General features: G+C 38.8%; 2 protein-coding genes across 5 annotated transcripts in view; one reads left to right on the top strand and one right to left on the bottom strand.

Moving 5' to 3' along the window:
• si:ch211-127i16.2 (probable flavin-containing monoamine oxidase A) overlaps nucleotides 1-33,033 on the top strand; it is an 87,407-nt gene extending 54,374 nt beyond the window's left edge. Inside the window, exons 10-13 of one of the 2 annotated variants that reach the window (XM_053475972.1) lie at nucleotides 3,512-3,598; nucleotides 22,751-22,851; nucleotides 24,112-24,204; nucleotides 30,563-30,620. In XM_053475972.1, the coding sequence (XP_053331947.1) occupies nucleotides 3,512-3,598; nucleotides 22,751-22,851; nucleotides 24,112-24,187 (264 nt within the window). In that variant the 3' untranslated portion in view covers nucleotides 24,188-24,204; nucleotides 30,563-30,620. Of the gene's footprint in view, nucleotides 1-3,511; nucleotides 3,599-22,750; nucleotides 22,852-24,111; nucleotides 24,205-30,562 lie in introns of both variants that reach the window. The other variant, XM_053475971.1, reaches the window with a different exon arrangement.
• Nucleotides 33,034-58,490: 25,457 nt separating this feature from the next.
• Nucleotides 58,491-124,695, bottom strand: lrrtm4l1 (leucine rich repeat transmembrane neuronal 4 like 1). 3 transcript variants are annotated; one of them, XM_053475746.1, is made up of 3 exons: nucleotides 124,461-124,695; nucleotides 92,197-93,830; nucleotides 58,491-59,702 (listed from the first exon to the last, which is right to left on the bottom strand). In XM_053475746.1, exons 1-3 carry the CDS (start codon nucleotides 124,462-124,464, stop codon nucleotides 59,637-59,639), a joined length of 1,704 nt encoding a protein of 567 aa, XP_053331721.1. In that variant the 5' UTR covers nucleotides 124,465-124,695; the 3' UTR covers nucleotides 58,491-59,636. The 3 variants fall into 3 exon arrangements, 1 of the variants encoding a protein (XP_053331721.1); XR_008355581.1 differs by having other exon boundaries at nucleotides 59,622-59,702; nucleotides 92,126-93,830; XR_008355582.1 differs by having other exon boundaries at nucleotides 59,638-59,702; nucleotides 92,109-93,830.
• Between the last annotated feature and the right edge of the window lie 19,484 nt (nucleotides 124,696-144,179).

Raw genomic sequence — 144,179 nt, 5'->3', positions numbered from 1 at the left:
ATTATTTCCCTCCATGATTTGCGAATAAATTCTTTAAAAATCCTACAATGTGATTTTCTGAATTTTTGAAGTAATTAAGGTTTACCCATGATGAAAATTACAGGCCTCTCTCAGCTTTTAAGTTGTATTTTCGTTGTCAGTCAAATACACTCCCTGTTCGGTAATCAGAGAGTGGATCACAGATTCAGTGGAAATTGAAATGGAAAAAGTAAATCGAATAAAGTTTTTTCTTAAAATGACTCCAGCGTGGTAAAATTCACTTATACCACTTCAGCGCTGTTATTTTAGCCAAAGTGAAAATATCAACTAATCCTAGTAAAAATATTTAGTTAAGCTTTTTTAATTAATATCTATTGGTGCAGGTGTTTGTTTACATTGAGAAATTGCTTATTAGTAGATTATTTTAAAGTAGATTATTAAATCCAACACATAAATGTTCATAACATCGCTTTTACTCAACATTTAGATTTGACTTATGGTGCTGGTTAAACTTCAAACAGAGATCAAAGTACTGCAAAAGTAAATTATGTTCAACGATTGATTTAAGATGCGCCCACAGTTTGCTACATGCGCAGTCTGCTGTCAAAACGTGTGGCTTATAATAACCTCCCTTATACTCAACATTTTTATTTGGTTCGGTTTTCGCAAGGTTCAGTTTTCATAGTGTATGATGAGTCATGTTGTTGTGTCTGTGGATTGTGCCAGCTTGTAGATTTCTTACTGTGGTTGCTGTGTATACACAAGAAAACTATTATTTTGATTGGCTCTGTATATGGCCAGGCCCACCTCAAAGGAAAAACGCTGAATAAGTAAAAAACAAACAAACAAACAAACTGTATTGTATATATTACAAATTCTGAAGATGTTGAGGTTCTCTTTAGGAGTGACAAGAATGGATAAGATCAAGAATGAGTTTATCAGAGGGACAACCCACGTTAGATGTTTTGAAGATAAAGTCAGAAAGGCCAGATTGAGGTGGTTTGGACATGTTCAGAGGAGAGATGGTGAATATATCGGTAGAAGGATGCTGAGGTTGGAACTGCCAGGCAGGAGGTCTAGAGGAAGACCAAAGAGGAGATTTATGGATGCAGTGAGAGAGGACATGAAGTTAGTTGGTGTGAGAGAAGAGGATGCAGAGGATAGGGTTAGATGGAGGCAGATGATTCGCTGTGGCGACCCCTGAAAGGGAACAGCCCAAAGACAAAGAGGCCTGGAATATGTCCATTCTATCAGGTAAGAAAACTCCATAGATGTGATAACCTGGTGATTCAGTATATCAGCTGACTTAATTTTATTGCCCCATAACGTTGCTGAGTCTAGACCTGAGTAACTGATCAACCCCAGAACATAACACTGTCTCCAGAGGCTCGTACAGTGGACACTATGCATGATGGGTGCATCACTTCATGCGCTTTCCTTCTTACCCTGACTTACCCTTACCCATCACTCTGGGATAGGGTCAGTCTGGACTCATCAGATGAGCCACATGACCTTGTTCCATCGCTCCGATGTCCAATCTTTCTGCTCCCTAGCAAACAGAAGCCTTTTTTCCAATGAGTCTCACTAACAAGTTGTTTTCTTATGGACACACAGCTGTTTAGTCCCAATCCTGTGAGTTTTTCCGTTTAAGTGATCATTATACTGACCACATTTCTTTCTTTGCTCGATTCCGCCCAATAATTTGACTCGACTGAAATGGGGACTTTTTTATGGCCAGAAGAATAATTTTGAAAAATTTCCCACATGTCCATACATGACATTTCTGTACGGGTTCAGACACCAGGCACATCTCCCTTCATGAAAAACTTGAGTGGAACAAAAGTAGAGGAAAGTTCACTAAACTCTTCATCCTGTTAATTATCAGTGCGGGAAACTTCAGCGTGTGTTCTGACCGAGTGTGATATTGCTTCATCTGTTGCTCATTGCATTCACACACACACATGCAGAGTGCTACCATACTGCCCCCCAAATTCTGACAGCATCATAGCGCGATCTCCTCTAGAGCCTTCATTCATATTCAACAACATGCTCGTGTGTTTAAAGACGCACGCTTCGGTCCAAGCTCCTAAACCGTTTGGTCATCTTCCGTTATTATTTAGCACTGCTAGCACTGCAGCTAATTAGCATTCCGCTCACCGGTACACGCTGGCAGTGTTTACAGAGTGGACACGCAGAGTGATTTCTGCAGGTCCTTTTTTTTTTTTTTTTTTCATTTTTATGAAGGTTAAGCGCTCAGTTTGTTCACTTTTTAATCCTCACTGTCAGATCTCTCGTCTCTCAGTTTGTGTTTGCGTTTCAGATCTGTGATCATGTGAAGAGGTTAGGTAGAATCACTCCGGCGTGAGAAGACCTTACTCGCTTTGATTTTACACAGACGCTTCAGCGCTGCGGTCAAAATGAATGTCGTTTCTATTTTCATAACATTTACAGTGTAGGAGAAATTTAACATGGCTTTCTTAAACTTTCTAGACAAATAACTCTGTTATAGAAACGGGAGCCTGAATAATAATAATAAATAAAAAAAAAAACATAAAGAAATGAATGAAATGTGACTGTGTCCTGATGTTTTAGGAAAATAATTTTTACAAACAGTTAAAAGGTTAAAGATAAAAATAATCTGCTGATCTTTAATGTAATCAGTGATATTATTATTATTATTATTATTATTATTATTATTATTTGAGGTTGAAGCCCACGTCCATGTCTGTGTGTCTCTCTGTACAGCAGAACTCTCTGTCTAACTTATTAATACAAAGAAATCCCATTCTGTAAGGTTGAGTATCTTACGCCTTGTTTACACTAAGTTGTCCTTCTTTGGTGCTCAGACAAATACACTCCCTGTTCGGTAATCGGAGAGTGAATCACAGATGAGAAATGGAAAAAGTAGATCAAAGGATAAAGATAAAGTTTTGTCTTAAAACCACTCCAGCGTGTTAAAATTCACTTATACCACTTCAGCGCTGTTATTTCAGCCAAAGTGAAAATATGAACTAATCCCAGTAAAAATATTCACTTTATCTTTTCTAATTAATATCTATTGGTGCAGGTGTTTGTTTACATTGAGACAGTAGCGCATTAGTAGATTATTTTAAAGTAGATTATTAAATCCCACACATAACTGTTCATAACATCACTTTTACTCCACATTTAGATTCACTGATGGTGCAGATTAAACTTCAGGCAGAGATCTAAGGTCTGCAAATGTTTAATTTCATTGTGTTCAAAAGGTGCAGTTTATAATCTGGTGCATCACTGCTAGATTTTGGGTCCTCCGATGCATGAAACATAAAGATACAATTGAAAGGGCGAGTTCTGACCAACATACAGGCAAAAGGTTTTTTTTTATTTCTATATAAAAAAAAAATCCTTGTGACCAATCACAATCCAGAACCGAACACGTATTCAGCACCTCGTCTTTGCTCATTGCGGTGTCTCATATTTCCCGTTAGGGCTGCTGCTGTCATCGTCTTCATGACTAAAACAAAGCTGCTCTGTTCTTGCTTCCTTTTAGACGGAGGACAGACGCGATGCCGTCATTAGCAGCCTGGTGAAGTATCTGGGCCCTGAAGCGGCCTCCTACATTCACTACCAGGAGAAAGTAAGTGACACAAATTTCTGACTCACCACCTCATACGCTGACGATCGCCTCACGGCCAGATCTCATCCCCTGTTCATTAGTCTGTTTTATGCTAATTGATTTTGCTTGAAAACACTCAGCGATGCAGGGTTGCCACTGGGATGTCTGGCCTTAATGCAGGAGTTATATTTGGTGATTTCGGATGATGGAGGAGGAGGAGGAGGTGAAGGAGTGTGTTTGGTTGCTCAAGGCTCAGACCACATTTTTGACAGGGTGGTAAAAAAATGAGTCAGAGATCTACAGGTGAATATCTAAAAAAAACCCACAATGTTTTCTAGGATTGTTTCTTTCCTCGTGCTTCAGGCGATCATGCTGTCTGACGCATCATAGGAATATTTTTTAGATTTGCTGTCTGATGCAACAAATAAAAGAGACAAGACATCCCTGGATCCTTATATGTTCCCCCAGCCTGGCTGGATGCCAATATTTTAGTTTTATTAAAAGTAAAAATAAGACAGGCTTGGTGGTTTAATCTCCTTTTCAGCCAGGTCCATAAGTATTTGGACAGCGACGCAGTTTTCACTGATTTGTGCGTGACTGAAGTGGAGACTTACAGCTTCGATTTAAAGTCGGCATTAACAAAAATATCGCATTAACTCAAAAAGTAGCTCAGTTGGGTTTGAGCTCGGATGACCGACTCGGCTTTTTTATTAATATTCCAGCTCTTTGCCCTGGGTTGCTTTTGCAGTACGTCTTGGATCATTATCCATCTGTACATGAGAAGCTCTATCAGTTCTTCTGCACACACACACACACACACACACACACACACACACACACACTTATGCCATAATTCTGTGATGTGATGCGCTTTAAAACATGATTATATACCAATAATGTACCACATTGAAGATTTTTAACCACTTCCAAACTTTAATATACCTGTTTTTATGACCTACTGCACCTTTTACCCACTGCACTTGTACATTAATCTCTCTCACCCAGACTCTGACTTACAACATTGTCATTCACTGTAAATAGGCCACTTATGCACTTCTGGTTGGATGATACCTGCATTTTATCGGCTTTGTACACTACATGTATGACAATAAAGTTGAATCTAATCTAAAAACAAAAAAATCTAAACAAAAATCCATGACACTGATATCAGCCTTTTCTTCAGTTGCTAAACAATTAATGTGGGTTTTAAAAACTCTTAAATTAAGCTAAAAACTATTTCAAATCCTTCGTGTTGGTTTACACACTCTCTCATCGTCGCCTAGAACCGCTTTATCCGGGGTCACGGGGGGTCGGGAGCATATCTGAAGATACTTGGGGCACGAGGCGGGGTACACCTTGGACGATGTGCCAATCCATCGCAGGGCATATGCACACAAACACACACACACATACACACACATTCATTCACACACTCTGAGCAATTTGGGAATTAGCCTAATCTGCATGCCTTTGGATTGTGAGTCCCCGGAGAAAAACCACAAAGCACAGGGAAAACATGGAAACTTCATGCTCACAGACCCGCGGTGGGAACCAAACCCGGAAGAGATGAAATTGTTTTACTGTCCAAATACATATGAACCTGACTTTATGTTCAAGTGACTATTTATATTATTTAAAACAGAGATTAAAAAAAGAAAACTTTTAAGGCAAGTAAACACCTAAACCTTGTATTACTCGCTGATTAAATTTTTAAAAAGAATTTTTTTTTAAACAGACAATTTTAGGTCAAATTAATTCACCATATGCTGTTGGATTGCTCTTGAGGCTTTATCATATTATATAAACCTTTTGTAGTTTTTATGACTCATGTTTTTTACAATATAACGCCAAGAATTGAGTTTTAAAAAAATGTCAAAAAGTTCATTTTAAGCGCCCTGTATGAACGCACCCTGCGCTTCGAGATCGGCCCAGCGCTTTATAATATTGCATAAAACACTTTGTATTTCTCATGGATGAAGGTTTTACACAGAATTTATAAAAAAAAAAAAATCTAATTTGCAGACAACTCCAAGGCTAAATAATGGTCTACATGCTCTGAAAATGCTCCTGGTGTTATATAACATTATTTAAAGCACCTTGAATATCTTGTTGATGAAGGTTTTCCAGCATAAATCAGAGAATTAAGGGGCGCTCCTGCTGATGCGTACGGCCAAATGTCTGGTCCTGATTGTGGTCTGATGGTGAAGACGTCTAGGATTATTAGTTCAGCTCCATTTCTCTGCACGCCGTTGCTGAGGCTCGTTTCAGACACGTCACATTAAAGCATGTGAAATCACTCCCCGGTGCAAGCTTGACATCTCAGCGAGAAGTTCTAGAAGGAGCGCAGAAAGCCGTTAAGGACAAGCCGTATTCGTCACCCTGCTCCTGACGCCCTCTGAGCGTGAAACTCGACAGAACTCTCAAGATGACATGAAAGTCTTTTTTTCTCCCCCTTCCTCTCCATCTCTTTCTTTTCTGTCTCTCTTGTTAAAGTCTGGTTGATCAAGGCTTCCTTAGATTAAATTAAATTATATTAGATTGGATCTGAGTTAACATTATTGTCATTATGCAAAGAAAACATGTACAAGACTAATTAGATCTAGTTTGCATTTAACCAGAAGTGAATTAGTTGCATGTTTATAATTAATACATATATGCATGTTTATATGGGAACCAAATACCGTAGATATAGATGAAATGAACAGTGTTTCACATTATGAACAGTGCAGAGATGCATAATGGATAAAGCAGTGCAGTATAAGTGTAGAGACTGTGCAGTGTCTGTCTCTCAGTGTCCATGATCACCAATTCAGTGGAAGCAGCTACAGGAAAGAAGGTTTTTTTCAGTCGGTTTGTGCAGGGGTGGATGCACCTGCAGCACCTGCCTGATAGGAGGAGGACAAATAGTCCATGATTAGGTGAGAAGCATCTCTGAGAATGCATTCTGCCCTTTTGCAGGCAGTGGTTCTTAGAAATGTCCTCAGTGGTGGGCAGCTGAGTGCTGAATGCTAAGTGCTGAGCTCCCGCTGAAGAGCTTTGTGGTCCGATGCAGTGCAGTTACCCTACCACACTGAGATGCAGTTAGTGAATGGTACAGCTGTAAAACCATTACGGTATCCTAGGCGACAGGTGGGCTGTTTTAAAAGCTCCTCAGGAAATATGGATGTTGTTACTCCTTTTGAACTAGAATGGGGGAGTTCAGGGACATGTGAGTCCCGGAAAGTCTAAGCTGGGTACATGCTCAAGAGCATGATGTGAAAGGGAGCATTATCGTGATTTTCAGCTCAACCGAAATCCACAAAGACCTACTTTGATTTCTTGGTGTTGAGTTCCATCCAGGTTACTGTTCAGGTTCACACACTTCCACCAGGTGCAGGATAAGACCTCTCTGTAGGCCTGTCACCGTCGAGTCCGCTGCAAACTTGATTTTAGTATAACCATGAATCGATACACAGTCATGAATGAAGAGGGAGCATAGGAGTGAGCATCCTTAAAGAACTCAAGTGCTACAGTATGAGGTGGTGAGATTGATAAAAATGTCCATGTTCTAGTTACAGAGAAGGGCTTAGTAATGCCTAATTGACCTAAGGTGAACGAACAGCATCCTGGCATAAATACTTGTCCGGACAGGTCAGGACAAAATGGAGGACCATAGAGATAAGGTTCAGTTTCAGGCTTTATTCGTCATTTATACATTAAAGCGTAGTTAAATTCTTTATTCGTTGCAGATCCCAACTTTTTGTTAGTAGGTTGGGGTTGGGGTGCAGGGTCAGCTGTTATACGGCACCCCAGGAGCAGACAGGGTTGAGGGCCACGCTCAAGGGCCCAACAATGGCAACTCAGCGAAGTTGGGACTTAAACTGCCTACTTCATGAGTAACTCAGAGTCTTAACACACTGATCCATTACCACCCAAACCTCTGTTGATGGCATCCTCTGTTGGGATACTGAAGTGATTGAGGCAGAAAGGTAGGGATCCAGAGTGGGTTTAAGATGAGTCGGGACCAGCCTTTTGAAGCAGTGTGTGAGGGTAGGGGTGGCTGTGATGGGATAAAAGTACTCTGCCCCCTGGCATGGTGGTGGCTAACTTAAAGCAGGTGAGGACAGCTGCCTGAGGCAAGGACAGGATAAAGATGTTTAAAAAGACCTCAGCTGGTTGGCCCTAAAGGCATTAGGGCCAGCTGTGTTCAGTTCATTTAAGCTGTTTGGGGTATTGCACATCTCAGGAGTGTAGTGTCAGAGGGGACACGCCCAGCAGTGGCACCGCCTTAAGCATGAATTTCTTGTTTACAAAACAAGCACAGAAGTGGTTCATCACATTGGGGAGTGAGTCAGTGCTGGTTTTGGTGCCATGGTGGGAGGTTTAAAGTCCTTGCATCAGGGTCAGATCCTCAGTTTTTCAGACTGGCTCTGGCTATGCTGCAATCCTCCCGGTCACCAGGCCTAAATATTGCATGCATGCTTCAAGCAGAAGAGAGATTACCATCTGGAGATTCTGGTTGGAGAAGGTTTTAACTTTTTTCTGTCTGTTCACCCTGTCCACACACCTGATGATGTGCTCAGAGCCAGAGTGGTTGTACAGTAGATGTTAGTACTGGCGAATGAGTCTAAGGTGGCCTAATTTTACTCCTGAAGATAAATTTCTAAAATCCTGGGTGATGGTATTTCCAGAATGTTTTAATTTTTTTATTTAACCAGGAAAGACAGTTTAAGAACAGTTCTTATTAACAACTGTGGCCTGGCAAAGGCGGAGCCTTTTAGGGGAAATAGGGGGACTAATAAAAATAAGGCATTTTAAGAAAGATGGACATATACAGTATAAATGAAATTATGATAGAAAAATTAAATAAATGAAGAAAAGCAAAAAGAAAATACATTAGATACATATTACAAAAAAACCATAAAATGTTATTTAAACAATGTAAACAATGGAGCAGCAATAGATTAGAGCAGCTAGTCTAAATAACAGCAACACAGCAACACACGTCTTTATAGTAAGTTGAGACTGAAAAGTAGACTTAGGAATAAGATTATCCAATTTTAACGTTTTCTGCAGGTCATTCCAGTCTCTAGCAGCAGCGTTTTGAAAAGACGACAGGCCGAAGACAGAAGTAGCCTTAGGAACTGTCAGCGGAATCAGGTTAGCGGAACGAGTGTTATGCCCAGAAGGAGGAGAAGAGTGTAACAGTTCTTGTAAGTAAGGAGGGGACAAACCAAGGAGAGTTGACCAGAAGCCAATGAGGTTTATGGCAGGTGTGCAATGAAGACCAGTTGTGAGAAGAATACAGGGTACAGTGATGAGTTTTAAAAGGAGCATTTGTTAGAAAACCGAATGGCAAAGTGGTAGAAAACGTCCAGCTTTTAAAGCAGGCCTTTGGATGCTGATCTGTTAATAACGTCACCATAATCAAACATGGGGAGAATGGTCATTTGCACCAAAGTTTTCCTAGCAGATGATGTAATTCCAGAACGCATTCTATAAAGGAACACAAGTTTTAATTTGATCTTAGGGTAAAAATATTACCCACAACCCCGTATCTCTTATACCCAAAGTGCATTAAACTACAGTATACCATTTCGTCAGATTTGGTTGGGTTGCTTTCACACCAGGCGAACCATACCAAAGTAGAGCGGATAAAGCGGTCCGAGACCACCCCTTCAGGCAGGTCTCGGATCGATTGATTTGGTGCGCACCAAAGTACCGAGATTGCATTCACATTAACACAAACAAACCGAACCAAGGGACCAGACACGTTTGGTGCGCACCAAATGCTGAAGGTGTGAAAGCACCCTTAGTCTTCAAATTATCAATGTGTTATGAGAAAGACAGAGTGTTAGCCAGCCAAATTCTCAGATATTTATATTCAGTAATCTGATCCAATGAGCAGAAATGTGTGGGATAAATTAATAAATCTATAATTTCAAGAAATGTAACTAGCCACATTATAGCTACTTCAAAAAGCAGATGTATTTCCAAATTAGACCATTTGTTTTCCATTTGTTTTCCATCTTGCTCTCTGTCTCGTTCTCTATAGCGCTTATCCTGTACAGTGTGAAGTAACTTTCTACATAAAATGAAAATTGAATAAAATTAAAGCAAATTATTGGTGTTATTATTATTATTATTATTATTATTATTATTATAATTAGTAGTAGTAGTAGTATTATTGGTATTCCGATTCAGTTTTTAACTCATTAACAATTAATTTAGGTTTTAAAAGAATCAAAGTTCACACATCATGCAACTGCAAGTAAAAATAATAAAATATCACTGAATAAATCTTGGGTTCCATATAAATAATTTATGCATAACAGCTATAAACATTCATTCCATATCTGGTCTCGCTTCATTCTCTTAAGTTAATAAGACAAAAATGCTTGCTACAAACGTGCTTCATTTCATCAGTCCTGAAGATGACTGTTACAACATTTGAACCTGTGATTCACAGCTTTTGTCAGCACTCTGTGATAGAAAATTTCAACACCTTCTGACCAATCAGACTCGAGACTTCCGCAGCGCTGGATTTACTGCACATGGACTTATAACTTTGTGATTCCACTGTGTTCTTAATTAGTCAGATCGAAGCACATCAAGCTTTGGTCTGATTGATGTCGTGATGAACGGTGCGAGTGCACAGACTCACGCTGTGTTAAATATGCTCGTTAACAAGGTGTGGGTGTGAGGCTCCTGCGGCGATGATGAGATCGTGACACGTGCAAACAGTGTGGCGCGATCACCATTTACTTTGTGTGTTATCATGATAGCTTTACTTTAATGTTTTAATTTATTGAACTCACTGTAGTTGGACTTTCAAGGTTGTTTCAAAAACATGTCCATTGTTTGGTTTGTTTGTCTGCCACCAGCGTGTTTGGCTGTAGGCATGGTATTAATGAGGTGATGCGCAGTGCCTGGTTTCCTCTCCGCATGGTGTGGGGAATTGTGTCATCAGACCAGAGGATTTTGTTCTTCCGTGGTCCTTCAGGTCCTTTCTTGGCAAACTCCCAGCTGGCTGTCATGTGCCTTTAAGTGAGGAATGGCTTCTGTCTGGCAGCTTTATCACACAGGCCTGGTTGGAGGAGTGCTGCAGTGATGGCTGTCCTTCTGTGATGGCTGTCCCATCTCCACAACAGAACTCAGGATCTTTTTTATACTGACTCGTGGATTCTTCTTTACCTTTCTGACCAAATCCCTTCATCCCTAATTGGCTTGGCAGCTAGTTCTTGGAAGATTGTTGGTTGTTCCAAATCTCTTTTTGATGGAGGCTATTGTGATCTTGGGTGCATTCAATGCTGCCGGAAATTTTTTGTATTTTTCACCAGATCTGTGTCTTGGAGATAATTCTGCCAAGGTTATGAGTTTGTTTTTCACTCTGATACCGTGAGATCTTACACAAGAAGGTGTGTGCCTTTGCTAATGATGTTTGCTATTTTGGAACAACTAATTTTGTACTAAGTGCATTTAAGTTGTAACTAAATTATACAAAAGCACAATTTTAAGTGTATAAAGTGAACTTTTATGTGCTAAAGAAAAACAACTTTAGGTTAAGCCTTTATTTGTCTCATATACATTACATCCTTCTTCGCATATCCCAGTGTAACTGGCGACAGGGCGCAGAGTCAGCCATGATACAGCACGCCGGAGCAGTTAGGGTTAAGGGCCTTGCTCAAGGGCCCAACAGTGGCAACGTGGTGGAGCTGGGGATCGAACCGGCGATCTTCTGATCAGTAACCCAGTGCCTTAGCCATCTGCCCGCTACCACTGTATACTTAGTGCACTTAAAGTATATGGCTGTTTATGTACTAATTAATTACTGTACTGTAGATTAATTATCTACAGTACATACCTGACACAGTCATTAATAAAATTGAAGTACAGTGGAACCTCGAATTACGAGCATAATTCATTACGGAAGTGGGCTTGTATTCCCAAACACTCGTAAATCAAAGCACATTTTCACATAAGAAATAATGGAAATTAAAATTATTCGTTCCACAGCCCAAAAAATAAATACATAAAAATAATTAACACAAAATATATAGTAAAAATAAAACAAATTAACCTGCACGTTACCTAAAAAAAGTAAAAATAAATCCCGAAAGTGTTTCCATTTATTCGCACAGGCGCTGTGTGTGTGTGTTTTTCTCTCTCCTGTGCTGCTGAGTGTGTGTTATGTGTGTGCGCGAGCGTAATTTAACACTGTGCAGGTTGTGTGCGAGTAAAGCACCCCCTCTCTGTTTCACACACACACACACACACACACACACAAACACATTAAAGGCGAGAGAGAGCGAGAGAGAAAGAGAGAGAGTGAAATGACATGGTATCAAATCACGCGCGCGCACACATAACACACACACTTAAACACTGACACACACTAACGACGAGAGAGAGTGTGTGTGTGTGTGCAAACCAGAGCATTGTAAAATTACGCACGTGCACACACATAACACACACACTTTGCAGCACAAGAGAGAGAAAAAACATTGGCTCAGTTGTGATGACGCGACGCTCGGTGTCAAAACAAGAAGCGCATGCGTTCCACATAATACTCGATGCTCGTAAACCACGACAACGCTCGTTTTTTAAGTCAAAATTTATTAAAAATCTTTGCTCGTCTTCTGGAACACTCGTAAACCGCGTTACTCGTAATCCGAGGTTCCACTGTATATATTTAATATATTATAAGTACATTACAGCAATTTTTACGGTCTTACAAATACATGAGTAATATACTATAGATACATTCTAATTGTAGCAGGAGCATGCCTCTGGTCAAATCCAAAAAAGTACCCTTTGTGGTCAAGGCGTCACCACAGCAGACTACGCAATCCACACACAACTTCCTGACACAACCCCTTCAATTATTTTTTACCCAGGCTTGGGACAGGAAACACCAGGACTCAAACCCCGATTCTCAGATTCCCCCAAATCAACAATCCAGTGCCTTAGCTAACCGAACCACCTTTCTATTTTAGTTGCTGTTAATAACCAGCACATTAAAGAGTTGTAGGAACATTTACAAACGCTGAATGCATTTTCACTATTTTCATGCATTTTCTTCTAACATGTTTTTGAAACAAATTACATCAATAATTATGAGGCAGATTTTATTCATGAATTCAACAGATTTCATTTGTAAGGTTTTAGGAATAACACATTAAACAATACATTCTATAGTTTAAACTATGTACTTAATTACAAACTACCTAACAAAAAAACAAAAATTTTCCTTAAAAAAATGAATGCTAATGAAAATAAAATAATGATATGAACTAACACACGCAATGATGCAGCTTCCAGCCGTGAACTCAAACTTGAAGCGAAGAACTATGGAGCCAATCAGAGACATGTAGTCTGAAACATAAATCTGCCCGCCTCCAGTTTTTGATTGGCTGTGTTGCCCCTATTCTAGTCTCTGGTTGGCTGGAATAGTGGCAAAGTTTTAACGCTGTTGCAGTTCATGCAAGTTTAGCTTTATGATATTGAGCGCACAGAAGAGAAAAGCTTGCGCGCAAGAGAGAATAGTGCACCAAATATACGCATGATATAAGTACTAAATATAAGCCCAACTACATTCAAATTTACCAGAAAAAATAAAAATTTTAATACTGTGTATTAAAATTTGTATTCTAATGTATACGTCACAACATTGTTACAATGATTTTGAGCATATATATATATATATATATATATATATATATTTTTTTTTTAGTTTAAATAAGTGTGCTTTAAAAATTACACTGACCTTTTACTTAAAGTATATTTTTTATAATATATTTTTGGAAAGTGTACTTTAATACAATTATTTTGAAGTATGTTTAAAGTTTAACTCCAAAAATTGGTAAAAGCAATTTATTGTACTTTTTATATATTAACTAATGGTACAATTTGCTTTTGTATATTTGCTATAATGTACAATCGAAGATTTGAGCATATTTGTAATACACTAAAGTGTATTTCTTTTTATTTTCACTAGGGAAGAATAACTGATATGAATAGGGTACACCAGAACTAAAGTACAAGTGTCATAAGAAAAGGGTCTATATACGTATAGTGTAGTATATACTTAAGTGTTTTACAACTCATGAGATCCTTAAAAACAAACCGTACTGTAGCTTTTGCAGAAAATACCTTTGCATTAACAGCAAAGTATTTGCAAAATAATCCCAATTCATAAAATTAAAATTTTTTCTTTTCTTTTTTTTTTTCTTGGAGATTATGAAAGATTTAGTGGAAAGCTTTGACCTACTGGTCTGGAACAGAAAAACCGACAGGGAAAAAAAACGAGACATGGGCTTTGAGACCTGACGTATACTGTACAGTATTAACAAGCAACAGCACAAGTTACACGACATTTCAGTGTTTGTAAAATATTTAATTGGTTATACTCAATACTATAAAATCCTAGAGGTTATTAAACAATAAACATTAGTGCTATTGAACCAAATCAAATAGAAACTGTAATTAAATCATATCTGTAATTGATCGCTCTATTATTTAGGCATCTTTATTTATCGTCTTTTATCGACAATCGTCTTTTCAATGATTTATTAAAGTTGCCAGAGTTGATTTTTTCCCATTGACGTCTTAGAGACCAAAGAAAAATGAATAACATGTTTAGCCCCACCCCTTTACACATCCATTAATCCTTTTGATTTTTTTTTCTGTTTTGTTAAAGACACTGATTTGCCTTAACTTAAAAATGCATATAAAGTTTTAAACTGTAATTTATTTCTGAATTGATTCTTCACTGATTAATTTCCTGCAAAAGATAAGACACATTACAGCCTTTAAACAAGGACGATGAACACCAACATCTTTTTTACCCTAACTTATTCTTAGTTATTACTTGTTTCTTCAGTCAGTAGTATTTTTTTAAATCTGTTATGAATCAGAAGCAGGTGAAGATAAGCGAGACATTATTTATTAAAAACAAAATAGCAGACACAATCAAAAACAGGAGGTCAATCAACCAGGCAGCCGCTCCAAAGCAGCGCAATCGACCTCACAAAGCAAGAAATTTAAGGTGGGTACATCAAAACTGGAAATGCTGAACAGAGAGCGAACACTCAGGATTACACGAGAAATTGATCAATCTCACGATGATGGTACATTCAATGAGAAAGGGTGATTGAAACAGGAGACAGGTGCAGTTAGTAATCAGGATGATGTAACGGTTGGACTGCAATAAGAATCAGTCGTGGAGTTGTGGCGGCTCCTTTTTCAGAGCTTTGAAATGTGGCCTTATTCAGACTGGATTAGTTTAACACAGGATGGTAGAGTCATATGATTGTTGTCGGTTCATCTCTGGAATTTATAGTGCCTGCTCATGAATGGCAGCTTAACGACTCTATAAGAATATCTTGGACTGTTAAAAAAAAGGGTTTCTATTTGGAAGTCTTTTTGATAACAAAAGATATAGGTGTGGAGTTTGGGTTCGACATAGAACCAATAAGGGTTCCACCAAATGTAAAATCAAAGACCTATTCAGGGGTCTCTGCATTGAGAGCAATAATTTGGAGCTTGTTCCACACACTTACCCAGTTAATACAGACACTCTTTGAAAAAAAAGAAGCTTAATTGAATATTCTGTTAGGGTTCTACTAACCCAAAATACATTAATGCAATCTTTTGTTTAAAGAACCTTTAAGGATCCCAGCAAATGCCCAACCAAAGAGCATTAGGAATAATATAAAATTCTAAATATAAAAAAGTGTTGACTAATTAAGGGTTTGTACATAAAAAAAGGGTTTTAAATGCAATTTGTTTCCACCTTTAGGGCTTATTTACAAATGAACATTGCTTAATGGTTCTATGTATCGAAGATAAACATTTCTAGTGCACACATTTATACAGTCCATCCAGTTTTTGGAAAGAGGGTTCTTCAAGAGTTGTTTCTAATTTAAAGTATGTTATAGTGACTTTTACATTTAAGTAAACTATTCAAGTAAGCAAATATCGTTACAAAGACAATAATGATCAGTAACATGGAGGTTGTAGGATATTTCTTAGCTTAAACAGGAATCCTAATGTTGTCTGATTGCCGTAGGATTGTCGTATTAGGACAATGCAGGGAAACCTAGTTTTTTAAAGTAAAAATGACTTTAATAAAACGACATTGAGATGAATTGGAATGAACAACCCAAACACAACATTGCAAATACAACCTAAAAACAATGATATTGTAACCTTTTTCAGATCATTTACGCTGATTAACATCCATTTGAAAAATGTCAGACCAAGTCCATGGTTCCTTAAGTATCTAGCCGGGTTTAGAAGTGCGATCAGAGATTGAGACGGACCCAACAGCTTACCACACACAGTGCGTGCATCTCATGTTACACATCGCTTATTGTTGTGGTTTAAACTCCCTGTTTTATTTTTTTTTGAAATATTACCATAAACAGAACAGACCTATCATCTTAAATGATTTTAATTGATTTTCAGTTTAATATTTTACCAAATTACTGTTGCCTGGTAACGTTTGTGCTGCCCATTGTAATGTATGTGCGTTAACCAGCACCATCAGCAGCCCCCTAGTGGTCCAGTGGTAAACATGCACTGCTCTAATATCAGAGATCAGAGGTCGAGTCACACTCAGGACATTGATTTGGTATTAATGTTGCTTTAAAGGTTTTTTTTTTTTTTAGCTAAATTGTGTTAGAGGCAACAATTAATTCCACTACAATGCTTTGACAACTGAAGGTTCCTTCTGGATCTAATTCCACTCGCAATCCTTTTACAGTGTTCTACAAACAATCTTTAAAGATGCTTTTTTTTAATGGGATAATCAACTTGCCCCTAATTGTTCTTTGCTTTAAGAATAAATTAATCGGAAATGATTTTGTATATGTATTACACACTTACCCAGTTAACACCTACACTCTAATAAACACACCTCATAAGGGGTGCGCAGAGGAGGCATCGTGTTGATAATCATCACCTTGTTGACTTTCGCAGCGGCTAACCGGAGGCGAGGGACATTAATTAAGGCCTCCATGCTTTGTTTGTGAAACATTAACGAGAGTTAACCTTTAGCTGCGGATGGTGTGTTGACTCGTGTCGGTGAATCGTAAACCTTCATTTACACAGATGATAAAGTTATGAAAATATTTACGGCACATTTAATTGATATTTTAGAGCATGGGAGTACTGTAATGTGGCTTAGTGTAAAAATGTTTCAGACGGAGGTTCTTCAGCTCTTCTGCAGCTGTCCAAGTGATGTCCTCTGAGGATATGCTTGGCAGAAATTAAGACATTAAAAATGATTTATTTAGGGAACATACTTCAAATATGCCTCTGAGAATAGTTTTTTATTTGTTATCAGTACAGTTATCTAAACTGATTTTTCAACAGTTAAAAGCTCGATATATATAGTTTTTCAGTAGCTTATTGTAGATAATTATTGTAGATATGGTAATTATTAACGGTAGTGAGAAGTCTCCCGCTGAACACACTCTTCTGGTTGCAGAACGCTATGTGCAGTGGGTGGTCGGTGTTGGCCATGATGAACAGCATTTTGTTAAGCGTCCTCTTCCCTACCACTTCCTCGAGAGAGGAATATATACAGTACAGTACATACACACAGTAAGTTCCCTACATATGAACGGATTTTGTTCAGAGAGCTCGTTCATAAGTTCAATTTGTTCATAAGTCCAACAAACAGTGTCTAGGTACTAAGTTAATCATGCCCAGGGTTAAACGATTTATGTTAAAAGAACGAGCGATGTCTGCCATCTTTTAACCTCCCTCCATTCTCTAATTCATTTTCTCTTTAATTTCTATTGTTATTGCTCGGCACAGTACCAGCTTCATCGCTGCTGCTTTCACACTTGCTTCCGGACATCCTGGGCTCAAACGGCACTTGTGAAAGATGCACGTACGTGACAATGTACACCGGACATGTGACCCAACTTCTACGATCGAACATGCGCGAAGGCTTGTTTATATCTTTTAGTGTGAGAAAATATCTATAGATCATAATTATCAGAACGTCCATGACGAGCAAGCGGAAAGTGATGGTGACCAGGAATAACCCTTAGGAAGAAAGCTTACGCTTCAATAGGAATAAACCTTGAACGGAACCCGACTCCGCAGGGAACCCATCCTCATTTGTGTGATACCAGAGAGCAGGGATTGATCTGCACTCATACTGTGTGTTAGCAGGCTGGAAGTCCAGTACAACAGGAGATGTGTTTAAGTTCACTTTCGTACTGAGACAAACACACTTTCTGTCTGCTTTTTTTTTAGTCTAAGAAATATTTTGCCTGAATGGGAAACAAACCCTGAAAAGTCTCCAAGTTTTTCCATAGAACACTTTGCAGTTTTTTTTCCCAGCAGTAATAAACTGGTCATTCACAATGTGAAACAAAAACGTGTGAAAGCAAAACAACACGACGCAGTGAAGTGTTTCGATTTCTCTGCTTCACAAAAGTGTTAGATCTAAAAAAAATGAAAAGAAAAAAGAAACTAATTCAAATATAAACCTCAGCCTTGACAATGAAGCCTTGAAGATTCCTTTTTGATTTTTGTAATTAAAATCAAGCCTGAATTAAAAGAAACAGAAAGCAGAAAGGTCGTTAGAATTAAAAAGTCTCCGGCTGATTGAAATCGCAGCGAGGTGCGGACAGACCCACGGGGACGGCTCGTGCCGTTTTATAGGACAGGTTATCAAAAAGCTGGAGGAGTTTCACGGTCACCTCGGTGTTGTCTGCATTGATTTACAGGAAAATACAGGCATCTCGCCGCCGTCACATCCTGAGCGCTGGAAAATATAGCACATTGATTTTATTTGAGATAAATTGCATGTGAAATAATTAAGGACCGGGTTTCCAGGAGGAATTGGAAAGATATGTTTAGAAGAAAGTTTGTAGAAAGTTGAGAAAATGCTTGATTTTATACTGAGGATACGGGCAAAAATTTGTGGATTTGATAGTGAAGAGGAAAAAAAGAATAAATTTCATCCAATCACAAAACTAAAACTGCGATTAGTTTCGGAAGAGATATTTTTATCAAACTTGTTTATATATGAAGTGAATATTGAAATGTTTATATATGAGGACACGATCAGTGCGCGTAGTTTTTGTATAAGAGCTGATTATACTAGCTGATAGACTCATCATCAACATCAAATCACACCAAACACACATTATGTAAGTCATGATTTTAGCCTTATACATGATCAGCTGTAAGAATAAAACCATTAACAATATCACCACCTACAGTAAGCTTTGGGTCCCACCAGGTCGGCTCTGGCCCGTCGGGACATTGGACTTCCTTGGATTGGACTTCTCATGGGGCTCAATTGGATTGGGATCTCTTGAATTTGGAGGCCTTGGGTTGTTCGCCTGCTGGGTCCCGTATGAGACAGACTGTGAGGCACTGGGTGTGCTGGTGTCTTTCTTTTGTGGTGCATTGGTTTTTTGCTGGATTGTTTTTTTTTTTCAGGCAGCACGGTGGTGTAGTGGTTAGCACTGTTGCCTTGGACATCCAGGGTCCAGGTTGACATGAATATTGTTAAATTTTTAGTAAAAAAGTTAAACATATAAAAAAGAGAGCTGTGTGATTTTTAAAATCTTTTACACATGGAAAGGGTGGGCATTGTCCATCTACAGTAAAGTGGAGTAAACATGGTGAGTCTTTCTCCTGATGAAATCTATACACACACACACACACACACACAATGACAATACAGGCACACGCCAGATGCACCGCTTAGAAATTTAATTGTAACACTGCAACAGTATAAATATTTTTGTGTACTTTAATTCACTAATTATATATACAAATAAGATGCAAGTATTATATCAGTGAATATATGCATCACAGAGGTTCTCACCTGCATGGAGAGAAGAAGACCTCAGCATCTCCACCTCCTGCAGAGCTTCAAAAGAATCAACCGCTCCTTCTCAGGATCTCCTACAGAGGAACGATAGAGAGCCTCCTGATAAGTTGTCACACAGTTTGGTCTAGGAACTCCAATGGTAGGTTGTCAGGACAACCAAGATGATCAATGTGGTCTCTCTACCCGTAATTGACAGCTTTTGTCACTCCTGCTGTGTGCATAATAGCACCATCACTGTGGGTGACGAATCTTCACCTGGAATATGGAATGTGCTACCACCACCAGACTCCAGAACAGCTTCATCCCTGAGGTGATGGGAGTAATCACCACCCTGCTGCCTTCCTGCCCTCACCTGCACTGATCGACTATTCCCCAACAGAGATGTGCACTTCATTGTGCTCCTACTTTACACTTGGCGGTTGCACAATGGTATACGGTGAAGTCTGTGATTTCCACTGTGTCAAATCTGCAGGAGGTGGAGTTGTAGCGTTTTGCAAAATCACACAAGATTCACACTGATCAAACCGTTTTTAGAGAATCAGTTTCTAATTCTCAGTCAAACTTTTCATAGGTCTCACATTTCATGGTACCTTCACACATACACTGATCAGCCACATCATTATTACCTTCCACCTGATATTGAGTAGGTCCCCCCAGCTTTGCCTCATCGAGGCCTGGACTTCACTAGAGCCGTGAAGGTGTGTTTGTGGTCTCTAGCACCAAGCCGTCATAAGCAGATCCTTTTAGTTCTGTAGGTTGTGAGGTGGGGTGTCCATGGGGGGGCCTCGATTTTCCAGCACATCCCACAGACGCTTGATCAGACTGAGATCTGGAGCTGAAGTCGCCACCTTGAACTGTCCTGTTCCTCAGACCGTTCCTGAACAATGTTTGCAATGTACCCGGGATCATTATACTACTGGAAGTGATATCAGGGAACACCATTTTCATGATACTTGGCCTGTAAAAGTGTTTAGGTAGATAAACCAGGAACCAAGGTTTCGCAGCAGAACATCGCCTAGCTCATCACCCTGCATCCACCGGCTCGCCTTCTTTCCATAGTGCATCCTTTTGCGGTTTCTTTCCCAGCTATGCGACACACACACACACACACACACACACTCCCAGCCATCCACATGATTTTAAAGAAAACGCAATTCATCAAATCAGGCCACCTTCTTCTGTTGCTTCATGGTCCCATTGCAGGAGCTTTTGTTGGTGTGAACAGGTCAGAATGGGCACTCTGCTCTGTCTGTGGCTACACAAACCCATATACAACAGACTAGTGCCTTCGCTTTTTCAATTTTCCTTTCTTGGGCCAATTTTGGTATGTCCTGATCACTTCAGACCTCCATATTTCATAACAGCTTCAGTTTTGGAGTTGCTCTGACCCAGTTTTCTTGACATCACAATTTGGCCCTTGTCAAAGTCCTTGTCTCAAATCCTTACACTTACACTCATACTCTCATACTTTCTGCTTCCAAGGCATTTACAGTACATCAGGAAGAAAAAAATTCCATAATATATCGCATCCACTTCTGAGTGTCTTTGTTAGAAAATAATAAATGCTATTTACTTTACTGGGGTACTATATTTTATTTTATTTTATTGTAACAAATTGGTATATATTGTTGATTTTTATATTTTACATTCTTTTCTATTGGCATTTTGCCTCTCTTATTTTCCATTCATTTATTTTTAGGTCACAAACAGTCGTGTAGGCATTTCACTGCATATCATACTGTGTTTGGTTGTGAATTGTGAATCCTGTCAGAGGCCGTGATGGTATGAGTGATCAGATATGTAATGTCATATCATGCCAGATGTTGGCTTCTACCCCGCTCCCCCATAATAGTCTTAACGGTCTGTTTAGTCTTTGACACAGAGACCTCGACATCCATTTTTCCTGAAAACAGGCTGAACCGTGGACTCGTCTGACCACAGAACTCATTCCCATTATCTTCTGGTGCATCTGAGATGAGCTCAGGGCCCGAGACCTCGGAATTGATGTTTCGGCCTGCAGACTTGATGTATGGCTTTCTCCTTGTGTAACGGTTACAGGTTGCATTTCTAGTGTTTAATGACAACAGTTTTCCAAATTCCTTCAGAGCCCTCGTGGCTGTATTCATCACGCTAGCGGGACTGTTTCTTATGCAGTGCCGTGTGAGGGTGCGAAATCACACACACACACACACACACACACACACACACACACACACACGCCTCAGCCTGAAATTTCTCCAGATTTTCATACTAATAAGTACTACAGTATAGATGGTGAAAGATGTAAAACCTTGTAATTTGAACTGATAATATATTTCATGAAGAGATAATTATCTTATTAATTTTCACACAATTTCCGCCGGCAAAGTCTAAAGCTTTGCTGCACGTTTCTTTTTATGCCCAATCCTGACCTCTCTCTCTTCTGGTACCAATTCACCTGCATATTGTGAAATGGTCCAAATCGGTGTAAAGTGAATCTGCTAGAGCAGTAACACACCAGTGACAGCTACAGAACCAACCAGTAATGGTGCCGACTGCATACTGTTAGCGGGTCTCGTAACATAAACAGAGGAAAGCGCACACGGGTGTCCTTGATTGGCGAGTGTCACTATGATTGATGTAGGAGTTTGAATATGCCACTCCTTCTCGCCCCGAGAGAGCTTGGAGAATCCGCTCCGTCTAGACTACTAGCTAGCCGTGGCTGTATCATCACCCAGGCATCAAACCAGACACTTATTTTTCCTCTGTCACAACTCATGTTGGTCACTCAAAATTATAAAAATCATGTGTTTGTATTTTTGTTTGTTAATGAGATTTTAGAGAACATTTAAAGACTTTTATTACATGAATGTTGCACTTTTATTTCCTGTCTAGTAGTAGTGTGTGTATATTAATTTTTTTTTGTTTTTGTACGTTAAAAGGCGCTTATTATGCAAAAAAAAAAAAAAAACTTTTTAGCCAATTAGATTTCCACCTAATCTGATCTCATCAGTAGTTCATTTTCATAGCAACTAAAACAGCATGTTTTTGGGAGACTGAATGAAACAATGGCAGATTAAAGGATAAAAAAAAAGCATCAAATAATAAAATACGGGATCTTTATGTAGCCCGGTGTACTGTGTGCTACTGGATCGTTATTGTGACTCACCGTCGTCCTGGAGAAACGAGATTTCATTCTAATGTATACAGGAAGAAGGACAGTGAAAGACTGTAACTCAATCCGGTTATATAGCGAGCTGTTACTATAGATACGCTACAGTAGGCGCATTAATACTTTTGGATCTATGGATAATTATTTAAATAATTAATGCATATTGTGTTTATTTTAGGACTGGGCTAAAGAGGAGTATAATGGAGGATGTCCCGTTAACGTCATGGTTCCTGGAATGCTCACGTTCTACCATCCCGGCCTCCGCAAACCATGTGGCAGGTACAGAGCTCCCCCACCCACCCACATCCACCCACACATAAACACACTGTGTGCACTGGGCAGCCTTTTAAATCTTTGCAGGTGGCATGGTGCTCTGAATACCGCGACCTTCACTGTGCCTCGACTCACTAATGTGCATTAGTGACTCTTGGACGGAGCAGAGGTTAGAGGATAGACATGTGTGTGTGTGTGTTTGTGTGTGTATCTGAGCAGAATATAGAGTTAGTCAAAAGAGGAAATCGAGGCATGTGTGTGTGTGTGTGTGTGTGTGTGTGTGTTACATGGAGCAAAAATTCATAATGCGACTCAAGCCAGTGGCCTGGAGGTCACAGTGACGGCTCCTTCAGGGAGTCCAGCAGCATAATCCATTTGTAATGGCTCCCGTTTGGCGTCAACCCTAACCGGACAAATCCACAGAGGATCCAAATGTGTGTGTGTGTGTGTGTGTGTGTGTGTGTGTCAGGGAAAAGAGTGATGTTGCAAGGTAATGCATTTCCATAATGGAATTAAATCCCCAAAGAGGAGAAAGATCTCATCAAAGTAAGAAGGATGGAGAAACTCCTCTGCTCTCTGCCATGTTCTGATCCCTAAACTGAAAGCACTCAGTAATCCGTCCTTGCCCTACATACACACCGAAGAGACAGGCGTACGTTCATACTGTACATAACTCGGTCACACAACATACAACATAGTGTTCGTTAGGTTGGTAAAAATCCCAATGCACTAGTTTTTTTTTTTAATAGGAGGAACACATTTAAAGAGAGAGAGAGAGAGAGAGAGAGAGAGAGAGAGAACACATTTAAAAATGTATGTATGTGTTTCATGTAAGGAGACAATTATTTACCATATATGGAAGGAGTCTTCAGTGTCACTTTGATCTTCAGATTACCACCAAAAAATGATAATAAGATTTCTAACCTTTGCATTTAAACATTTTTTTTTCAGTATTTTAAAAAACTATTACAGTAATTGTTAAATCAGGACTCAGGACATAAATAATTTAGGAAGATGTGCAAAACAGCATGCAGTCACAATTGATTTAACGAGTGAGAAAGTTGTGAGAGAGACTAAAGTTTTTAAAGGATTGAGGCGTGGCGTTCTCCAACAATGCAAAACATATTAAACAAAGGAATTAAACAAACACATTGTTTAAACATTTAAACAAAAATCCAAACACAAGGTTTAAATGAATTCGTATAATCTTATTTATACATTTATTTATTTTTTTATTAATGTTTTGATTCTATTTTATTTGTATAGCATTTCCAACACAAAGGGTCTTTACAGAATGTACAGTTCTGGTATGGAAGGAGTCTCCAGTGTCAGTGCTTTATAACTATCAAAGGAGCAGCTGTGAGTTTATACTTTGTGCTTTATGACACCTTTTATGTCTTATTAAAGACAAAGAGAAGCTATTAAAAGCTGATGATGATTTACAGAACTGTGCAAAAGTATTGATTTCCTCTGTTCATCATATTTTACCTTCAAAGCTCAAGACTTTTTTGTATTTTTAATGTAGTCTTGAGGAACTGTTCTCCTTCCTGTACCTGAGCAGTTTCAGAAGAATGTTTCTTGTTTGTTACGCCACACTAAAGATTTATAAAGTCAGTAAGAAGGATGCAAGCAAATTGAGGCATAAATAAAATGAGGATGCAGGACTTTAATAAAACAGAGCTAGAGGCAGGGCACATCACATGGGACATCACATGGTTTTTTTTTCCTGCTCGGTTTGAAGAGCCAGCACACACTTGGCCATCGTCCTCCTGCTTTGTCTGCTGTTTGCCCAACGGGAAGAGAACCTACCCAAACCTGCTCTAATATGCCAGGGATCCTCACGCAACCACATCCCAGGTGAAGGGCAGCGTGTGTAGAACTATGCCTTGAGCGTTTCACGAGTTTTCGAGTCCTGACATACAAACTTAAATCGCCTAAAGTATAAACAGTGAGCGCGGGGATGAACCAGACCGAAAAAAATAGAAACACAGGAAAAAGTCATGCAGAGTTTATTCCTGTTCCAGTAAAGCTAGTTACATCACATCATACCACATGACTCGAATTTGTAATTTGCATTAATGACATTAATGGTTCTTTTCCTTTAGAATGGTTGTGAAAATCCAAATTTATTTAATAATTAACAAAAAATTGTAATTACTAGGCAGATAACACCTGCTTTTAACACCTACTTTTACTTGCAAGCTCTGTCAAATGGCCTTCATTTGCATACTGAAACCTGATTGGCTCTCAAAAACTATTTCAAACCCTTAATATGACTAACCTGCATTTCAATAATTACAAATTAGAAGTTATTTTTTTTTATTTATATATTAAATACAATTTTTAAAAAGTGGAAAATGGAAAAGTAAAGAACTTAAAAAGCAGAATAAGCAAAAATTTGAGCAGAACAAAATTTAAAAGTTTAAATATTTGTTTTGAGACACCTAAATCATCCTTAAAAAAAAAAAGAAAAATTTAAAGTTAGGAAGAAATTTGAAGTATTTTAAAATGGGAAAGCATAAAAAAATGGGTGAATATTAGTTTGATTGATTGTTTCTTTGGTCTATTTAAGACATTAATAAAAAGGAGAACAAGGGAAAGAAAAGAAAGAGAAAAAATAAAAAGAACATTTTAATGGAAGTAATAAAAGCAGACGATGGGGGAATTTTTTCTATTAAAGTCATTACTTTGAGAAAAAAAAGGTAATGAAAACAAAATAAAAAAAAAACTGAATTTTTTTAGCACAACACATTTAAAAAAAGATGAAAAATATGGAAGAAAATAAAAAAAAGTGAAATAGAAAAACAGATTTCCCAGAAAAAAAGATTACCAGAACAAGTTTAAAAAGAGAGAGAGACAAAATGACAAAAAAGTGTTTGCTTGTTTATTTGTAAATAAAGAACAGGACAGAAAACAGAAAAAATGTCTGCATTTAAACCACACTCTCTCTCTTTCACTTCCTTCAGACCATAAATAGTCTCTTTTAGTGTTAATGCTTTTATTCAAAATCTTTCCAACACTGAATAATATTTCACAACTTTAAATCACGAACTACAAAACCTCTTAGACGCCTTTGCCCCTTTAAAACTCAAACTGTCTCCTTTTCTTAGTCTGCAACCTGCTGTCTGAAGGCCGCCGATTGAAATGCGCTAATAAAAGACCTGTACTTGTATGAGAAATGTATAGTGAGCATGTTTACTTTTATAAAGATACTGTTTTTTTTTTTTTTTTCAGTTAAAGCTGCTTAAATTTATTACAGTGTTGTGAAAAAATATTTTCCCCCTTTCTGATAATTTTTTCTTTTTGCAAATTACTGGCATCATCAAAACTTTATATTTATATTACAGTAAGATAATCCAAGTAAATACAAAATGCAGTTTTTAAAAAAGTTGTCCAAACCTACTTGGATAAAAAAAATCTAACTTATAGAACTTGTTTGACTAAGTAAAGCATGCTTAAAGATCTAAAAAGGCAACACATCATGCTGTGATCTAAAGAAATTCAAAAACAGATGGGACAAAAAAGTAATTGATGTATTAGTCTAATAAGGGTTACGAAGCCATTTCTAAGGCTTTGAGACTTTAAAAAAACACAATAAGAGCCACTGTCCACAAATGGAGAAAATTTGGAATAGTGGTGAACCTTCAAACGAGTGGCCAGCCGACCAAAATGACTCCAAAAGCACAACAATGTCTCATAAAACAACCCAGAACACCATCTAAAGAAACCCAGGCTTTACTCGCCTCAGTCAAGGTCAGTGTTCATGATTCAACAATAAGATGAATAACAATGCTTACCCTCAAGACTTTTGGGCAAATATTCTGTGAACATTTTGGTAAGTGTGTGTCCTGTTACATTTGGTGTTAAACTAACAAAGCATTTTATAAAAAGAACATTATATCAACAGTGAAACATGGTGGTGGTAGTGTGATGGTCTGGGGCTGTTTTGCAGCTTCAGGACCTGGATGACTTGCTATAATTGATGGAACCATGAATTCTGCACTTTACCAGAAAACGCTGAAGGAGGATGTTCGGCCATCAGTTTGTGAACCTTAAGCTCATGTGCATTTGGGTTATGGAACAGGACAATGATCCGAAAAACATACCAGCAAGAAATATACAAAATTAGGGTTTTAGAGTGGTCTAGCCAAAGTCTGACTTAAATTTTATTGAGATGCTGTGACATGACGTTAAACAGGTTATTCATATTTAAAAACACTCCAGGGCACTGATCGAAATAAAACAATTCTGCAAAGAAAAGTTGGTCAACGTTCCTCGACAGTGATGTAAAAGGCCATTGCCAGTTATCGCAAACGCTTGGCACAACCAGTTATTAGGTTTAGAGGCAATTACTTTTTCACACAGGGCCAGGCAGGTTTGGACAGCTTTTTTTTATATAAATAAAATCATCATTTAAAAACGATTGTATTTTGTATTTCTGATTGATTTATGAAATATACAATACCTTATCAATATCCGCCAAATATCCGCAATATCCACCAGCGGTTAGCCTCCTTGACAAATCCACCCTATACTTAAACTCCCCCACAGTGTTTCTGCTGATCCTCCTCTCACTCTTCTATCTTCTTTTAAACTTCCTACTGACGCCGACATTTTCATTCTTATTCTTAAATCTAAATCTTCCACATGTCAGCTCAATCCTCTACCAACTTAGCTGTTAAAATCTTCTTTGCCCTTGTTTGCCCTCTCTCCCTCTTATTACTCGCATTATTCACTCCTCTCTCATCTGTGGCTCTGTTTGGACATCCCTCAAACTTGCTGCAATACCTCCAGTTCGTAGGAAACCTTATACCAATCCTATTAATCTCAATAATTCCCTCTCTAATCTATCACCTCTAATCTATTTCCAATTTCTAATCTGTCTTTCCTTGCGAAAGGCTATACAGGTTCAAGCTCACCTTCACAACAGTAAACTGAGTTGTATCAGTCTGGATTACGTCCAAAACACACCAAGGCAACTGATCACCTGATGGCTGATGATGCAGGTCCACTTCTGTGCCTCATTTATCTTGTTGCACCTCGGTCGAATATTAGGTAATTTGGTTTTCTGTTTCAGTCCTGAATGAGTGTTACGCAGATGACACTCGGCTCTATCCGTCCTCAAGGCCTTACGCAGTCCTTCCACTTTCCTGTCTCACTACCAGTTTGAATGGAATAAAACCTTGTTTTTTTGTCAAACTTTCTCCCACTAAATAGCAGTTAGACAGAGGGTCTCCTCATAGGCTCAAAATCTACCCTTTTCCAAGTTTAACAATTTTTTTCTTTGTATTGAACTTTTCACAGTTTTTCTGTTCCACCTGGGTAAAAACTTAGGAGTCATTTTTGACTTGATTTAAATTCCATATGTCCACTATCTTTAGGTCACGCTTCTTCTATATCCTCAGCCTTCCACATCTGCGTCAATTCCTCACCCCGCAATCTGCTGGCATTCTTGGTCAAGCACTCATCATCTCCTGCATCGATTATTGCAATTCACTTTTATCTGGTCTTCCGCATAAGCTGCCCATAAACCTCAGCTAATCCAGCTCGCGTCATAACCCGGATCCCCTACACGCATCATATCACCCTTTCCCTTCGACAACTCCACTCGCTCCCTATTAAATATCTTATTGATTTTAAGATTCTCCTCCCCACTTTTAAATCTCTCCACAACCTTGCTCCTCCCTACCTCTCAGAACTTGTTCTGTTGTTCAACCCCCTCTCACATTCTTTGCTCTTAATCAGCTAGACTCCTCTGTACACTGCCAGCCCATTTGAACACCATGGGCTCTAGAGGCTTTAGTCACACCACCCCTCGTCTCTGCAGGATCGTTACAGAAGCACTTCTCCAAGATGATTTTAGGCTGCCTTAAATATAACTTTTTATACATAGTTATATTTGTCATGAATACTCATAATAACCGTTTAATCATCTAACTGTACAGTTGGTATTTATTCATTTATTTTGCTTATTATTATTCTTTTTTTTTTCTTTGTATGGTGAGCTTCAATGCTTGGGAGGCATCTAGAAAGAAAATTTATTATTATAATTTATTTTCTATAGTGCTTATCTGGTACAGGGTTGTTGGAAGCCAGGAGCCTATCCCAGGGCAATCAGGGCACTTGGTGGGGTACAACCTGGATGGGGTTCCAATCCATCACAGAGCACAAGCATGCTGGTGGTTTTTAAAAATGGCAGTTGACCTAATCTGCATGTCTTTAGACTGAGGGAGGAAACTGTAGTACCCGGAGGAAACCCTCTCAACCCTGGAGGTGCGAGGCCATGGTGCTAACCACTACGCCACCCATTTTAAGCATAATTTAAAAATTTCGCGAGTCCACCCCTAAACACACATTAACAAACACACAACTCTCAAATGCTGTCTTCTTCAACAACATGCAAAATTGTGATTTTTTTTTTCATCAAGTTTTACATAATTCAACAGAAGAACAAGAAGGGAGACAGATGGAGCTGGTGGTTCAGATGATTTGCATGTTAAACTCACTAACCAGAGACACATTAAACTGCATTTTATTCAACATCCAACATCCTACATGGCCTTGGGTGCATTTGCATTTTTATTTGCGCTCTGGATAGAATCCTGATCAACAGAGCACATGAAGTCCGGGCAACCAAACACCTGTTTAAATAAATGGAAATATAAAAAAATATAATAAATGAGATGCATTATTTAACTGTATATAATGAATGAATTTATCTCTGTGTGTTTATTCAAGTCACAGAGCTTTTTATTCCTGGCATTTCTTTCTTTATTTAGATGTTTTCCTCAGACTGACATGTTCCTGAGTCATTGAGGTTTGAAGTGAGTGAACTGATCAGCTAATAACTTTAACAACTCGATTGTGAGATTACACACCTTGTTTAACAACCAGGTGTGAATAAAGCTTAAGTGATATTGAACTTTAACAAAACATCCTTTAGCAGGATTTGTGGATTCGGATGGAATTGCCTGTTAGGGAGGAATCTGGGCTCTTCAGATAATCTCCTACTTTACACAGAAAAAGGTTTCAGACAAACTGAGATGCTTAAGCTGCTCTTTACTCTAAAGCAAGTGTGAAATATGATCAATTTAAATTGTTTAGATACCATGTACTAAATATAACTCTATGTGTCATGCTTCTGTAGAAAAATAATCAACCACAGAATAGTGTTTAAAGTTTTTTTTTTGATTAAAGCAAGCTAAGGTGGCACAGTGGCTTAGTTGTTAGCGCTGTCGTCTTCCACCACCAAGGTCCAGGTTCGATTCCACCCTCTGTGTACATGGAGTTTGCACGTTCTCCCAGTGCTTGGAGGGGGTTCCTCAAGGTTCTCCAGTTTCCTTCACAGTCCAAAGACCTGCAGATTAGGTTAACTGGCGTTGCCTGTAGTGTATATGTGTGTGCAGCCTTCGACTTCAGGCCCTCCGCGACCCTGTATACAGGATAAAGTCATATAGATGATGAGTGAGTTAACCAGGCCACACTATATATATATATTTTTCTTTTATAGTTAAAGTTAATGCCGTGAATTGTGTCTCAGCCTATGTTATCATAAAAGCTATAAAAGTCCTTCCGTCAACACCTTAAAATAAAATGCAGCTTGTCATGTTTCAGAAAAAACACAAAGAGAGGTTACCATGGAAATGACAATCTTTAAAAATAACAATCAACATCCTGACCGATCAGAATGCCTAACTAATTTCCTCTGTGTTTTCAGGATCCACTGGGGGGGAACAGAGACAGCTACGCGATGGTGCGGTTATCTCAGTGGTGCGGTTCAGTCCGGTCAGCGGGCAGCTCTTGAGGTCCTAGCAGATGTTTCTCCAGCTGTTCTGTCTCAGCAGGAACTTCAGGAAGTGAGAGGCAACCTTACAACGGCACCGTCTGACTTATCGAAGGTTTGGGAGAAGACCGCCGGCTCCTGCTCATCATCCAGCCTCCTTGTTGGTCTGACCATCATGGCTTTTACTGTGGGCGGAGCTATGCTCTTGATCAAGCCGGGATTGGGCAAACATTTACTTGGTCGGGTTTGGCCTGTAATTCAGAAATGATTAAGATTTGGGGTTTGGCATCAGGAATCCTTTTATCATAAAGTGCACAACATATTTTAAATCTTAGGAAAATATACTTATGGACAAAAGAAGAATTACACACACACACACATATATATATTACTTAATATAAATAAACAAAAAAGCTGATTTTATACTAAAGTCTGTATTCATCAGCACCAGAAATTCCAAATTCAGATGATGCTGACAACGATGTGTGACACAGTGCCACAGTTGTTAGCACTGTCGCCTTGCACCTTCAGGGTCTGGGGTCCTGGAGTTTACATGTTCTCCCCGTGCTTGGTGGGTTTCCTCCGGGTCTTTGGTTTTCTCCCACAGTCCAAAGACATGCAGGTTAGGTTAATTGTGCATGTAAATGTTGTAAAAATAGAAATGAATAAAATGGTCATCATCAGTGTTGGGTCTATTACAAAGTAACCCGTTAAAGTACTTGGATTACTTTTTTTGATGTAACGAGTAATCTAACGCGTTAGGTCCGCCATTTAAGTACTCAGTTATTTAGTTACTTTTTCAAAAATGTAATCCGTCATTCAGACAATTCATGCAATCCATGAGCCAGACAGCAGTCATTCCCAATCCGTTATTGTGTGTGTGTGTTAAAGTCGACCTATAAGCCCTGCCCCTGTAAACCCGCCCCCCTCTGTTATTCCTGCTGTAATACCCCTATCTCACCTATGTGGTTTGACTATGCGAGAACCGACGTGCTGAAAGATAGAAACCTAATCACAGCGCCTAAACTCGCTGTGAATGATAATGAATCGTACTTACGGCCACCGCGCAAAACCATGTAGGTGAGATAGGGGTATTAGTAGATAACAGATTATGGGCCAAACTTCACTGAGTGATGATGGTAGAATAATTATAAATGTCTTCACTAAAACAACATGCATGAGGAGTCACAAAGGAGTTTTCATTTTCTGCAACGGAAAAGTACTCAAGTTAGTTACTTTTATCAGAAAGTACCGCTGTAATGTAACTGATTACATTTTAAAGACAGTAATTTTGTAATGTAATTAGTTACTTTAAAAAGTAACGTCCCCAACACTGCTCATCATTGGCCTGCATGGTCCCTATTTGGACTACAAAGGTTCCTAGATAAATGGATGATGATAAAGTTAACATCACCCTATGGTATCATCTGCCTCTTTACATGTCCAGCTGCAGATGACTTATTGTGTGTAACACTGTTGATGTCACTATTGAATAAGTCTGTCTTGTCTTGGTGTTACTGTATGACTCTTGGCCTTCCAGACAGACGGCGATCGCGAGTAACCAGTTGCCCTAAAATGGTCTTTCTGGAAACTCCAAACCATCTGGTGAGGTCTGATTGATTTTTACTTAGTTCAATCTTTCTGATGGCCCTCTCTCAGCCAGCACTGCCTACACAGACCATGATAGTGTGAAAACTAAATGCACAACCAGAATGTTTTCCTTACTTTTCATACCAAGACATGTCCGCTGGACGTGATCAAAGCTTTGGACGTGATCAAATGGTAAATTTCATGCATGTGCACGGAAACATTAACCCATAAGAGCCCAGACCTATTTCTCTTTTAAGGGAAATTATGAAGGATATAACAAAGTCCAAACTGACCACATAGAACACATTTTGAAAGACGTCACATGACATTGTCAAATTCTCTATTACAATTTTAGGGTTAAACGCCCCTATGTGACATTTTCTTAATTTGTTTTATACTCAATTTGTTCAAGAAATGCAATGAGATCAGACGTTATTACATCATTATATTAGTTAAACAGGATGAAACTTACTTTTAGTAACAAAAAAAATTGCTTTTTTTTATTTAAATTAGCCAGTTCTGTCGCACGTGCTACTCAGACACACCATCAGATTGTATTGTAAACAGTTTGCACTCTCTACATTTTCCTTTCCTGTGTTCTTAAGAGGGTAGACCAAATTAGGTCTTAGATTTCGGGGTTTCATAACAGTACAGATTTTTGTATAATTTTATTTTTACAATGCTGTGTCTTTTTTTTTTCTCTCTCCATGAGTATATATTGTAACACCTTTTATCAAAGTGCTGGATTTAAGGACAAACATTTCATCTGAAGAAATTCATCTTAAATGATTTACATGTACCTAAAGATCAATAAACCTGGCGTGGGATGTTTAATCATACATGTGCTCCGTCTGTGTGTGTTAAAGATGCAGTGAATAAACATGAATAAAAAAATCTTTATCGTGATAGACTTTAATATCTGATACTCATCAGTATCTCCATCCATGTTCTTCTACTAGATTCTCAAAAATGTATTAAATTTAACTTCTGTATTATAAATCTGGCATAAATACATCTTTTTGTGGCAGTAACGACTAAAAGGCTTTGGGAGAGGTTTCAAGAGCAGAGTGTATAATAGTGTAAACTAAAATACACTGAGCCATCGAAAAATCCCACACACTCATGTGTATACGGTCCAAGTACCTAAGAGATGATCCACTCAATCAATGTTAATGTCCCGTCCATTTAAATCACAAGCTCTTGATTGCATCATTAATGAAGAACATCTCCCACATCCAAGTATATCAAAGTCTCTCAGGGTGACCAGACGTGGACCAGACGTCTGTCTGTTACATGTCTGTTAGTAGAATTTTTTTTTATTTTTATTTTTTTAAATCTAGACTCCTGCTTTCTCCATGCTTGCTCTATGACCCCCTTCGGTGACGAGCAACTCAGCCGACTCTACACCTGTCACCTGTGGATAAAGAAAAAAATAAAGAGAAGCAAAAGTCGGTGCACTTCATGTACATTTGATAGATCGAGTACACATCTTGTTCTCTAACCACATGTCAGCAGGTGCCTGTTAGCCATCTGCCGTTGGCTTTTATAGTTATTTTACACACACACACACACACACACACACACACTTATAAACCTTCCAAGGTTTTTCTACAGGACAAGCCGCTGTGTCCTTGGGTACAAAAAACAAAACAAAAAAAAAAAACAAGAATGTACCAAAGAGAAAGTATTGTGTCAAAATCTTATTCAGTAAAAGAAAAGTAAAAGTTCAGCCAGTGGGAAGAAATAAAACCACCTGGAACTTGATTATTTTCCAATAATAGCGTGTTGCGACCAGGTGGCATGGTGGCGTAGTGGTTTGCTCTGTCGTCTTGCACGGGTACACCCTAGACGGGGTGCCAATCCATCGCAATACATACACAAAACAGGCAATTTGGGAACAGTAATTAATGTCATCTGCATATGTTTGTGCTGTGGGTGGAAACCCACCAAGAACAGGAAAAACACACAAACTCCCCACCCCTGACCCGATGTGGGAATCGAACCCTCGACCCTGAAGGCCACTGCACCACCCATGAAAAAGGTTAAGTGAGAAACCAAAAAAACAACTTGATGTATTGGGTGGCGCTGATTGGACCTTTTAAATACGATTCATAATTAAAGTTAAAATGTACAAAAATCAGACTGATTTATAATACATGCTTACTCTTAGATCTCAAATTTTTACTTTGATCATTTCTGAAATTCTTTCCACATCATGTCTCGTGTCAAGACGAGGTTTTTTCACACTTTGGCGTTTCACTGGACTCTGTTTCAGACCTCCTCGACTTCAGCTTTTTGCTGCTTCAGGTTTTAAAGCAGCCGTGTGACCACGTGACCCTGAGCCGATGGAGCCGGCTGAACTGGAGGGCTTCAGGGTTTTATTCGGTGGTTTCGTGTGTGACGCCACGCACTGGCCTGTGAGATTAAACGCTCTTGTGCTTACAGCAATACAGAATTACCAAATCTTTCAGAAGTACCAGGGAACGTTTTTAAACCCTCATGATTATGTGTAGCAGAAAACTGCTGATGTGTCGACTTCAACCAGAGCGTGTTAATCTGGAAACGCACGATGCGCTCGGCCGTCGGCTTTCTCACCCGCTACAGCGGTTTATTTTTCCCAAATGTGCACAAAATACCTTTATTATCCTTTTTTATCCCAGAGCAGACGTTTTTCAGGTGTGTCGCCTCTCCATGATAATGTGTGGATGTTAAATACAGCCTTTTCCACGTATTAATCAAATATGCTGAGCTTAATTAATATTTTAACGGCACATCTTATCAAACATTTGTTTTTTGTCATGGTGAGACATTAAGACAGGTCTCCTGTGTCTGTCTGTGTGTGTGCATCTACAAAAAAGTGTTAGACAAAAAAAAAAAAAAAAATCTATTTTTTAAAATTAACTGGGGTTAAAGCAAGCCAAAAAAAAAAAAAAGATTTTCCCCTATTGTGACCTCATATATGATACTTGTTGCTGGTACTTGTTGCTCAGCTCTGCTGTTCTCTGGAAGGGCGTGGCTTAGCAGTAGCTTATTTAAATAGACACTAAAACAGCGCATTTGAAGAAGGAGTGAAACAGAGGTTTTCTTTGGGGAGGTATAAAAATGCATTATCTGAGGGCAGTATTTCAGCTGGAGCATTAACCTATAAATAAGGGAGTTTGGGGCCTGTGTTATACTTTAAGAAAAAACTAAAATATGGGACCTTTAAGGGATTTTCTGCAAGTACTCTTAATATACTTGCAGCATTAAATCAATTTATATTGTATAGAAAAGTATATATTTTATATTTTCATGGTTAACATTTTTACTCCTTATTATTATGAAAGTTTTTTGGATTACTAAATCAATCAAATTATAAATTGATAAAACCAATTGTCTGTGAATTATAACACTTATTTTCATGTTGTTATTTTGCTGTTAGTTAAATCATCGTTTTATCCATTGATTATTACATTTCATAAAGTAGCGCATCACAAAACTAGCTCACTCACCCCGATCATCCAGAACGGCTCCGTCCCCTGACCCGTCCCCCCTCACCGTCTCCATGATACTCGGGTCTGTAACAGCGTTCAGGGAGGTGGGAGGTTTTAAAATGACATCCAGATGATTGACAGGACCCGAGGTTTCCCAGTAAAACATCGCCCAGAGCATGGCATTACCTCTGCCGGCTCACTTTCTTCACCTCGGGCAGCCTGGTGCCGTCTCTTCATAAGTCTTTAATCGTGTTTAGGTTCAGCCAGTGTTCATGCCTTCGTAAGAACTGTCATGAAAATAAAGTCAAATGTAAAAATTGTGAAAATAAATATTGCAGACTTTCCCACCTAGTCGACTTTAATACGACGTTTATAAATTCATAAAGCAAACTGTCTGAATAATTGAACACTTCCAAAGTGGTTATGCAACAGAAAACGTTTAAATCCCTGGCAGTTATGTGGAGAGATGAAACTGCTGATGTGTTGAGTTCACGCAGAGCATGCTAATCTGGAAATAGATGATGCGCTTGTTGGTTCTCTAACACACCACAACGTGCAGTAAAATACCTTTATTAGTTCCATAATGTGTAGCGAAGAGGAAACCCTTAAAATTTCGGGAACATTTCATCATGATGTGCTTTGCTCCATGCCGCTGTGTAACTCCGGCCAACATAATAACAGCAAAGAAACATCATTAACCACAAACCTGATACAAATCTGCAGATGGTAATGTAATAAATTGTGCAGTTATTACATTTTTGGGGGAAATATATTACGTTTGTGTGATTATTACATGAAAAGCTAAAGATTCTCTGATTGTGGCCTAAAATTGCAAGTTGTTTTACATGAATTTTATAGGTAGCCATTTATAAAATAAAACCTTCAATAGTCTAATATTAATATCTCATCTGTTTTCACAAGGTTTTATTGCTCTATTATACATATAGGTGTGTGTGTGTGTGTGTGTGTGTGTGTGTATACATTTTCTGCATCAAATTATCCAAGAACGTATAATATATAATAATGAGAAATCATTTGTTGACTATAAAATGACATCAAAAAATAAATAATTATAAATTATAATAATAAATTATGTGTAAAATTACATGAAAAGGGACGACTCATAATAAAAGTTAAATTAGAATAATGTAATGTGGAAATGATGTGAATGACTACAGTATTTATATACATAGAGAGAGAGAGTGAGTGAGTGAAAATGATTAAACCATGTAATAAAGCATCTTTAAACAATATCATGAACTTAATAAAATCACATGTAAAGTGTACAAATTATAAAAATAAATCCCAGAACATTTAATTAATCATACCTTTATAAAATCATGTCAAAATACACAAATCCTTAAAAAACATTAAAACAAATAAATTAGGTTTATAAATATGTGCAAAATAATGAGTAATATCTAACAAGTTTATGGGAAAAATTTATTAACCATAAGTAAGTTGTGTGTAAAACATTAGTGTGTGTGAATTAATCATGTACAATAACACATATGATAAATGTATTTGAAAAAATAAATACGATGTATTGAAAAAAAATAAAAATTTCTGTGTAAAATTAGATGAAAAGAAATTAATTGGTTAAAAAAATAGAAGACAATGAAATTTTTTTATAAAAAAAATTAATGAATTAATCATTTAAAATTATTTTTAGAAAAGCCTGCTTGGTAGGCATTTGTTACCTTGCTAGAGGACCTACACTTACCATCCACTTTATTAGGAACACCTTAAACACAATCATTTACTGTAGATAGATAGATAGATAGATAGATAGATAGATAGATAGATAGATAGAGTATGCAATAGCGGAGCCTGAGGTTAACAGATGAGAGCTATGTGTGTAATGCGTTTAGAGTGATGTACTGTAAATAGCAGACTATCCTAGCCTGGATCCCCCAGTCCACCGCTCTCATGTCCTTGTAGTGAGGTGTTGAATGGCTCTGGGTGACGAAGTCTGTTCGTTGTGCAGCTTGGTGTAGGGTTTCAACTCTGAATTAGATGTGAATCAAATCTTTAACAATTCGGGTTAATTTAAAAACTGAATAAAATTTTTAGTTATAAATTCATACACTTAATTTATTAAGTTTATTATGTTTTAGTATATTTTACCAATTCTGTTTATCCCATGGCCGATGATGATACAAAATCAGGTATTTACCAATTCATAAGCAAGATAACGTAAGATCTAGGCAAGTGTTTAAACTTTAAAATACATGACCAAGACAACAGTTCTTAAACACACACACACACAGGCACACACACACACAAACAGTTCAGAGGGTGAAAGTTAATGGAGTTTTTCTAGTAGCGTTTATTAGACCTGAGAACGTCACAATCGCAGAGCCTTGGGTTTAATCTGACTGTTTAGTTATGAATCGAGCACCAATTTTCAGCAAGGTATGAAGCTTTGTTTGTTTACTCCTGTCACGTTTCGTTCGTTGCAGGACTTTGGTACGGTGGCCCTGAAGTGCAAAACAAATTAACAAAACTGAAAACAAAATAACAAAACCCAAAACAAAACAACAAATTAAAAAACAAATAACAAAACCCAAAACTATTTTATTTTGGAGGGGGGAGTTTTGTTGTTTTGTTTTGTTTTGTGTTTCTGGCATACTTTAACTGATTAACATAGTACGTGTCCCTAAAGCATTGTATGTCCTCTGTTCCCTGGGGGGGGGGGCCCGGGGGGGGGACGTCAGCAACTGCAGGGGGTTTGTGAAACTTTCCTATTCAAGGGATTTCTGCTGATTTGCATGTTTTTGAGTGAAGATGTGACATGCTTCTCTCTTGTGCAAGCATGTTGCTTTGCAGATTTGCACCATCTGGGATGGAGACGTGTAACCGTTTCCTTTTCGTTTGTTGATGATGTCATGAACTGTCTCTTCCTCGTTCATTGGTTTTCCTTGAGGTGGTCTGCTAGTCCCTACATTTGCGACAGAAGTCTTTCGCTGAACACACTATTCTGGATGCAGAAAACTATGTGTAGTGTGTAGTTAGTATTCGCATTTTGTTAAGTGTCCTCTTCTCTATCACTTCCTCGAGAGAGTCCAGCTCCAGACCAAACTCCAAACCAGCTCTCATGACCACTTTGTCCAATCTCGTGCCATCCCTGTTTTTGAGACTACCCCCTGGAGACCACCGTGTAGAAAAAGCACACTTGTGATGACCAACTGATGAAACATCATCAGAACCTTTTTACAGATGTTGAAAGATCCTAGGCACCTGAGGAAGAACAGCCGGCTCTGACCTTTCTTATGCAGATAGTCAGCGTTCACTGACCAGTCCAGTTTGTCATCCAGCTGTAGCCCCAGGTATCTGTATGACCTGACGCTCTCAACGTCTACCCCCTTTGATGGAGACAGGTAGCAGGGGAGACCCGGACTGATGAATGTCAAAAACTATTCATGCAGTGATTATGATCCAATCACGTGGCTCAGCACAGTGCATACAACTATACAGATACAGGTCAAGAGTTTCACATCAGAGTGAAGAAAGGTCTGATCTCTGTAACTTTAACTGTGGTCAGGTTGCTGGAGCCAGATGGGACTTAAAGTTTACACAAGAAAGGTACTGAGCAGAATGCCACATCAGGTTCCTCTCCTGTAGGACAATAACAGGAATCTGACGCTATCCTGAGCACAGACTCATCCACACTGGACAGCTGAAGACTGGAAAGAGACCAGGTGATTTTTATTATTATTATTATTTTATCTTAGATACTTTTCTGAGTTACTGTAGGCATCCTGTCAGCTCAGACAGGTCTGGGAATCCTCCTTTGATCTCTTTCACCAACAAGATGTTTCATGCAGACTCTCTGCTCACTGGAGGCTTTTTTTTCCCTTCACTCAGTTTTGTGTAAATTCTATAATGTATTATGTTTGAAAATCCCAAGAGATCATCAGTTCCTGAAATACCTAAACCAGTCTATTCGGCACCCGCGAGATCAAACGTTTTTTCTTTATTCTTGACCTCTGATTAGAAAACTGCATGAATGTCTGGGCATGCAGGTGTTCCTAATAAAGTGGACGGTCTGCATATTCCAAGTTCTCGTTTCAAACAGGCGTATAAAGGTTCAGAAAGTGGTCATGGTTTTTCACAAGAACTGTCTTGTCCCATTGTGGTTTTTGTCTGTGTCCTGACTTTGATGGATGAATGCTCACAAGCAGATAGAAGAAGGATCTCTTCACTGATTTTAGTTTCCCCGTTTCCTCCTCTCTCACGCTCCAGTGCAGCAGATTTGCTGTAAAAGCCAGCATGGATTTGACACATCGCAGCTCCCACTGTGTGTGTGTGTGTGTGTTATGGATAGAGAAAATGACTGAATGAACTGAAGATGAACTGAGCAGATATGTATCACAGTCAGCAGGGATAAAACAAAGTCTGACGGTGAAGGTCGTATTTTATATTCGGATTTATATTCAAACCTGTCGCAGCAGTTTAAATGCACATTTGCAGATTTGCCTCTCAGCCATGACACGTCTCACGCTTTCTGCTTTACGTACGTAGGTCTTTTCATGTGCAGTATTTTGCTGCGCTTTAATTTCTTATGATTCAAAACATTTCCACTAGCACGTCGGACATGGAGCTCCTCAGGCAAAGTAGCACTCGAGGGACGCCTTCACCACTAACGTGTCCTTTTTGTTACTATTTGTCCATTTTAAAGGGAACCTGTTATGCAAAATTCTATTTTTTTGTCATTTTAGACAATTAAGACCTTTCTCTGATGTGTGTGTGTGTGTGTGTGTGTGTGTGTTCAAACGAAAAGCATGGAGAGAAAACAAGCCAATTAGATTTTCCCCTAATGTGACATCATCAGAGGGCTTGTTATAAAAATAACTTGTTAATAACAGTAAAATGCCAGGTCTTTAAATATGCTACATCTGGAAGGAAGCTATTAAGGTAGAATTCCATGCATTTGACCTTGCCGTGACCTAGACTCTCTCTTTGGATTCCAAAGACTAGCTAGCTTGCTTGGTGGATACAGTGGTAATTTATTATAAACCAAGCATTTCAGCAGTCGTTCTTGAGATATCGTGATGTAATGATATTACTTTCTCTCTTAGGATGTTTGATGTTGAGAGTGGGGATATAATATAATTGTTTGCTAGGTTAGACATGGTAAAGGTCATAAAAAGCTTATTTAACGCTTAATTTCCGAGCGGCATGGATCTGTGCCAGAATATTGGACAGTGATTGATTGAGCGAGGCTTCAGTTGTCAAACTGTGCATTTGGGTGTTAAGATATCTTTTTTCCTGCTACCAGAACATGGGAGTGACATCACAAAAAACTAAAACATCTTTACATTTACAAATTTTTTACAATCTTTACATTCCCTAGCAAACCAAAGTCTTTGTTGATTAGCCTTTCTGATAAGTGATTCTCTTAGGGCTACACCGCTGTTTAGTCCCAATCCCTTGAGTTATTCATTTAATCCCATCTCAATCCTAATAATTTGATACGTTTGAAACAAAGTAACACCTTTGCCACGCCCACAGGATATGCCTTCTGACGTGGTTGTGTAAGAGATAAGAAGCTCCTCACTGTACCAGTTAGGGTTAAATAACTTGTTGAAGCTGAAACATATTAACCACTACAGTAATTCTGCAGCAGTTTGTTCTGAAATTACAACAATTCAATTCAATTCAATTTTATTTATATAGCGCTTTTAGCAATGGTCATTGTCTCAAAGCAGCTTCACAAAAAATTAAAAAATTTATTTATTTTTTTTTTTTTTAGAAAAGAAAAGGAAAAAAAATATTTGGAAGTGTGTATATGTGAAAAAAATATGTCTAGATAATAATGAAATGAATGAATGATGAATGAAATGTCTCTGATGAGCAAGCCAAGGGTGACGGCGACGGTGGCAAGGAAAAACTCCCTGAGATGGCAATAGGAAGAAACCTTGAGAGGAACCAGACTCAACAGGGAACCCATCCTCATCTGGGTGATAACAGATAGAGATGATATAACATCATGTGTGTTATGCAGCTGAGAGTACAATATAAAAGAAATTGTGAAGATTAACATGAAGTCCAGTTCAGCATAGGGACGAGTCAGTAGATGTAGAGGGCAGATGGGGTCTGGATCACTGGGAGCACAGGAGCAGGATGTGTAGCTCCAGCCATCATAAAGCAGAATCCAGCTGGAGCTGGTCTTTCTCTGGATGCCTCAGGATCCTCTCAGGGTTGGCCTTTGTCTACTGAAGCTGGCACAATCTCCTGATGCCTCGGGATGGGTAGAAAAATACAGAACAGATGGAGAGAATTAGCATAGTTGCCATTCAGGATAGATGTACTGAAGTATGAGGTTATGTGATGAGTTACGTGTATTCCAGATTAAAGAGATGCGTCTTGAGTCTACTTTTCAATTGGGAAACTGTGTCTGAGCCCCGAACACTGTCTGGAAGGCTATTCCATAGTTTTGGAGCCAAATAGTAGATTGTAGATTCTTTTACCAGAATTACCAGAAGTCCGGAGTTTTGTGATCTTAAGGAACGTGATGGATTATAGCGTATCAGAAGACTGGTTAGGTATGTGGGAGCTAAACCATTTAAAGCCTTGTATGTAAGTAATACTATTTTGTAATTAATTCTAAACTGAATAGGTAGCCAGTGCAGGGATGATGATATTGGTGTTATATGATCATATTTTCTGGATCTAGTGAGAACCCTGGCGGCTGCATTTTGGACTAACTGTAGCTTGTTTATTGAGGACGCAGGACAACCACCTAGTAATGCATTACAATAGTCCAGTCTGGAGGTCATGAATGCATGAACTAGCTTTTCTGCATCAGATACGGATAGGATACTTCTAAGTTTGGCAATATTTCTAAGATGGAAAAAGGCTGTTTTTGTGATATTGGAAATATGAAATATGAAATATGAACAACAGACCAGCACGGGTATCTTAGCAACAAGTAAATCCGCTAAAGTTAGTAATAACTCTTATGTTGATAATTAGCTTTATAAAAGCTGCGATTAGCATAGTCAGTGTTGCAGTTTTAACTAAGAATTATGTTTGTATTAACTCATTTAAAGCTCTGTTCACAGTGTGAGCGGCCATGTTGGTTTGCCTCCACTCAGTAAACGAGGACAGAACTGCTAGTTAAAAAAAAGACTACACCAAAGTTGAAATTTCAAGTTGAGGAGGTTTTCTTGGGGAGTTTGTAGATGTACAGTAGATGTAGATGGGGAATTTCAACTTTGCCTCTGGCACAGCAGACGTTTGTTCACATTCTGTAAGTAATTAATGACTAATCCCCAAGAGGCACGTTTAAGACAGCAGTGAAACGGATATATGATATGGATGTGCAGAAGGAATATTTAAATATGTACATGCTCAACTGGTGCATAAAAATACACCAAAATGGTAAGATTTTTTACAGACTTGCAGCCCAAATATATGTACCATAATGGGTTCGACCCTATGTGCACGGGCGGCACCATGAAGCACGGACACGAGGCGAGGTCTTAAAGAGAAAAAGATCATTTTTATTTAGGATAAATTGGGAAAAGGGTTAAAGAAGGGAGGATGGAAAGTAAGGGAACGAAAGAATGTGCAAGAGTGCACGTGCAGGTCTAAGGCAGTGCCTAGCTGGCATGCGCAAAAGGTGGCAGTGGGCGGAGTGGCGAAAGGTGGCAGTGGGCGGAGAGCACATGGAGGCAGCGCTCCCTCAACGTTTTTTCTTCCGCTGTTGATGGTCAACCTGGCCCCTCCCAGCACTCTCTGGGTGTGGCCTTGGGTGGGAGTCCTAGTTGACTGCCGTCGGCTGGGTGGCTTTCCTGGTTGGAATCCGGGACGGGAGTGCAGGTGCCGCGGGAGCTCGCGCAGTTCTTTCACTCGATGTCCTCAGCGCGGAGATCTAAGAGCGGAATTCCAGTGTCCTTTTCTGGGGTGCGTTAAATACCCCACTTGCATGCCACTCTCTCATGTTCCACTGCATTACACACGCCGTGACAGTGCATAAAAAAAACCTGAGAATTTGATCTTTGAGTATTGTCTTTTTAATTTACTTACAGGAGGTGGAGGACAAAGTACACAGAAGAGTAGAGATACTCTAAATAAAAAAAGTGTCCTCCAATTTCCTCATCTTGAATTTTAAAGTATTCCAATCCTGGGGGGCTCAAGTGCTGAGAGAGGAGATATGTCTGCCCATGCCTGCCAGTTGAGAAATTGTAAATCCACTGACATGTAGATAGCCCCTGTTGAGTGTTTCGGACAGTATACAAACTGTGGTGGATCCAGCGTGTCTGCTAGTAAAGAGATGATTAAGGCTATGACAGGCGCTTTATCACTATGACAAGCACTTTATCACTACTGACGTGAAGGCTATAGGGCGGAAGTCTCTGAGGAAAACAGCATGGAGTTTCTTTGGCACAGGAACTGGGTTAATTGTTGGTAATAAACGCATTTCCTTTATTGGCATTCTTTTCCTGTCTGAAGCCTTTAGCATTAAATTTAACATTAGCATTAGCATTGTTAGCTGAAGCCTCAAAGCGAGCATAGAAGGTGTTCATCTCGTCTGCCAGAGACACGTCCACATTTGTCATACTAGAAGTTGGAGCTTTAGAGTCAGTCAATTGTCCTTAGTTCCTGCCACAGGCTCCTAGACTCACTCTGTTGAAGATGTAACTCTAGTTTCCTACCGTATTGCTGCTTCACCTCCTTTACTCCTTTTTGAACGTTGTATGTCTCGGCCTTGTACAAACCCATATCACCTGATGCAAGTCCCATGTTATATCTCAGAGCATCGTGGATTGTCTTATCCACCCACGGATGTCCCATTCTGATGTCAGAGTGCGTCCTATAGAGCGGCCACAGATTGTTTCGTCAAGCGTGTGACCTCCGTCTGAGTCGGAACTTTCTGCTTGAGCCTCTGTTAATATTTCGGCATGACGAAGATGGCAGCGTGGTCGGATGGTTTAGGGTCCTTTCTCCCCTAGTGGGGCAGGTATTGAGCTGATAAAAGTTTGGCCTGATGTTGTGTCTGGTACTGTGTAAGTTCCTCATGCAGCTTGCATAAGGCAGTGTCCGTGTCCACTTGTTGTGGACTATAAACAGCACTGATTATGACCAATTTAAACTACTGTTGAAGGTAAAAAAGACGACAATTGATCATCAATAGTTCCAGGTTGGATGTGCAGGAGCGTGTGAGAAGACCAAGACCTGTGCTGTTGCACCAGCTGCTGTTAATCATTAAACACACACCACCTCCCTTGGACTTCCCCGATTCAAAGTGTTCTGTTCATCCGGTGAGAAGAACTTAGCTTGCTGGATGGTGTGGTGCTGCACAGATGGGTTCGCTTTGTCTCAGTGAAGAAGAGGAGATTGCAATCCCGAATGTCTCTATGGAACTTCAGCCTGGCCCTGAGGTAGTCAAGCTTGTTTTCCAGCAACTGGATGTTGGCGAGCAGGATGCTAGGCAGAGGTGTGCGGTGTGCACGAGCTCTCAGCCTGTTACTTCTTCGAGTCGTGTTTTTTGTTCTCCCTCAGGATCTCACTCGGCCAGCTTGGATCTGGGAATAAAAACCTGTGAGTACATTGTAAACAAATAGAAATAAGAGTTTGACTTTCATGTCTGTGAACATTCCATTCCTGCTTCTGATTAAAACACCTACTTTTAAGGGAAAGAAGGCAAATCAATTTTCAAAGAAAAGTGCAGGTGGTGATATTCCCACTTCGATTACTACACCCTACTGTGGTTAAGTAACACGACGCCATGCAGAAATGTAGTGACGTAAAAAGTATAGACTTTGCTGTAGGATGTAGTGGAGTAAAAATAGAAAGTAGCCATTAATAAAACTTCTTAAGAAAAGTACAGATACATGAAATATGTACTTAACTAAAGCAGTAAACTTCCATTTCAGCTTATACGGGATACAATTTTAAAAAAGTCAGAACAAGCTTAAACAGGCCTTATGCATCGCTATTATCGGTCAAGATGAGTTGATGTCTGTTTCAGCCATGGCAAGAAATTCATACTTCTTATTTAGTACGTAATTTTAGATCATGTTTCTATAGTTACCAGCATATTTTTTTTTTATCGATCAGGACATCTTTATACGATCTACCTGTGTCGTGTTCTGCAGAGACGATCTGTTACCGTCACATAAACATGCAGATACAGTATGGAGGCTGAAACTGGAACAAACGTCATCACACGGTGTAAATAAATAAATAAATAAATGAATAAATGGAGGAGATTTGCTTTCAAGGTCATTCTTGTGTTTTCCACTCTAGGTTTCACTTGAAGCACCGCTTTGCATTAAGGCTAACACTTCCAGCTAACAAATGAGATGCATGAGATGTTTGTGAATCAGGGTCAGATATATTTCTCTGTCTTTAATGATGAAGGGCAAACAGTTCTGCTCATTCAGAGTGCACCAAAGCGGACATTCTTTAGCCTCCTTATAGTACATGGGTTCTTGAAAAAATTTTCCGCTTTCCCCCTAACATTTCATACAGCTTATGATAATTGTTAGAGCAGAATAAATTAAACGGTGCAGTAAGGGCGTCCGGTGCGAATAATTGCCTAGGCTTGAGGTCCGTTAAATAAATAAGTTTAGCAGCTTAGCAGTTTCCATGGAAATGCTTGAAGTACATGGAAAAATGCCTACGCACACACATACACACACACACACACACACACACAGACAGCAATTTTAGATGAATAAAAAAATGATTTCCTTGTATTTGGATTCTTAATAATTGTATTGTTCTGCTACAGGATTAATGTTAAAAAAATTTACTTAAAAATGGAAAGGGATAAATTAAAGCTGCTTAATTGAGGGACTTTTATTTTAACAGTAATTTTACTACACTACACAACACTACATTTCACTACACTACATTTCATTACACAACACTACACAACACTCAAAATACTGTAATTTACTGCACTTTACTACACAACACTACACTACAGCATGATCCTTGTCCTTAAGCTTGCTGGGTGATTTCGTTATACTGCAGTTACCTGAGGACTTCATGCACAGCTTGTGTGAAATGTAAACGCTTGTAACTTGTGCGCAGCGCTCCATAAACTAGCATGTGGGTGTTAGCTCTACACCTGAGTGTTTGATGTTGTTTCAGCAAAACCTCAATATGTGTGAGAAGCTCAGGGAAGAGGAACACGAGCGATAGGAATGCTCGCATGTTATTACAGATTGTTTAAGCTCATAAATAAACACGGCGCTGTAAAACGCCTCGGGTTCTTTAAGCTGAGAGAGAGTTGGCGGTTAAATGGGATGCCATTAAAATGCGCTTTAAACCCAAAATACCAACTTACCATGTGATCTAATCCTAATTAGTGCAGTTTAATAACCGCAGCAACGGAGAATCTACAATAAACACAGTTTGATATTAAATTTGATGCATACTTGCTATAAATATGGGGGAAAAATTATATTCATGCACATGTTCTAACACCTCATCATTTTTAAACAGCTCATTCACTGAGATTTGTACAGCGAAGGCTCAGAATTAAAAACATGATCATTGATATGGTGAAGATTTTTGTAAGGAGACAATTATGTAACATGCATGGAAGGAGTCTCCAATGTCAGGGTTGTGTAACAGTCAAAGGTAAAGCTTTACGGTTTACTAACATCTTTAAAATGTCTCTGCACACCAATCTTGAAGTTTGTCAACTGGAATGTGAGTAATCTGAACATAATTAATTGTTCCGTTCAAAAATGTATACTTTAGCTGAGACTCGTATGAAGATTCTGCAGTCCCACTGAGCTACAACGAGTTTGGATCTTTTCAAAGTCGCGCTGTATTTAGTCCAAATTTATCCCTTTGCTTTATTCAGAACTAGCTGTAAGGGAACTGGCTGAAATACACGGCAACGTTAGAAGATAACGACTCTGATTTAGCTCAGTGGGACTGCATTCCTTCGTATTAGAAAGTAAGAACAGGATCTATCTTGTTTCGCAGACGTTTCATTATGTTTCATTTAACCAACATAAAAAAGTACAAATTGCTGTGATGTAAGAGGAATAAAGCTTTTGGTGAAAGTTTGAAGTTAAAGGAAAATGGTCACATTCTAGACAACGTTTAATCACACTGTGCAGTTTGTTAATTATTTTCCTATTAAAGCATGACATGAAGGGTTCATTTCCCCCAAAGAACCATAAAGAAACTGAAACGTATTCAATTCTTTATAGTTATAATTAAGTAGCACAGACTAAATCTTTCACATATTAGCAACAGCTTCTGAATACAAATTAATTAAAAAAATTTTATAGACATTAGATATGTCATCCAAAGATTCAATAATTATTAACTACATGCCTATTAAATAAAAAATTCACTATATTATTTACGCAAACACTTAAATATTAATACATCATATAAAAATTTGATTCACTGAATGAACAAAAAGGAAAAATATTTTAAAATACAGCCTTAAATACCATAAAACAGCAAGGGTTTTTCTTCGTTGTTTTTTTTTTTTTTTTTTATGAGCAGCCTCAGAGGTGCATATTTTCAGTAAACTTCTGCTCACTCAGGTTTTGTCAGGATTGTGTCTAGGGGAATTAAAGTAAAATGCTACACTAAGCAAAAGATCTGATCTGAAATCACAGTGAGGAGGAGTGGGGAAATATAAGTGGAATTTTAATAATACACCAAAAGTGCTACGTATATTCGCATAGTTGCCTTTCAGTCATGGATGTGCTTAATCATTTCTAGATAATGAAACAATCAAAGTGAAAAATAATACATCATAAACCGACTCTTGATTAAACATGGTGCTCTGCCAGGCCCAGATGGTTGTAGGTTCAAATCTCAGAATGCTCCAAGATTTATGGTCCGTTAAGTGGGAGATGATTAGCTGTAATCTGTTTAAATCATTGCTTTAATGATACAATCTTTCTCCTTCCTGAGGAAAGTGTCTGCTGCACAGTTACAGGTTCTTATTGTTCGTAAAGAGTTCTAGAAAAAAGCATTGTAAGGATCTCAGGGATCTTTCTGAGAGAGAATGAAAGAGCATGTTTAATGTGAAGCTCACTTTAACATTTAATTTTTCTCTTTGTGCTGTTCGGTGTTTTGGGGGCCAGATGCCAAATCTGGCCTAGAGTGTTTCTAACAAGAAAATTGGCGTACTCCTAGAGATTTCCTGGGACTCCTGGGCTCTCTCCCCAAGCCTCTCTTCAATTTCTCCAATCTCTGCGAAGAGCTACAGAATTATTAGACCTTTTCACATGAAAAAATAAAATCAATACATTTAGCTCGTAGTGCTCTCCCGCACTTGTAAACTCGCTCCCGAGGCACACCCCAGAGTCACTGGGGGGCTCTACTGGTACTAGATGCAGCATAGCGACAGCAAGATTGAAGGAGATTGAAGAGAAGTCCTACGGGTTCAGCGAGTTCTCTCTACAAGATTGAGGAGAATGATGAGAGCATTGGTAAGTGATCTACATAATCCAGGAGAGAGTTAGTGAGATCAAGGAAAGCATCGGCAAGAACCCCCTTCAGGGGTCATGGGGCACATGCAGTACTTGCATCATTCTCTCACGCCTTGCTCATGACTAGGGATGGGAATCGAAAACCGGTTCTTGTTTAGAACCGGTTCCCAGTGTTTCAAATCCTCGGAATCGTTTGCAAATTTTGCAAACGATTCCCTTAACGATTCCAGTGGGCACGAATCACGTCATCACATGCATTGCGTAACTTCCGCACGTTGCGTAGCTTACGCTCAGTCAATAATAAGCATGGCGCCTAAGTGGAACAAACGCTCAAAAGTCTGGTTGTATTTCACTAAAAAAAAATAAAAATAGGGCAACTTGCAATACTTGCAGCGTAGATATTTCCTCAAAGAGAGGAAATACCACTAACATGCTAAAACATTTGCACACACAGCATGCAATAACTATAAAAGAATGTTGCGTTTTCGATCCTCTCCGGTCTAACAGTTCTCAAATCAACAATTTGTTGTCCCTTTTCTTCCAAATAAGAATTGATAAGGGAATCGATAAAGAATCGAATCGTTAAGCAGAATCGAAAATGGAATTGGAATCGTAAAAATCTTATCAATTCCCATCCCTACTCATGACACTCTCGCCAACCATTCCTTATACAGTAGTTACAGGCTTCTCATTGAGCACTTGTTCTCATGTGAGTGCGCCTCAATTCTTGCTGTGCACAAAACTAGGATATTGGCAGATATTTCTTGTTTTCGTCGTACACTCACAGAGAACTGCTTGTTCTCATCAAAGCTCTCCTCAAATCCATGTGGCTATGATGTAACACCTTTTCTAGGAAACTGGATGAATGAAAACTATAAATGACCAATCTCTCACCAGAATCACTCATTATGAGACTTTTCATCCTGAAAATATATGAAAAGGAGTTTAATATAGAGACATTGTTAAGGGTTTCTTTTTTTCTTTATACAAATATTGACGGCTATAAAATTCAATTTAATCTAATTGATTATTTGTAGTGCATTTTATTATGTACATATAGAGCCATACAGTATGAGCAGATTTGGGTAAATGTATAAATCCTGGATCTCATTTCAAATTTATTCCCAATGAGAAAGCCAGAAGTGATAATGGCAAGGAAAATCTCCCTGAGACAACATGAGGAAGAAACCTTTAGAGGAAAAAAGACTGAAAAGAGACCCTCTTCACTTCAGTGCAATTAGAAATAATTCCCCTTTATTGTCTGTTATCTTCTGTTGTGGTCTTCACTTATTCCAGGTACTAATAAATAGCCTGCACCTTTTGAACAAAGCTGGCATGGTGGATCGTGGACTAATAACAGTTTACTCAGGCACTGTGGTGTGAGACCCTTCAGTACTTTTTAGGTCAGTAGTAATATTTTATAATCAATAATAAAAAAGACAGGAAGCCAATGCAGTGTGGATGAGGTCGGAATGATGTTCTCATAATATCAGGTTTTAGTCACTTTTTGTTAAGTTTGTTTATAAAACCAGTGAACCATGCAGATAATCTGACTAGTTTCTCTGCATCATACAGTGACATTGTGTTTTTTATATTAGAAATATTTATTTTTAAATTTAATAATAATAATAATAATAATAATAATAATAAAAATAATAAGCTGGAACCAATAAAAAACCTACTGTACTATAATTTTCTTTCAGCTTACATCTATATTTATTCTTGTTTTACTGTTTTACAGCCTTTACAGCAGCTGTACATGCTCATACATTCAGGGTCAGGGTTCAAATGTCACCTCCATTCTGTGTGCATAGAGTTTGCATGTTATTCCCCTGCTTGGTGGGTTTCCTCTGGGTACTCCTGTTTTCTCCCACAATCCCAAGATGTGCAGATTAGGTTAATTGCCTTTTCTAAATTCTCTCTATGATTAGGCGTGCGAGCCTTTGGCCTGTATTGGACTGCCACCCCCTACTAGGGTGTACCCTGTTTTGTGCGCTAAGCTCCCTGGGACAGGCTCCAAACCCCCTGCAATCCCACAATGATAATAATGTAATATAACGAAGAGAAGTTAAAAGCAAAATAACGGGTAATTAACAATGGCCATCCTTCTGTTGACTTTAATTCAATATATGGATTCTTATTGATTATTGTCACCATGAGGAAATATGTGTTTATATATGAAAGATGCCCCAGGAAGCGCGGTGTTGATTAGCCATCTGGAGCCGGGATTTGATGGCGTGATGATTCAGGATTGCCAGATGCAAAGCAAAGCTGCAGGAAAGCGTTAGCCTCTTTTTTTTATTTTAAGAAAACTGAAACGTGTGGCATTAATTAGCAGAGCTGTGAGCGCTAATCAACGGGACTCTATTCAGGCTAATCCAGACCAAACACACACGGCTCTTTGCCTCTTCGCGCTCACTCGCCTTATCTCATTCAGAGTCACCCCGCACATCTGTTTTCATATCGCACACTTCATCTGGAGAGGCTCAGGGACTGCGGCGGCGGAGGATTTACGAGCGCTGACGACGAGAGGCAGCCGCGTGGGTTTTTCCCCCCCAAAAGCCACTTACGTAAATTTGCTTAACATGCAGAGTCAGAACTGCACACGTGATGGAGGTGGTTCATAAGCAGGATTAAAGTTTTTCTTCCTTTTTTTAAGCAGTTTCAGGAACAAGATTTTTTAAAAACATTATTGAGAACATTAGAGTTATTCATTCACTTTCAAAAGCGTGAAAGAAACGCCTGTGGAGCGCTTTGGTTAAATTCCGTATTAAAATACAAGCCCTTCTCGTTCTTTTTTTTTTTTTTTTCTACAATGTTAACAATTATTAAACACTTTATAACAGAATAAAGGAAAGAAAGAAAAAACAATCCTGTAAATGTAAAACATAGAATAGAATCAAAGAGCCATAAACACACAAAAAAAATTGTGAAACACCATTAATAATTTAGGGGGAAAAAAAACAGACAGAAACAACCTTGAGCTTGAATGTCCTAGTATCAACTGTTACTATTTTTGTGTTGTATCTTATTATAGTTATTAAGGAATAAGTACTGCCCATATTGTAATTCTTGTGCAAGGAGGAGAAGAGTTTATTTGGCCCCACCCTGTGCTCGTATTCCCTTTTGCTCCATTATGTCTTCTTCAGTTCATTTTGATAATTATATGCCTTTTATAAGTTTTGTCACTGCAGGGAACCCTGCAACACATTACACGTCTAAAAAAAAACTTAAATCTTCCAGGAGCTCGTGTCCTTTCCCTTTGTTTTGCTGTGTGAATTGAGCCTGGTTACAAAAGTGAACATTAGTTCTGATGGAACAATCAGCAATCGTGTCCTGATGAGCCGCAGAACTGGTTCGGTTAATGATGTCGTTCCTTGCCTTCTGTCCCCTTTAATTACTCGGTTAATTGTTATCATCCGCAGAAGCGCCCTAAAAATTATCAGAGCAAACCAAGTCGTCTGGCTGAAGAATAATCCTGAAGGTAAAATGTATTCTTGGAGGAATGCCTTAAGGAAAACAAAAAAAAACACAATATAATGGAACCTTACATAACGACTCATTCATAGGACGGCAGATGCTCTACATAATCATGATTTTAAAAAAAATTGCTGAAAAGTGGTGAAGTTTTCTGTACAGAGAGATTATTTGGGTATTTCTGATAGAAGTCTCCAGTGTCAGCTCTTGGTAAGCAGTCAGAGGTGAAGCTGAACCGTACATCGTCTATCTTCAGGAGAGAGGAGTTTACACCTTACACCACAAGCTGAGTGTTTTTTTTTTTTACCTTATTGATTCCAAGAGTGAAAAAAAAATGGAATGAATGTTTGAAGCTGCTAGCGCTTACATGTATCATACACTCACCTAAAGGATTATTAGGAACACCTGTTCAATTTCTCATTAATGCAATTATCTAATCAACCAATCACATGGCAGTTGCTTCAATGCATTTAGGGGTGTGGTCCTGGTCAAGACTCCTATACTCCAAACTGGATGTCAGAATGGGAAAAAAAGGTGATTTAAGCAATTTTGAGCGTGGCATGGTTGTTGGTGCCAGACGGGCCGGTCTGTGTATTTCACAATCTGCTCAGTTACTGGGATTTTCACGCACAACCATTTCTAGGGTTTACAAAGAACAGTGTGAAAAGGGAAAAACATCCAGTATGCGGCAGTCCTGTGGGCGAAAATGCCTTGTTGATGCTAGAGGCATGAAATAACCACTCGTTACAACCGAGGTACGCAGCAAAGCATTTGTGAAGCCACAACACGCACAACCTTGAGGCGGATGGGCTACAACAGCAGAAGACCCCACCGGGTACCACTCATGTCCGCTACAAATAGGAAAAAAAGGCTACAGTTTGCACGAGCTCACCAAAATTGGACAGTTGAAGACTGGAAAAATGTTGCCTGGTCTGATGAGTCTCGATTTCTGTTGAGACATTCAAATGGTAGAGTCAGAATTTGGCGTAAACAGAATGAGAACATGGATCCATCATGCCTTGTTACCACTGTGCAGGCTGGTGGTGGTGGTGTAATGGTGTGGGGGATGTTTTCTTGGCACACTTTAGGCCCCTTAGTGCCAATTGGGCATCGTTTAAATGCCATGGGCTACCTGAGCATTGTTTCTGACCATGTCCATCCCTTTATGACCACCATGTACACATCCTCTGATGGCTACTTCCAGCAGGATAATGCACCATGTCACAAAGCTCGAAACATTTCAAATTGGTTTCTTGAACATGACAATGAGTTCACTGTACTAAAATAGCCCCCACAGTCACCAGATCTCAACCCAATAGAGCATCTTTGGGATGTGGTGGAATGGGAGCTTCGTGCCCTGGATGTGCATCCCACAAATCTCCATCAACTGCAAGATGCTCTCCTATTAATATGGGCCAACATTTCTAAAGAATGCTTTCACACCTTGTTGAATCAATGCCACGTAGAATTAAGGCAGTTTTGAAGGTGAAAGGGGGTCAAACACCGCATTAGTGTGGTGTTCCTAATAATCCTTTAGGTGGGTGTATGTTTGTAATATTATGTCGTTTTTTTGGGATAAAGCTTTTTTGTTTTTGTAGTTAATAAATATAAAATTTGGTAAACTGCTGCGGTAAGAGCAAAGCAACACCAGAATAAGAAAATAATCCACCTTGGCATGCTAAAAATAACTCTACAGTACTTTTATCACATGGCCGCGTCGTTGACTATTTTCCTTTAAGTTTATGACACAGGATGATTTATTCATAACTTATAGCGAGACATTTCAAATGAAACTATACACATTCAAACAATTTCAGAAAATATATACCATATGGATGCCATAGAGTATATAGACATATGGCTCTGTGTGTATATACACAGTCTGCCAAAAAACACTTCAGGAACAGAAAACTTATATACATATTATACATTTATAATGATTATAATAATAATATGATAACATTATTAATATAATATTAATATAATATACATCTTATTTTCTTTTCCTGCAGTGTGTACATTTTTTTGGATGACTCTGTACCATACTGTGCAAAAGTCTTGATCCCCCTTATTTCTTTATATGTTGCTCCCAAAGCGCTAAACTGTCCTGTGTTTTTAATATATAGTTTTGAGGAATAGTTCCCCAGGTTTCCTAAAGGACGTTGTCTCTCTTTTATTAGTCCAGTCCCTGTACCTGAGCAGTTTCAGAGAAATGACCTATGATTCATTCAAGCATTAAAAAAACCCTTATCTAACTTAATGCATGAACCAGTGAGAAACAGGTGCAGATGATGAGAGATGATCAGGTCGGTGATCAGTAACTGCTGAGGCCGAATGCTGAGTGGTTGGAAATGAGGACGCTCTTGAGTTTGTTACATAAAAGAAATTCAGGCACTTTGCCTTTTACTGTAAAACTTTTGTTTCCATTTATTTAATCTAAATCATTTAATTTCATTCAATATAAAGAAATTAGTGGCGATTTAGGACTTTTGCACAGGACTGTACATAAACAGTTAAAATAAGTAAAACACTATAAAACACTATGAGTTACTTTTCAGGGTTTATGAGTTTTATAGGAGCGTCTCAGACATTAAATCAATAAAACCAGACTGTTTATAAAGTTTTCACCAGAGAAGACCATCCTGAGAAAAAAATAAAAAAGACAAAATTTAACTGAAGTATAATTATGTCTAAAGATGGAATTATTTGTTATTGTCAGACGACACCAATTGACATCAATGTTCATAGCAATTATTTTTTTATTTTAAAGAATTATCATGGACCCCTGATGATTTGTGTCTCGTAGTACAGCTCAGTGCAGAATAAGAGTATTATGGAATTCCATGAAGTGCTAACACTTTAAATCGAGAGTTTCTGTGCAAATTTAGTAATGATGCTGTAAAGTCTAAATCCAACTACATGTCACACTTTAGTACAGAGATACGGTAAGAGTATAAAAGTGTCCAGTGTAAAGTGTCCAACGTTTTATTCTGCCATGGGTCTTACACTAGAAATTAACTGTAGAGACTTAACAATACTTTATAACCAGCATTATATAGGAAACAACATGTTTAAATAAAACTATTCAAAAATTAGAAAAAAATATTACCCCATGGCACGAATCTATTTTACATGGCTGTTTCTGTTCTTTTGGGAGAGGGTGTCAATAATTATGGAATTGACCATATTTGTAGACAGTAGCTGGAAACTGCTGAATGTGTAGCAGCTTGTGATTACATTAATCTGTTTTTATGTGTGTGACTTGCAGTTATATGGTTTTAAAGCACTCTAGTTTAACATTAGTTGGGTTTATTTGCTGTACAAATAAAATTTACTTCCCGGAATTCCACAGAGACTCTTAGAGACGAGACCGAGATTTAGAAACGCGTGTTACGTGACGAGACACGGACGATCCGGGGTGCTGTTAGGAATTTGTCAGAGATGTGGACGATCATGTCTCTCCTTCGCTACCGGATATCACCCGGAGGGTATAATATCCCTGTCACACACTGATGGGTGGAAATGACACATGATGATGGTTTTAGGAAATATTTTTTTCCTTGACAGACATATTTGAGAGCCTCCGTTCCATGTATTGAAGAGAAACATGACATTTTCCATTATTTAGTAAAATATACGAGAGCGTTTCAGTGCACTTCTTTACTTAATTACAATAATTTTTAAAAATTGCGTGACAGTTTTTGTTTAAAAATAGTCAGCGCTGCGTTATAATAAAACCATGCTGAACAACTATTAAGAAAGATTTATCTTATCTCATTAAACAGCAGTCTTACTGCGCTGGCAATAATAATAATCCCCCCCTGTAATGTCTCACCAAAAATACCACACAACTGATCCACAAGAATAATGAACCAATCAATAATAAAAAAAACAAACAAACAACAGAAACACTAAATACAGCACAAATACTAAAAAGCACAATTTTTGTTAACTTTGTTAAAAAAAAAAATCCTTTTTCCTTTAATCAGGTAAATAATAGTTGCTGTAAGTGATTATTCACTGGCTTTTGTTCTCTCTCTCTCTTTTAAAAACAAGGCAGATTTACCCATTATTGATAAACTACAAAAAGAATAACCTCCTTTTTTCCTAAAAAATTCTGAAGAAAAGAAAAAAAGAGAAAAGTTTCACGTACTGATATCAGAGACTCCTTCTGTAAAAACTTAAAAACAGAAAACTTCATCATTTGAAAGATCTATTTAAAGCTCTACCTTCATAGATTAATATATGAAGTGTTTTTGTGGTTGTTAAATGGTTTTACCTGAAACATGAAGGGTTCTTATGAGCTTAAATGGGTTTTGATTGGAGGTCTAACGTCCCCAAATGGAAAGGGTTTTTATACTAATAAAAGTGTTCTCCTTGAAAGATTTATTGCTCCTACATAAAATTATGCTATTTATTTTTATTGTTTATAAAAAAAAATATTATAAATGCTCTCCTTGCAGGGTTCTTATGTTTCTTAAAGCCTAAATATTTAAGCAATCTGGGATTAATAAAGTTCTTTGAATCTTGAATCATTGAATTTTTTAGGCTCCTCATAGTGATTTTGTTCTCATTCTTTTAAAAGGGTTCTACACATTCTAAACATGCTTTTCTGTCTCTAAAATGTTTTAACTTAAATACCAAATAGTGGTTTATGTCTATACCTTGGACGTTCTGCTCCTGTAGCAAATCCGCCGTCAGAACAATCACATGCGTTTACATGAATTATTCACCGTAGCTGAAGACACCTCTTCAAGAAAGAAAAGTATTTTCACAGAGTTTTATAGATTTATTTACCATTGGTTGTGATTAGCAAAGTGACAACAAGTTGATGGGAAAAACAGTGTGTTTAACAACGATCGGATGTGTTTCCTAAGTGTTTATTTTCAGCCTAAGATTGAAAACAGCAATAGTAAAAAACAAAACCAAAAAAACGAAAAAAAAAAATTTAAAGTGAAATTAATATGTGGAATTGATCACGTTGAATGTAATATTAATGGTGCAGAATTAAAAAGTTGTTGTTATTCACTCATGTTGGACCTTCATGATTTTTAATTAAATCGCTGTATACTTTTAAAACAACAAATCAGATCTTTGAGGCCTTTACAGGAGAAAAAGATCCATTTTCCTCATTTACTTTCGCCTTACTTTACAGATTTTTCCCTCGTTTTTAGCAATTTATTTCAACTCATCAATACTCATTTCCATTTTCTCACCATTGATTCCGACATTGTTAGAAAACAGCAACATGTTGGCGGCAAAAACTTTAAAGTTCGTTTCAGAAAGAAGAAATGACAAAAGACTTGGAAGAGGACAAGCGAAGATCGAGTGGAGGGTAAAAAAACCGGCAGCGTAAGCAAAAAAAACATACACACGCACACGCGCGCACACACACACACATACACACACAACCCTGTGTTCATACGAGCAAGCGACAAGGTTAACACACCGCTGTCATCGTTCATCAGTGCAGTAGTGAATAAATCTCCTGCTCAGCGTTATTAGGCTCTAATTATAAATGAAGCTGAAATGTGAACAGGGTTCTTTATAATGTGGAGCGAACAGTCCTGTGCAACAGTCATGAGCCCCTGCCATTTCCTCATGTGACATTTAATCAAATAAAATGAAATGATGTGGATTAAATTAAAGAAACGGGAAAAAACGGGCCTGGACCGAACACGAGAACTATTCCTCAAGAGGGGGGGGGGGGTCAAGACTTCTGCACAGTACTGTATATATTTAAAAAAAAAATTATAAATGTTTCTTCCATTATTATTATTATTATTATTATTATTTGTTTTTTGGTTTTTTTTTGGTTCACTTTAACATTAATTTCACTCTAATTAATTTTTGGTTTCAGGGTTTTTTGTGGCACAACAGAAAAAAGTACAGAAAGGAAAAAAAATATATTGTAATGCATTATGAGAAGCCTAATAACCCTGTTACTTATGTGTTTAAATAAAAAGTTAATTAGATTTTCTTTATATAATTAAAACATATTATTATATTCAAGTTTGTTTTTCACCGTAATTTGCTTTAAACATGAACCAGGCCTGGGGTGTTTACAGAGCCAAATATAATCTGCATTAATTTATTAAAGACTTAAATGAATTTTATAATAAACCTAAAGGACGTGATGTCGCTCGGTCGCTTGCTCGTGTAAACGCAGGGAGAAACGTTTTACAGTGTAAAGAAGGCAAAAAAAAAAACAACAACAATAAAGTTCATTCAACGATGTTGACACCCGGATGTCATGCACACGTCTTTGTCCCATAAGTAAGTATGTACACACACACACACACACACACACACACACACAAACACATGTTGGTTTGCAGTCAGTGTTCGAGACCCTCCGTGTTCATGCTGAGGTTGTAAACAAACGGGACTGCGTGTTCAACCAACGAGAAATGCCGTACGAAGATCCGCCGCAAAGCCGACGTCCTGCTCGCACGCGAGATTGTTAAATAGCAGGGGACAAGTCTGACTGGAAAAAAAACTAAACAAAATGTGAATTAAATCCCTTCTTTTTTAATTCTACTGATAATGAAGAAGGTTACGGAGGAAAATCCAGGAGTTGATCTCCTCGTTCCTGACTCATTAGTCTCGCGTTTGATTCCGAAACGTTTATTCCTGCTGGATAAAAAGGGACGAGAACGAAATGCACAAAAGGCACCGCTGAAGCCTTCCACGTCCCTGTCCATGTCCACGCTGCCCTTCAGAGGTCCATCAGCACTAAGGTGTAGTGGGGAAGCTCCTAAAAAAAACAGCAGGCGATTAAAAGAAATGTGTTTTGTTTTTTTCCATGTTATTGTTGCAAAAACTCTGTCTCGAGCATTATAATACAAAATGCTTTCACAGCAAGGGATTCTGGGAAACGACAACTCGCTGTCTCTCTCTCTCTCTCTCTCTCGATCGCTCCTCTGATACAATCCTGCAATCTGAACGAAAGGGAATGGCCAAAGTGCGATGCGATGTGATGCGATGGATATTCTTTACAGGAACCCTGTTGAAATCGATAAACTGGAGATAGAAGTCCGGCTAGTGGATTGTGGGAATGTCTCCGATCCAGGCTCGAGGCAGCGGTCTGGGACACACGTATTCATTCTGGAAGGGAAAAGAAAGAAGAAGAGAGGAAAAAAAAAAAACTGATTAGTACGACACAAAGCGCCACGTGTTTCCCAACACCACCACACTCCTTTAGCGAACAGAGCAATTAATTACGTTAAGGTTAATTACCGTGTCAAAGTGCAAGCATGCATGGTCGCTTTTGATAAAACAGAGGATGGTGTACGAGTGAAATGAACCCCTGAGGAGAAGCGCAGTACATCGCCATGCTTGTCTGAGATTCCTCTTGGAAATAATAATTAAAATGCAGGTGAACGAATGAAAGCCGTTCGATCTGGGCAGAGTGACCTTGCCTTGCCTCGCGAACGCTTTATCTTAAATAGATTACATAAAAACTGGCCTGAATACCAATTTGGAGTATGAACTAAAAAAAAAAAAAAAAGGCTCTCTCAATTACCCCGGAGCTCAGCACAGGATTTCTACATTATTGGAAGTAATGGCGAGTCCTCTTTTCTTCCTTCCCTGATATTCCTGTAATCATTTCATCTCAGCTGTAATAAGGACCAAGCTGCACTTTAAGCATGGATTTAAATTCCCCTACCATTAATGTTCTTTGGAAAGACTTTCTATAAGCCTGAGAATATAATATGAGAACATGTGATGTGGGGTAGCGTAGGGTATACGTTTCAGAATGACATCAGAATGACCGTGGTACTGTACTGTACGTTCTCCGAACCGTTTCTCAGCTAGAATCTGATGGAGTATAGTAAGTGCTGCTCACACGACACAAAGCTTCCAGGACGAAGAAGGTCGAGCGTTAAGATGGGAACGTGTTGCATTGCTCTTGTGGTGCTGCATGATGCAATTAACACCATCATCATCATCATACGGGTTCAAACCGAAGTCAAGAGTGATTTCAAATGAATGCAAGATTAACCCAAGGTCATAAAAAATAGTACTTTTTAAATGGTGTCTACACGTAGTTGGATTCATTGCACCATCACTGCGCCAATAATTTAAATGTTTTCTAAAAAAAAAAAAAAAGGAATGCCTAAAAAAAAAAAGGCAACACAAACAAACTCAGACAGGACTTGAGATTCGAACCCGCAACCCTGGACGTATGAGGTGATGGTACGAAGCACTAAACCACTCGTTTCTATTCTGAATGTTAAAGTTAACAAGCAGAATGCTTAAGGACAAAGACGTGCACTTTAAGAGGATATGAGTCATATTTTTATAGTTCAAGAGCTCAATTTTAACCACCAATTAGTAATTAAATCCAGCAGGTAGGTACAATATAATTCCACTGGCAAGATGAATCAGACTCTTTGAGGAAGTAATACTGTAGTTCTAATGGGATTATAAAATTCCATCATGCACACATCTAACCCAAAAAACCCCCAAAGGTATCTGTTGTTATTATGGTGACGTGGTGGCGTCCTGGTTAGCGCTGTGGCCCCAGGTTCGAGTCCCGCCGTTGAGTCCCTGCCTCAATTTTGATTCGAAACAGACTTGAAAAAAAACCCTGGACCATTTATCTTTAAAGATTATCCTTTAATGACTCAATAAATGAAACGCATGCGGACCGTTTTAAGTCTTAAGCACGGAAAGTAGAAAGAGGAGGATGGTGTGAGCAGTCGAGTCAATCAGGAAATCAGGAAAACAGCTCTCTTATACCGTAAACAAGAAGCTATTTAGCTTTAAAGAACTGGGGACTTTGTAAAAACAATATGGAATTGTTTAGGGAGTGGATTTCTAAACCGCAAGAGCAATTTGCCAGAAAAACAGCAGAAGAGCTAAAACTACTTAGAGGAAAGCGAGGAAAAAAAACCCACATTTAGATCGTCTTCGGAATCATCATTTGCGGTGGCATCACTAGTGCGGTAACACGGTGTCAATTTCTTTGTGGTTTTACCTCCAGAAAGTTAGACAAAATCAACAACCATAAAAACCCCAGCAGGAACAAAAACAACAGCACATGCTTGTAGTCGAAACCGTGCGATTTGCTGCTTTTCCTCGAATTTCAGTTAATAAAGCTTTACAAACACAAATTACCACAATATTGTAGGTAAAACACCAAAGAAGAGGCAAAACTAAATGACTATAAAACACCAGCAGCGTCGAGAGCAGCAGCGTGTGCTTGTAGTGCGTGCAGAAGACACCACGTGAGTCGAAGTGTCGCGGACGTGAGGTTTTAATGACGGCTCAAGTTTCAAGAAGAAAATGATATTCATACTTCTAAGCCAGACTTAGGAAGTTTTTTTTTACTGTTGTATTTGACTAGAAGTATAGTCCTAGTCCTAGTCCTAGTCCCCCTGGTCCGCCCTCACCCACCGCAATAACAACCACCACCATACTGGTGACAGCACTGATAAAAACAGCTTAACTTTAAATCATGCACTCATCAACTCATTGCCTGAATATTAAATCATCTGCAAAGTCCACAGTGTGAAGCCAGATTAAACCTCATGCTCCAGTAAATGCCCTGAAGAACAACAAAAACCCCAGTGATCTGCGATGATCTACTGTATATGAAGAATACGATCGATGTTTCCGGTTCTGTGAAAATGAAAGTTTCATCTTTAGAGGTATTCGCCGAACAGGAAGTTCTTCTCTTTCCTCTGATGTACAGTTCTTTGTTTTACTTTGCGCCTCATGAGAAAGGAAAAAATAAATATCCAGGCAAAATCCTTATTTTAATAGTCTCAGAGCTCAAAAGGCTCAAAAAGAAAAGTGTGGTGAAATCCGGCCTTAATTACGCCGGAGCTCGGCTAAAGTCTCCCAGAGGGAAAAAAAGACAATCACGGCGTTCCTCTACACTCGTGCAGCGAGTCGGAAAAAGAAGCCGGGTAACACTGGTGTCTATTCCTATAATCTTGTTTAAATATAATATTTAAAATGTTTGCATACTGTATATTGTATATGGATACATCTTTTTTTAAACGTACTGTAGCATGTGATGTAGCCAGGGACTGAACGAATGTTTGTTTTCAAGAGTCATCTTTAAGTGCAGCACAGAACAACGCAATACAACTAGCCTCCCTGAACAGGCTACGTTTTACAGGGTTTTTTCAATCAATAATATTCACAATTACAAACAACAACAACAACAATTATGGTAAAAAAATTTTATATGTTCTTAAAAATTTGCCAGGTAATACCCGTTATTCTTAAGATGTTTCGGCTGCAATTAGGCGCCCCCTAGGGAGAAAAGCGTGCAGGCGCAGTAAAGTGTGTTCAGTTTTCTAAATTAATAAAATTAAAATTCGTTAACAGTTTAAACTCTGTTGATCTAATACCATCAATCTCTATCAGTGTGTAGAAGACAGTTAACCATGAATATATAAATTGACATTAAGCTTCTCCAGAGATGTTTTCTACCTGCTGTAAACCCTCAACTAATAATAATAATAATAAACGAGTGGGTTCTATCTTAAAAATCACTTTCTAACGTGACACTACTGGTAAAGCGCCGATCAGTGTTCGGCACGCACACCCGAGGGTCAATCTGTGTTAAATTCTATGTTAATGAATAATAATAGTCATGCTGTTCCCAGATGTGCTGTATGTTCTCCCTCATTCATTAAAACAGTAATGCATGCTGAGTTCCAGTTAGATACACCCTGCACAGATGCTTATAGACCTTGATAAGCACTCGTCTGTGACTAAGATTAAATCGGCTAAAAAGACGGCAAATTGTGTGAAATTTGACAGTTTTAATCCTCGTAACTAATTATTTTATTAAATTCATTTTTTTCCTAAAAAACACTGGAACAGATGCCAGCTACATGGAGCGGAAATGTAATCTTATTTAAACCTAATGAAGTGGAGTTTAAACTTGCCATGCTTGTTAGGAAGTATTTTTGCAAGACAATGTGAAGGATGTGTGTTTGCTCGATACACGATGCTCTGCTTTCCACTATATTCAAAGTGACTAACAGAAATGTCATGACGTTGCCGAAATTCTATCTCGGGTTGAAGGCAGTGATGCTGAGCACAGGAGCACACGGTAATATACAGCGTAAATATACAGTACGAGTCAGTTCAATTCTTGTATTATATTTTACTATTTAAATTATTATTGTACTCTGTGATCCTGCACACGATACTGTAAGTGGTATAAATAATAGTTGATTGAATAAACGTATAGAAGAATTTGTATCTTATTTACTCTGAAACTCGCAGAATTCGTACTGCGGAAAAGCCACAGATGCTACAAGCTTTTGGTTTGTTTGTAAACAGGAACCGTGACTGTGATGCGATAACGCAGACTCAGATCGCTGACGCTGACACATAAGGTGTACAAAAATGAACACTCATGAACACTCATCACTCCCAGCCCTTCAGATTAGGATACAGATTTTTACTGCACTCCACATTTATGGCCATGTGTTTGCGCGTGATAATGACTTGATGGGGGGGGAAGAAAAAAAAGCTTAAAGATCTGGCAGCCACCAGTTCACACTGAGGTAGGGATTAGAGGTGTGCATTGGGACTGAGATCCCCTGGGACACAGCAAAAAATTGCACGAGGAGGTGGTTCTTATTTTTACTTTCACCAAACAAAGAAGCCACATTGGGCATGTGCTGGATTACTCACATAGCACTGCAGGACACATTTACCACATTCATTCACTTATCTCCTCCTCTAACTGCTTTAGCTTGACTAGTGATGCTGTGGTTAAAATGACTCATTTGCTTTATTGCTTGTTTGTTTTTGAATAAACTCATTAAAATATATTGCAGGTGGGTACAAACAAAATAACAGATGAAAGAGGGCTGGAATTAGACTGAACGGTGGTGTAGTGGTTAGCGCTGTTGCCTCACACCTCTAGGGTCTGTGTGTGTGTGTGTGCGCGCGTGTGTGGAGTTTGTATGTTTTCCCCATGCTTGGTGGGTTTCTTCTGGGTACTCCGGTTTCCTCCCAAAGACAAGCAGAATAGGCTAAGTGGCATTCACAAATTGTCCATAGTGTGTGTTCCTTCAGTTTATGCTGGGATTAATCTGAAGTGCTTCAAGAAATAAGAATAATTGGTCATATATTTTCGGATTTTTTCATTTTAAAATTTGTTAGGATTCATTTAACAGTGAATTTAGTCATTTGGAATTGCTATGTAAGTGGTGGGAAACATGGGACGTTCTTTGGGAATTGGTCAAACATTCTGTTGGGGTAGTCCGGAGTGGTTAGAATTCTATCAGGAGTGGCTGGGATTAAAAAGAATTCCCTCAGGACTGGGTAAGATTGAACAGAATTCCTTTAGGACTGGGTGGGATTGGTAAGAATTCCTTTAGGACTGGGTGAGATTGGTAGGAATTCATTTAGGACTGGGTGGGATTGGTAAGAATTCCTTTAGGACTGGGTGAGATTGGTAGGAATTCATTTAGGACTGGGTGGGATTGGTAAGAATTCCTTTAGGACTGGGTGGGATTGGTAAGAATTCCTTTACGTCTGGGTGGGATTGGTAAGAATTCCTTCAGGACTGGGTGGGTTTGAACAGAATTCCTTTAGGACTGGGTGGGATTGGTAAGAATTCCTTTAGGACTGGGTGGGATTGGTAGGAATTCATTTAGGACTGGGTGGGATTGGTAAGAATTCCTTTAGGACTGGGTGGGATTGGTAAGAATTCCTTTACGTCTGGGTGGGATTGAACAGAATTCCTTTAGGACTGGGTGGGTTTGGTAAGAATTCCTTTAGGACTGGGTGGGTTTGAACAGAATTCCTTTAGGACTGGGTGGGATTGAACAGAATTCCTTTAGGACTGGGTGGGTTTGAACAGAATTCCTTTAGGACTGGGTGGGATTGGTAAGAATTCCTTTACGTCTGGGTGGGATTGAACAGAATTCCTTTAGGACTGGGTGTGTTTGAACAGAATTCCTTTAGGACTGGGTGGGATTAAACAGAATTCCTTTAGGACTGGGTGGGATTGGTAAGAATTCCTTTAGGACTGCGTGGGATTGGTAAGAATTCCTTTAGGACTGGGTGGGATTGGTAAGAATTCCTTTAGGACTGGGTGGGATTAAACAGAATTCCTTTAGGACTGGGTGGGATTGGTAAGAATTCCTTTAGGACTGCGTGGGATTGGTAAGAATTCCCCAGGCTTTGTTGGGATTGGTCTGACTTACTATTGCGACTGGGTGGCATTGGTCAGAATTCCATTTGGAAAAGGTGGGATTGTACAAAATAGCTTAGGACCGGATGGGTTCTATCTGAAATTTTACAGCCATAGATGAGATGATTTAGTTAGATTGGTCAGCCTAGGCATGGATACAATTTCTCAGACTTTCACTGGAAGTGATGTGATTGGTCAGAATTCCTTCGGCTGTGACTGGGATTTGTTAGACTTAGTTCTGTGAGTATTATAGCAACATACAAAATACAACTACAGATCAGACATCGGATCATGGCGTGCAATATGCATCTGCTCGGACTGTTATCTTTTTGACTTGCTAGTCTTGTCTTTATCACTTTTTCTCATTTGTCTGATTCATGCTTTAGTTTTTTTGTTTGTTTTGTGCATTTAGTGTTTCTAGATTTTTCCCTTCTTTACAACGTCTGTATTATTGTTTAACCCTGAATAACCACCATGCTGAGTTTAGGCACTTGGATCTCTGCAGATTACAAAGATTACAGTGTGGCTTCAGAATGCAGTTAATTTGTACTTTGTTGGAAAAACAAAATGAAAATTGCCCTAAATTGATCAGCATCCCAATGACCACATTAACTATGAAGACGAGGTGGTGAGAGACCTCTGCACTCCACTGCAGGCCACTGATAACCTGAACGATCAGTGGCCTGCAATAATTTCAGCAGAAAGACAAGATAAAACAGGTCAAAAGCAAAGATAATAATAATAATTATTGTAGTTAAAAAATAATAACAAAAAAAAAACCACAAAATGAGATCTGGCCCTTATGAGAAACTGGAGACAGGCAGTAATTAGATCATAACTGTGAGGTTTAATTGCTTGGAGATAAACACGGAGCAATTAGTTTGCACCATGTCAGGCACGTACAAAAGCCAGAGCGAGACATGTGACAGGCTATAGTCGTCCCCGCAGCGTGTCTCCTGTCCAGGGCGCCAATTATCTCATTGTGTCTCCCAAATGACCGAGCGGCCTCTCCTCCCCCGTCTCAGTGCAGGTGGAGGAAGTGATGTTTGGAAATATCCCTGAGCTTTTAATGAGGTTTTATGTCAGAGCTTCGGGTTTAAACGGTGCATGTGTTGCACGATATAAGAGCTGTGGCAGACAAGAGGGGAGAGTGACCTTGGAGCTATTGTTCAGTGCTGAGAGAGAGAGAGAGGGAGAGAGAGAAAGAGACAGATGACAAATAAACCTGGGCAGGAAGATGGAAGAAGAGAGCGTGGGTGAGGAAGCGATAGAGCAAGAGCTATGTGTTAGCAGGAGTGCTCTCTGACTCACTCTGTATAACAAACGACACTACGTCTCTCTTTCTGCTTCTCCATCTCTCTCTTTCTCGCTTTCTCTCTGGGCCTCTATCCATCTCTTCTTTTCTCTCTCTTGGCATCTCTCAATCAGCTTCATTGGCTTGACGATTACAAATCTATCTATCTATCTATCTATCTATCTATCTATCTATCTATCTATCTATCTATCTATCTATCTACCTAACTATTTCCATCTAGCCTCAGAGTTATTTTTGTTTCTGTGTTATATAATCCAAGTTATATAATGAACACATTCTTCAAAAAGGATCATATGGAGAACTTTATAAATATTGGCACCCTGAATTAAAAGTAGAATGTATGGAACTGAAACATAATGAATGTATGGAACTGAAACATAATGACAGTGATGTGCAAAGTATGTATAAAATCATGCAGCATGCAAATGCCAGTTTTTATTTCACAACGATGTTGACATTTTTGAGGACGCACTCAATAATCTCCCAGACAGATGATTTGTCTTTTCACAAAAAGCGAACAGATTTAAAAGCTGCAGATTCAAAAGAACACAGCACTTGTAAAAAAAACGAAAGAAAAAAAAACATCAACAACAGACAAAAAATAAAAAATATATAAAATCCTATTTGCTTTTAAACATGAAGCCCACAAAGCCTTGAGAAGCCGATCGGAGAAACTGTGTGTTGAAGTTTGGACAGAAGAAGCCAAGGATGAGGTTTTGAAAAATAAGAAAAATAAGAGGTGCTGTCCCTTGTGAGGGAAAGAAAAGGTAAGAAAGGTGGATTTTCTTTCAGCAGTCTGCCTGCAGCCTCCATGTGTGCAACATGCATTAAGTGCCTGCAGGCTAAGAAATGCAGGCTTGGTACGCGTCCTCTTCTCAACTCCTGCCTTTAATAATTTAAACATTTGCGGAGGGAATGGGAGCCGAGGTGGGGATTTGGTATTCCTGAGCGTTAGAGGGTTATAAGCGTAGCATATAAGCTCTTAAGACTTAAGACCTGTAGAGAAACCCTGGGGTCAGTATTAATTATAAACCAAATCAGTGGCTTTACCCCTCAGCACTGTTAAAAACAGAATTCTGATTAGTCAGAGGGTGTTGATTCATTTTCTATAAAAGCAGCTTTGGCTCTGTCTCTGTCTCTCTCTCTTTTTGTACTGTATATATACATATATTTAAACCTTGAATTGCGAGCATAATTCATTCTAAAGACATGCTTGTATATCAAAAAACTTGTATATAAAAGCAAATTTCCCCATAAAAAATAAAGGAAACTCTAATCATTTGTTTTACAACCCCCCAAAAAATCATATAAAATAATTAATACAAAATATAAAGTTAAAACAAATGAAATGAACCTGCACTTCACCTTTGAAAAGAATCATGACTGGTGTTGAACGATGTAAGAACCAGGAGGAGGGAGGGGACTACTGTACAGGAACTCAGCTGGGAGTTATTGCCACATCCCCCGTACCGTCCTGACCTCGCTCCAAGACATTTCCACATGTTTGGGACATTAAAGAAGTTACCGCGAGACTGGCGTTTCAGAAGTAAATCAGATCCTGTGTACTGAGAAAACTTTTCACCTTGATAGTATCCAAGCACTAGCAAAACAGTGGAATAAGTGCATTCGTGTGGCAGGGGATTATATAGAGAAATAAAGGGAGCTTTTATTCTCAGAACTGAGTTCTGTTATTCAAAGTCCGACTTTGACTTGAACCGTCCTTGTATTTTTCTTTTACATCAGGAGCTGATTATATTGTCTTATGAGCATCTAGAGAGTGAAAAAAAACCCACTCAGCAACATGCTGTTATAGGAAAATAATCATCTTCTGGGTGGTAACTGTAACTCTGCTTCATCTCAGCTGCCATTCACTGCTTACTTTCCTAATTACATGACAACACAGAGTGCTTTATTCCTTTTTTATGATTCTTATCCCTCCTCTGTAGTCTCAAGCATTTTCCATTCATTCCATCTTAGAGAAGAAAACGCTTTAAAAAAAGTGATGATTACAGCCTTGATGAGGTTCAACCCGACACCTTCACACAAAACAACGCACGCCTCACAAAGGGACACGCATTTAACACAATAATATGCAACTGTCATTTCCCCCATTTCATCTCTATAGAGATTCTGAGATTATCGTATCTGTGTCAGACATTGCTACAATGAGCTGTAAGCCTCAGGAGATCGTTATCCCTTCAGCCGAGAAAAGCATGCTGGAAACGGCGCTCTTTTGTCCGCTTGCTGTCAGTCAACACTACCGCTCGCAGATATTTACTTCTGTAATTGATAGTCGAGTTAGATGGGCTCTATATCCCAACGTCTTTTGAAATTAGCCTGCTAATTTAACTAGCTTCATGAACTCCGCTTCCGACACACGTCGCAAGCTGTTCTCAAATCTGCTGCTTTTTTAACCTCGTGGTGAATCATCAAGGATCGATTTCAGAGATTAAAGCTCCCATATTTCATTTTTTAAAACAAATCAACCTTAGCTCTTCCCCAAATTCTGTGTGTGTGTGTGTGTTAAAATGGCAGCTGAAATACCCCTCATACAAGGTACTTTTACTCCCTAAATTCCCCCTGTTTCACTCGCTGTCCAAAACGCCAGAAACCGTAGCAAGAGGAAAAGTCATTTTTAAAACAGACGGTGCCAAGAGGAATCATAAACTGAGTTGAAGTGAAGTTTAATGTCTATTTATTTCTTATTGTATGTCATTTACACATTTTTCCTGAATGTTTTTTTTTATTATGCAAAAATATGAATATAGTGTTAGAAATTGTAAATATTGGTAGCATTTTTTGTGATTATCCCCATTTACATTATTTCGTATGGGAAATATAATATTTACATACATTACATATTTCTGTGGGTTAACCTACTGTAACCCAGTGTAAGTATTTATCCAGTGACGAATACTTTAAAGCACTTTTAGTAAGTTGCCCTGGATAAAGCCGTCTGCGAAATGCCTAAATGTAAATGCAATTCATCATCAAAACTCAACAGTTTAAATTCATATGCCGAGGTACCGCTGTACTTTGACTAATCAAATGTGACGTTTATGGTATTTTCTCCTGTTGCTTCATTTGTTACCGTGGTTACAAGGTAGTCCTCACTTAGCGCCACGTTATTGTTTTGTTTGAGATAAAATTTTGTGTACTACACTGTTCCATGAAGCTCACCTCAAACCTGCTAAAAGTCTTTTCTCTTCTTGTTATTAGTTTTAAATGCTAACTTCTTTAATGAGCTTACACACACACACAGACACACACACACACACACACATACACATATGCTCACACATACACAAACACGCACGTAACCCACGGGTTGGGTTGGGGCGGGTAAAGAAATTGTCACTTTATTTGCGGGGCGGGTTGGGGCGGGTCATTAAAAATTAAATAAAATAAAAAATTCATGTATGTTACGTGCAATTACCTATAGCCTATATTAAATATTTGGGAATATCTATTTTCATATTTTATTAAGTTCTTTGATAAGGTTACGTCACGTGACAAGTCACGAAAGTGCCAAGCAGCTCCGCTGCCAGTCACAACAAAAACAAAGAAATAAAAGTGCGGGAAAAATCGAGGTCGGGACTTTACATCATTAAAAAGAAAAAAAGGGTCAACCTGCTAAATTTAATGTTTTAGCATATTTTTTTTTTGCACAGCGAATGTAAAAAACGCTAAATAAACATTTCCGTGTGATAAATGAAAAAAAAAAATGTCAGTGGTTATTTACGTAGGCTGTAAACTGTACTGTAGGCCTGCCCTATACAAATCTAAAATAAAGAATAGTTTAGCCTAGATTACAAACGCTGCTTTGTAAATGTTTTAAATGTGTATTATTATCTTGTTATTAATATGAACTGATTTATTGCTCATATTCATTATATGTTGTTGCCAGTTTACAGGGCGATGTTTCCAAGCACTTTTAGGCTGAAATAAAGTCTGTTTTCATTTGAATTACAATATTCAGTATGTCTATTTAATGGTCGCGGGTGCGGGTTGTAAAATAATTTTATAAAAGCGGGACCCGCGGGTTGGAAAAATACCCGACCCGCGCATCACTAACGCACGTGGTCACTCGCGCCTGCAAAAACACTTTATGCATACGGCCTTCAACTGTGTATGTTGCAAATTTATAGGAATTTCAGTAAAATTATGCAGATTCTATCTCCTCAATTAGAGAAAAAAGTGACACTCAGTACAGTGTGTGAAACGACTACAGGGGGCGCCGCAGATCAGATAGTTAGCTCTTGGTTTTAAGTTTATATCACTGAACATGGCTCATGATCTCATGTCCACACAAACGAAGTTGGTAACGGTTTGTGCTTAATTCCTAATCCACACAGATTATCTAGTACCTTCAGAGTAATCAAACCGTAACTTTAAAATAGTACCACTTGTGACTTTACAGTAGACAAACAGTAGCCACGCTCCAGCGATAGTCTTTTAGGATTTCCACTTTTGATTTGTCCCTCACTGAGTGTCGAGGTCGATGTGAAATGTTTATCATACACGCACACGTAGAACTTTCGGGATCACGTCGCGTCAAATAAATGATAGCAATTTTGGCTTCATGTCCTCAGTAATTGGGAGTAAACGCAAAGTTGTTTGCACGTAGGTTCAACCAACAGCAGATCGTTTCATCCTGGAGCTCTCAGTGCTCGAATTCAGGGTCTCGAACAAATTATCGCCCTGAACATCAGTAGCTCTGGTGAAAATATTGAAAAAATAAGAAAAAAAAGGAAGGTGCGATTTTCTTTTTTTTGTTTGTTTGTTTTTTTGCATGTACACACACACACACACACACTCACACACACACACTAGTGACTCATTACACTATTTGAAATGACCCACAGGTGAATTCCACATAATTGGACCCCGTTAAAGGATACACACTAAGATGTGCAGGGGGAGCGCTCCTGATTGTGACTCACACTCTGCAGGTGATTAAGTTGATTTTCTGGGCAGAACATTACTGCAATTTCCTGTGCACATTAGTTTTTCGAGAAGCACTCGCAGGTCAGGAATATTTTAGACATCGACCTTTAAAACAAGTACCTTCACTTATGCCTGGAAAAATGTGGACTGTGGACAGTTTATGGTTTAAACTTTGATTGATTTCTTCTGGCGTATGGACACGTCTACAGCTTGTCCCTGATACCTAAAGCATGTATCACTACTGATTGTGTAGACTGTGTAACAAACCATGACAGTTACAACTTTGCCTCTGATGGTTACAAAAGCCCCGACACTGGAGACTCCTTCATTTCACTTATTTCATTCCTTTTAAGTTTAAAGGTTTCACTGCAAAATGCTATAAATGCATTTAATGTTTTTTCCTCAGACACACAGTGTTGTCTATAACAAAACTATTTGGTTGCTTTTCAAAAACTGCAATAACATCCTTCCTTAAGAAGCTTAGAATTTTTATGTTTCTGGCAAAATACAACAGAGAACAACTGCACTTCACAGCAGCAGTGTGACCCATCAAGTAAAAAAAAAAGAAAAAGAAAAGGCAATTGCATAGCTTCTTTTTGTCACATAATCAGTAAAGCAAAACTACCAGCTGTGCAAATAAGCAGCTGCCAGGAATGTGTTCAAGGGGCTTCTTGAAAAAATGTCAAAGACAAAGAACATGGCGGTTTATAGTCTGTTTTATAATAAAGGCACCATCATCAGCTACTAAAGTGAAAGTGAAACTGGTAGAGGAGGAGGAGTCAAACCCTGAGATGTGTGTGTGTGTTTTTTTTAAACTCATCAAATATTATGGATACTAAATTGTAAATCTCCATTACCAGAAACACAACTGACACGAGTTGGATTTATAGCGTTTTGGAAAATAGTGCAAATTTTACATTCACCTGTGCGTAACAATATGACGATATTCGGAGATTTGTGTTTTTTGAGTCTCAAAGTTTTTCTCATAACCGACAGCTATTAATTAACCCGAGCCCAAGCTGTTACTATAGAAACAATAACTTATTAGAATGACCTCATTAATATAAGCCTGTGATTCGTGCCTGCACGACAACTTGATGAAACACCGGGTTCTATTTCCCATTATTTGTCTCTACTTTGTGATGTAAATTCAAAATCTGAGTAATGGACAACAAAGATAACTCCAGCACTCACAGTAATCCTGGAGTGCAGTCTGGATTCTCCGTGTCTCTTATCACTACTTTTCAATGTGAACATCTCCGCAAGTTCACACGATTACGGTTTGGTTTAAAATCATACATCATTTGCCCTTTAAATAGAAAACGGATTAAATAAACATCGTCTAAATGTTGGAGGTGGACAGGCTTGGTTTGATGGAAATGTCACGGTTTCCAGGTCCCAGTTTTTGTCCCTCTTTTCTTTTGTCCTTCTCTCTCTCTCTTATCACAGCAGATGATCAAACGATTCAAACTGTGTCAAATCTCTCTTTTTAAATCTGTCTTCTATCTTTCGTTTTTCATACAAACCCTTCAGGAAATACACTGCGCTTTTATTTTTTCCGTCATTCAGAACGGAAGTGCCAGCTGCGGCTATTAATGTACAACTCAATCAGACTGCTTGTGCAGGAGACAGTGGAAGGGAAATCACATGGTGAGGACAGGGTTATTAAGGCCCACTAGCTGCTTGTGTGTGTGTGTGTGTGTGTGTCTGTGTCTGTGTGTGTGTGTCTGCCTGTGCATATAGCAATCAATTTAAGGCCAGAATACCGCTGAGCTGAGACATTCACGCTTGATTACGGCGAGAGAAAAAAAAAAAACTTCACATTTGGGTTTTTTTTTCTTCCTCTTGATTAAATGAACAAATATCCTTCACTGTCATTTCGTTCCGCAGGTACAAAGCGAAAAAATGGACCTTTTTTCCCCCAGGACTTGTACTTTTCCGTGTTTAAAACTGTACTCAGAGCGATTCATTATTTTATCCTGATGACGTGTGCGTTAAAACGACCCGCTAAAAGTGCGTTATCTTGATTAAAACACGCGGCTGCAAAACATGAAAAGAGCAAAGCTGAATATTCATCACTAGTCCTTCTGCGAAATGCTGAGAGTTTCAGATGGGAGCGATTACATTAATCTGAACACTGGGGGAATGAAGAGGAAATGCTTAGCGTCTCCTGCATCGCCAAACCCGAGTTTGAGCACGGAGCTCAGGAAAGATCTCTCTACAATGTGTGGAATAAAACACTTCAGGTTGTGCTGTCGGAGGAAAATACTCCACATGGGGCTGGGCTGTGACTTTTTGTTTTGTTTTGTTTGTTTGTTTTTCAATTAAGGAACATGTAACAATTGTGACGTGTCATGCCAAATCAGGTATTTCGTCATAGTTTGGGTGATGTGAGTTATGAATATTTTCAGATTCTTGGTTCCATAAACTCCAACACCAAGTCAGTGTGTATTACAGTGTTGTCTCGGGGTCCCAAGATATGGCCGAGATATGGTGCGAGTTTGTTTACGAGCAGGGAACTCCTCCCCATAGTCCTGATCTGACTTTCATTTGTTTGATCCCCTGAAAGCAGAACTACGAGGAAGAACAAATGAAGACAGTGGGTGTATCCGTGGCTCGCAGCTCAGCATAAAATAGTGTTTAATGAGGGAATACGAAAGCTTGTTGACAGATGGACAAGATCTACAGCCAGATTGCGGATAGTTTTCGACTCACCCTGGTAAAGTGTATGTCTAAATCACCAGAAACACAAAAGGTTTATGAGGACGGCGTCAGAAGAATCAGTTTTTAGAATATAACATATGAAGTAGAATTGAATAATAGAATATGTAAACTGAGGGTTGTGTGATGTAATCAAAAAGATGGAACCTCAGCCTCATGTTGACTCCAGGATTTTCCTGCCACCCTTAAAAAAATAACGTCTCCAGCAGCATGCCTTTATAATGGAAAAAAAAAATGTATACACAGTTGAAGTAACCAGCTTGGACAATGCTTATGAAAGTGTTTAAAATAATGTTTAGGATTAAAACTCTCTCTGTTCTGCCGAAGGATCAGGAGGATTTATTTAGATTTTATTATCAACCGATTTTTTATGAAATTGAAAATTTGACATATTGCCACACTTACATTAAATTATATTTATAAAAAAAATGTTTAAATTTATATGTACAATATTTGCGTTAGAGGTGGTACAGACTTTCTGCTCCTCTATAATCCTACAGGTGGCGCACTCTAAACTATTCGCACACGGGCAGGCAGCACAGCACCCTGTCTGGTTGAAACGAAATTATAAGCCAAGTTTGTGCAGAATTAAGGCTATGTTTACACTGCAGGTCTCGATGCCTATATTTTTTTTGACCGTTTTTGATCTGTTTACACGTTCTTTCAACTATGACTCATATCCGCTACACGTGTTTACACTTGCCATGCCATCTGAAACATTGCGCATACTTAAAGGGAGGTTCTTTCGCTACACACTAGCCAAGATAGACGAAGGTAAAGTATGTTTGACGCTCTGCGATATATGCAAAGTTCGCGAAACGTCACCATGGTTTTAAAATGGAGGGGAAAAAAAACGCAAAATTGCAGCCTGCGCGTATGCTTCATTCACCAAATTCTGATTTCTTAATTTCATTTAGCGCTAATAAGCATTTAAAAAAAGGGAGGGAGGCGCTGGGTGCTTTTCCTTTTCCATGTCACCTGCGATGTTATAATTCCACAGGCGCTTCCACAGGAGAATAACATTACGTCATTAAACCGTGAAGAAGTCGCAGTTTTAATGACGTACAGAACGCAATGACCCAGAAAATCCGATCTGTCTGTTTACACATTAGCACATATCTGATTTATATCTGATTTATTTCCACATATGGAGGAGGCCTGAAACCGATCTCGAAATATCGGAGTTTTTTTCCTGTTTACACGGACGTAGAACATATCCGATATGTGTCACATATGAGCAAAAAAATCGGAATTGGTTCAGATTTACATGACAGTGTGAACGTAGCCTAAGATGGTTATAAAAATTAGATACTAACAGAATCGCAATACAAATCGAATCGGAACCTGAGTGTTGTGATGACACGGTATCGTGTGATACATGGCGATTCCCGTCTTAATGTACATAACAAAAAAACTAACCTGGAAGACTTAATACCTCTGGCCTGCTGCGACGGGTCACATTTTTAGTTAAATTTAATGCTATGAAACGTCTCTTAAACAATCATCTAACGTCTCTCAGCTTGTCACATGATCACCTGTTGTCCCCTGTGACCTTCCGAACAATCTGAATTGAGAATCATTGCTTCACTGTGCGTTTCAGTAAGTCATTTGAAACATATGGCTATCTTTCATGTCTAGACAGAAAGAACTATTGAAAGTGTACCTTTGTTCTTATCTTTTGTTCTATGGTCTGGCGCATTTTCCCTTTCCCTCACTCTATTGTCTGAAAGACAAATTTCTGTCATTGATGTGCAAAATGACAATTTCTGTTCAAGTCTGAGTCCTTCGCCCCTCACTCAGCAGCGTGTCTCATCTAGGAGTGTGAGATCTGCATTTGATCTGCTCTGGCAGGTGAATCAAAGCGAACGGAAATGTTTTCTGACTTAACAAGGGAAAATTACTCTTGTTGGAATTGACGCACAATGTCCAAGACATAATGTCCGCTGACGGCTGCTAGTGATATTCAATGCAAGGCTAAAATATAAAATCTAATATCCATCAGAGGTAATAAGAATGATGTAGAGTAAACTGTTTCTTACATGTACAGACACAACCACGGCTGCATTCTTCATTTCTTTCCTTCTTTCTGTTTTTCCCCCTGGGTTTAGCTCTACTGGCTACATGCCATGTTAGCTCTGCACTCCAAGGTTTATCTCGTTTACTCAAACCAAAATGACAGTAAACCTGCTGTTTCAACATAGACTCCAAGAAAAAAAAACAAGTAGTGTCCACTGTACAGGCCTCTGGACGCAGTATTATGATCTTGGGTTGCTTCAGTTGCTCAGGTCTAGACTCAGTAACGTCATGTGGCAATAAAATAAAGTCAGCTGACGACCTGAATTTACTGAATCACCGGGTTATCACCTCTGTGGAGTTTCCTTCCCTCATGGCACGGCCATATTCCAGGGCTTTGACTAAGCGTCTCAGAGTAGCAAATCCTTCGAAGTGGCCAAACATTCTCAGAATGGCGCCATTTTTGTCCTACTTTTAAAAGTAGGAGTAAGAGCTATTTTTAACATTATTAAAATAGGAAATCACTCCTATCTCCACCAAAATGTAGGAGAGCTCCGGGGATGTCCTAACTGGTTAGGAGTAGCGAGGAAACGCCGTTCAGAAAGATGTTTCAGTAACATTGAGTGACACAGAGCTTACAAACTTTTTATACTCACTCACCGATCTTCTATACCGCTTTATCCTGTATTCAGGGTCACGGAAACCTGAAGCCTATCCCAGGAGGCTTAGGACACAAAGCAGGGTACACTCTGGACAGGGTGCCAATCTATCGCACAGCACACACATACACACACTCGCATTTACACACTCCCGGCAATTTGGGAACGTCAATTAACCTTACCTACATGTCTTTGGAATGTGGGAGGAAATCCACCAAGCATGGGGAGAACACGCAAACTCCATGCACACAGAGACGGAAATCGGGCCTGGCCGGGAATCGAACCTGGACCCTGGAGGTGCAAGGCGACAGCGCTCACCACTACACCACCGTGCCGTCACTTTTTATAACACTAACGCAGTCGACAGTGTTGGAAATAATAAATCAAACGCCTCACAGCGTGAAAGCGACGAGAAAACAAGCTGCATTTATGGAGTTGTGGGCATCATGCATGGCACAGACATTAAAATAATCATAGTTATATATACATTTAATATACTTATATTAAATTACTTGTGTTAATTTTAAATTATATGAGTGTACACAATTGTTTTATTTTGAGATTCTCTGTTATAAGCAGAACTTTATCACTTCATTAACACGCCGTAACCCTGTGTTTCACACTCCTCAGGGGGACGTGCAGCAAACTGACAGGTGGCACTGATGCTTTCACAAATTATTTCATTTAATTATTTCCTTGCATTTTACATCCTCCTCCACAAGCAAAACGCTCTCGTCTTCTCTCTAGTTTCGCTTTCTTTTTAAAGTCATTTTGATCAGATTTTTGTGACTTACACAACAATACACAGTATGATATGATACCTCAGTCCTGTGCAATGTGTTTTCATTATAATAGATAATAGATATAATAAATAATAGAAATAATAGAAAAAAAAATAGAGAAAAGATAATTGGATGATAATAAGTGATAATAAGGGATAGTCAGATAATAGAGATAATAGAGTCCCACACAGCTCTATTATAGGGGCTTTAAACAGTTGTGATTGGAGCAGTCTGATTAGGATGACATCATGCAGCCGTACGTTCATCACACATCTGTACGTTTAGTCTGTGTGCATAAAGCTTTTACACAACTGCCGCAGCTGTTTTACCATTTCACTTTTCCACCGTTTAAAACGACAAAAAAAAAACCCGTAAAAACTACAACATCCACCACAACGTGCAGCCCACTTCGCGACTCTTATTGTCGTAAACAGTGACGTCACACGCTTTACTTGGCGCGGTCCTACTCCTCGCTAAAAGTAAAAGTACGACATTTCATAAACAACTCTGAGCTAGTATTATTCTCCGTCCTAAATAATCTTTTAAACGCGATTCCTAGAAACCATCCTGAGACGTTTAGTTAATTCAGGCCCAGGACTCGGATTGTGAAAAGAGTGTGAGAAATCATTTTCACACATGATCTGGACCCCACACTATAATTTAATTAGAGTGTGTATTTTTGGCGAGGCAGTGTACAGCATAATGCTGTGTATGGTTTAGCTCTGGTATATCTTACTGAACTTCTGAAACAGTGCGACCCATCTCAAGCCCTTCGCTAAGCTTTAGTTTATTATTACTGTGCATGATGAACATCTCTAGTGGTGGTTGATGTTTTTCTTTTATTGCCTCTAAACTCGGCTCAGGAATAACATTTCAGGGGTTATTGTCCTCCTCGGTGTTATGCGTGCAGGCTGGCTGCAAAAGGACCCGAGTAACCTGGCAATCTGCTTCTTCTTCCTTATTTAACCAATGTTTGGTTGCAATGCCCTCTTGTAACCCCAAGCACACCCACTCACACCCTGCAGGAGATTTGGAATTGCCAATTATTCTAACCTGGTGATTATTATTTTTTTGCCTTTGGTTATAATCTGACGACTGCCCTAATTAAGAAATGTATTTATATATCGAACGGGCATTATTATGGATTAGAACATGTTGCATGTTCTTCCCATGCTTGGTGGGTTTCCTCAGGGTTCTTCAGTTTCCTTCTATAGTTCAAAGACATGCAGATTATGCTAATTGGAGTTCTCCAATTGCTTGTAGTGTGTGAATGTTGACCGGAGGTCCTAACATAGTCAGACAAAATAAGTACAATGGGCATCACTGCCCTTTACGGTCCCTGGTTGGACTACAGAAGTTCCTATGGATGGATATATATACTCAGCAAAAAAAGAAACGTCCTCTGACTTTAAACTGTTTTTACTTTTAGTAAACTTAATGTGTAAATATTAAACACCATAATACATAAACTAAAAATGTTTCACAATGTGTCCCTGAATGAAGGGAGGCTCAAAATCAAAAGTACCAGTCAGTATCTGGTGGCCACCAGCTGCTTGAAGTACTGCAGTGCATCTTCTCCTCATGGACTGCCTATTGCGGACAGTCTGAGCTTTGATGGAGGGATTGTGTGTTCCTGGTGTGACTCGGGCAGTTGTTGTGGCCATTCTGTACCTGTCACGCAGGTGTGATATTCGGATGTACCCATCCTGTGCGGGTGTTGTTAACCATGGTCTTCCACTGCGAGGATGATCAGCTGTCCTTCCTGTCTCCCTGTAGCGTCTCCCGTCTTAGGCGTCTCACGGTGCGGACATGGCGATTTATCGCCCTAGCCACATGAGCGGTCCTCATGCCTCCCTGCAGCATGCCTAATGCACGTTCATGCAGATGAGCAGGGACCCTGGGCATCTTTCTTTGGGTGTTTTTCACAGTCGGTAGACAAGTTTCTTTAGTGTCCTGCTTTTTTAGAACTGTGACCTTAAATGCCTACTTTCTGTAAGCTGTTAAGGTCTTAACGACCATTCCACAGGTGCATGTTAATTAATTGATTATGGGTAATTGAACATGCAAGGAAAAAAATTTGTTTAAACCCTTTACAATGAAGATCTGTAAAGTTATTTGGATTTTTACAACATTATTGTGGAAATAGTTCTGAAAAAGGGACGTTTCTTTTTTTGCTGAGTATATATATACTGTATACAACTGTCAAGACACAGCAGTCTTTTTATTATTGTCATGTTTGTTTTTGGCTGTTAAGTTTAAGATGAAATCTTTTACCGTTACAACATTGAGGATGTTGTCATGGCGCTAATAATAGAGGTGCAGTCCAAACTAATTGCTGTTGTTTGCAAAATGACGTTGGTTAGGTAAATTTGTCACTTATGGCAATTATATTTTTAATAATTATCCTTATTAAAAATATGACCTAGCTATTAGGAACGGAAATAACCAGGGACCACCTGATACGATATTATTACACGGCATACGTAGGTGACAATTTGATGTATCTCAATTCTATGAGTATCACAATTCTATAAATGCCCTGATTTGACCTTTTTTATTTTAATTTAAATTCTAATCAAACATCCTTAATTCACTTCTATCCCGAAGAATGCTATGCTGCCTGTCAAGGTGTCAATAATTTAAAGTGAGGGGACGATAACCTGGAACCTGGAACTCAACGCCAAGAAGACGAAGTAGGTCATTGTGGATTCCAGACGAGCTGCCAATCACACTCACGCTCCCATTCACATCAAAGGGGCTACAGTAGAGCTTTAAGTTCCTTGAAGTCTATATCTCTGATTACTTCATCTGGTCTCTGAACTCTTCTCTCCTGATTAGAAGGGCACTCTCGGCCCTGTACATACAGACCCATACCCTTATTTACCACATTGTTATTTACTGTAAATAGACCACTAATGTACTTCTGGTTAGATGCTAACTGCATTTCATTGGCTTTGTACATGCACGTTGGACTATAATGCTAAAGTCTAATCTTATCTATCCTAATCCAATCTAATATTAATCTGATGCAACAATTCAGAATGCTGCATCTGCTTAAGAATCATATCAACTTCACATGCTGTGATAAATCCTTTGCATTTCCTGCAATTTACCTGTAGTTTGTTGGACTAATTGTGTTTTTTATTATTGTAATATTTTTGCCATTGAACCAAACTTTTTTTTTTGTCAAATGTGCTTTTATTTTATATTCCGTATCATAATCAGATTATGTACTGTATGCTCGGTCTATACACTTTTAGTTTCTCCTGTAAAGACATTTGGTAGCAAAGTCACATTATATTCAGGGTCTGAATCTCGTCTCTGGTCTGTGTGTATGGAGTTAGCATTTTCTCTCCATATATTGTATAATATGCTAAAATGGTTAACATTATAATAACTGTATATACTAAAGGATTATAAGGAACACCACACTAATACAGTGTTTGACCCCCTTTCGCCTTCAGAACTGCCTTAATTCTACGTGGCATTGATTCAACAAGGTGCTGAAAGCATTCTTTAGAAATGTCGGCCCATATTGATAGGATAGCATCTTGCAGTTGATGGAGATTTGTGGGATGCACATCCAGGGCACGAAGCTCCCGTTCCACCACATCCCAAAGATGCTCTATTTTGTTGAGATCTGGTGACTGTGGGGGCCATTTTAGTACAGTGACCTCATTATCATGTTTAAGAAACCAATTTGAAATGATTCGAGCTTTATGACATGGTGCATTATCCTGCTGGAAGTAGCCATCAGAGGTTGGTACATGGTGGTCATAAAGGGATGGACATGATCAGAAACAATGCTCAGGTAGCCCGTGGCATTTAAACCATGCCCAATTGGCACTAAGGGGCCTAAAGTGTGCCAAGAAAACATCCCCCACACCATTACACCACCACCACCAGCCTGCACAGTGGTAACAAGGCATGATGGATCCATGTTCTCATTCTGTTTACGCCAAATTCTGACTTTACCATTTGAATGTCTCAACAGAAATCGAGACTCATCAGACCAGGCAACATTTTTCCAGTCTTCAACTGTCCAATTTTGGTGAGCTCGTGCAAATTGTAGCCTCTTTTTCCTATTTGTAGTGGAGATGAGTGGTAAAATGCCTAAATGTAAATGTCCTCTGCTGTTGTAGCCCATCCGCCTCAAGTTTTTGCGTGTTGTGGCTTCACAAATGCTTTGCTGCATACCTCGGTTGTGACGAGTGGTTACTTCAGTCAAAGTTGCTCTTCTATCAGTTTGAATCAGTCGGCCCATTCTCCTCTGACCTCTAGCATCAACAAGGCATTTTCGCCCACAGGACTGCCGCATACTGGATGTTTTTCCCTTTTCACACCATTCTTTGTAAACCCTAGAAATGGTTGTGCGTGAAAATCCCAGTAACTGAGCAGATTGTGAAATACTCAGACCGGCCCGTCTGGCACCAACAACCATGCCACGCTCAAAATTGTTAAATCACCTTTCTTTCCCATTCTGACATTCAGTTTGGAGTTCAGGAGATTGTCTTGACCAGGACCACACCCCTAAATGCATTGAAGCAACTGCCATGTGATTGGTTGATTAGATAATTGCATTAATGAGAAATTGAACAGGTGTTCCTAATAATCCTTTAGGTGAGTGTATATCAGCAGTTTGGATTTGCTTGAACTCCTTCATCCATCCACACTCTCCACGTCATGCAGTGTCCGCTCCCACATTTCATGTCGTAAATTAAACTACAATAATTCCAATTACACAACAAAAACTGAATCTCTGCACACCACTCTTCCTTCGTGCAAGTCACAAGTGGGGCGTCCATTTTCGCTCGCACCGCAGTTACAAATGAACTGATGTAACACGTTTACACTCGCACAGCAGTGACTGGGGAGACAGGAGCGTTGAGCGGGACAAAGATTTAATATAACCGGAGTGCGTTAATTTTTAACTCACACTCGTACTTAAATACAAAATAATCCACCTGTTAACATCAAAACCTAAACCCAAACCCCCTGCTAAACCAGACGTCCCAGGTAATGTATGATTTACACTCTCAGACTGCACGGTGGAACTGAAGAAAGAAGACTTTCGGGAAGGTTTGCACTCGTGAACTGATAAAAGATGTGATGGTGATGTTTGAACACAGAAGCCTGTCGCATTTGGGAAAAGCATGGAAAAGTTTCTCTACATAGTTTCTTAACTCCAGCAAAAGTTTCCATTCTCTTCACACAAAGGCTGCTAGTTTTTATTTTATTTTATTTTTTTTATCCCATCTATCCCATGAGATTGTTTTATCCCATGTAACTTGAGTGACACTTGAAAGGAGATTACTTTTGGAGCGAGTCACTATGAGAAAGTAAACACTTCTACATTTTTAGGAAAATGCCGAGAGTGAGGCTTTGGGAGATTTCGTGTGGAGTATCGTCCCAAATTTGTGCCTAAAATTCCTTTTTAAGGCCATCAGTCAAATCCAGACGAACACAGCTGGATAGTTTTTATTTTCCGCTACAGGCTTTACCTTGTTGCTCATTGCAGACACATTGCGCAATTTACACCTCATGTTGCTCATTTTACATCTCAGCAGCATCACCACGACTTTGTCTGCTATTTCAGAGCGTGTCAGAACAATGGCAATTTACAACTATAAATATTTTAAATTTGTCATCCTACTGCTAGGTTTGTGATAGACCATTACACACACACACACACACACACACACACACACAGTGGAGTCAGGGTGCGAGGGAAACGAACATGCACAGGAGAAAGCTATTACGCTGTTAGAGTCAGTGCAGGACAACACACTGTATGCTAACAGTAAACGTACAGCACATGATCAAAAGTTTGTGCATCCCTGAGCATCACAATCAAACTGTCCTTCCTTTGCTGTTATAATCATCTCCGTGCTTTTCTTCTGTGTTTACACCTTCATACATTTTACAAGAGCATTAATGAGCTCAGATGCTGATGCTGGGATGTCGAGGAGGCTCCAGTTCCAGTTTTTGGACAAATGGGGTTGAGTTCGGTGAGTGCGGATCAAGCGGTGAGTGTTTTCTACACGTAGGAGTCAATGAGTGTGTTTCTAATGGCTTTGGTGACGTGCGTTTGTCCGGCTGCGCGTTTATACGGCATTTAAAAAAACGTTGCGTGCAGCTTTTTCTTTGCATTTAAAACCCAACGAACGCAAGGAAACCGCTTCTTGTTCGTTTTCTTCGCGTTCATGTTACGCTTCGGTGGACCGGATATATCCCATGATCCTACATGCTATACATAGGGAAATGCGGAAAAGGGCAAAATAAAAAAAAATATTTGTTGAAGAAATTACACCGAAATGTTCGCATTTCTTCATAAACCACAAAAAAGACTTCCTTTAATCTGACGTTGTGCAGTCAGAGAGTGAAACCGGAAGCGGCGGGCTTTCATATCCAGTTCCCGACACACTGCCCCCACAGGTTAACACACAAACTACAGTTCGGGCTGCAGGCTGACGTTAGACAGAGACAAACCAACGCCGGTGTAGAAGTCAATCAATGAATGGAAACTGTATGTAATTGTGTGCTTTCCACTTTAGAGAAACAGTTTTGAACAGAAATACATCAAGATGTAATGATCAGGTGTAAATATACTTGTGAGCAGCATAAAGCATTTTTTTAAATTTATTTTATAAATACTGTGTATATATATATATATATATATATATATATATATATATATGAAGTCTTCTCTGTTATGTTAACGGTTATTATGGATCCAGGCCGTACTCTAGCCTTTGGTATGATACGCCCTATTTTTTAATTTAATTTAATTTTCACATCCTCGGCTCCCAGAATATTTATTTCCTGCTGGGAAATAGCTGTTAGGATAAACAAGGACAAACAGGGTCACTGATGTGAACATCGACTCCACTTACATCACTTTAGGCGATCGGCTCATTTTGTTTTTTCTTTTTTATCTCTGCAGGTTTTTCTGATGGAGCTTATGGGCCACTCGTTCTTCTTCCTTTTCATGAATAATGAGCGACTGCTTGTAAGTTTTATGAAAGGTAAAGAAAAAAGAGAAAAAAACAAAAAAAACAATAAGATCAGATCAAAGTCAAACTAATCGTCTTGGGCCGATCTTTATATCTGGAACGCAGGCAAGGAAGTTGATTTTTGTTTTTTGTTGTGCAATTGACTTCAATCGCCATAAAGATGTATGAGCGCGTCTCTCCATGCTGCACCCCCCCCACCCCCCCTCCTCCAACTGCGTCTAAACTGCTAAATTAAACAAATCCAAAAACATGACGAACTCAAACAGCATTTTGTTTTAAAGAATATTTTTTTTCTCCCTTTGTCCTGTTTGTGCTCACTCACTCGCTACAGCTAAGTAACTACAGATAAGCAAAAATGAACTCTCTTCCCCAGTTATGTCATGAAGTTTTGCATAATTAGCCATAATTATTCATCGGTGCTGAGCTGAGCAATACGCTCCACAAAATCTCATGCGGCACGAAAACAGAGATAATTAAAATGCCAAAAAAAGGAAGAAAAAAAATGTGTCTGGGATCCAAAAAAGCTCCTCGAGTGAGAGACAAGAGCTTATACAAGACACTTCATGGTAACAATTTAAAATGATAATGCACAGTATTACAGATGAAGCAACACCATTTTTCGGAGGACAAGTACAGTACGCACTCTTCAATTCGGGTACTTTAACTATCTTGACTGTAAGATGCCGTGAATTTCTAACGATGTGAAAACACAAGTTAAAAATAAAAGTGCTCGCTGAAGTGAAGTGCTCTCACCTACAGTAGGATGTTTTCTCTGTAAGCTCAAAACTGCCGGCCTCGTTCTCACTGCTAAAGATACTGTTTAAAAGCGTGTTATCAGGTGACCTGTAGTGAGTATTAAGATGCTGCTGTAGACACTCTAATGTAAGACGTACAGCCATATGCAAAAGTCTTAGACCAAGGACGCACCAAAGAATGAAATAAGAAAGGAAAGACTATGGAATTGCAGTAGGTGTGTCCAGACTTTTGACCGGGAGTGTGTGTACAGTATGATATGAGGTGGTCAATATTAACGCATGTGATTAATTCTAGACATTTTAACGCATTACAGTGGAACCTCGGTTCACGAGCGCCCCGGAGTACGACCAAATTAGTTTACGACTAAAAAATTCCCCTAAAATTTGTCTCTGTTCACGAACGCCTCCTCGGAGCACGAGCGCAAACCGCCGGCCCAAGCTGCCTCTATCGAAGGCACGAGTGAGACGCAGACCGCGAATCATCCAAACAGAACCGTTTTGAGTACTACAGTACGCCTTATGAACGATAGCGCGGTGTCCTTTTTGTGCAGCGCAGAAGAAACTAATTTCTCTGGATTCATTTTTATTTTATGAAAACAGCTGCCACGTATGAACCAGAGGCCAAGAAACAAAATAGAGAAAAAATTTTTGAATAAGAATGATCCAGTGTTATTGTGGAAGTGGTCTCTTCCTCCAAACACTAACCCCCTCCCCACCCATCACCCTCTCCTCCATTCCCTCGCATCAAAGAGTCTCCTTAAGGTGCGTGAACTGTACATGTAAAAGTATCCTGTACAGTTTATATTTATATTTAGTGCTGTATTGTTTTGTATAACTGTTTATTCAAAGTGACAGAGAACGGATTAATTTTATTTACATGCATTCCTATGGAAAAAACTGAATTGGTGTATGACCAAATCGGGTTACCACCAAAACCGAGATCCTACTGTACAATTTTTTTAATGCAATAAAAATAATCTTTTTACCCTGCTGTGTGTGATAACGGTATGCTTAGATAATAACATGATTAGGGAAACATCACCAGGTGTTTCGTTTTGAAAAGCTTCTAGATGAAGACATTAAACATAAAATGTGTGAGTGGCAGCTCAGGCGGCTAAGGCTCTGCACTGTTGATTTTCAGATCTGAGGATCGGGGTTCGAACCCAGCTGTCGGTGCTTTGCCACGCCCCTAAACTACCCACTCAGTGCCAGTCCCTAAAGGAGTAACTAAAAATCACAAACATCAAATTTTTAATCGATTGACAGCAATAATGTGTACACACACACACACACACACACACCAATCTATATATCCAGCATGCGCTCCATGACTCCCGCACACTCTCACCGTGTCTGACCAGCCTCCACAGGGATGCCCGCCACCAGCAAAGTTGAAATGAAAAACACAGAGCTGGGTCCGGCTACACTGCACTTTCATCAGCCTTACCATAACATTGTTCTTCTATTATTAAAAACTTCCATTGCTTTATAAAAAAAAAAAGAAAAAAAAGGGGGGAACCGCTATGTAATTTTTATGAAATTTGCCATAAAGCAACACTGTACACACACTACATCAGGATGCTCGTTGCAGATTTTCTCAGGTAATTGGATTTCTCTCCGATACAAACTTTTTATTTCTGTATGTACAGACGGTATTACAGCCTCTGCGCCTCATCAGCCATCCGTTTCGGGGCATTTCATTTAAATATGGATGTCCATATGGTGGAGGTAATTATATCTGAAGCAGTATATTCCCTGTAAGCACAGTTGATCTCTCTGGATTATATACACGAGGTGACAAAGCTATCCAAACACATTAGTCATGCAGCATGGAGATAATTTGGCGGTCAGGCTGGGAATGAATATGGTATTATTTAAAATAACCTCATAAAGCTTACGTGATAGAGAATGCAACACAAGTCAAGCAAGCTGTGAAAATCCGCGCGGTGCTCATTTTCCATTTTCCATGCGTTTGTTTTTGTTTTTTTTCCGCACAGGCTGAAATAACAGACGATCGCCTCGTGTTGTTTACGCAGCCATTAGGTAATGAATGTGACCCGGTCATCTTCGTTAAACAACCCAAACATTTACTGCGTCTACCTGCTTTTTTTTTTTTTCGCCGCTTCGTCTCTTTGCTTTAAAACACAGATTTCATGCCTCGAAATGTAGAACATGTTTATTTTAGCAGAGTTACTTCCATTTGTCAAGAAACAACCCCAATTTCTCGATGCTGGAATGATTTTGAGCCAGAATGAGAATGTAGAACATTACATTCCAAGTCTTGGTGTGTACAACTCTTTCTTTTTTTTTTCGGATGAGTAGTAATGGCTGAGATATTTGGCGTAATTTTCCGGCGGGCAGATGGCGATCCATGCTCTGAGATTCGGTGTACTAGCTTTCAGAATTTTTAGATGAGATGAGGAGTGTCACGGTTTGTAGGTTAGTCACGGTGTATGACATAAAAATACAGATTAAAGTGCATTTCCAAGTATTTTTTCCCCTCTTTTGGCTCAGGACAGCGTCTTTCCTCGAAGCCGCTCTTGCGTCTCACCAGTTACAGCAACATTGATAAATAACGCCAGTGGGTCTCATTTATCAAGCTGAATACAAAGAGATTTACTTTTAAATATGTTTATTTCGTACTTGTGATCCTGAGTGTGTAGACGTTTATGTATGAGAAAATTAATTAATGTGAAGCTTCCCATGACCAGCTACAAATCATAGAATTATTGCACTTTTAACCCTATAATATACAGTTAAGTTTAACTTGATTATTATTTTTTTTATGTTTCAGGGTGTACCCCGCCTCGTGCCCTAATTCTCCTGGGATAGGTTCCAGGTCCCCGCGACCCTGAATACAGGATAAAGCGATATAGAAGATGAGTGAGTGAGTGAGTATTCATCTGACCAGATAAAAGGGTGTTTAAGTCAAACTGGGACTTGTGAAGAAACGCCTGCTTAAAAAATAGACAGATAACTCGTCACCAACTTGCAAAAGAGATGCATCTGTCTGTGTGCACTGTACACACCATCACTCACCAACACCACTTGCACATTAGAGAAACTCGGCCGGGAGTTATTGCCACATCCACCTGTACAGTCCTGACTGCGCTCTAAGCCATTTCCACATGTCTGAGCCAGTAGAGGAGTTCCTGGGAGGCCAGCGTTTCAGTCAGATCCGATCATGACTCCTGCGTACTGACCCGGAAAACTTTCTACCCTTATGCACTAGTGATACGATGGGATAAGTGCATTAGTGTAACAAGGGATTATATAAAGACATAAAGGACATTACTGCACTATCAAAAGTCCCAGTTTGACTTGAACACTTCTCATGCATGTAGAACAGCTTTGTAGTCTTCTTCGTATTAATATAGGAGTGAGATAAAAGAACTTCTTATTTTTATCTTTTTGCTTGATCCTGATTGGTCAATTCAGGCTCTTAGCTGTCTGAGTGATTTACCTTATATGGAGCTTTTTGGGCGTCACTAAATGCAAATAAGTTGTTCCCGAGAACATCGTTTATTTTTTAGATGATCAACACACAGTATGTACAGTATGAAACCTTTTAGGTTTTGGTCATGTGACCATAATGCAAGGCTGCTTAGAATAAAAGGAAAAAACAGTTTGTTGCTTCAGCACTGCTGCCTTGCATCTTCTGGGCTAGGGATTAAATCTGCCCTGTGTGTGTGTGTGTGTGTGTGTGTGTGCATGTGTGTGTGTTCTGTGTGGGTTTCCTTCAGGTATTCTGGTTTCTCCCACAGTTCAAAGTTATGCCTTTTTGGCTAAATTTTTGGTGAGATGACAGACAGACATCATATATCCCAAGCAAAATGAAAAAACAACAACATGATTTAAAACCCAAAGGTCTGGCAGAAAGAAAGAAACACTAATTACTATAGCGCTTATCCTGTACAGGGTTGCAGGAGGCCTGGAGCCCATCCCAGGGGATTTTGAGCAGAAGTACACCCTGGATGGGGTGCCAATCCATCGCAGGGCACACACACACACACACACACAGACACACACACACACTCACTCACACACTACGGGCAAATTGGAAATGGCAGTTAGCCTACCCTGCATGTCTTTGGACTGTGGGAGGAAACAGGAGTACCACGCGGAGTAAATACGCCACCATGCAGCACACTAATTAGGAATTTTTTACTACTTGTTTCCTTTTGATTTATTTTATATTTTACGGAATGTTTTGCAAAGAGAATTTCAGACAAAAATAATCCTAATAAAATGTCCACCATCTGCTCATGCATTTTTTAAAAGGTTAATTAATACTAATATATTTTTAGAATAGGTTATCTTATCGAGAGGTTTCTTAACTGTAAGAGCCCCAAAAAACAGCTAAACACTTTACTGACCCCATACTACACACGTGATCCTGCAAAAGTAAGTAAAAGAGATAAAAGGGACAAAAAGTCCGTCGTCTCCATTAAATACAGCTAATTAGAGTCGAGCGGGAGTTTCGAGCATTTTCCATTCTCACTAATGTGCCTTGCAGATCTACAGTATATCTGCGTCTATGTTTATATTTATATCTCGAGAGCCTTCTGTGGATGAAAATAAATAATTTAAGATCTGTTTCATTTTACATCAACAAGCAAAACCAGTTCAACATCAAGACGTGAAAACATTAAGCCTTCCATGAAACGCACACATAAAGCTTTAATTCGAGCGTATTTAATACGTACACTAATGCGACTGGTTCATGCTCATGATGGAAACTGCAACAGGATAACACGTTACCATTAAATAAATGTTTCACAGCTCATGTGTTTTATAGCTCTGGGTTCTTCGAATAAATACGGCATAACCAGTACGAAGGCCGCGGTGGAGCAAACATAATAAAATAATGAAGTGCAAAAGAAACAGTGAGTGAAGCTTTGCTGCAATCAAACCGGTTCGGGTAAGTAACCATTGACTCCTGAATCTCAGTGAATCGAATGGGTGTTGTTGCAAAATATGCAAGTCTGGTAAACATGAGCCAGGTTTACACTGTGTGCGATTTTATGATCTTTCTTTTATTTTTGTCATTTTGTGAGGTTAAGTGAAAATTCTATACCAGAGTTTTACAACATCACGTTTTCTCAAAGTCACAATGAAGGTCTCTAATGTTAGAGCTGGGATTGACAATGCTGCCTAGGCTATCACTCTGTTGCAGTACAAAAACACAAATATTTATTAAGGCCAACTTGGGAAATGTGGAATTTATTCCTTTTCGGTACTTACTGTACAAAGGTAACACTTTTTAAGGTACTACTCAATACAGTCTCTTTTGGTGGAGCTGATGGTCTCCTACTGCGCTACACACCGTTTACAGAGATGACACCATTGACACAAGCAATGTGCACAGATAGATAAAACATCTATCAAAAAATTAAAAGAAGTGGAATGCAGCACTGAAGATAAAAAAGCATGCAGTGAAGGGGTTGGGTTCAATGATGATGAAACTGCGTGGCTTGTGATGGAGACTATGTTGAGTAGTACCTCTGTATGGAGAAAAAGTGACTCTACCAGCATGGTCAAATTTGACGCAGCTATATCAGTTAATAAAAAAGTCAGTTTCTTCTAAAAATAATATACACTACAATATACAGAAGTAGGTTAATAACCAATTTTCCAGATAATTAAAGTTTAAGGAACTTATGATATCCAATGTATACAATAGTACATTTCTTCTTTTTTTTAGGTTAAAATATTACTGTAAAATTATAAAGATGAAAATGATCAATTCTAACCTCACACAAACTCATTATTTGCAATAATTAAAACTGTTTTTTATTATTCAATATATATTGATATTAAAATGTTATATCTATCTAACACCCCTATACTGGGATTTAAATTTAAAAAAAAAATCTAAAACGTCAGAACTCTATTGATCACAGAAGTCAAGAAATCATCATTTGCATTCACAGAGCACAAATCGCAATTTTGTATCAAAATAATTCTTTCACAATGAGCTTCTGTTTTTATCTGCGACAGTAAAATCAGTCTGGGAAGTGTACAGTGTAAATCTGGCTTTAAAGGCTGAAAGAGAAGAGTCATGAAATATGACTAATAGGAGTCAAGGGTGCTTATCCTGATGCTTATTAAAGTAAGTATGAACGGCGTACACAATGAAGAAGTTTACCTCTGTTGTCCAGAGCCGTTTCATTTGCTTTGATTTGTTTTGATTTTAGGCTGCCCTTGACAGTGTCATACCTCACATTCCCTGGAGCCGGATATGGTACATGTGCAAGTACCAGTCCCATTGGCCAGTACATCCATGGCTTCTGGCGTGGCAGCAGGGTTGTAGCTCATGTAATATTCCTGTAGCTGGGAACTCAGGTTCTGTTCTGGCTCGGGACTCTTTTTTCGCCGCTTGCGTCCAACCATGGAGCGCTGCTGCAATAGCCTCGTGGCTCCTGGATACCGTCTACAAGAGACATAAATCACCATCAAGATGAGTGACGTCGTGAAGAAAAGTGCCACCCCACCAACCACAATCTTATGGAGCGATAAGTCCTCTTGTTCTGGCGACTGGGTCACAAGTAGGCTGTTGGAGGGTGGTGGCGTATTCGGAGGGGTGTCTCTGGGGTTTGTTTCAGGGACACTAGGATAAGGAAGAGGTTGAACCAACAATGGTGGGGTGGGTGGTTCAGAGGTGGCTGGAGGAAGGGGTAGGTCAGGAGTTGTTAAAGGTAACATTGGCTCGGGGGTAGTTTCCATACTTGACTCCCCCCAGGTTTGGTGAGGAAACGGTGTCTGAGGGATGAGTTCAAAATCGTCACAGTCTATATAATTTTTTGTTGCCTCCATCACCTTTTCCCCTTGAAGATGTTTAGGGCTGCTGCAAATAATACTTGTGTCTTTAGTCCCATGAAAATTCTTTAACCAGGCAACAAGAGGACAAATACCCGGCCCGCAATCCCAGACATTCCCAGCGAGGCTGATTGTGGAGAGGGAAATCCAGGCTGCCACCGTCTCATGAGACACGTTAGCAAGCTTGTTAGACTCCAGGTTAAGGACCTGAAGATTTGGGAGGCATTGGAAAACCACAGGATCCAGACTCTGGATCTCATTTCCAGACAGGTCCAGCTTCTGTAGGGTATACCACATCCAGGGGAGGCCTTGGTTAACCGCTCGGATACGATTCCACTGGAGGTACAACCCACGGAGGTTCGCAAGGCGGGGAAAAAGAAAGAAGTTGATCCGAGAGAACTGATTGTGCTCCAGGTGCAGTTCCATCAGCCGAGATAAACCCAAGAATGTGGTACGGGTGAGAACGCGAAGTCGATTGTAGCCCAGATCCAGAAACTCCAAGCTCCTGCACTCTATAAATGCCCGGACTGGAATTGTTGTGAGTCCGTTGGAGCGTAGATGCAGATTCTGTAGCTTTCGAAGACCATGAAACTGACCTGGCTGTAATTCCTGGAGTTTGTTATAGGACAGGTCCAGGCTGCGGAGATTTGGCACACCGTGAAATGTAGCATTGTGTAATTGTGAGATCTTATTGGTGCTCAAGACCAACTCTTTAAGTCGTCGTATGCCCTGGAAAGCACGGCTGTCTACAAACGAGATCTGATTGTGGTCCAGGTACAACCATAGAAGCTGGTTCAGGTGGGCAAACTGGTAAGGGAGCATTGTATGCAAGTCATTGTTTCGCAGAGACAAACCCTGGCAAGTTACTGAAATGTTTTCCGGGACATCGATGAAAGACGCTGAATCACAATGGACAATTTTACCCTCACAGCGGCAGCTGTAGGGACATGTTTTCTCCCCGGAGCAGAGAAGAAACAGAAAGGAGGCAAGAAGAGAGAGGACGCAGGCTAATCTCCTGGCACAAATCGACAGACCTGTGGAAAGAAAAAACAAAACAAAACATCATTTTAGTTTATATCAGAAAATTATTACATTGCTTATACTGCATCTGATCTGCTAGGGGGTATTTAGGGTAATGAAAAACTCCGGGCCAAAATAAACCTTGAATTGGTACCAGATCTTACCGCAAGATTAAAGACTATCTCCAGAATTCATTAAAATAAGCAGTGTATAAAGATGCCTGGAATCGTGTAAAAGTCTCTAAGGAGGCTTTAAAGGTTTTTAAAGGACAAACAAGATAATAAAGGGCTGTCACTCACAAGCCTACTGTTAGCAAAAACAAAAAATAATAATAATAATTGTAACCTCATGCCTATAGCTGTTTTTCGTCAAAATATGTAAATCCAAATCTCAAAATAATTAGGTGTATTAATAATGTTACCTCTGACATAATGTGGAAAGTTCAGGGACAGACAGTCCTGTGGCTGCATAAAAACTGCACATTTAAATAACGAGCCTAATACTGTATGTAAACAGACGGATTGTGTTCACAAAATAAATCTGTTCTGAAAAGGTCTATTTCATTTGATTTACAGGTTCAATGTTTAACAACCCCATGTTTGGAAGGGTCACTCAGTCTGTGCTTTAGAAAGCTAGATCTATTAACAATTCACAGGATAGTATTTTCCAAAGGGCTTAGTATAATTGAATTCATGTGGAGATCAATTTCAGCATCAATGAAAAAACATGATGAAAATATGTGCAGAAAACAGACATCGTGCCGAGGATTCGCTAGCTGTCTGGTGACCCGTTAATCAATTCATTTCAAAATGGATGACGTTGTTCCCGAAGGGACTCCAATTCCGGTTTTTGTCAGGTGTCACACAGTTCAAATTTTTTAAGAGCGTCTGAATGCACAAATCTGACGTTTTCCAGAGCAGATCTTTGTACTTGGTCCCAGATTGGATATACACCTACAGTACATCTGATACGGAAAACCTTAAGCTAAAATCTCGGTCTCACAAATGTGACGTGATTTAACCCAGATGGCACGAGCGAAGACGTATCAATGCGAGCACTCGTGCCCTTTCAGGGGACACACACGTCCGCATTAGAGTCAGATAAATGTCACGTGTAATTATGAATTTTAAACCATCATGACATGCAAGTCTGATCTGACCGAAAGCATCAGAATTAGGCAGCTTGACTTCTAACGTGAATATCGCCTCTGAGAATGTCAGCATTCACTGAACTCGTCAAGGGAGCTTATTATCAGCGCCACGCGGATTCCCGGAGAGACGGTTAATATGACATTGCAGAATATGCGAGCTGGTAAACTCATTAAGATTGTTTTTGTTTTTCATATAACCGTCTCAGACATCGTCTTCGCATTAAGCACTCTGTCAGAGTTCAGAATCAAGAGGAAGGTCTATGAGATCAGAGTTAATAGCGTACAGCGACAGATAATAATACCATGCCATTAATTCCTGGGAGCGAACATTTTGGTCTACGTCCTTCATGAATTATGAATCATGAACAAGAAAGTCAGGTGATGTTTTTATTAAGACATCATACCTCCTAAAGTGCATAAATATCTCCATGTGTAAGATCAGAGGTGGAGGGGGGGGGGGATGCACATATTCCTTACTGAAGTAAAAGTGCAATCGATCATCTAAATAAATGTGATGCAGTCCTGAAAGACCTGGAGGAACTTGCCAGAGATGAAGCTTGGAGAACAGCCAAGAAAGGACCAAAAAAAAAAAAAAAAAAAGATCAGCTTTTGACGTAAATTGAGTTTGTCTGCCAATAACATACTTTGACATCTCTACTATAATAAAGTGTTTTTACTGAAATGACATGGAAATATTTTCTAACCTTTAAGATCATGCTGCGTAAAAAGCAAGGGGAAAAAAAAAAACATGGTGAAAACAGTCACTGAAGGCTGACTGAAGATGTTAAAAACCTCCGTAAGCCCAGGAAATATTCATGTTTTTGAAGAGTTCACGGTGCCACAGGGAAAGATTTTGTATTAACGGACTGGATCCATGATGCTAATAAAAAAGGAATTGAAATCTTTAAATCCCATAATATCTAACAAAAAAAATATTAATAATTCGGCGAATAACAAAAAATGTCGTTGACGGAACTGAAGAGAGTAATTTAATACACGTGACTGTTTTTTTCAAAGATGACAAATTGAAAAGAGATTATCGCTAAACCAGCTTGTGTCGCAAAGAAGTCAAATTGAGCATATTACTATTATTTTTTTGGTCACAAAAACAACCGAAAACAACCATAAAAACATGTGATCATGTGTATCTGTGCTATGTCTTTGCCTGTGTGACCCATTTTCACATCTTTTCCTCAGTCATGTTTGTATAGTCATCCCATAGTCATGTTCAAATGAACTAAAATGTAGTTTAGCATTGTCTATTCGATGCTGAAAAAAAGGTTATGTCACTCTGTACTGCACAATCCTGAGCCCTATACAGTATGTGTATTAAAAAACAAACTAAATATAAAACAAATAATGGCTAAAATGCTGGGAGTTTTAAGGGCAAGATGCCGTGACGGACTGTAACCTCCGGTGATGTGAGAGAGACACTGGTGTAAGATCAGATGATTACTGGGATGTAACTGGGATGATGTGGATGATTCTAATAATCACTGTTGGAAATTTATAATAAAATTCAGTATTAATGTTTGTTTTTCCATCAGTACATTAGGCAGTAAATGTCCAGGTCAGTGCAGCACTGTTCAGTGGAAATGAAATGAAATGAAAAGTAATTCTCTTTTCACTCCAGGGTGCTGAAGCAAAAAAGAACTTTCTTCTGCACGAAATGCAGAAATGTGCCGTTTCTATTACACCTCACACTCCATTTATTTCACTCCTCCTCCGAATGTGCCATCTCAGTGTCTATGTAAATGAGTTTACTCTGATCCACGCCCTTCCAGAGAATAGCAGAGCTGAGCAACAATCTCACGAGCTTTTCTTATGTGAGCTCAAAACAGGCAGAATCTAATTGGCTTATTCTGACTCACTCATCGTCTAAACAGCTTTAACCAGTATACAGAGTCATGGGGGCCTGGAGCCTATCCCAGGAGACTTATGGCACGAGGCGTGGTACACCTTGGACCGTGCCAATCCATCGCAGAGTACATACTGTACACACACTTATTCACACACTATGGGCAATTTAGGAAAATAACCAGAGCACCTGGAGGAAACCACCAAGCCCGGGGAGAACATGTAAACCCCATGCACATAGACCCCGAACCCACGTCAAGGAGAGCAAGGTGACGCCGCTAACCACTGAGCTGGTCAATACGTCAGTAACAAAAAGCAGGGAATATCTAAAAATAACTAAGACGTGAATTTACCTACTGTCTAGAAATGTTTTATTTGAGAAATATAACCCCAGATTTTCCTGATCTTTTATTTTTCCTAATTTTCCCAAAGAAAAAATGTTAGCTTAGACTAATTAACACCAGTTTAAAGCTAACCTCTGAACTATTAGCAAGAAATTTATATTAGAAACACTGATGATACAATCCTTAGGGGAAAAACCATATGCACCATTTGGACAAAGGTTTTTGGCCAAACCTGTTAATTACTGAATTCAGATGTTTTAATCAATCAGGCCCCTTAACCCCAGTGAAGAGGATCAGCTTAATGGTTTAGCATGGCAAGACATCTTGGACAATGCTACGCTTCCAACTTTGTCGTAACAGCTCTGTAAAGGCCCTTTTCTATTCCAACATGACTATGCTCAAGTGCACAAAGCAACAACTATAAACCAGATAGTTTGATGAGTTTGGTGTGGAAGAACTCGACTGGACCGAACACAGACCCCTGGCCTCAACGCCATCGAGGTCGTTTGGAATAAACTGGAACGGAGATTGCATGCCAGGCCTTCTCGTCCAACATCAGTGCTTGACCCCATAAATGCTGACAGAATGAATGGACACAAATTGCCAAAGAAACACTCCAACATCACGTGGACGACCTTCCAAGAAGACTGAGAGCTGTTATAGCTAAGGGAAGTGTATGTGTTCGGATGCAATGTCACTGCATCCATTTAGTGTTTGTTGTATACAGTATTTAGTGAGGGATTTTACCTCGCTTTTAAACATGCTAATTCTTATTTTAAACAAATAAATAATGAAAAAGTAATGTAGTAAGTGCAAAGTAGAGATTTTGAAAAAGTCATAGGTATTAGTATACAGTTGAAGTACTTAAAAACTGAGAATTGAATATGTTACTAAAGGAACTGCAGTGATTTTTTTCTCTCTTAGACTAAATAAAACTTTTATAACAAGATAAATTCTGCAGGAGGAGGTTATTCATGGCCACGATTCTCTTTTGCACAGAAACTGCAATTAATGTGTTGTTTCTTCAAGCTTCACTGTATGAACATGAAATCGTTCGGCATTCGTCATCTGTTCCTGACTCCGTTTGTTTAACGTTTAAATAAATGTAACCTATGTATAAAACGTAAACATTATTAACTACATAAAGACATAATATACATATCTATAGATAGACCTAACGTGAGTTTGCCAAGTGATTTTAAAAAGCACTTTAATACTCTTTAAAATTAATTATCATGAATGCCTTAAAATTAAATTATACAGCAAATACCATTTTTATTGTGTTTCATTAGAAGTGATTGGTTGAGCTGGAACTATAAATCAACCTATTGTGTCTTTTGAGCCATTAAATCAAGCTAATAGCTGCTTGGGTTTGCTTCATACTGTGCGATTCGTGCCAGAAAGAGATTGGGGTAAAGTGGGTAATTTGTTTCAGTGTAGGATCATGTCCAAGGGGGGGGAAAAAGAAAGAGAAGAAATGACTCTGAATCATCATAAAGAGTAACGCACGACCCCTGTGGAGTCACCGAACATGTCTGTAAGCCTCTGTGTGATAAGAGCGAGCTCAGCGAGGCGGCCAAGAATACTGTATAAAATGATAATGTTGTGAGTTTTTGGCTTAAATGGTCTCCCAGTGGTGCTGCTCGCTAATTTCTGAGTGATCGCTGCCATCCTAATGATGATGATGATGATGATCTCATAAATGTCTAACTAATCATCTAATCTATCTCTCTAATCTGCAAATAGCACTTATCGACTAAATACTGTAGGTGTATTGCCAATAATAAAGCACATTATTGACATGGTTAGGATGAGTGCGAGTAGTAAAACACTTGCATGTGGACTGTTATCATCGTTCTGGAGCGCTTTATTCCACTTATACCACAACAATTTGCCAACGATTACTCTGTAAATGTGTTAATTAATGACATCGACGGCACAGTGGAGTAGCCGCCTCCCACCGCTAGTAGGTTTCCTCCCACAGTCCAAAGATATGCAGATTAGCCTACTGTAATTGGCGTTTTCAAAAGTACCTGTAATGTGTAAATGTGCGAGTGTTTGTGTGCCCTGGGTTGGATTGGTTCCCCGAGCCCCAGGATAGCCTCCAGGCCTCCCACGATCATGTACAGCTAATATAAGAGTAATTAATGACACATACAGACTCAATAAATATGTTTATTGAACGTCCACGAAGCAAGTAAGTTCCTGTTCTCTGCAGCAGCCTTCTGGGATGCTATTGAAACACCAGATACCAGAAAACTTTTTTTTTTTTTCTATTTTATTATTAAATTAACACAGGTCAAAGCCTCCCAAAGTATGTGTGTGTGTGTGTGTTAATGGGTTTAATTAAATATCCCTCCGATAAAAGTGTTTATTTCGTACCTCAAAGTCAAAAATGTATTTCACTCCCCTTCCGAATGCACTGTTTCAGTGTCTATGTAAATGAGTTACTGCTGAGCCACGCCCCATCAGAGAACAGCAGAGCTAAGCAACAAGCTGGGGGGGGGGTTCTTCTTAGATGAGGTCACTTTCCAATACAAAAATGACAAAAAAGGACGGAAACGCAGAGAGCATGTTAAAATGACTAAGAAGCGAATGTTGCATATTAAAAAGACAACTTCCATAAATTTTATAAAATTTCTTTACAGAAAACATCACCATGAGAAAAAATAAATACATAAATCTATGGGGATGTGGAGCATTTGTAGTGCACATGTCCATGTAAATAGACCTCATGTGATTTGCAGATGCATTACTGTCAGAGCTGCTGTTATAGAAAATTAATCAACACCTTCTGACCAATCAGACTAATCAACGTTCATTAACATGATGCAGAATTCCAGCTTGATCATTATAACCCTTGATAGACACACTGATGGTTATGTTAGCACTTTACTGCAGCGTTAGACACACTGATGTGACACCGCTGTACGTTTCTCATCGTGTTGTTTTGTTTTAAGCTAAACGGACGTTGTGAACGTTCAAAGACGGCTGTTGGTTTTTGGGGTGTTACCACAGTCTCCGAGACGACTGCCAAGATTCCTCGATACAAAAGCTCCGCAGGCGAGGGAACAATTTACAGGATGCAAAGTGCCTCTCTGCACTCGCCAAAGCTAGACAGCCCCCCCCACCCCCTCCCCCCGCCGCCACCCCTTTTAACCAGTCAAATATCCCTAATAGCTTTTTTTTTTTCCCCCGCTCACTCGAGAGGCTCCTTTTCCCTTCATGTCTTCTTCTATTATATAAAAATACAGCAGACAAGCCAGGGCTTTTATTCCACTGGGTGACAGACATTTCTGAATTATTAAAAAAGGCCATATTTATCCCTGTTAAGTGCACTCCTAATTGAACTTCGCAGCACCTGCAATTAACCCTTACCTCTAATTCTCTCCAAATCCCGAACGATCGATGCTTTAGCCTCTGCCCCTATCTTGCTTTAAATATTTAATATGCTACATTTATTATACACAGTCCTTTCTATCATAAATTGGGCTTTTAGCATGAATCCCTCATTTAGGCGTGCACTGCGTCCCCCTCTTGTCAATCAGCACGAGGACACTCAGGTGCGTTTTAGCCGTGGGGCGGATAATGGCACTGAGCTGAGAAGGTTCTTCACTGCACTATTTTAGCTTTTCCATTTGGCTGGCAATCCTGCATGAGTTCTGATTCTATGTATGTAGCATAAGTATTTGCCCCCCCCAACCCCTTAAACCCCTACTTTATTTCAGTTGCAATGAATCACCATCAGATGACATCACACTGCATGCAATTAAAGTGTCATGTGATTTCAGTATGTATATATATTTGTTCCTGGTGGAACCTAAGGTTTGTTAGATGTTATGCTTTAGAGGAGTGCCCAAATTGTTAAGTTTTAAGACGAATGAAAACAAGAAGAATCAAAAGAACCGGTAATTAACATGTAAGTCCTAGAGAGACCCGGAGACAGTCAGACAGACGATAGAAAACAGCATTTTCCGTTTAAACAAAAGGGTTCCAGTAGACGCAAGCTTTTTGTGTGTATACACGGGCTATAGGAAGTGTTACCATGTAAGGAATCAAGAAGCGCAATGAAGCGATTAGTTTGTAGACAAAGAGGCAAGTGAAAGGTCACATAATATTACAAAAACCGTACATTAGCGAACATACCTAGAAACACATTAACACCAAAGCACATATTCTTTTACAAAAGTTCTGAAATTTTTTCTTTTGAGGTGTTTGATATCCATCAAGAACACAGTATTCACCAAAATATAATCGAACAGAAGGAAAAAGGCCGGGGGGGGACTCTTAGGCCCAGTTCATACTTTCACAATTTTAGTGCTAAAGGCAGAGCTAAGGTAAAATACACCAACACTGATAACGCAATTACTTAAGGATAGAAATCCTGTGTGCTGACCAGTGTTGGGGGACGTTACTACAGTAAGTAACTCATTACATTACAAAATTACTGTCTTTAAAAAGTAATCAGTTACATTACAGCGTTACTTTCTGATTAAAGTAACTAGTTCGAGTACTATTCCTTTGCAGAAAATGAAAACTCCTTTGTGATTCCTCATGCATGTTGTTTTAGTCAAGACATTTATAATTATTCTACCATCATCACTCAGTGAAGTTTGTCCCATAATCTGTTACCTACTAATACTCTATCTCACCTACTAATACTCTATCTCACCTACTAATACCCCTATCTCACCTACTAACACCCCTATCTCACCTACTAATACCCCTATCTCACCTACTAATACCCCTCTCACCTACTAATACCCCTATCTCACCTACTAATACCCCATCTCACCTACTAATACCCCTATCTCACCTACTAATACCCCATCTCACCTACTAATACCCCTATCTCACCTACTAATACCCCTGTCTCACCTACTAATACCCCTATCTCACCTACTAATACCCCTATCTCACCTACTAATACCCCTATCTCACCTACTAATACCCCTGTCTCACCTACTAATACCCCTATCTCACCTACTAATACCCCTATCTCACCTACTAATACCCCTATCTCACCTACTAATACCCCTCTCACCTACCAATACCCCATCTCACCTACTAATACCCCTGTCTCACCTACTAATACCCCTATCCCACCTACCAATACCCCTCTCACCTACTAATACCCCCATCTCCCCTACTAATACCCCTGTCTCACCTACTAATACCCCTATCTCACCTACTAATACCCCTTTCTCACCCACTAATACCCCTATCTCACCCACTAATACCCCTGTCTCACCTACTAATACACCCTATCTCACCTACTTATACCCCTATCTCACCCACTAATACCCCTGTCTCACCTACTAATACCCCTCTCACCTACCAATACCCCATCTCACCTACTAATACCCCTGTCTCACCTACTAATACCCCTATCCCACCTACCAATACCCCGTCTCACCTACTAATACCCCTATCTCACCTACTAATACCCCTATCTCACCTACTAATACCCGTATCTCACCTACGCGGTTTCACGCAGTGGCTGTAAGTATGGTTCATTATATTTCACCGTAAGTTTTGTGATTAGGGTTTCATCTTTCCATGCGTTGGTCCTCGCATAGTTAAACCACAGAGGTGAGATAGGGGTATAAGGTAACAGCAGGAATAACAGAGGGGGGTGGGTTATCGGGGGCGGGGCTTGTAGGATGACTTTCAACGGATTGGGAATGACTGCTGTCTGGCTCACAGATTACATAAATTGTCTGAATAACGGATTACAGTTTTGACTGAGTACTTAAATGGCGTAACTAACACGTTAGATTACCCATTACATCAAAAAAAGTAATTTGAGTTACTTTGTAATGCGTTACACCCAACACTGGTGCTGACAGAGTCTAAAGATCCCTGCAAAGATACTTAGTAGTGATATTAGGTACTGAGCTTGAATATGATGCTACCACCACCAGTTTTTCTTTCTTTTTTTTTTTCCAAATGTACTGAAGTGCGAGAACTAAAAATGAAAAGTTTCTTATCAGACTACAGAATATGTTTTTTTTTCTTTAGCTCGGGTCTCCAACCTGCCTTCCAGTAAAACACTATTCCATACAACTCGCTACTCTTCCATAAATCTCAGCATTGTGGAGTGTCACTGGTGTAATTGTCCCATGAAGAGCTTTGTGAAACTGTCCAGCTCTTTTCTAATCATAATTTGTTTTCTATGCTTCTATGCTTTGTTTTCTAAGCCGTCCTCTTAGAAACAGAGACGAATACTTAAGCAATCATCAAAATCAAACCATTTTATGAGTGTTCAAGTCAAACCAGGACATGTGATGCAATCTCTGGTGAATAAAGATGTAAAAGCAATTGACATTTACAGAAGATTTCAAGCACAGTACGCTGATGAGACTCTTAGCGTGGTCTCATTCCAGGACTTGTGGTTGGTTCAGTAAACATTCAGCGAGTGGAACGCCCGAACTGTGAAAATCCAACTTGTGGAAGAGACGCATCTGTCTGCGGGAACAAGCAAACACAATCGACACATTAAAGGAGTGACCGGGATTTCAGACGCGATGCTCGGGCGTACTGAGGATACGTTTCACCTTGATGGTATCCAAGCAGCACTAGTGAAACGCTGGGACAAGTGCATTAGTGTAGCAGGAGATTATACAGAGAAATAAAGGGAGTTTTTACTCTACGAACTTTATGATGTAACACTACAATATGTGTGATAGGTCAGGGGAGCACTGAGACATTTCAGTTTCTGTCAAAAATAAAAATGTCGAAACAATTTAAATGAGAACAGTGCAGGCTGACGATGCGTAAAACTTACACTCTGATGTCTGTTAAAGTTCACAGAGTTTGATGGAACACCTCCAACAGTAAATGGAGTGGGCGGAGCTGCAGTCACTCACGCTACTGTTCAGGAAGACGGAGGGGTTAGCGCTACGATCCGGCACGAAGGATCTATAAGAGCAGCTCAAAGTGAGTCTGTTTGGTGTTACAAACATTTCGCTGAAAAATCAATCTCTGCCCACAAGCACTCCCACCACGAACCAGCAGAGAATAGCAGCGTAGTCATGCAACCGTACGGGAGGCGACCGCATCCACCCGCCTTCTCGCAGGAGCACGTGCAAAACACGCACCAGGGATGAGCGGGAAAAGCAGCCTCGGGTGTGGTCATGTTTAAGGTTTTATTTATGAATTTTAGATGATAGATATCAGTAGGATTAGAAACAGATAGTCCATTCGTTTTTTTGTTCACAGTGGAACTTGTTCAGGAAAAACACAAGTGACATTTAATGTTTCCCACCTCTTGATTAATCAGGTCCTAAGACGGGAGTCATGGGAGATAAACGATTATAAAAACAAGACAATCGAGAATTTACGATTATTGTTCTGCGTCCCATTTCACAGTGATTTTCTCATTGTGTTATAAATCTTGCACTTTCGTGGCTCAGTAAGAGCTAATGATGACAGGCTGTAGGTGATCAGTACCGCGCCCTCCCCACGGTCATCACACATGAACTGTGGATTCATTTATTTTAGTCATCAAAGTGTGAGAGATTTTGGGGCTTATTTCTGATATTTTCCACATTGCTCATACTCTCCTTCCTGTGCACACACAATTAGTATTTTCGCTCACTCAACTGCGATTTTTCCCGTCATCACCCTGTGCCAGATAATAGGAATCACACTTACTGTAGGTTGCCAGATAATGCTGAAGTGGTTCTCCCACTTATTAAAAATGTCTTTTCGACCACATTTCTCCCTCGAAGACGATCCTTCCAGGTTTTAATAACACACTGGGTATTTCAAATAACCCAATTTTAGGAGTGAGCAATCTCTTTAGTTGTTTATTTGATTGACGCAGGACAATAATTTGACCCTCCTGAAACATAGTATCATCTCCGCCACGCCCACAGGTCTGGTACAGCTCTGACAGGGTTGTTTAAGAAATGAGGAACTCCGTACTGAATTACTGTAGTTAGGCCGAAATAACAGGTTGCAGTAACCACTGCAGTAATTATCCAGTGGACGGATTGAACTTATACTACTTTTTTTTTTTTTTTTTTGGCCAGGCAGTGTACTGTACTATCAGAACTAAAACGTATACTGTAGTTTTACAATATGTAAATATACGTATGAATATGGTGTTAATGCAATAAATGCATGATGTTTAAAAAGTCAACAAATAATCGTCATGCTGACGAAAAAAAGCATAATAATTTTCCCGGGAAAAAAAGTCTTATTTGTCAGTAAATATGAAGACATGCATGACATGTAATCTTTAAAAGTATTCCAACATCTACAAAAAAACCTCCTGTGTTGGTCTTCACCTTGCTTGGCACTTCATGGCAGGATAGCCACTATTAAGATGAATATACTCCCAAGGTTAGAGTTTTTGTTTTCAGTGCTACCTTTACCACCATGTTTGGGCTACTTTAAAGCGCGTAACACAAAAGTAAAAAAATTGTGGAATAATAAATGGCCCTGAATCAGTCTCAAATCTATGTATTGGTTGAGATGAGATCATTTAGGACTTGAATGGATGTTGACTCCTCTGTGCCATGGCCAGCTTTGGAAATGAATAATATTTATCCAATACAAAATCTATACTTTACAGGAATATCTTAAAATTTTCTAAAAACGTTTGGTCCAATCATAAGTCACTCTATTAAAATTTTTGAAAATGGTAGGAAAAATGATGGGAGTTTCAGGTCCCTACAGTGATTCTACCCCCATCTGGCACAATAATAATATTGTACTGGTAATAAACCGTTTCTTCTCCAAATCCTGGGCTGAATGTGGCATTTACATGTTAAAGGATCTATACACTGATTATGGACTCATATCTTTTTTAAATCTTAAAAGATGATTTTTTTTTTTTTTTCCCAGAATTTTCCTTTTTTCTCTACCTGAGATAAGGATCTGCGTTGAAGACTTATGGTGTACCATGGTCGACTAAAATACCTTCTCATCCTATGATAAACTGGATAGACTATAGTACAGATTCCTAGAGGCTTTGTGAGTTAAATCTATGAATCACTTGCGGTACAACAATACTCTAACGTTCCTACTGAGGGATTTTGGGAGAGGGAACTTAACCCGGCGATCAATTGGGATACAGTCAAATGATTCACTATAAGCTCATTTGTAAGGTGTATGTCACTCCCCACTTATTATATACTGTATAATGAAATGAAAGTCTTACAGCATTTGTTATTTATGTAGCAGTGCAGGCCAGGGTACATATTTACATATGTTCTGGAAATGTCCTCAGATTTAAACGTTCTGTTCGTCGGTTCGGGATGTATTGACTGATCTTATAACGACTCAAATGAAAAAGGACCCACTGCTTTTCCTTTTGATGGATGATTCCTCACTGTCACTGTCACTGCAAAATAAAAAAGGATTCTGTTCATTGCCCTTACTGCTGCTAAAAAGGTTATTCTAAAATTGTGGATAGATCCAGCCTTCCCTGCTAGACATACCCGGATGTCCTATTTGCTAGATGTTGCTTGGAGCCAAAGTGCATGGTGCCAAGAGAGGACAATACGAGTTTGATTGGACCTTATTGAGATTTTATCAGACATGGTGAAATCTTGAGATATACTTCATATCCTTATAAGTATGTATGTATCTGGATTTGTTTATGTTTATACTGTTGTGCATGTATTTGTGTATATAAATATACTGTATGATGTATTATTTCTATGTGTGTACAGTACTGTGCAAAAGTCTTAGGCACCATATTATATGCTGTACCAATTTCGTTATATATGTTTATCATGTCTGCATAATTATGTACAAAATCATTTAGTATTTCCATATATAACTTAAAAAATAATAAATAAATAAAATTACAGGAGAATATATGCATGGCTGTAGTTCTGTACAAACGTCTTGGGCACATACAAAAATATGGCATAAGCAAAAGATGCTTTTGAAAACATTTCTGCATAAAAGAAACTTCTATAAAAATCAATAAAATAAACAGTCAATATATAGAGTGAAAACTTATGAGCTTGCTGGAGTTTTTGTTGTTTCCATCTGAAAACTGGTCTGTCTTGTATTATATATTTTTTTCTTTACAGCCATGCATTTATTTTCCTGTAATTTCATTTATTTATAAATTTTTAAGTTATACTGAATGATTTTGTACATAATTATTTACATAATACAACAATCTTGATAGCAAAATTGGTACAGCATATAATATGGGGCCTAAGACTTTTGCACAGTACTGTATATAACATGTGTGGGTTTACATTAAATAGTTATAATCAAGAAATAATAATAAAAAAAAAAATTGTAAAAATATTCCAACATTACAGCATAACTACAAATATTCATATGTCTATTTTAGCTAACTTTAGCTGAGTTAGTTATTCAGCTGATACTAGTTAGGTTGGTAACGGTGTTGTTATAATTAGCTTACTGTACATCTTGTAAAAGCCTATTAATTCATTAATTATCTAATTCATTATTTTTAATGATTGGCTCTAACCAATAGTCAAATAGGACAGCAATAATCAGTTTACTTATTCATTAGAAATGAAACACTGACATTGGATGAAGTTTGACTATGTTTAAATGTTTAAGAAGAAAAATTGAGTAAAAATTGACCTCTGACCCCACCCCCAAAACCTTACAATGGTTATCAAAATAAATAAAAACAAAATTATAATTAAAAAATAAAGAAAGAAAGAAAAGTAAGGCAGAATTAATGATCCAATATTCAGAAAAACAATCTTTTAAACTTTAAATTTTTTACACTTTTCATATAAATTCAGAAAATATGTGGCTGCAAACTGGATCATTTGTTACAAAGGGAAATAAAAGAATTCTAACCTAATTGTAAGGTTGAAAGGTTGTAAAACAGACACCCAACTGTTTGGAAATTCAGTCTCATGCTGGATAAATTACAATCCTTTTTACCTGTAAGAAAATGTCAACGATTAAAGTTCGATTTCTTGGAGCTTCATTTATGGAGGTGTTTAATGAAAGTGTTTGTAGTTTTATGTTTACTATTGCGCAAAAAAACAACCTGCTACTGTATCTTACAAGAAAAACAAAAAGATACACTCAAAGATTATTCTGTTTGTTATAAAACTAAGACTTATTTACAGAGCAGGATCGTTTACAATATCACTTACACAAGAAATTCATTGTTTGTGAAAATTCTGTTATTTTGGAAAATACTGCATCTTATGCGTGCTCCTGAGTGTGTGTGTGTGTGTGTGTGTGTTTGTTAAGTTTAAGTACAAGACTGTAATTAAAATAAACCTCGACTTTTACCCATAAAATGAAGCAGTGTCACGCTCGAGGTCATGCTGTTGTGCTGGTTATTAGCGCGGCTGTGATGCGGTTGTAGGCATGAGGGCGGAGTCGAAATACTGAAAAAATCACAGTCATCCTGATATCCAGCACAACAGCATGGGCTTGAGTGTGATATTGATTTTATACAACAGTTTCATAAACACTGTTTATTATCAACAGATTAAGATTTGTTTACCACTGGACAACACCACTCATACATATACGGTAGTTACACATCACAGTGCTGTTACACTCTATTATCAACACCTGTGGAATGCCTGTCGTCCAATCAGATTCTTTGGCCTTAACTAACTGACTGCATCTAAAAACACACTCTCATCACAAGCATAAGTATCACTGAGAACATTTCGGGAATCCGGTTGTTTTATTTTATTTTAATTATAAAAAAAAAAAAAAAACATCAATTAGGTAAGATTTATTTAAGTTGGTGAACTAATTACACTAGACAATAAACCGTGTAAGTAAAACTTTTTGTCGTGTTAAGCAATTAAACATATCATCTGCTTGCAAAGAGATCACGCTGTCGTCTGCAGACAAAAGGCTTTTTATGTTGTTGTCTTTCTCATTAATTAACTCCAGGAAAATTATTTCCACAGGGGAACTCAGAGTGTGTTTATACATATACAATCAGTCCAAAAGCCCATTAAAGTTAGTGACAGGTCCAGACTTTAACACTAGAAGCGCCGCGCCAGTGTCACCTACTAAAAGCGCGGTTCAGCGGTCTTTTGATTAATAAAGCTTTATATCCTCAGGATGGGTCATTGCATTTTTTAGAGATAATTGCAACAGAAATTTTTAAACAGAATGAACAAACTAATGAATTTTCTCGAAACGTTATAAAATAAAGTAAAGCTAAATCCTCTAAATCTCCTTATAAAATATCGCTGATTATCAACGCCAGAATGAATGGCGAATTGTCAATATTTCACGGATATATATATATATATATATATATATATATATATATATAAAATAAACTGCATATATGGAATGAAACCTGAAACAGTTACACACTGAATGACGCATAGATAGTATGCGCGATTCCTTGCGCCATCTGCTGAGAGAAATGAGAATCGCAGGTTGGAAAAGGCAGGAAACGGCATGACCGGCGCGCAGCTGTCAGCGATTTCACGTAAATAAGAGCAAAATAGCTTTATACTGGCTTTTACTGGTGCGATTTTGAAAATTTAAGCATACAGGGTGATTAAGCTCACAGATCTAGGAAAAGTCATGGAAGGAGGGTCCTGGAAATTGAACGAGTGTGAAGTATTATTTTTTTTTTACCCCCTTGCGGTCAAATGACCGCTGCTCGGCGCTTCTAGTGTTAAAGAAGAAGAAAATACCAGATAACTGCAAAGTTTTGTATCTGAGCGTACTGTATGCAAATATCTGAGTGAACCTTTTTTTTTTTTTTTCAGCTGCCTCTGGGATTTATGGAGAGCTGATCCTGAAATGATCCAGCTCCTTGCTCGACTAGCTTTGTGAAAGTTTTTGCTCCCCAAAGACTTAGCATGCAATCTCTTACGAATCGGAGCCATCATTAGGCTGGTGATGTTGTGTGTTAATTAGAGATGAGGAGGAAAAAAATATCAATTCAGTTACATATCGCAATTCTTTTACGGGGCAACTCATGTACAGCCACATTGACTCCAAACTTTTTCTTTTTTATAATTCTTAAAAAATTTACATACTGTATCTTTGCATTTGAGGTGGTAAACTGTTGCAGTTCCTCCATAATCCTGAAGGTGGCGTGCTCTAAGCTATACAGTACACGCAGTGAGGGAGGAGAAACGTATTAGCCAAGTTTGTTTAGAAGAACAAAACAAAACAAACAAAAAAAAGACTGAATTGGGATATTTAAAATATTATGATACGCAATACAAGTCGTATCGGCACCTGAGTATCGTGATGATATCGTATCAGCTGCTCCCTTGTGGTTCTCACGCTTAGAAATAAATGGTGTAGGTCACCTTTAATTATGATTGTCTTCTTTTATATGCAGAATATGTGTATTCAGATCCAAATGGTGTGTGTGTGTGTGTGTGTGTGTGTGTGTGTCGTGGGGTTTAATATTATCAGCACAATAAATTCAATAATTTTCCTTTTTGTTTTATATTAAAAACAACAAATATTGTCACCTGCCTCCTTTGCTTTATTACCTTCTGCACCTTCACTGAATTTCTGCAAATATTGAACTACAAATAAGTCAGTCTGCGCTCATTATCTGCTTCACACTGTCATCACTTTCATCTGTTTTCTCACAGGACTGTTTTATTACACCAAATCAGATACACATGCCTACAGCACCAGCACTCCTCCATCCCCTGCCTCAAACAGTCACTTCATTCAGCCTGACCTCCATCACGATACACAAGTGCTTTCTTTTATTCAATCCAGCTCTCTGCCAGACCACAAAAATACAAATCGAGCGCCATTAACCGTGCCACCGACCCAAAAAAAAGTGCATCAGGCCAAAACCCTGAGGCTTCCCAGATCCATGACTGACACTGATGCTACAAACTGATTTATAGGAAGAAAATCCCTTGAAGATTTGTAGTGCTCCAAACAGAAGGGCCCTTCAGAAGTGTCTTGAAACACACTCTGGGACCGGGCCGAATCGTTCATAACCACATTTTAGATTTCACTCCGATTTAACGAGGGCTCAGGGACCGGGCCTGTTATTGCGCTGACATTTTTGCTGCATGACTCAGAAGCGAATTCATCAGTGTAGTGATGAGAAATGTCACTGCAGCACCGGGAAATAAAAATACAAAACAAAACAAAACGAAAAAAAAAAAAAAAGAAAGGAGGACATGACTAATCTGGCCAGGAGAACCAGTAGAGAAGTGATTATTCGGTTAAACACTGGACTTTCTGTGACCATTTTTTATCTCGGCTATTTTGTGCTTTTGGATGAGAAGGAATGATGGAGATATACGGTACAGTACAGTAGCACGGTGGCACAGTAGGGAGTAAGGATAGCAATCACCAGGGAGCATATACAGTAATACGATAACATCACGAAACCTTCTGTAGGTGTTGATTTAAATTTGTATTGCAATTCTGTAAGTTTTTCAGATTTTGTTTTGGCGGCACCGTGGCTTTGTGGTTAACACTGTCGTCTCGCACCCTCAGGGTCCGGGTTCGGTTCTCGCCTCTGGGACTGTGTGCATGAAGTTTGCATGTTCCTCCTGCACCTAATGGGTTTTCTCTTGGTACTCTGGTTTCATCCCACAATACAAAGACATGCAGATTAGGCTAATTGGCATTCCTGAATTGCCTGTAGTTTGTGAATGAGTGTGTGTGTGTGTGTGTGTGTGCTCCGCAATGGATTCTCCTAGGTCTAGAATAGACTGTCCTTGATCTAGTCAGGATAGAGCGGTATAGACGATAAGTGAGTGACTGTTACAGTTCTTAACAAACTTGGTAAATAAATTCCTCCCACCACACAAGATGCTGTGCTGCCTGCTAATGAAGATGCCACCTCTAGGATTTTAGAGGAATGGCAACATTTTATACAAGTAAAAACAAATTATATTAAATAATAATAATATTGATAATAATTAAAAAATCGTTTTTGATATCAGTGTGGCAATAAATGAATTGTGACACAAATAGATTTGCAATACATCCCATACGAACCTTACAGGGTTGGGGGTTCGATTTCGGCCTCTGGGTGTGTGTGCCTGGAGTTTAAATGTTCTCCCCGTGCTTGATGGGTTTCCTCCGGGTACTCTGGGTTTCTCCCACAGTACAAAACATGCAGATTACAGGTAGTCCCTGTTTTACGAACACGTTACGTTCTGGAAGCACGCTTGTAAGTCCGATTTGTTCTTAAGTTCGACAGTAAGACCTATACGCCTTTGTGGCCAAAAAATTTACCCGCATCTAAGGAAATGAATCTCACACAAATGTAACAGGGTTGTCTCTGCGCTTTTAAATCATGAGGTCGCCATTTTGCCTCAAAGCTGTTTTGGACTGTAAACTCTGTTTTAGTGATTTTTTTTCTTCAAAATTAGGATTATTCACCATTAGGATAGCTTTACAGGACAGACATTTTCATTAATCGTGCTCTTGGGCAGATTCAGTGAAAGCAATCAGTCCGATTAATTTCTCCCGCACCCCCACACGCACAAAATCTACAATATATCAGACTTTAAATATTTTATACATTCACTTACACACTGAAAATATTTTATATAATTGTAAATATTGGTATCTGGTGCACTGCAGTGTCTATTGTTTGTACGATACGTGTAAGCCCTGTGATGGATTGGCACAACGTCCAGGATGTAACCAGCCCCGAGTTCCCTTAAATAGGCTTCACGCCTCCTGAGAGCCTGTACATGAAGTGCCATAGAGAATGAGTGAGTGAGAGCGATATTACCAGTCTGTGAAAGACATTTCTAGGAACAACAGGAACGCATGATAACCTGGTATTGACTATCATTTTAATACTGTGCTCATTTATTGTACTTGTAAAACCTCTAATGTGTGCGAACATGTGACAATACGAGACATGAGCCTAGCAAATGTTGTTGCTCTAATGAAGACAAAAATGTCAGCGATCAGGATGTACTTCACAATTAATTAAAGACTTAAGAGTCCTTTATTTGTCATGTATAATTGACAGCAGAGCTCTTCCATTACACATGCCAGCTTGACCTCCTGAGTCTAAGAAAATAGCAAAAGAAGGAGCAACAGCATCTTTCTACAGTAGAGATGAACTGTTAAAAAAACACTTATGTCATTAAACTAGTATCTTTAACAGACAGAGTGACCGCCATCCTACGCAGTACAGTACTGTATGTGTAACCGTGCGAGGTTATTAAGAATGATAGAGCACAAAGACTTCATTAAGGCTAAATTGTGCTTGGGTTTAACTATGTGTACGAAAAATGGCTCCCGTGGGTATGATATAGAGCACATCCTCTATAATTTGGGCTTGTTACTGCACATTCACTGCCTGGACAAAATAATTCCCTACTTGGATTTAAAAGAAATACTTACGTAGCTTTAATTGAGTAATTACTGCAGTGATTAATATGTTTCAACTGCAACAATACTTTTAACCATACTGTAACTAATGCAGCCAGTAGCTTCTTACTCCTTAAACAACCGCGTGGAAAGACGAATCATGTAGACATGAAAATTATTGGCTTTAATAAACCAAAGAAAACAACTAGGGAGGTGGCAGAAATTGGGTCGAACTTTCCGATACACTGTTAAAACCTGGAGGGATACAGGATGTAGTACTGATCCGCTTCAATCAACTTCATCAAAAATGTGGTATAGAAAATAAATAGATGGAGACCATTTACAATGCTTGGTCAAGTTCCATCATAAAAAAAACCTGACAGTTGAAAAAGAGCACTTTCAGACACACACACAATGTGATGAGAATGTGTTTAATACAAAACAGGCCTAACATTTACATCTGGGCATTAGGCAGAAGCTCTTATCCAGCTGCTTATAAAAGCGTGACTCATCACGCTAGCATAGGTTCAAATTTCATACCTACAGTATATACAATTCTAGACCATTACTGAGTACCAACCAAAGGGGGAAGGTAGCTATAATTACATATTTCACATATTTATACTTTACTTTGGTAGTTTTATTAGTGGATTTTGTTTTCTTTTTTCACTACAACCTAGAGTATTGCAATAATCTGTATTTTCTACTTCACTAGAATTCTGCATGGCATTGAGTTACGTGACCACATTGGTAATTTTTTTAAACGTTGTAATGTTACCAAGTGCTGACTTTTATCTTTAAATGTGATTTTCTTTCCCTTTGTGAAACGCTTAATCATGTAGAAGATATTTCAGACACCTGCTACACGATCATCTCAGATAGCTTCAGACAGCGAGTGAACAGCACGTCTACAGTCAGGAAGTAGAGAGAGAGAGAGAGAGAGGTGACTTCCTATGACTTAAAGGCTACTTGATGGTGAGAAATTTTGTATTTTTAACTAAAGTAGAATCGTACAGTTCCCACCCAATGGCCAAAACCCAGCCGCTGGATGCAGTGCCAGTCCCAAGCCTGGATAAACTGGGAGGGTTGCGTGAAAACCTGTGCCAAGTTGTGGGCAGATCGGATGGTCAGCTAGGGACAAACAACCAACTAAAGTAGAATTGTACTGTCAATGGAGGACTTTAGTTTTAACCTGAGTAATATGTTACCTGGGACATCTCTACCATCTCTATTTTACTCAAGTACAGGATTTGTGTCCTTTGCCCACCACTGCTGCTAACAGTAACCGCTTTTTCCTATGAAATTTCAACCCTCTCATGTCGAAACCTTTCCAAAAGCTCTCTTTCTACAACCAAATTCGACAGCATAAAATCTGTGGACACTTAAACCACCGCACCTCATTGTGTTTAACATCATTATGCATGAAATCACAATACATTTGTCAGGTTGACCTAGAAACTTGACAAACACGGATGAATTGGATCTGACCTGCCTTCTAGTGGACATTTATACTTTTTAATCCTTCAGCTGTACTTTTAACACGGGAGTGAGTGTTTCATAGGTGTTATACTGTACAGTATATCAGGAATGAGGAAGGTTCTTTAGCAGCATACGGGAACAACAACACAAAGTAATACTAAGCATCTTACTCGTTTACGTATCAGCTCTGGAATTGAAAAAAAGTCTAGCCTTATGATGCATCCCTGATAATATCGGCATCGGTCTTATGGTTACATTTACATTCACTGCATTTAGCAAACACCATTATGCAGGGCGACTTACAGAAGCACTTTGAAGTCCATATCAATAAATAAATCCTGAACCACACAACTGGTTCACTAGGTCACGGATTATAAACACTGTTTAGCAACATAAATCTGTTTAGAACTATACTGCGGAGTTAATGTAGTAAGAAAAGCACTTGACAATACCTTTTATTTTAAAAAGAGTGCAAATATAAGCAATTTAAAATGAACATCTTAGCAAGTGGAAACATCTCTTATTATAATAAATAGACTAAAAACCAAATGTATGCTGATTTCTAGATGTTTACTAAATGCTCCAGGACAATTTTCCTGTTTTTGTTCTTTGTTAAATTTGAAAAATTGTTTGCCAATAGAACAAGGCTAAAGAACATGTCTAGAAATAGGCTACATTATCCAATATTTGGTTCTCATATTAAAACATTGGAAATACATTTGATTTAAGATATTTCACTTGCAACTTTTCACTTTCTGCAGTGGTTATTAGACACGGTTTGAGCTCAGCTCTTCAAGCATCTAGACCTTCTTCAACTCCAGTCCAGGAGAACCAGAGTCTGGTACGGCTCCTATTTCATCAACACCTAAACACGACAGCTGAACCTTAAAATTAACAGATTAGTTGAATCAGAAGAGCCACCGAACTGTGCTGAACACTGGCCCTTCAGGACTGGAGTTGAAGAAAAATAATGAAGAAGAAGTTATTTCCACCACCTAGGTGCTAGAACTGAGGATCGGAGGGAGTGTGGTGGTGCAGTGTGAGGCAGGATAAGCTTTTGTGGTAAGTAGGTGATGGTGTAAGCTTTACATCTGATACAGCCGGTGGAGGAAGCAGAGCAATAGGATGGTGTGGGAGAACTGACGCAGGCTGAATACTGGATCAGTCTCAGAGGTCGAATGATGCGCAGAGGCAGACCTGCCAGGAACGAGAGGCAGTTTCCAGGCTCCAAACGATAAGATACTGAACAAGCACATGAGTGGCCTGTGTGGATGGACATGGACAAACTTATCGTGTTGTTAAGGAGAACATTCCATAAGTGTGTCAGACGAGCACTTTGAGAAGAAAGGTGGCTGATTGTCCACGTTGAGATCAGAGACTAGCCAATGTTAATCAAACCACATTCTACTCCATTTGTCTGCGATTAAGGAACGTATTTATACAAAGTAATTTATAATTACGTTAATGACTAACACACGTAGAGCGAACAACCTGTAGATTTGCTGATAAAACATTTCTTTATTCGTTTCGAAGGGTAAAGAACCCAAATATATCTGCTCTCATGACATCGTAGACATGAACATCCCAGAAGACGAAGATCAGAAGAGTCTAAAGACTGCATCAGGATGCAAATAGACGCTTCTCACACACAGATACAGAAGCAGTGCCAAGATCAGCGAGAGTAGGGTTTACTCTTTCATGTCTGGCATATCCTTTACTAGAGATGGGGGAAAAAAATCAATTCAGTTTGTTGTCATGATTCTTTTTTGTGGCAATTCACGCATCGCTACACTGACTCCAAAATCAGAATTTTTTTACAATCATCTTTTCAATTTAAATGTTTACAATTGAGGTGGTAAAATGTTGCCATTCCTCTATAATCCTACAGGTGGTGCACTCTAAACCAAAAATTATATACAGTGGAACCTCGGATTACAAGCATAATTCGTTCTGTAAGTGGGCTCGTATTCCAAAACACTCGTAAACCGACAGATAAGTGTTTCTGTTTATACGCGCAAGCACATTAAAAAAACGTGGTCACAGTGTTAAAGTAAACAGTACACACATGCACAGATGTTGGTTATATCAGTAAGAGACGAGCACTAAGACCCAGCAGGGGAGACGATTACCCGCAATTCCGCAGCGCAAGAGAGAGAAAAATCGTTGGCTCAGTTGTGATCATGTGACGCTCGCCGTCAAAACAAGAAGCGCATGCGTGATAAAACCCAGTACCCGTAAACCAAGACAGTGCTCGTTTTTCAAGGCAAAATTTATACAAAATCTTCACTTGTCTTGCGGAACACTCGTAAACCGCGTTACCTGTTTTCTTTCTATCGCGATAATATCGTACCGAGTGCTCCCTGGTGATGCCCATTCCTATTTTTCACCTTTTTATTTCTTTCAATTTCTGGAATATTTAAATGATTAAGTCCTTACAGGAAATTATTGTGTATTATTATTTATTATAACAATACAGACATGGGGTAAAAGGTTTTCCACATACGTTCCTGAACTTGCCTAAATATATAATGAAAGACCTCCTTTACGGATACCAGTTTAAGAAACATTTATTGATATTAATAATAAGTTTGATGAAGCACTGATTCTAGCTTTAGATTATGTGTAATGCCTTTAGTCACCTGATGTTCATGTTTAACATCTTACCAATTTCAATTCAAAATAAATAATGATGTAAAATACTGGATAAATGAATTAACTTACATCACTGATTGTTTTCCGTTGCTAGCATTGCTAAGCTATATTCCTAATTAGCTAGCTGATCAACATTTTTAATGTTAGTTTAATTTTTACAGGTAAAGGTTTGATCTGTTTAACGCTTTAAACAAATACTTTAATGCTACAATTCTGTACAAAGATTTTGCTGCAAAAGCCAGTGGGGGGAAAAATGTTAAACCGTGTGCAGCAAGCTAACAAACATTAGCGATCATGTGTTTACGATGAATTGTGCACTTTTTTACAACCTAGACCTAACATGTCTGTATATTGATTAAGCTAATTAAAATACTTTATCAATTCCTGATTGCTTATATGAGCTTGCTAGCTTGTTGATCTTTTTTGTGAAACTCTGGGATGAAACCAACATCCTGTCTTTCCAAGTAGGAATTACAGTTAGAAGTAGTGTTTTCTTTTTTTTTTATTTTTTTTTTTTTATTCTAGTCTTAGGATAAAAAAAAAAAATTATGATCTTTACACAGCGTTAGCCTAACTCTGGCCCTCTCGGACCTAAACGCGCTCACATTTCAACAAACTTCATCATACAGCAAACATATCACACAGTATTTTCACTGTGTATAAGACATTAAAAAAAAAAATCCTCATAATAAACATAAACATATGCATTGTTCTTTTGCTTATTATCAATTGCTACATGACACTTTTATTCATTATACATCACGTCTGAGGTTTTTGCAGTAGAACATTTGTCCTGTGAAAATTGCCAGGAATAAAAGGGCTAAAACCAGTGATATAGAATTAATTCTTATCATTTATACTCACTCAGCCTCTACAGCACTTATCCTATGCAGGGTCATGGGAGGCGTGATGTCTAACCCCAGGGGACTCGGGGCACCATGCAGGCGGGATACAACCTGGACGGGGTGCCAATCCATCACAGAGCAAAGCACAACTACACACTCATTCACACATTACAGGATGTTTGGAAACACCAGTAAATCTAATCTGCATTTTTTTGGACTGTGGGAGGAAACCGAAGTACCCTGAGGAACCCCACCAAGCACAGGGAAAACATGCAAACTCCATGCATATAGACTCAAAGATGCGACTCAAATCCTCGACCCTAAAGTGGTCACCACTACCCCAACATATTGTGATTTTAGTGTCATCAGAATGGGACCATTATTGTGGCTCATTATTTACAAAAGGGGGTAGGGCTTTTTCATATTTAGCTCCAAAACTTTGGAATAGCCTTCCAGACAGTGTTCGGGGCTCAGACACAGTTTCCCAGTTTAAAAGTAGACTCAAGACGCATCTCTTTAATCTGGCATACGTGTAACTCATCCCATAACCTCATACTTCAGTACACCTATCCTGAATGGCAACTACGCTAATTCTCTCCATCTGTTCTGTACTTTTCTACCCATCCCGAGGCATCTTGAGATTGTACCAGCTTCAGTAGACAAAGGCCAACCCTGTAAGGTTCCTTAGGCATCCAGAGAAGGACCAGCTCCAGCTGGATTCTGCTTTATGATGGTTGGAGCTACACATCCTGCTCCTGAGCTCCCAGTGATCCAGACCCCATCTGCCCTCTGCACCTACTGACTCCCTGTGCTGAACTGGACTTCATGTTAATTTAAAGAATTTCTGTTATATTGTACTCTCAGCTGCACAACACACATGATGTTATTTCTATCTGTTATCACCCAGATGAGGATGGGTTCCCTGTTGAGTCTGGTTCCTCTCAAGGTTTCTTCCTATTGCCATCTCAGGGAGTTTTTCCTTGCCACTGTCGCTGTCACCCTTGGCTTGCTCATCAGAGAAATTTCATTCATTCATCTCATCATTATCTGGACACATTTTTCTCACACATACACAATTTATTATTATAAAAGTTTCAGAAAGATTTGGCCATATATGGAAGTATTCAACTAACTCATCAGAAAATGTTGAAGGGGAAAAAATCTATGATTTGTGATTAGATACTGTGACGTGGCGTTTTGGTTAAAATTTAAATAGAAGCAAATCTTTATCCATGTGCAGTGGTGGCTCAGAGGGCTAAGGCACAGAGGTACTAATCGGAAGGTCGGTGCCCCAGGTTGCCATTGTTGGGCCCTTAAGCAAGGCCCTTAACCCTGTCTGTCTATCTGTTTCATGGCTGCCCCTGCGCTCTGACCCCAGTTACGCTGGGATATGCGAAGAAATAATTTTACTGTAATGTACTGTATATGTGACAAATAAAACTTAACTATGTAGTTTTAATGTACATCAACAACTTCCAGTGGTGGCCAAAAGTATTGAAACAAAAGTGAGATTGAATGCATTAATGACATTTTTAATATTTGTTTTAAATAACAATCAAAATAATAAGAATACGTTGTTATTTTATGCGTGAAATTGCTATACAACAATCAATATTCATTATGAAGTTGTTTATTCTTGAATAACTCGCTGGATCCGACTGGGCACAGAGTCAAAGATGGTGTCATTCGCTCAATCCATTGCCTGCTGGATCGCTTCTTAAAGAACGTGTACAGAAATTTGGCACATTTTCAGGTTTTAGGATTTTTTTCTGCAGAGGTCGACACACCTCAGTAAAAGTCCTGACACATATTTGTTCCAGTCATTAATTAAACCAGCGGATTCTAATGAGCACAACTAAATAGCAAAGAACTAATCAGTGACATCATCTATTTCTTTCTACTAATCTTATGATTGGTGCTGTCTGCTCTGATCTCTGCTTTAAAGCATGTATAGAATCATTGCGCAAAAACAAACGTTTATTATATGAATATTTTTTTTATAAAGTTTGTACTGAAAATGTCTAAAAGGCTTTAAAAAATGCCAGCATATGGTATTTTCTTGATTGAATGATTAAATACTTTAGTCTTTTGCTATCCAAACATTTCTGGAAAAGTATTTCTCTGGAGAAATCGATCAAAGTGAGATCGATAGCATCATTCAAAGACCAAATTTTTTGGCAAACTGTCAGGTCTGGATAGAAATCCATTTTAATTTTCTTTTTAGCTGTTTTTTTTTTTTTTTTTTTTTTTTAAAGTAATAACAAAAATAAATAAATCCTGGTGAAGACCCCTAGCATGAAAAGTTTTCTAAATTCTTAATTTCTGTCTCTTCTTGTGTATTTGAAGAAAATTGTCTAAACAATTCATACACGAATATTCAGCTCACATGTTGTGTTTTGTATCCAGACTGAGACGCTGTGAGTTAACATCTGCCATGAGCACAGCACGCTAACAATGATGTATGAGGATGCTGACAGCAACCCCGATGGGAATACCCGCACAGGTTGTGTGTGTGTGTGTGTGTGTGTGTTTTTCTAGCTACATTATTACACATCCCAATGAAGTTACACCAGGGCACTGTTGCATTCTCGACTCTGATTGGCTGACGGTGATTAATGTTGTCTAACAGCCGCTGTGACAGTAGCGCAGGTTCGTATCCGTGCACTCGCTCTAATATGTTTCTATAGTAACAGCTCATTCATAGATTGACATTCCTCATAAACAGAATGAGAAATGTGCACCCTCGTTAAAAAGGTAAAGCTTTCCTCCAGTAATGAGACAGTTATGGAAGGAGTCTCCAGTGTTAGGGCTTCGCTATGAACTATTACGCTTCGTGGTTTCTTGGTCGCAAAACAAGGTTTTTGTGTTATTCCACCTGTGCTTTGTTTAACATTTACCTCAAGACTGCATTTCCCAACATAACATAACATAACATAACATAACATAACGAAAGTGTAAACGTGATTTTTAGATGTTCCCCAACATTAAATGTAACTCCTAATGTAAAATGTATAATACAGAGTTCTTCAATATTTAAAAAATTGCAAACATCAGCAGTTTTCTGTGAAATAAAACACTTTGGCTCCATCACACTGTTGATTCCTTTTTTTTTTTTTATAATTTAATTTAAAAATCTTTTAAAAATGTCTGTTTTATAATAACAGCTTAGATTTAACATCAGCATCTATAAAATGAAATTGTTTTGTTATTTTTAACAAATGGAACAAGATTTTACAAAAAAAAAGACTTTACAGATGTTGTATGATGTTGTATTTGGGCCTGAGTGAAAAACTCAAACTAATTATATCTTCAACTCTCTCAATCAGTCAATTTTGAGCTTGTATACAGTGTGTGTTGCCAGGTCACACTGTCAAAATCCTCCAATGCAATACTGAAACCCCGCCCACGCTGATAAAATCAGGCAAAACTACAAGATCTGTACTAGAACTCATAATGAAGCCCATTTGCACATGTTTGGGTCAATAATGGAGGTCCTGAGAGTCACATTATTATTATTATTATTATTATTATTATTATTATTATTATTATTATTATTTGATCAGTGCCTTCTTACTTTGAACGGTAGTGCATTTAAAAAAAACGTGTCCACATCATCAAGAAATCAAGAATCATCATGTGCTTTAAATTTAATGACTGAGTATTCAATTTTTTTTTTTTAAACATTGGATATCTTCAATGATATTCTTATTAAAGTGGAAAAGTAAAGTAAATTAAATGTTTGCCTTTTGTTCCTGCTGATCTAAAGAATTATCCTGTAAATTATCTTGTAAAAACATATATTCAACCGGAGGCAGGAGCTGCCGTCCACGCGGGTCCACGCTGCCACTCTGCCCACTTCCCACTGCTCACCAGCCTGTGCTCACGTGCCAGCGGGGCACTGCCAACCAGACCTGCACGTGCACCTTCTTCCCTACCCTTTCTTTCCATCCTCCCTCTTTAACTCTTTCCTAGCCCATTTTTTTTCGTAAGACCTCGTCTCGCGTCCGTGCTTTATGGTGCTGCAAGTGCAAAAAGGGTCTGACCCGTTACACCCTGTATATTAACCGTCTAGAAAGAGAAAAACATAATTTTCTGAGACGTCTCGTCTTTCTTTTCATTAAACAGATACATTTGTTGATATAGTTGCTTGAAAAACCTAAAAATTATTCGAATTAAACAGTATCAGTATCTTTAACCCCTGTTCAACATTTCATTTCAGTTTAATTATAATAATTTGAAAAAATTAGTTCTACAGCTACGAACTCATTAAGTTTATTGACGTTTCCGCTTCAGCTTACGCAAACATCCCTGACCTTCATGAAGAATGAATCAATCCAGAAACCCTGACTAAATCGTAGCACCCTGCAGATTCGCTCGTACACTCGACTCCTAAGTAGCTTCCAGGGTTTTCATGATCTGAAGATGTAACCTGTATTCAGAACGTGGTACCTGCAGTATATCTGGCCACACCCCCTTCTTCCCCACCCTGCAAAAGCCACAGGTGACTCTATAATCTATCAGCACCAGCCAGGGAGCACGACAGGACAAATCACACCAGCTGAAGAGAGCGTCTCAGCACAGCTCCATTAACTATCAACAGGAAAAGGCTGAGCGCCGACTTCCTGCTGACGCTCAAATAGACGAGTGGATTACAAGCTGAAGCCCGAGGCTCCTGGTTCACGCTACAGATGGACCGGGGCAGAAGAGCGAGCTGAAATTGGATTTAAAGTGAGACACACTGAGCTTAAAGCTGCCTCAGGTATCAGCTACGCTCACACGCTTATGTGCTTCACCTACAGGTGTTAAATGTCCACAAAAAAAAAAACCAAGTTTAATTTAGTAGATTGCAAATTCCAGTATAGACTATAATAACCAAAATATAGCACTCTCTGCTCTTGCTGTTTTTTTTGTTTTTTTTATACCTGTGCATGCTATATATAAATCAAACACAGCCTTCACTGGGGAGGAAAAATAAAACACTTATATGATAAAATAAATAATAATAAATCTGTCAGTGTCCAGTGCAGATACAATCCCACAAATTCCCTACACGCACGACCGAGTCAGCTTGGCAAAGCCACCCACACCTGAGCTACAGAGTGGGTGCCATGTTGTCAGGACAGTCGGAAAATACTGCAACAGTTCGACAAACACAAGCACTTTTATATTACTTACACACACACACACACACACAAAAATAAATAAATAAATAAATAAATAAAATCCCCCTTTCCTCCTCCTCCTCCAAAGCATATCCTCAAATTAAATAAAATAATAAATAAATAAACCAACAAACAGCCTTCATGTTCAGTTCCAGGTCTGGATTAATCTCTGTACATATCAATCCATTTATCTATATAAAAAAATACATTTGTAAATAAATATTTATATATATAGAACACAATTCTCAAAGCTTCTGCAGTTTAACAAATACCAGCACATTTATATTTCTTGATAGAACATATCTAAATAAATAAATAAATAAATAATAATAATAATAATAATAATAATACCCCCCCCCCTGCCTCCTTCTCCTTCACCTCCATAACATACCCCCAAATGAATAAATAATAAATAAAAATGATTAAATTAATAAATAAACAGACATCATTTTCAGCCCCAGTTTTGGAATCTCCATAGATATAAATCATATGGTTAAACAATAAAAATAATAATAATAATAATAATAATAATAATAATAAATTGAAGAAATGAAACACAATTTTAAGAGCCTTTGCAGTGTTGCATTAGTGATGAACATGTACAGTATTTAAACCCTCATACAGTGTTGCACAGATCACACACACACACACACACACACACTCGTGCACGCCTGATTTAAACATCGTGCAACATTTTCTCCATGATGGATAATGCAAGACTGCAGATTGGGAATAAACACTCACCCAATCTGTGCATGATTATTCTTATTATAATAAACATTCAGTATATACACACATACAACACCTATAGATGTATAAGACACAGTACATACATTTATTAATTAATTAATTAATTTATTTAGCTAAACTCAGAACTCACCCATAGCTATAGTCTCCGCTGCGTCTCGCCTCCAGTCTCGTGTCTCACTTTAGTGTCCCTCCGGTGTGTCTCGGTCTCCTCTCGGTGCGGACCTGATGATGATGATGATGATGATGGTGCTGATGATGATGATGAAGACGGAGACGCGCGCGCACACACGCACGTCTCCTCCAAGGCTTAACTTGTAAAGTCTCGAGCCTGAAGTCGGTCCTTCACCGAAAGAAAACAAACAAAAAAAAATGTTTGCAAAGGAAGGAAACAAACAAACAAACAAACAAACAATTCTCTCCCTAAGGAGACCGAAAAGCGCGCACACGCACTGACCGCGCGGCCGCGCGCCTCCTCCGGCTCGGTCCGAGCGCACCGGAAAGAAGGCACGTGAGCACCGGAGCTGCGCGAGGCATAGTGCGGTCACACACACACACACACACACACACCGGCGCGTAGAAACAGACCAATGAGAATAAAAGTTGTTTGCGGCAGCGCGGAGAAACAGTCTAAACAAGCACGCGACTATTATTATTATTATTATTATTATTATTATTATTATTTATAATCCTGATCGCGAGCATCAGAAAAAAACCCAGATCGCCATCGACGGAGAGAAAACGCGCGTTCACACACACGCTCACAGTTCTCCTCCATCCGACTGAAGCGCAGAACACACACACACACACACACACACAAGCACGCGCGCACGCAGGCACGCACGCACACACTGCGCGATTCATCACGAAGGATGGGAGAAACCGCACGCACGCGCACACATACATATAGACACACACACACACACTAAATCAAAATCAAACCTAAATAGGTAATGTTCATGAATAGTCACACATGTACCGGTTTGGACAAGTATGCATGGTGTGTGTGTGTGTGTGTGTGCATAAAAAGTTGAAGCTGCATTGCTTGCATTTTCTGTAGGTGGTACACATAGATCTCTCTCTCTCTCTCTCTCTCTCTCTCTCACACACACACACACACACACACACACACACAACACACATGATAGATGCACATCACATCACAGGAATAAATGAATTAATGTGGTTGAAATTTAAGGAATGTCATTTCATTTAAAAAAAATATCAATTTTATATAAGTTGTTTATCAGTGCATTGCAAACGTATTCAATGGTCCTTTGAACTTTCTTTGGCCTAAATGCAAAATTCTATGTGTAGCGGATAAACAAACACTGCACATCACCCTGAACACACACCATCCCCACCGTGAAACATGGTGGTGGCAGCATTATGTTGCTGCAGGAATGCGTTCCTTCACCTGGGACAGGGAAGGTGGACAAAGTTGATAGAATATAGAAGCATCCCAATACAGGGCAATCTTGAGACTAATGTCGTCAAACTACTCTTTGAGGGCTTCATAGAACAGCTGCATTTATACTGAGATTAAATTGAGTTTAGTTAAAGTTATTTGTAAACAATTTTGAAGACAATTTATCATTTTCCTTCCACGTTTTCAATTATATGTCACTTTGTGCTGGTCTATCACAAAAAAAGAACACAATAAAATATTATTACATTTGCGGTTGTAATGTGACAAAATGTGGATAAGTTCAAGGGGTATGAATACTTTTGCAAGGCACTGTAAGTTCTTGTGTGTGTGTATATACAGTTATTTTTTTCCAGGCCAATTTATTGTTTATTCAACTGGAGTCACTGTTGTTGTTTCTGATCTGTGAGCATATCGTCATCATGTTGGCTTTCTCTGATATCATGCATCAAGACTGAAGGGAATGCAAATGCTGTTCAACATTTGTACTAAGGAGGCAAATCCAAAACAGAGTTCAAGAATCAATTTCCCCCTAAAACAAGCAAAGATTCAAGCGATCAGCAAACATGAACAACAGCGAAAATGCAAAAATCGTAAACTTAACCAAATATATTACTCATGCACGTGGACAAAGGCTTGGTTAAGTCAGGTAGGCACACAACAAGCGTTTACTTTGTGAAGCTGAGGTCAAGGACATCATGACCTGGGTTCCTGCAATGCTCCTCTGGCCCATACCCCTCACATTCAATGAGTTATTCGAGCTTTCCATATCTATCAAATATACATTTTAAATAAATAACATGACTTTTATTTTTATCATTTTATTAGTGATGTACAGTATTGTGGAGATATCCTTTAACGACCCCACAAACATGGTCATGAAGTCACCACCTATTCTCCAGGACCTCCAGCCACAAACTCATGAAGGGGCTGATGGAGGTTAGAATTCTTATAAAGCTGCAATATATCAGTTGCTCCTGATTTCTCTGGTCATATCTGAGTATGATCTTCCTTTGTAAGTTGTTCCAAATAAGGATTTTAGCCCATTCCTCCTGGTTCTCCTAGTTTTTTATTTGCCCATTAGTCTGTGTAACCTGAAGTAAGGCTGATGGTCAGACCCAGCTTCACCATAAAACCCTACCAGAGTCAATATGTAACCTCTATGCCTCCATCACTCACACATCTTTTGGGATTTATAGGTATTAAAAGTTATGCTTAAATATTAGCTCAACTTTGGTAAAGACTGCGAGTGACCAGAGCAGGAGAATAGAGCACAATAACTTTAAAAATCAATCCATGATGGCCAAGATGGGACAGTACTATTTAAAAAGTCAGACAGATCTGTGATGAGATCCCACTGTGAAGCAGAACCGGAAGAGGAGGCTGTGTCCTTTGATTTGTTGCTAAGGACCAGCTGTATCTTAACAGGACAAAGTACCATTGGCAGGACTCCTGCAAGAGCCCCTCCTGGGCTTCTTGAAAACCTAAAACCGTATACTAGTCCCCCAACCTTGCCACTGCCCCCTTACCATTGTTGTCCATTGGGCCTAATCAAAAGGCTGTTTGGGGTAAATATGGTAGTTATGTTAAAGGATGTAAAGCCCTTCTTGTACAGTAGTACCAGCTTAACAGCAATCTGTTCTTTGGTCCCAATCTCATGGTCCTGCTCAGCCAAAAATAGCTTCTTTAAATAGAAGGCGGCTTAGTAAAGTGTAGGTTTGTCTCCAAATCGCTGTGACAGAACAGGTCCCACTCTCAATTCAAAGGGATTTACTTCCACGGTGATGGGCTTGGAAGGGCCTGGGTATTGAAGAATTAAAGCTGTGGAAAATGCATTATTGTGCTTGTCAAATGCCTCCTTTGCTGCACTGTTCCATGATTGATGCTTAGCCTACTTTTTTGAGAAGAGATGTCAGAGGATGGGCAACAGAACAGAATCCCCCAAGAAAATGTTCGTAGAAGTTTGTAGAGCAGAGAAATAGTTGTAGATCCTTGTTGTAGACTTGACCGTGGACTGGGTTGTCACAGCCAACACCTTGGGAGGATCCATGAGCACTCCTTTGATCCTTTGTTACAGTATAACCCAGAAGGAAATCCGGTGCACATGGAATTAAAACCTCTTCACTTCACACAATTTTTCGTGCACTTACACAAACAAGAAGAACATAGGGTTTAAATCAAAGGGGGTAAATCAAGATATCGTTTGTATATGCAATAATACATCCACACAGCATATCCCTTAGGAAATTACTTCATAGACAACACTCCTTCTAGTGCAGAGAGCATGAGCAGCAATGGATAACAGTACATGACGATGATTTGATTGGGTCAATATAGGGTCGAAGGCCACCACATTTGTTCCACATAAAAAAAAAATCCTTCTGATTTCGAGGAGGAGGTGTTGGGCTTGGAGGAGTGTGCCACTGCTGATAGGTTTTTGAGATGTTGTACTGGTGTAGCGTGAATGTTTGATTTATTTACAGTAGCCTGGTGATTAAAATTTTCTGCCAATTCTGAATCGATCAGCACCGCCAAACAGAGACAACATCTGAATCTTAAATTCCTACTTGAAGATTAAATAAAGACTGAGATCGAGAATGTAATGGACTGAGTTTGGGAAGGTAGGTGGAGGGGCTGGTGGAATCGGGTTTGGCTGGTGACTTGACATGTCATGGGCACATTCCATGGGGCCACAGGGAAAGTACAGTTAATCTTTGTGGTGTTTCCCCCATTTGAAAAGTTGTACAGGCAAGTTTCAAGGGGTCAGGGTTGCTGATCATGTTCATTGAATGGAGGTCCAGTTTCCATTAGGTAGTGGCTCGTTGTGAAGTAATCAGATAGCAAAATTGATGAGTGAGTCGAGGGTCGTTTTCTAATCTCTGCAAGCTATCTCAGTGAAGATTTATGGGTTGAGACCCTGAGAAAAGGTAGCCTTGATGGCAGGTTTGTCCTGCAGTGAAGGTGTGGAATTCGAGTGCATATTTATCTTCTCGTTATGATCCTTAGGAAATGGTACCACCAGTCTTTTTGCATTTTGATAAGTGGTTAAAGTAACATTCTAGAAGTTATACTTATTTGTTGCTTTGATAGGTGTTATTCAGCAAAATAGAAACATACACTGTGTTGTTTCCCCATCATACTTGTCCTGATGGGAAATTTATGAACATGTCAATATAATGGTGTAGCGTAGCTTAACAGGGTTAGATAGCATCTGTGGAAGCAATTCAGTTTGGCATCTAATTCAGCCAGATGCTGCTGTTCTTCTCCCATTGTTCCTAAGCTACGATAGAATTTTGCCAGTCCATTTTAGTGGCAAAGTAACCTGTCATTAATGAGAGGGTGCCAGTCTGTTACAGGGCACAAGCATGCACACACTCACACACATTCTCACAGTTCAGGAAATTTGGACATGGCAATTTGTCTAATCTGTGGAAGGAAACTGAACCACATAGACTTGAACCACTATACCACTATTCTGTTAAATTAAATAATAATAATAATAATAATAATAATAATAATAATACAGGCTTCATTTGCATGGCCCACCCTGTAGTAGTAGTATCAGTATTAAAACTACTACTACTACTACTAATAATAACTTCTCTAGTTCTTTGGCTTAAGTTACTTAAGCCCCCCTTATCTTTGCTTATAATTCAGACCACTGTGAAATCTGAAATAACCAATCATTAATTGTTTATCTATGTTACTTTCTCATAACCAATTACATTTTCTTGTGCATGGTAACTTTGGAAACCAATCAATGTGTTTAAACAAAAGGTAGTTCATTGCTCTCATATGAATATCTCATGAGCATATTTGTATGAGTTTGATCCCAAGCACAATTCATTATTTAAGCATTATATATGGATTCTACATTAAAACAGTTTTTTTTCATGAAGGAATTGATTGAAGGTCTTAATTATTAGCTAGTTGTCATATAGCATGCAGTTAACGTAATGCAGCTGATCTTTAATCACATCACGTTAATGATACCGGTCAGTACGGTTTTAATAAGTCATGCTGTAATCTTTAATATAGAGAAATATAATTATGATGCATCATTAGGCGCTTATTTTTTCTCCAAGCACGCCACTGTATTGTGTGTCGAATTGATTCTTCACACAGGAATATCAATAAGGATGACGAAAACTGGCTTTTTTGTTTATTGCCATGGTAAGAGCAGAGTAAGAGAAATTGTGAGGGATTTTTGGCTGTGAAAAGGTTGCTCGCAGCCCTTTTGCACCACGAACAGCATATTAGCTGATTCGGGCCCCAATCTGTTATTCAATCTGTCTTGGAAAGGAGGGAGTTTATTTATTTACAAAGTCTAAAGCAACTCCGCATGAGCAAAGAAACTGGTCGATACGCAGATGACTGAAATGTGCTGTGGATAATTAATCAGCTAATTTTTGATAATGCAGGTTTAAGCATTAGAATAGTGGACTTGTTTATTTTAGACAGTATACAGTAGGTACCATGGTGGTCCAATGGTACTGTAACATGGTATATAGTACCATGGCATTTTCCACAGTACCATTTCCTGTATTGTTCATTGCACTAGGGTACAGCAGTACATGTACTATAGTATGGTAGCATGTACAGTATGAGGAAACTGCTATACTGTACAAGTTTATGTACCATAACAGTAATATTTATATAGTATGTTACTTGTTACAGTACCCTCAAAAGTTAATATTTTGTTGAATACTGTGGTACTTATTTCGGTACCACAGTGGCCGCCAAAGTTCAGCAGGTACAGTATCTAATATAATATGTTTGTCCATACTGTACCATATTAGATATGTTAGTATATACTATGGTATGGTATAGTACAGGTAGTACCTGCCGAACTTCTATAGATGCTGCAGTACCCAATATGCACCGTGGTATTCACCAAAGTATTATGTTTTAACCTTTTAAACCTCTAACCCCAACATGTACAGTACCATAACAGGTAAAGTGGTACAGAAGAGGTTACTATATAAGTATTACCATCATGGTACTGTATAGAGAACTGTATAACATATTCTTGACAGTGTCCTGGTATGTGTTCCATAGTACCACACTATAGTATAAGATCCATTTGCCTTACTATACTAGATGTACCATTGTACCGAAGTACAGTATGTACCATGATAGAAGCATGTACCATAAAGTGTTACGGTCAAAAATACACTGGACCACCAGAGTACCAATACTATGGTAAAATGTCTTATGGGTAGGAGTGTAAAGAAAAGCAAAAGGGTTTGAATTAACCTTAAACTAAGAGTTAGCAGAAGACTTTAACTTCTTTTTATTTGCTGCGCTTTCATTTAGCACAGCAGGACAAATCCAGTATGCAGTAACTATCCGGGTTGCTGGAGTGATTGATAGGTCATTACCTCGACACACAATAGCCAAAGATGTTGAATAAAAAAAAAAGAAAAAAAAAAAGAAAAAGAAAGAAAAAGAAAACGAAGAAGCACAATGACACAAGCGCTGAAGAGATAAAGACACACACTCACACACACACAAGATAGGAAATTAAAGAGTTTATCTTTATCTAGATTAACTCTGTATTAAACGTACTTAGGAAGTCAGAGCTCATGGTGGTAATGACGGCATTTTCAAACCCCCTGCCTGAAGTGAAAAAAACAACAACATGGATGATGTGTTCATCTTTTCTTAGCATATACATAACCATAAATACAGATTTAACAAGTTAATGTTCAGCGAGAATGAAAGAAAAGGTGTACAGGACAGTGGTGAGACCAGCGATGCTCTACGGCTTAGAGACAGTAAAGGCACTGAAGAAAAGACAGGAGGCAGAGTTGGAGATAGCAGAGCTGAAGATGTTGAGGTTCTCTTTGGGAGTGACAAGGATGGATAGGATCAAGAATGAGTTCATCAGAGGAACAACCCATGTTAGATGTTTTGGAGATAAAGTCAGAGAGGCCAGACTGAGGTGGTTTGGGCATGTTCAGAGGAGAGGCAGTGAATATATCGGTAGAAGGAGGCTGAGGTTGAAACTGCCAGGCAGGAGGTCTAGAGGAAGACCAAAGAGGAGATTTATGGATGCAGTGAGAGAGGACATGAAGTTAGTTGGTGTGAGAGAAGAGGATGCAGAGGATAGGGTTAGATGGAGGCTGATGATTCGCTGTGGTGACGCCTGAAAGGGAACAGCCGAAAGACAAAGAAGACAGATTTAACGAGTAAATGTATATATCTGTACAGTAGTGATGGGTTGTTCATGATGAGTAGTCCCAGTTGTTCATTCTTTTGTCAGGTGACTCTAGACTGTAGATGATAATAAAGATTCGGACCAGAAGATATGAGAGGTCAGCTGCTCATTCAGTTAATTATAATATGTCCTTAGCTGAATTGTAATATTTTCATTACTGGAATTATGGGCAAAATTTGTGAATGTAGACGGTTTGAGGGTCTGTTTATTAAAAATGTAACAATTTATTGAAAATTTGATCAAAAGAAAGAAATGACAAAAAAGGTTTGTTAATTTTGATGAATGGGATTCAAAGAACTGAGTCACTAAAATGCTCCAAACGTTCCATCACTACTGTACAGTATGTTGATTGACCAAAAACAAATACCTATACAGTATAATTCATCTCCCCAGATTCCAAACTCCAGACTCCCCAGATTCCAATTCGATTAAGCACACATGAGATGCACCGGACAAACAAGTCTAATCCATGGAGGCTCCGACTCCCACAGCCCAAGTATGACTTTTTTAAAGTATCTCCCTTTACTGTTTTAAACAGTATGTGATTTGATTTACCGTCACTTGCTGAACTTGGATACCGTCTGAGTGAGTAGGACGGTCCTGAAAAGAAATTCTGCGGGATGTTGTGTGGAATTGTTCTTTGATTTGTCCTGGTCGGAGATCAGAAGTTGCAGCTTATCACCACTAATCAAATGCTGCTTTTGCGTCATCATTAGGTGTCTAATCACAAGGACCCTAATTTTCCACTAATAATAGGGATAATAATAAATATAAGCACCACAGTCGAAACAATCTGATTTGATCCGCCCTGAACGGAACAAATTCTTTTTAATCGGAAGGAGAAAGGGATTTAATAAACTGTTTTCTAGCTAATTATTATTGGTGTAAACACTTTGTTTCTTTCTTGTTGTAAAAAACCTCGCTGTATCAAGCAAGCAGTCCAGTTTCTCAGGTCAGTTCCTGTGGTATGAACCCCTACAGATGAGCCGTTACTGTAGAACTGATGCTCAGTGCATTTAAAAAATTAAATAAACCTGTCAGAGCTGCTGTCATAGGAAATTAATCAGAGCTGTCTAAATAGTCATGTGTTCCTGATCTACTTTTGTAATCTCTGGGTTTATGGGCTTTTTTTTTTTTTGCTTAGATGCTAGTAGTGATCACCTGATGATTAAAAGCTTCTGGATTTTGCGGTCTAATATTCCCTGAGCTGCCTCCTATCGGGAGGAAGGTGTCCTTGGCGGGTTAATTGTTAGTTGCAGCTTCCCACCTGCATGTTCACACTACACACTGAGATGAGAGTAGCGGTTATTTCACAAGATTTCACCAAGCCAGAAAGTCCAGTGAGTAAGCTGACAAGAAGATCACCTGTATGACGAGGCATTGAAATATCAAAGCGTACAAAAGCAAGAATAAAATATCTACAACAGCCATCTATATTTATGAATAAAAAAATAAATGAATAAAAATACAATTAAATTAAGAATACCAGTGATATAAATATATATTAAATACCAGTAAAATGGTGACAGGGTCATGGGCACCAAAGGTTCACCCATGCCCATGGAGAATAGAGGCCAGCCTGTCGGGTCCAATCCCACAGCACACCCCGCCAAGAACATCAGTGCCAGCCACAATAGGACACCCAGTGCACCACAGCAAGGTCCTCGGGGCCCATCAGACAAAGAGCCCAAAGTCACCAACCCAGCCTCCAAATTCCCCAGTTTCCGATAAAGCACCCACTCTGAGGGTCCAGAGCTACCCTGGCGAGACAAGGGGAACCTAAACAATCCTGGGCATAAAGTTTTGCATTGTAATGTTATAGCTTATTGGTACTGTATATAATGATGTGTGTATAATGCAGTATTTAAATACTGCTGTCAACAAATAATATCCACATGAAGTCTACATGCAAAGGTCTACATATACAATTGAATTACTAAAGCACTAATTTGTTTCTCACAATGTTTTTTTTTTAAAATGCTACTATTTAACCTTTCTAGATGTGTTCAGTAATTGATGGTCAGACTTATAATATTGTTGACCGAAATGAACGACTAAACCTGACCCAACAACGTGTTTTTTTCCCTTTCCCTATGATGTCCCTGATGTCCCAACATAGACAAATTCTCATGCAGCCCTGACCTAACTAAAGGTGCATTTACAGTTAATGTGATTGAATGTCTAGGTTCAAATAATAATAAAGCTGAATATTGGGCCAATGTCACTTTTGCTCCCTGGGTGACTTTGCCTCATCTTATTTTCTGCCATTGGAACCGTACCTCTAAGCCTCAGAAAGAGCCGATAGACACAGCATTCTTTTTCCTAACATAAAATGCTTTAAACAGCTGCTTACCAAAAGGCCATTTTGCCTACAATAACCTGCCTCCTTCGCACCTAAACCTAACTGCTAACTGTAATTGGCCTGGAATTGATTCTTCTCAAATCACCATTGCTAAGCACCATTCCCTAGCTTAGCAACTGTCACTAGGCACAGACATAGGGTATGAATTGGATGAGACTCTGTTGCTTTGTTGGTTTATGTGTGCTATTAAAACAGCGCTGACCTCTGGTTCTGTCGGTAGACGTCTGGCAACTCAGAGTCTTAATGAGATCCGCTTTATTATATTATGTGATAAATCGGAGCTCACAGTAAGAATCAGGATACTCTTCGCCATCCTCTGGATCATTTAAACGGTAAATCAGGAATCACCATATGACATCAGAGCCACAGAAAACTGCAACTTACTTCTTAGGAATAAGACGAACAAAAAAATGCATCAATCCGCAAATTATCACCAGATTTGCGAAGCACGTCAGAAAAGTTATTATAAATAAAGTCAATGCATTTTGGGCTGGAGGCTCTGCCTACCCAAGTGCGGTTTGTTAAATGAATCCCTGAGGACAGAAACAGACACGATGTGCATATATGGATACAATATAAGAATATAACAACATAACAGTATAAATATATAATCTCCACCATGTCCTCGATCTCAGTTTAACCTCTGGGCACAGGGCTAAATTGGAATTTCTGATTTATTTCGCATTATGTCGCGCAAGATATCATGCACATAAAAATGTGTGATATACCTGAAACATGGGCAAAATCTAGATTGGAATTTGCAGTAAGTTACAGTAACCCTCCGTATAAGAAATCTTTCATTGCTTTTGTTAACTTGTTGAATAGAGTCTGTTGTTGTCCCTCTGGTTGGATCTGCTGATGCATTCTGGGATGCTTTTCAGCTCACCACGGTTGTAAACTGTGATTATTTGAGTTGACATATTCTTCCGGTTTTCTCAGACCAGTCCGCACATTCTCCTCTGAACTCTCCCATCAACAAGTTGTTTACATCCTTAGAACTTTTCATTTATTTTCATCACTCTGGGTAAGTGTGGAAAAATTCCAGGAGATCATCAAATTGTGAAATTGTCAGCGCACCAACAACAATGGCCCGGTCAAAGTTACAGTGAAGTCACGTTTCTATCTATTCTGATGGTCTAAGTGGTACACGGTGTTCCTAATTAAGTAGTCTACGTATGATTGTGCGCCTCCAAGCTGTTTGGACCCACTGTCAACAGTTCAGGATCTTCATAATAGAAGATGTCATCAGATCTCTTCATAATTGGTGTACAAAGAACTGGGTCGGTCTGTGTTACGCTTTGTTTTCATACTTTATTACATCTATTTTAAATAAAAGCATCTGACAAATGACAAAAGAAAAAAAAATATCAGAACAGGACAATCTTGCTTTAACGATGCTCTCGCTCCTTAGAAACAACATCGAGGCTCAAAATCTCAGCCGTTCAATGCTTCTTCATTAAAAAGCTCCATTTTTTATGGGATAAAAGAAAAAGTTTTTTTTCCTCTATCATTTTGGAGACATTTGGTCCGCACAAAGGCGCCGTGGGGGAAACACAGCTTGGCAGCGGGAGCGGGAATGTATTTACAGTCCCCTCCAGAGCTCGACGAGAAAGCGAGGGAGACGGTAATTGCATTCTGCCATTGCTGTCTTGTACGTATTGATCAAGCGAACATTACGGTGTCCTTCTTTTTCTTCTTCTTCTTCTCAGCACGCCATGCGCAATAAGTTTGATAGGAATCGAGTGACGGGAAGAGAGAATGGAAAGAAGGAGAATCAAAAGCGTGGAAACCAAATTGAAATCCTCACAGACTCGATCAGTATCAGAGCTCAGACGAGTTCCCGCTGAGCTACACACCGCCAGCAGACGTACATGGGAATAACACGCTTGTGCCATCTGGAGTCATGCAGAGGATTAAAACCCTGAGCAACCTGACACGAGACCTTTCGAAGTGGAGGCCTGTCAATCAGCTCGGGAAAGTTGTTGACCTGCAATGATCTAAATTTCAATCTAAAAGAAAAAGGGAAACGTTTTTCATCTTCATCCCATTTCCTTCTGAAGGATGCTGTAGTGTTCCTTAATTAACCCACATGGCTTTACAAAGTTCTATGATTATTTCAATCTTTTCCTATTTGATAGTTTTGATAATCGACTAAGTAAATTTCCTATAACACTTCGAATGTCTAGAATGAAACAGCTTTTTATTATTCCTGCAACAGGAAACCAGTGGAGTGAAGTCATTGGAGAGAATCTGAGTGGTGTAGGAAGCCTTATATATATATATATATATATATATATATATATATATATATATATATATATACAGTATATCTTTACCCACAGTTTAGTTTAGTATGCACATAAATCATGCATTAATTGCAAAGTTTAACCCAAACTCTCTCGTGCTTTGTGGTTGTCACAAGTTTGGGTTGCCAGATTACACATTCTAAATCCTCCAATGCACTGTTGAAATCTTGCCAATTCTGATAAAAGCGGGCCAAATAATAACATCCACACTAGACCTCATACTGTAGCCCAATTATACAGGACTGTGGTTTTCTTGTACTTTTAATGGAGTCTTGAGGAACAGTCCTCCAGACTTCCTGAAGGATTTTTTGGCTCTTGCTTTTGGCAAGATTTTGTCTCACATTTTCAGTCCAGTCCCTGTACCTGAGCAGTTTCAGAGGAATTTATTTTTTATTTAGTTAGTTATTTATTTTTAAGCCACACGGTGACCTATGAATCATTCAAGCATTAAAAATAACATTTAACTTAAGGCATGAACCAGTGAGAAACAGGCGCAGATGATGACAGATGATCAGGCCGGGGATCAGTAAACAACCACACTGCAAAAAAAAAAAAAAATAAAGTTGTCTCAACGAAAGTTTAGTAACAAGTAGAGCAGCTTTTTGAAGTTTACTCAAATTTAAGAGAAATGTGCTGGCCAAACTACATTTTTCATGTTGATGTTCAGTTGACACAACGTCTACTCAGTTCAAAATCTTAAGCTGACTTACCTGTAACTTGTAGTTAAAATAATAACACATATTAGGTCGGCTGTATATTGTCTGGTAATATTTAAATCATCAGTTAGGTCAACTCAAGATTTTGACTTTTCATCTACTCAAGAAGGTAAACTGTCTCCCATTGTAGCCCATCAATGAAGTTGATGTTCAAGTGATTGTTTTTCAAAACCCCAACAACTTTAACACACAAACAACTTTATTCTTCCAAAACTATTCAAAGTTAAAATAGTGATCTGCTTTTTTTAAAGTCAATAAAATAACACCAGATGCTTATTAGTATTTCACTGATACTGTTATATCACAATATCGTCATTTTCAAAAACTAACAAAGATGAACAGTCGTTCCCCCCCACCATGTGTCAGACACAAAAAACAGTCTATAGCAACAAGCGTTTCTCTCTCAGCATGTGAATCTAAAGGGGTCGTGTCTCTCCAAGTCTAATAAAAATGGGTTTGGATGGCTTTATAGGTGTCCATGCAGTCCTTTTGGAATTCAATGTTTAGAGCACAGACCTGACCAAACCTTAGTCCTAAATCCACACTGCATAGTCACACAGACCCTCAAGGGCTACAGTCATCTCCAACACCACAGCACCACTTCAAGACCTTCTTCACGCTCCTTCAGCAGCTCCAAAACTGGCTCAACTTTTTGTTTTTGTTTACTCAGTCTGTCTCCAAAGTTTTCAAAAACACAATGTTACCTGCTGTCTAAACAAATGCCACCGTAAGATGTTTGGCCAACAATACAATATTAATTTATTCAACATTTATCTAGTTGGAGTTTTAACCATGCAGTTTTTATTTTGTATCTTTAGGTGTTTTGCAGCCCTTCACAGTTGTTGTTCATCATCATTTCTTATATATTGCGGTTTAGTTTAGTACAGTTGAGTATTAAATTATTTATTTTAAGATTTTATTTAAACATCGGGCACTGGTGGCTCAGTGGTACCTGAAGGTGTTTCACCTGCCATGCCGAAGGCCTGGGATCGATTCCCAGACAGTGCTCAAACCCCAGACCCTTGATGCAGTGCCGTGGTATCTCAGTGGTTAAGGCATTGATCAGAACCCCAGATTTAAACCCCAGGCTTTGAGTTGGGGCCCTTTAGCAAGACCCTTAACTGTTTAGATGTATAGTGAGATCAAGCTCTGAATGAGGGTGTAAAGGTAATATGCCAGAAGAAAGTCTGGAAATCACAAAATTCAAATGTCCGTGGGTCCGAATGTTATCAAATGCTCGTGTGAAAAAGCTTTTCCAAACAAAAAATACCATTCTAAAGCACTATTATTGTAATTGCTCAGAGGCTATTGATTCATTTTCTGTCATTTTCTAAAAATTACAGGTTTAAAAAAGGGAATAAAACACTTTGTGTTGTGCTGTTACTACAGGAAAATAATCAACAACAAAGTGGTGTAATAAAACAGTGTTACTCTAACTCTACCTAAATTATTGCTATTATTTTACTGTAGGATAATATCATTAAACAGCAATTTACTACAATTTCTTTTTAAGAACATCACTATTTTTTTTTCTATCCCCAGGAGCTGTAAACTTCTCTGTCCTGATGGCCCAAAACCTTAACGTTTTAAGTGCAAATGAACTGCTAACACTGTAGACTCATTCCATTCATGTTAAATAATAATAATAAAAAAAACACTTTTTTTCCTTTCTTTACAGAAAGATTCTCCATGTCAACAATTAGTCACATTTTTTAGTTGATATGGATACAAGTCGTACAAGTCCATGTGAACATGCTGCTACTGTAGTAGTAGAAACAATGACGTAATGTAACAGTAACAAATGCAATAATAAACACCGTGATTTGCAGCTGTGCTAGAAAAAGAGAGCAGAATGGACTTGATAGGATATTCTGAAGGCGTTGGTGGAATGTACACAGCCCTGGCCGTGTAACCCCTGCGCTGAGTAAACGGCGGAGGTGGGACTTGAGTCACGAATTCGATGACTTCAGACTCAAGGGGGGAAAAAAAAATTAAATTTGACACCAGACTCTTAAATCAAATACTTGGACTTATTTATGAGATTTATGAACAAAACGAATCACGACCTCGCCTCCACTGGGGGAAAAGCAGGCAGAAGTGTGCCAATGTTTAAATAAAGATATCCACAGCAGGCTCGTGTCCTGCTGCCAAGGATTATAAGCTTCATGAAGAACAAAATTGCAACACGAATAATGTCAAAGAGACAAAGTGCCGAGCCTCGGCTTGATTAACAGGGTCACCTTGAGTCCCAGAGTCGATATTTTCAGCGTTTATACGTTTCTCCTGGGCGGGGTTATTAGTTTAAATACCACAAAAGGAACGATTTGTGTGTAATGCTACTTTTAAAGCTTGGTAATAAACTCCATCAAACAATAAAAGCCTGTAAACAGACTGGATGTGAAAAAAAGGTCACTTTTGCTAGCAGTTCAGTTTGTATCTGTCATCTTAGGTCCCTGTGGTCTACACAACAGCACTGTGGATAGTTAGCAAACTAGCGAAAAAAACTAACACACACTCTCTAAAAGCAACTTACTTGTAATGAACTCCAAAGAGATTCTGTTTAAGGTAAAAAGTCGTCAATATCATGATTCATCAGTCCTCCATGGTTTTTAGGCTTCTTAAACTAGAATAATTCGCTACCACTAACAAGTCTTAGAGTACCTTTTCCATTTATAATTACAGTGGAACATAACACACACTCAGCAGCGCAGGAGAGAGAAAAACACAACAACACACACACAGTGCCTGTGCGCATAAATGGAAAATTTATGGAAAATGTGCTTTGATTTACGAGTGTTTTGAAATACGCCCGCTTCCGGAACGAATTATGCTCGTAATCCGAGGTTCCACTTTACTATTACTTTTCAACACAAGTTTATTTCTCACTTATTTTGTAAAAGTTGTACTTTACACAATCACAGCAAGAATGCTTGGTTGTTAAAATGTTGTGATGACAAATTTTTCAAAAACTTTTTTTGAAAGTTAGTGTCAAGAACTCCATCAGCGTGCCGTGGATGACCTGTCCTCCCTGCTGATGATCATTACCAGTGATAAAACTTATTGTGTACAGGTACGACCCTGAGACGAAGCAACAGACTTCATTGTGGAAGAGGCGCATCATCTCCACAACCGAAAAAAGTGAGGCGGGTCCTCAGCTCGACCGAATGCATGCTCATCAGATTTTTTCATTGTGCATCGAGAATTCGTCCCTAGGGACGAGAACGTCAACTGCAAATTCTACTTCCAGGTGTTAAGACATCTCAGGGAAGCCTTACAGTACGGTGAAAGCGACTGGATCTGTGGTGCGCAAATCTCAGAACTTTTTAACACCACCTTGTCCATAACAACAAGGCCTGCAAAAAATACTAGACAACAGGAACTTACTATAATATTAAACTGAAAAGCAGCCAAAATGGTTTAAAATCTACTTAGTGTCTAAAAGCGGATGTGATGCAGTTTGGATTACAGTAGAGCAATTTGGGAACCAAGATACACCTCATGGTAATATTTCTATAAAAAAAAAAAGGAAACGGGTAACAATACAACACTTAGAGATGTGTAACATGAGATACACACACTGTGTGCGGGAAGCTGTTGTGTCCATCCGATCGGAGTTACTAAACCCTGTTAGAGCCTTAAGGGAGCATGGATGTGTTGTCATGTGTTTCAAAAGCAAGGTTTTCCCAAAAGTGCACCTCATTGCAGCACACTTCCTGTCTGACTTTCTCCCTCATTCCTGTTCACTCTCGAACCCTTCCATAAAACTATATTACACTGAGTTGCAGAGAAACCTCAACATAGAAACAGTTTCCTATGGTTTTAATTTGTTTGGGTCTGGCTTTTTTCATACGAGTTTCTGTGAATGAGCTGCTACTATAGAACACATGACATATATTATTATAAAATGTGTGAATCCGAAATATATAAACAAGTAAATACAAATATAAGGTAGTATACTACATAAACCTCAGTGTTACTTATTTGCCTTTGCATTGTGGTTTCCATAGTGACAACTGACTTGCTTGTTCTGGTCTTATCTGCCCCCAGCTCCATCATCACCAGATTACCCAGTTATTTATTGGAACATGATAAGTGTATGTATTTATACCCTGCTGTTTTATTCTACTGTACATCCCATAAGTTTCCGTATATGGAATCTATGAGACCCACCGTCACATATATGGTGTTAAACACCGTGCTTCTCCACATCATTACACAGAATACTTTTATTTTATTCTATTTTACTGGATGCATCTTTATCTTGAAAAAAAAAAAAAAAACCCATACTAAATAAATAATTAAATAAATAAATAAAGCTTTTTTTATATTATGAATAAGAATTTGACATTGGAAATTTTTAACCAAAAAATCAAATCTTTCTTCTTTCTGGTGGTCTTTTTCTTCTCCTTCTAAAAAAAACCAACTTATTTTCCATGTACATGTAAGAAAGAATGGTATGAAATGAAATGCTTACACTACACCTCCACACTGAAACCTTCAAACCTCGTCCTAAATAATAGGCATCGGCCCTGTGGAACAAATCGGCAATAGAGTTTCCTCTCTCTCTTTCTTTCTTTCTTTCTTTCTTTCTTTTTCTCTCTCTCTCTCTCATTGCCACAGGGTGAGATTTCTTCTTGTTGCTTACACTCAACAATGTTCAGTCCTTCAGTATTTACTTACTTAAACAACAAAAATAAATAAATAAAAGCAGTATGTACAGTAAGGTCTAAGTTTTCAGTGCTGGAAGCTGTGGATTAGAAGTGGAATGAATACAAAACATTAGATTTCCACTTATTTTCTTGTCGGACATTTTGCTTAAGCTAAAGACGTTATCTGGGTTAGCGGTAGCGCATTGGTTAGGATGCACCTCATCGGTTGACGTCACCTGCCTGAGGTTATACATGCCAAAATATTTGGCGTGTTTGACACACACGTGCTTCACAACCGGTCACGAGGAGTTGTTTCCCATAGTCCTGTCGCGTAGCATCTCGTTCCTGCTTTTTCAGTGAACAAGGTTACAGTAAAGTATCCCGAGACGTTTTATCCAGACTGTCCACCACCCCATGCTTTATTCTCCCTATTTTTAAACTACATCTATTAATTACACTAACTGTCGCTCGCTAGCTCTGCCAGATGTGGTTAGTAAGTTCCACCAGGCACGAAACAATATGTGTGGGCGGACAAACAAACAAACAAACAAACAAACAAACAAACAAATAAATAAATGTATAATGATGTATAATGAGATAAATGTAAGTTGTTCTGGTCTGCCAAATGGAAAACATCACATAGTCAGAAGAGAAGGACATTAATATCTAGTGTGTTCCCAGACACTACTTATATCAGCCATAGTCCCTTCAGATCCCACTTGTGCTGGAAAATAATTCAGGGCTTGTTTTTTTTTTTTTTTTTTTCAGTAATGTGTGTGTTTTTCTCTGTATAATGGAACTGAAGAGTGAGATGGGGAATTTTTTACTCCCTTGAAAAACACAAAAATGCTTTTCAAACTTCCATTTTAGCCTGAAGAAAACAGTGCATTGTGACGGGATGAGCACCAGGACAGCCGTCTTTAAAACCCATTACAAGCAGAAATATATATTTTCCTTTGGATAGGTTCAAAATAAAAGCCTTAAAAAAAAAAAATTTAACCTTCTGAAAAAGATCTGTGCAGGTTTGTCTTGAAGAACAAACTAAACCCAAAATTTAATTTACTATAAACTCTTATACTCTTCGTACACATCTCCGTCATTTTCTGTTAATTCTGTAAAGCCAAAAAAAAAAAATTATTAATTGTTTAGAGAAATTAAAAATAAAACAAAAACATCTGCCTTTAAAATGTGCTTTACAATTGAATCGTTTATAAAATCTGTAGTGAAGTTTTGCATTTATGTACGCTTCACCACTTTACATCAGATTTACAAAATTTGTTTGGATTTTTATTTATTTTTGGTGTACTCAGGTGCATATACAGAGGGGTGTGCACATTCTTTATAATCCATTCAATAGGAAGCCACCAGCCTTGCAGACACTTGATCTACTTATTTCTGTCTTGTAAAATAAATATATTCTTTGTATTCATGTTTGCCTCACGTGGGGTGAGATTAGGTAAGGAAGGGGCATTTAGACGTTTCACGTTTATGATGAGCTGTAAGTGTCTTCTTACACAATCCTCCACGTTTTGAAATTGCTGGAACAGGATGTGCTCCTGAGATTGCTGCTTAATTAGAAAGAACATCAAAAAACACAAATATTGTTCCCAGGACACGATGTGGGTTTGTCTTTGTCTGTTGAATAAACTCAAGGTCGAAAAACCCTTAATAAAACTCATATTCCTAGCAGATGATTTCACATATACCCTTAACATTCAGAGCATTTAGGACATTCTTTAGGATTGTACAGAACAGTACAGAGTGACGTATCCTCAACAGTAAATAGACAATATGATAAACAGAATAAAATTTTGGTGGTGAGCACTGTCGCCTTGCACCTTCAGGGTCTGGGTTCGATTCCCGGCCAGGCTCGATTCCCGTCTCTGTGTGCATGGAGTTTGGGTAAGAATTTCATTTCATTTTAACCAACTATACAAACACGAAAGCAAAAAAAAATAAAAAAATAAATATGATCATGTGTTTTTCTGATTGTTTCTAAAAAATAAATCAATATTAATAGTAATAATAATAATATGCTCATTTTAAGAGCTCTACATTTGTGGTGATGACTTTGGTTCTACCTGATATATTCAAAAAACAAAATATACAGTTAGAAGTCTGAAGCCTCCCCGTTTACGCACACTATCAAGGCTTCCACGAAAACACTTATATT

Source organism: Clarias gariepinus, chromosome 17, assembly GCF_024256425.1.
Source record: "Clarias gariepinus isolate MV-2021 ecotype Netherlands chromosome 17, CGAR_prim_01v2, whole genome shotgun sequence".
NCBI lineage: Eukaryota > Metazoa > Chordata > Actinopteri > Siluriformes > Clariidae > Clarias > Clarias gariepinus.
This window is presented reverse-complemented; position numbering and strand designations above follow the sequence as displayed.

Bases quoted from the DNA above. Each gene is read 5' to 3' on its own strand.
- lrrtm4l1 (XM_053475746.1), bottom strand. The intron at 59,703-92,196 runs GTATGACACTGT...TTTCCCTTCCAG, and splicing joins CCGGCTCCAGGGAATGTGAG to AATGAATACGTGTGTCCCAG.